This window comes from Wolffia australiana, chromosome 16, assembly GCF_029677425.1.
Source record: "Wolffia australiana isolate 7733 chromosome 16, ASM2967742v1".
In the NCBI taxonomy this organism is placed as follows: domain Eukaryota; kingdom Viridiplantae; phylum Streptophyta; class Magnoliopsida; order Alismatales; family Araceae; genus Wolffia; species Wolffia australiana.
The window spans coordinates 2,994,867-3,139,045 of NC_135850.1; the positions used below are offsets into that span (position 1 = coordinate 2,994,867).

General features: G+C 41.2%; 6 protein-coding genes, 1 long non-coding RNA gene and 1 pseudogene across 12 annotated transcripts; 4 read left to right on the forward strand and 4 right to left on the reverse strand.

The window, feature by feature from the left end:
* Window positions 1–18,435: 18,435 nt before the first annotated feature.
* On the forward strand, window positions 18,436–56,075 carry LOC144714056 (putative phosphoinositide phosphatase SAC9). Of its 4 annotated transcripts, XM_078588791.1 has the most exons (13): window positions 18,436–18,690; window positions 19,352–19,950; window positions 20,372–20,504; window positions 33,444–34,669; window positions 35,826–35,933; window positions 40,179–40,349; window positions 50,689–50,931; window positions 51,066–51,356; window positions 52,255–53,013; window positions 53,389–53,586; window positions 54,395–54,742; window positions 54,810–55,043; window positions 55,680–56,075. In XM_078588791.1, the coding sequence occupies exons 1-13, from the start codon at window positions 18,675–18,677 to the stop codon at window positions 55,953–55,955; spliced, it is 4,602 nt and encodes a 1,533-aa protein (XP_078444917.1). In that variant the 5' UTR covers window positions 18,436–18,674; the 3' UTR covers window positions 55,956–56,075. The 4 variants fall into 4 exon arrangements, with proteins under 4 accessions (XP_078444917.1, XP_078444919.1, XP_078444918.1 ...); XM_078588793.1 differs by lacking the exon at window positions 50,689–50,931; XM_078588792.1 differs by lacking the exon at window positions 40,179–40,349.
* LOC144714040 (uncharacterized) lies at window positions 23,355–29,084 on the forward strand (annotated as a pseudogene).
* A 26,888-nt stretch (window positions 56,076–82,963) lies between the features above and the next one.
* Window positions 82,964–86,733, reverse strand: GEX1 (gamete expressed protein 1). Its single transcript, XM_078588406.1, has 8 exons — window positions 86,466–86,733; window positions 85,120–85,609; window positions 84,403–84,990; window positions 84,198–84,324; window positions 83,887–84,073; window positions 83,650–83,806; window positions 83,500–83,573; window positions 82,964–83,429 (listed from the first exon to the last, which is right to left on the reverse strand). Exons 2-8 carry the CDS (start codon window positions 85,590–85,592, stop codon window positions 83,245–83,247), a joined length of 1,791 nt encoding a protein of 596 aa, XP_078444532.1. The 5' UTR covers window positions 85,593–85,609; window positions 86,466–86,733; the 3' UTR covers window positions 82,964–83,244.
* LOC144713735 (uncharacterized) lies at window positions 84,839–85,385 on the forward strand. The gene is made up of 2 exons (XR_013584135.1): window positions 84,839–85,163; window positions 85,231–85,385. It is a non-coding gene; the product is annotated as an uncharacterized LOC144713735 (long non-coding RNA).
* Window positions 86,734–86,868: 135 nt separating the features above from the next.
* TTA1 (class I heat shock protein, putative (DUF1423)) lies at window positions 86,869–90,661 on the reverse strand. Its single transcript, XM_078588405.1, has 2 exons — window positions 89,055–90,661; window positions 86,869–87,579 (listed from the first exon to the last, which is right to left on the reverse strand). The coding sequence occupies exons 1-2, from the start codon at window positions 90,508–90,510 to the stop codon at window positions 87,092–87,094; spliced, it is 1,944 nt and encodes a 647-aa protein (XP_078444531.1). The 5' UTR covers window positions 90,511–90,661; the 3' UTR covers window positions 86,869–87,091.
* Window positions 90,662–90,686: 25 nt separating this feature from the next.
* Window positions 90,687–94,857, reverse strand: LOC144713734 (bZIP transcription factor 1-A-like). Of its 3 annotated transcripts, XM_078588412.1 has the most exons (12): window positions 94,734–94,857; window positions 94,128–94,242; window positions 93,987–94,043; window positions 93,825–93,923; window positions 92,622–92,643; window positions 92,483–92,543; window positions 92,354–92,408; window positions 91,615–91,657; window positions 91,303–91,544; window positions 91,153–91,230; window positions 90,966–91,091; window positions 90,687–90,896 (listed from the first exon to the last, which is right to left on the reverse strand). In XM_078588412.1, the coding sequence occupies exons 2-12, from the start codon at window positions 94,179–94,181 to the stop codon at window positions 90,825–90,827; spliced, it is 909 nt and encodes a 302-aa protein (XP_078444538.1). In that variant the 5' UTR covers window positions 94,182–94,242; window positions 94,734–94,857; the 3' UTR covers window positions 90,687–90,824. The 3 variants fall into 3 exon arrangements, with proteins under 3 accessions (XP_078444538.1, XP_078444536.1, XP_078444537.1); XM_078588410.1 differs by having other exon boundaries at window positions 92,483–92,643; XM_078588411.1 differs by lacking the exon at window positions 94,734–94,857 and adding an exon at window positions 94,348–94,725 and having other exon boundaries at window positions 92,483–92,643.
* Window positions 94,858–95,209: 352 nt separating this feature from the next.
* LOC144713732 (UV-B-induced protein At3g17800, chloroplastic-like) lies at window positions 95,210–97,538 on the reverse strand. The gene is made up of 3 exons (XM_078588408.1): window positions 97,210–97,538; window positions 96,180–96,442; window positions 95,210–96,099 (listed from the first exon to the last, which is right to left on the reverse strand). The coding sequence occupies exons 1-3, from the start codon at window positions 97,375–97,377 to the stop codon at window positions 95,376–95,378; spliced, it is 1,155 nt and encodes a 384-aa protein (XP_078444534.1). The 5' UTR covers window positions 97,378–97,538; the 3' UTR covers window positions 95,210–95,375.
* Window positions 97,539–98,421: 883 nt separating this feature from the next.
* Window positions 98,422–100,369, forward strand: LOC144713733 (putative xyloglucan endotransglucosylase/hydrolase protein 27). The gene is made up of 4 exons (XM_078588409.1): window positions 98,422–98,767; window positions 99,326–99,426; window positions 99,496–99,704; window positions 99,776–100,369. The coding sequence occupies exons 1-4, from the start codon at window positions 98,518–98,520 to the stop codon at window positions 100,224–100,226; spliced, it is 1,011 nt and encodes a 336-aa protein (XP_078444535.1). The 5' UTR covers window positions 98,422–98,517; the 3' UTR covers window positions 100,227–100,369.
* Window positions 100,370–144,179: the final 43,810 nt, after the last annotated feature.

Below are 144,179 nucleotides of genomic sequence, written 5' to 3' on the forward strand. Positions count from 1 at the left end.
AAAGACAGTAATTATTAATGATATCTGCAAATAAATAGAAATTTTAATATCCATATCTTTTGTCTCAAAATGAGTCTTCCATTTAATATTAATTTTTATATTTGGATTTTTTATAATAATCACCTGTCCTACACATATGAAAATATATCACATGTTCAAAATTAGATCATTCATAGAATTGTGAAATGTGGCACCACCATGATGCATTTTTTCCTATTCATTTGACCCACCTTATCAAAGGTTTGATATAAACAAATAATAGTTTCAAGTAATGAGATGAGTAAACCCCACTAAAACTTTGCTAAATTGAATTAAACATAAAAATTTGGAAAAATCAGAATATCATTGTAAAAATTAGTGAACTTAGATTTGGTAATGTGTAGATAATTATTTTAATGTTATAGAAATAAAAATTGGATAATCATGCTACATATTACCCTTCCAATGTGTAAAGAGTCAAAAATTTTCCAACTGTCCAAGAGAAGCAAGAACTATTTTTTCTTGGCCAAAAAAAACACAAAACTTTAGATTTCATAAAAATATATAAGAAGGATTTTGTAAACTGAAAAAATCAGTAGATATTAAAAAAAGGTAAGATAATAGCTCAAAAATAGGATTTAAATAAATAAAATATGGTAATTTTACTTATTCATTTGAGTTATCATAGTATCCTTATGTTATTATATCTTTTAATATGTAGTATATATAAGTAGCTCATTATTTAGGTAACTTTATGGAAACAAAGTATTTTTTCTTATAAGCATGTGGAGCCTTAACTCACGTCATCCTAGTATCTACCATTATTGGCGCAATAAAATTGTTAGCTTATAGTCTACTGCACCTTCCACTCAGATAGGTTGACTATCCTACAAGATTTCTTTTTGCAACTACAGTCAGAATCAAATTTTAGTGAGAACCCTAACATGGATGACCCTACATATATTTTATAATGGTTCAAAGTTTACAAAACAGAAAATTGTAGTTAGGAGATATTTCATGTGCCAGAGTTTTGTAATATGAAAATTATTTTTCAGTTAAAGGGAGACAGTTAATAGGGAAATGGTTATTAATAACAGAATTTCATATTCCTATGTTTTATGATTCCACATATTGATCATAGTGATTCATCAACTTTTTATTTAAATAAGTTTTGCCAAAAGATGTCAACCATCACCAGGATGGCTTGTATTAAAGTCATTTTGAGGAATTCATCAAAAATCATTTCCTTAAATTTACAGAAAAAACATGAGCAAGTTAATGGACATTGTTTGAGGTTTTGATAAATTGCACAGTTATAATGAAATTTTGGAGAGTGAATTTGCAAAATTAAAATATGTATGTGAATTATTGTCCTAACTCATATTAAGCCAAAATTTTTAATTTAACTGTATCGCAAAATATGCTCTAAATTGAATGCATGAAAGAATATTGTGTACTTTTATCACATTTTAGTCTATACTTACACATACAGTAGATTGACTATTATTTATGAGGATTTTCAGAGTGAAAGTAATGGTATACTAATTAATACCTTACGTTATAACACTTTTATTGAAAGTTTGAAAACTTCAGTTATGGAAACTAACTACCGTAAAAAATTAAGGAAAATGATAATGGAAAAATGTGTTTTAGGTCTTTGGGCCTAGTTGACATGAAACATTAACTAAAAAGATGTATTGCTGACGGAGATTCCCATATGTCTAGCGCAAGATGGTTGATAATATAAATTGTTCAGTCACTCAATTCACACATTGGGGTTAATCAACATACTATTGTTACCACTTTACTCATGCTATTAAAATCATGGATACATTGTAATCAAATTTTTTAGTTGAATCTATAAGAACTGTGTTTTAAGTAAATAACTTATTTGTATAAAAAATAGAAATAAGAAGGATCATGGAAGGATACAATATATAGGTTTATAAACATAGGTAGGTGAATAGGGGATCATAAAAGAGGGGATATAGATATGGATACATATAATTAGAGTAGTAAGATTATATTAATTTATATATATATGTTGAAAAGGATGATGAATAAAAAAATCATTTGGATCAATATCAAGATATGATAAATAAAAATGGTGGAGTCTTTTCGGTAGATAAAATAATAGGGTAATAGGGTACCTTTTGGTGAAAAGATGATGATATAAAATTCAAATTAATATATATACATGTGTGTGTGTTAGTAAAGTAGTCTATTTCCCATAAGAGTAGATATGATAGAATGTATATAAAGATATATATATATATTGATCTTTATCAAGTGATATTGACAAAATTTTAAATAAATTGAATTTTATGTGGTAGTAGATGAAATGAGATGGAAATAAGAGAATAATGTGACAAAAAATATGGCAATAAAGATGTATGGAGATGTAGACACAGAAATCACCTTAGATCCTTATCCAAGACAGTATTTATAAATTTATTAATATGTTTATTTTATTTGCCTCTCGATAACTCCAGTCTTCGTTCAAATAAGAACAACGATAAAGTAGATTAGTACCAAAATCACCACCTTTATTCAGCATACATAATACTAAAAGAAATTTTGATTTCAATTTAATAAAGCTCAAATGTATCTGCCAAAGGGCATGGATGGGTAAAATAAACCGATGTAAAGAAACCACCAAAAGTTCAGCCCAAAACTCATTCTTGTTCTATAAATATTACATTTGAGATCTGGATAACTTTGACCTTTTGAATATGCTCTTCAATGAGTTTCAGTTGAATTTTGGATTATTGTATATATAAAAAAACAACATAAAATAAAAAATAGAGAAGAAACAAAAGGTATAACTCCCAAACTATGAATTTCCTAATAAAAACTTTTTATTATTATTATCCAGTCTCATCATGTACTACCATCCTATCCATTACATATGAAGATGGGATCTATCATGTATCACCTAAGACTTGTTAGAATAATAATTGGACATACTTTAATATTTTGTACTATAGAAAAAAAAGCATAATATTATAAAGTACTTTGGATACATTTTCACCCAACATGTTTACTCGCTCACTCTTAAAACATGCATTATATCTAATGAAAGAAAAATAATTACGGAAGAGAATTTGCAAATAAAGGTTTTAAAAATGATGAGTTTTTTTATTCAGTTTGCTTTCTTCGTATTCCAATTTATTATCTTGTTTAATTAAATGACAACACTAGAAACAAGAGTGATGAGATATTTTATTAACAATTAAAAGTACTAGAATAAAATAGTAGTAGTAAAAAATGAACTATTTCAAGACCTAGTCCTCAGATTAATACTGCACCCTGGGTTTTAGAATCCAGCTTTGAGTATCAATTTGGTATTATTTTCATTTTATTAAAACTACAGGCATTTCTGTAGATGTGGAATCAAAAACTTCATAATTAAGCAATGTACTTATAAGCTTATGCTGAAATATTTTTGGGGTAGAACTTTTAATCAACGCATTCAACTTTTATAAAAGTTGTATCTATTTAAGATCATGTCATGAAAATCAAAAAAATTGGGTTAGGAATTCATAATATAGGCATAAGACACAACCCTCAACTCCTGAAATTACTTTCATTCAAACACATGGATTTTTCTTTTGTAGTCCAATCAAAGATTTACTTGCTAATATCCATATAAGTTTAGTGGTCTATGTTGAATAGAATCGGACTTGTATTTTTCTTAAAGTTCTCATAAAATTATTCATACAAATTGGTTTTTAATAACCTATTATGTATTTTCGCATTGTATCTAGGAATCTATGATGCCAGTCCTTCACATTTGACCTTATAATAATTTTCATATATCATTGATTTCACCCTTGCTCCATTCAGTGTGCCACTGTATTGAGGGTGATATTTTTGGCTTTATATTTCAGAAAAAGAAACATAAATGAGTTACACCGCCACTGGTGAGGTAGATATCTAGGATATTGATAATCTCAAAAATTAGGATTTTAATTTATTGTTGGTATTTTTTAGACTATCCAATAAAAATAAAAAAGTACTCATGTAGTAATTTTAGCTAGGATGAGTACGGATCATACATAGGGAATGGTTATTAAAGATTAAATATTATTAATGTAGTGATTATTGTGGTGAGATGAGATACATATTAATTATGTAATCAAGTTACAAGAAATTCTGAGGCAAAATAGTGATATTAAGATGAGGATAGTACTTAATCGGTAGTGAAAGTTAAAATTTAGAACACTAAGTGAGTTTGAGGATGAATTGACAATAGCACAAAGAATGACAAAAGCAAGGTAGAGAACGAGACTTATACGATAAATGACAAGTTAACCATAAGACTATGGTGCCAAGGTGTAAAGATATGGCTAGAATGTGTACCTGCGACATTATGGTGAGACGTGGTAGTGAAATCAATCCAAGCTAATGATGATGTGGAGAAACAAAAATGTAAGGCGATGATAGTTACTGTAGATCCTTATGTTTCACCAGGATCACGACAATTTGAGAGTGAAGGTAGCTCCCTTTATTATCTATTGATTCTTTTGACACACTGGGGAAACCAAGAACATACTTGATGGATCTCAGGAACTCACTATCTTTTAATCATGAATAGGAAGAAAGTTAAATGATGAATTGACACTAATCCATGCCTCTATTTATATATTAGAGTATATGGATGGAAAGAGCAGGGGGACGATGAAGCATCCCTAAAAATTTCACCTCCATCAAACCTATGGATTTTCAGATGTCAAGCTTTAATGTTGGAGTAATCCTCACTATCCAACTTTTTTCTCTCCTCATCATCAACATCGATCCTTCCTCATTTTTTCATTTGCTATTAATATGTCCAATCATCAGCTATTAATCATTGGCCCAATCTCCTCCTCTTCTATGATTGCCTGCTACCAGAATGCCACTTGTCACTACGTAGAGGAAAACTCTAAATAAAATGGATTTTATAACTTACTTAAAGTGTGACGGTGCACCGCCTTATGGTGCGCCAAGGCACGAAATTCTTTTGTTTTCCGCCTGACATGCTTTCGCTTGCCACATTAACTTATGTTTCTTATTTAATAAATGGGGTGGTACATGTGCGTGCTACATGTACTGCCATAATTTTTGGCCTATGTCTCTCTCCTTTTGTAAAATTTTTTTATTTTTTATCTATGGATTCCATTTATTGTGATTTTAATATCTCTTTTTTCTATTGGTCCATGTCACCCCGCAAAATAATAAATAAAAAGTGTCAGATAATGATTGGTGCATTATGGCATCACAATTTTTGATGCTATAATTGCACCTTTTCACAATGATTAGTTGTGCTAATCATTGTGGACGCATTGGATTGGTCACCATTCTAAGAACCAAACAGTGACATGAGGCGGGCACATTTTAAGGTAAAAGTACTTTAATAATTCATTATGAAATAATACTAAGTCAGAGAAATATAATAAATCTATTTTTTGATTGAGAAAATTCACATCTCCATATCCAAGATCAAAAATTCATAAAAAAATATATTCCAAATTAGAAAATTATTTTCTTTAAGACTATGATGTCAGATAATTCCTAAAAATATCATTAAATCCACAAAAATAGGAACAAAATGGATTTGATTGTTTAAAAGTTGATAACATATTTTTATAATTATTTAATGCATAAACATGTGTATATTTGGTGGGGAACAACATGGGAAACACCCCCCTTAACGAGATAGATCTCCTTCTATTTCCTTTTCTTTTCTTTTAATAGTTTTAGTTTTTTTGTGTAATTCCAAACGCTGGGAGAATGCTATAAAAGCCATCTCCTTTGACAAAAATGTTGGTGAATTTTGGAATAGAAAAAAGTTTTGATTTTCACCCCTGTCGTCTTCACCGCCGCTGCGTTACTGCCGTGCCCCACTCAGACGGCAAATCTCCTCTCCCTTGCGATGACCCGTTGCAGTCGTTCGCATCGTCTCCCCTCACTGCTATCCTACATCAATTTGGTAACAGAGCGCACGATCCTAATGGATACATCTCCATCGCATTCTTCGTCATCGATTCACTACACTTCCTTCTACGAAATAGTTCATCAATCCCTGGTGGATGGATTTCAGGAGATTAATGATGCCCTCTAGAGATTTGAGTCCAACATGGACAGGGTCGAGGCACGCATGAGGCGTCCCATTTTGCCTAGTGAGCTCCCTGTGAGGCACTTCCAGAATCAACCAAAGTCGTACAAAGTGTCGCCGGCATCGGCTCAACAGCTCTTATTCCATCAGCAACGATACCCGCAGTCTCCTCCATGGCTCTCGCCATCTCCTTCCCACTACCGTCGACCAAGCCCTGGTTTCCCCAGGCGACACAACAACATGCAATAACAGACATCGCAAACCCTAGGGTTCACGATGCTCTATAGTCGAACCCGACGGCCATACGTCTAGGGCCGAATCCCGTAGGTTGGTTGGCAGTATGGTCGGGCCAACTCGAATCTCAGTTCGCGGCTCCTCCACTTCAGCCTAATGGGTCTCGCGGACCTGCCCTAGTGGAGACATTGGATCCCACCTGGCAAGCTCTAGCCTCGCCGAAGGCTGACCCGCCATCCTCGTATCGCTTGTGTGTCATCCGCACGCCACCTGTTCACTGCACGTGCGCCATGCGCGCATCGACTGTGCTCCGCCAACGCCAGGCCGTGCCTTGCACTAGCGCTGCCCGCACGCCTTCCGCTGACCTTGTGCGTCCACTACTACCCAATGCTCGGGATGACCATACGCGTCGCCACCCATTGATCTTTCCCGCGCCCTCAATTTGTGCTGCCACACGTAGCTCCACCTCATGCCGCCATCCTGCATTACCACCTGCAGTTCCGCCATGTGCTGCCCTTCCCTGCCATCGCCCAGTCCCATTGGGCCGCCTCGCCACCCGCATCTCTAGCCTGCGTCGTCGCCCGGGCCACCCCCCATGGCTCCTACGAGTGCCCTCATGTGCAGCCTGCAGTCAAGGCTGCTGCCTCACGGCTCCACGGGCATGCCACCGAGCGTGCAATGTTGCCGTTGCACCTAGCATGCTGCCGCTGCACTCGCCCCGCCGTTACCTCCACTGCTCCGCCACCAACATTGCATGGTCGATGCTGCCACTAAAGCACGACCGCTGTTCCACCACAGCGTTGCAATGTCCTATCACCGCCACCATGGGGTACGTCTCCGCATCCACTACCATCATCATGCTCAAGCGTCCCCCAGTTGTTTGTGACAATGATTCAGAGAGCCTGACCCACACTTGGCCAAGCACATGGCGTGAGCGTGCTTGTGTGTGCGATCAGGACCAACTACACGCATACCCTGCATCTGCCAACATCCAACTGCAATGTCCGCTCCATTTCTTGATGCTCCTTCACCCTTTGAAACCTGCTATCAACCTGCTCGAGCACCCTCCATCTGTTTGTGAAAATGACTCGCCATGACCAGCGCACTAATGCGCTACCTAGAACCAATTTCTCATGCTATTGGGTGTGATCATACCAGAACTCTTGCGCTCATCCACGTAACTCACCGCAGTCGAGTTCTCGAAGAGGGGGAGAATAGGTGGGGAACAACAGGGGAAACACCCCCCCCCTCTTAACGAGATTGATCTCCTTCTATATCATTTTCTTTTCTTTTAATAGTCTTAGCTTTTTGTGTAATTCCAAATGCCGGGAGAACACTATAAAAGCCATCTCCCTTGACAAAAACGTTGGTGAATTTTGGAATAGAAAAAAGTTTTCATTTTTACCACTGTCGTCTTTGCCGCCGCGGTGTTACTGCTGCGCCGCCACTCGGACGGCAAATCCTCCTCTCCCTTGCAACGACCCGTTGCAGTCGTTCGCATCGTCTCTGCCCACCGCTGTCCTACAGCAATATTTCACAGAAGTGGCCCAATAATTTACGTGTTACTGGAGTCCAAATAGGGAAAAGAAAATTTGATTCACCATTTAGAGTTTATGTAATAATTTCTAATAGTGGCATTTGCCTCTCCCTTTTTGGATGCTTAAATTTTTAACAATATATCATTATCACTATGCTGATGGAGAAGGCCATTAAAATTCTAACTTAAATACAAAAATCTCTGGCATATACTCTTTTTTATCTAAATTAACTTCAGCTTAAATTTTTTTAAAAAAATTTAATTTATCTAAAGAGGAGTGATCATTCTAATTTACAGAAATATGAAACATTTTACAGATGAGTCAATATAAATGTATTAAATAAGAGTTCACTAAACATTTTATTCACATTTCATATTAAATCCTAACTTGGAGCATGTGCATTTAGTGAAATATCATGATAGAACTTCTCCACATATATTCATATTTTAAATAATATAAAAGTATATTCTTTTACTCAACATGACCCACTTGGCCAATCAGCCAAGTGGGCTGAATTTATCCAAGTCCTTTGAGAAATTTGGACTTTTTTCAGGACTAGAAAAACTGGTCTTATGAAAGGACCAATGGACTTTTCATAAAGCCAAATGAGATCTCAGTGGGCTACTGGGTCTCCCTCTTGAGAGAAGACCCGAGAAAGAACTCCAAGAGATCCTTTAACAAGATTCAGAAGAAATTGATCGATTATATAAGGCATGCCTATAAATGCTTTAGACTTCATTGTAAAAGACGTCCTGAATTTTCATTTAGAATTGTAGTGAAAGGGTGATAAGATTCTTTTCTTGCTTTATCTCTCTCTCTAGAGTTCTGAGAGTTAGTGAGGGCCAAGTAGAAGGTGAGCTGACAAGGCCTAGGTTGGAGAGAGAAATCCTTCTCTCTCTACTACCTCTCCCAAGGGTTCCCTCCTATCTCTCTACATTGGAGCTACCAAAAGGATCCAAGAAGTGAGAAGCGTCTAGGGCTTGTGGAGGTGGAAGGAGAGGCTTACCATCCAGATAAGCAATTCCTTTTTTCTCTACCCTTTTCCTTCTTGACTAATCTTGACTTCTTATTGTAGAAATCAAGTTAAGTGGTTATTTCTCTCTCTAGACCACCTGCCATGTGGGAATTGGGTGTTCTTGGCCAAAGAACACACCCAACTCCATTCACAACACTTGGCAGATCCCACAAGTGCGGGGTGAAACAAAATCTTGCAAATCCTGGTCAAAATTCATTTTCGACCAAGATCTGTTCACATAGAACAATTTAAAATTCATTTTCTTCTGAATATCTTCCCAATTTAATTCTGACAAATTAAATCGGGAAACAAATCTAGAAAATACCGAAAAATCACAAAAACTATTATGAACTTACCTGAAATTTTTATACTCATTAAAAATGACTTAAATTGAGAAATTCATAATTCACTGTTGTTTACACACCATTTAATCTAAATAAAATTGCATATAATTCCTAAAATTCTTACACACCTGCTTTAGTTTAAATCGGTAAGCTTTGGTCGAGTGTTCTATATGGTTTGAGCCTCACTCCCTATCATTGAGGAATATAAATTTATTGTTTAATCAAGGAAAATACTCACTCAATCTAGTTTAGTAATACTAAATATCAATATCCTAGACCCCCAGTTCCCAGATTATCAACTATCCATGTATAGGGAAATGTGCACTTGTGGTTTTGGTTGAGATATGAGGTGTTAGTGGAGATGGTCATCCCAGGGTATGTGCTAGCATCCTTGACGAACACTCCAGAATCTCATAAAGCTTACTATAATACTGATAGACCTAAAATATGTGATGTAATTATACATATTTTAAGGGTATTTTGGGACCATCTCCTGTGTATTTCACTCTATTTCATGAAATATTGCATGTCATGCATTAAATGAGACAAATGGTAAAAATGATAAATTTTAATGTCATTTTATGCATGTTATACGATTGAAATATATCTTAGTAAAAATATACATGTCGGAGTTGTTTAAATTTCGAATGTGCTATTTAATATGTTTATGAAAGTGCAGGGGGTGAAGCTTGTATTTAATTTGCAGAAAATATAGAGGGAAATACTATAAAAAATATACATATATATACATATAATGGTCAGCTCTTCAAAAAGGGATATTTTGTTGGGCCGGCTATGGAGCAACCCAAGGACTGGGCCTCAAGCTAGCAGCCAGGCCAGCGAGCCGGCCCCAGCCACCGGCGAGACCCATTGCACAAGGGAGCCCACCACCGCACAGCAGGGGCCCATAGTCGAGACAGCATTGACCCTCGCCTGGTCGCTGGACAGAGGTAATGTCTCATTTAATTCATAGTGCATATCATATCAAAATTTATATACAGCGCGATATTTTAAAATCTTCCGATATGCGATGGCGAAATCCCATCCTTTTTAAGTTAAGTTAAAACGCATCGGGCTGGGCCGTAGAGTAAAAGCAGGATCGCGGCCCGACGTGCTGCGATCTTAAAGAAAATTAGAAGAAAACGATACCGGGCTTCGAGCCAATCCGGCCCGAAGCCCGTATCATTTCGGGCTTATTTAAAGAGATGGACATGATCCCAGCTGTCCAATCTTTTTAAAAAGATTGGACGGTGGAGATCAATCTCGCCAAAGAGAACCCGGGCGCTGACCGGGCAATGACGGGGCGCTGACGGGGCAGGGACTCGGGCGCACCGGAAGAGGGGGTCCACGGCTGCAATTTAATCGCAGCCGTTGGACCTTTACGAGCTCGATCGAATGGCCAGGGGCATTCCCATCCAATTTGGCCCCTGGCCGTTGACTCCGTTGGCCGGAGGCGTTTTGCGGCCGGTGGGGGGCCGCTAGGCGATCCAACGGCCCAGGAGGACCCCCTAGAGCTGCCTCTTTCCATCCGACGGCGTCTAGGCTTCCTCCTAAGCCGATAAGAGGGGCTGAGGACCCCTAATTTCAACTATCTTTCGACCACCAAGCCATTACGGCGGCGGAGATCCCATCCGGCGGTGGCAAGAGCAGAAAGAGGGGCGTGACAACCCTCTAAACTCTCTTGGAGCTCCGGAAGGCGCCGAAGAGACGCTGAGTTATCCTGGATTCGCGCCAGTGTGGAGGAGACGAGTAAAGATGCCGCATATCGAAGTTAGGCGGCGGCGATCGGCGCCGCCACCTTTGCTCGTTGCATCAGGGTGATTCAGGTGCCATTACGGTTCTCTTCGGTTGAATTTTATGTCCCTTGATACTCTGATGGAATGATTTTGTTCACGATCTGATACTTTTCGAGTTTCGTAGAATTTTATCACCGTGATTTCTTTCAAGCATTCCATCGAACACCTCACGTGTTCGATGAATATTTCATGATTTACCTAAGTTCTATCCCTCTCAACTTTATAAAAATATAAAAATATATATCATCTTCTTTTGGTCATTTTGTCGAACTCCTCACGGGGTTCGACAGGATCAATCTTCTTGACTTCTCTTAATCACTGAGCAAAGCCTTTCGGGCATTCTGTCGAACACCGCACGGGCGTTCGACAGAAACACCCTCTAATATCGACATTCTATCATAAAATCTATATAATACATATTAAAAAAACTTACTATTACTTAAATACTATGAATATCTCTCTAAATCTCAAACTCCTATCGGGCATTTTGTCAAACACCTCTCGAGTGTTCGACTAAATCGACATACGAATGATAAAAATTGAATATATATAAGCTATATATGAGAGTATAAATCATATATATAAATATATATAAATACATCAACTAAATTTAAATAGTATTCTACCTCTTTATATAGGTATAAATACTTACTAAGTTTTATTACTCCCTCTTTATCCCTTCCTAACATCTATCTGTACTTACATAAATTCTTACTTATCATATTATAGTTAGATATGTATTCTCTTCCTAACTTCTTATTAATCCATAGATACTTCCCTATGTGATCTGTCTCTCTTAATGTGCACACTCATCTATATGACTCTTCTTCATTCTTCTATTCTCTCATTGCGAAGTACTCTTCTTAAGTACTTTATATTTCTTAACTAACTACGTTACCCCTATTCTTAAATATAATGCTTAATAACTTAATTCTTTCTTCTTCTTAGTAGCTATAAAGTATATAGCCATATATCTAATATTTTCCCTTCTGTACCTATCTTATTATAATAATATCTTCTTTAATTATACTTCTTCTTACTCTTATTCTCACTTCTTTATTATTCGTAGTATCCTGATACATATACCTATAATATCATATAAGTTCTTATTCTTCTTACTACCCCATTAATCTATATACTTACTAATTACTTAAATCTTCTTATTATCTTTAGTATTATTCCTAAATTTTAATAAGTAACAACTCGATTATTGAATTTACACCTAAAGGCCAGTCCCTGTGGAGATGACCTTACTCCCACATATACACTTGAGTAAGTTTCTATACATTTTATAAATTTATTTGATTGTAGGCAAATTAAAATCACAACGACCATTAAAATTAACACCCTAACTTGCCTTCATCAAATTGGCGCCGTTGCCGGGGACATGATCGCGGCCCGACGGGCCGCGATCTTAAAGAAAACAAAAAGGAAAATAATACCGGGCTTTGAGTTGAGCCGGCCCGAAGCCCGTATTCTTTCGGGCTTTCTTAAGTAAACGGACATGATCTTATCCGTCCGATCTTCTTTAAGAAGATCGAACGGTGGGGATCTGTCCCGTTTATTTAACAATTGTTTTCTATTTCTTTTAGGCTGACGAAGCGCGGAACCCGGCGGCGTGGACGAATAGGAGATCGGAGTCATGACGGGGCAGCTGACAAGTCAGCTCACAGGGTCCGCTGACGGGGCAGGGACTCGGGTACACCGTAAGAGCGGGTCCACGGCTGTGATTTAATCGCAGCCGTTGGACGTTTTAAAGGGGAAATCGAACGGCCAGGGGCATTTCCATCCACCTCCGCCCCTGGCCGTCGACTCCGCCGGTTGGAGGCCGTTCTCGGCCGGCGAGGGGGGACCAGGAGTGATCCTACGGCCCGGGAGAGTTCCCAGGGCCATCCTCCTCCATCTGACGGCCCAAGGAACTCCTCCCAGGCCATTAAAAGGGGCCGAGAGCCCCGAATTTGAACCATCTTTCGACCTTAAGCCCTTTGTGGCGGTGGAGATCCCTTCCTCGTTTGGAAGCAGGGCACGGCGTCGTGACAGCGCAGGCGGCTGTGGACAGCGGAGGAGGAGCCAAGGAAGCCTTGAAGAAGCTTGGATTCGCACCCGGACGGAGGAGAAGACCGAGAGAGACCTTAAACTGAAGCTCGGCGGCGGCGATCGGCGCCACCCATCTCGTCTTCAAATCAGAGCGATTCAGGTCGATTTGAGTTATCCCTTGGCTAATTCACATGTTTTCATTTTAATCTAGACACTTAAATCCTCGAGCAATAGGAATCGTGACCGTGATTTTGTTAATTTCCATTCGAAGACTCTTTCTGGCATTTCATCAAACACCTAGTGTGTTCGATGAGCAACATTCGATTTACCTAAGTTCTACATCCTTCAATCTTATAAAAAATTCAATATATATATCTATGTCTCTTTCAGGCATTCTGTCGAACACCTTGCGGTCGTTCGACAGAAATGCCTCTATTAAACAAAACACAATAAAAAATCTACTCCTATCCACTAGCGACCCTCATTCGGGCATTTCGTCGAACACCCGCTGGTCGTTCGACGAAAAGCCCTCTTATCGTCGATTTCTCCTTGACTAAACTATATAAAACTTATAAAAAAACTATAGAAACTTAACATAAATACATTTATAATCCTCTCTCGACCATCTTTTGGGAATTTGGTCGAACACCCACCTGGTGTTCGACTAAATCCTTCTATATCTTATTAAACCTATCATATAAAAATCTATAAAAATATATTCTACCACCTTCTTAACTTAGTAATATTTCTCTTCACTTCTATCTACTTACCAAAATCCTTACTTATCATATTATAGTTAGATACTCCTATATAAGTCCTTCTTGCTTCTAACTTCTTACTACTAAGTAATCTTATTAAGTACTCTATATTTCTTTACTACTTACATTACCCCTATTCTTAAATATAATATCTAACTATTCACCTCCTTACTATTCTTAATATCTCTAGTACATATATATATATATATACATAACCAAATATTTTTCTCTTCTCTTATATCCTTATTAAACTAATATTCTCTATACTTTCTTATTACTTATCTCTTCTCATCCTTATTAGATTTAGTATTATCATTATATTTTAGTAAAGATAACTCGACTATCAAATTTAACCTAAAGGCCAGTCCCTGTGGAGACGACCTTACTCTCATCTATACGTCTTTGAGTAAGTTTCAACTTTTTATAAATTTTATTTGATCGAAGGCAAATCAATTACAACGACAATTAAAAATTTAATAACGCAATTTGCCTTCGTCAAATACAAGGGGTTATATCATCATCTCATTCATCCATCCCACCTCTTCATTTATGATCATGATGCACTTCAGAATCTCCACCGTGCCTAGGTAGTGAGTTGGGTATAATTGAGATAATTTAATATCTTCCCAAAAATAGAATTAGTCATCTCTTAATATTCTTTTTTATCTTTTTCATTTTGAATTTACCCTAGTAATTAATCTTAAGTATCTTCTTGTTAAGAAAATTTCATGAAACAAGTACAAGGCTATTCATATGTATTATGGATAAATAAAGCAGCAGCTAGCACGCTAAGATCAACCACTTGGAGAAGGTGTTGTGTTTTTTTCTTGGTTGTCTAGATTGATAAGTTTTGGTGACGAGGATTCATGTGGTCGTTCTCTACAGCATTCACTCCCCACAACCATAATACAATTCTTATCCAAAAAAATATGTGGCTTTTGGAGCAGAGCAGGAACAACTGAGTGGGAGCAGGTTCTGATTCAAGGAACAATGAAGAAAAATAAGAAGCATATATTAATGGATCACTGAATTCAACAAGATCTGTCAGGATCAGACCAGGATGAATGGGATATTCCTATAGCCAATGAAGTACTCATAATCATGTATATCCTTTAAGTTAATGCCTGCATTTTTTCAATAAGATGCCAATATATTAAACTAGTATTCACATACTTCTTTTAACAAACAAATAGCACTGCCTTTTGAAATATGGTTTTATAAAAATAATATATTAATTTTTTTAAAAAAAATTATTTATACTTATTTTAATATTTATTTTTTATAATATTAAAATTGGTCTTTTATCAAAATATTTATCAATTTGTAAAATTTTGCAGTTCAGAGAGACACATGTTTATCTTGCACTTTACCGATCCATCTCCAAAATTGAAGCTAATGTTTATGCAATTCCCATGTTAAAATAAGATGCCCCACTATTTTTGTAATGTAGTTACCCTATAAAATACATATGTTTCTCATATATGAGATATAACTTCAAATTTTTGAATAATATATCCTTTATAATTTTACATTATGATTTTTCCTGATTTTAAATTATTTTAGACTCGTCAACATTGGCATTATTCCATGGATGAAGGTTATGGCTTACAACATGGGTTCTATTATGCAGTAGTAAAAAATACTAAACAAAGAAATTTAATATTCTTGATGATAGTACTTTTAATCTTACATTTTATTTAAAATTTGTGTAATTTAACAATAAAATATAATATATTTTTTCTCCAGCCCAGAATTTTGTCCACTGTTTTTTATGTAAAAGAATCTTTTCCTGAAATAAAAGTACTTTAATTTTTGCATCGTTCATTTACCTTCCAAGGCAATGACTTAGTTTCATCAAATCTTGGTGCCACCGGTAATAATGTAGACTAAGTTTATTTTCATGAATTTTCCTCTTTTGATTTTAAAATTTTATTATTTGTGCTATATTTAGTTGCAGGAATATATCATCAAATTGGATAATATTGATTATTATGCTTCAAAATATGTTTATTTTATATTTTATGATAATATTAATAAAATATATTAAGAATATTCTGGAATCATGAAGTAACAATGTGATCCTCATGATAACAATTTAATTTTTTTTACAAAAGATTAATTAGTTCTCATGATAACGAAGAAAATAGTCTGGTAAATAGTATTGGAGATAGTTGGGAAAATTATTTGAAACCCAGAATTTAATGATGGAGTTCAGATAGAAGGATTTATCCATTCTTTACATTTTTTTAGAAAATAGGGTAAGTTATTAAATAGATAGACTGATTAATTCATATAATTTGTTGATAAAAGTAGATAAAATTAAAAGATAATCATATGAATTAAATGGATATAATTTAGTAGATTTACCATGTAAAGACTATATGTGATAACGACATAAATTATTTCAGAATACATAACTCACATGTATAATCAAAACCTATGAATATTTCATCTATCCATTCTTAAATATTCCTTGGATAGGTATATATCTATATTATGTGTGAATTTTCTCTATATGAATACATATAAACTCTCCTTTCTGATTGATTAAGGGTTGTCACTTATGTTCTATCATCCTTATTTCTGGGTTTCAACATTTATGTGTTCTTGTGTAAGATGATGCAGTTACTCTCATCACCACAACATCATCTCAATGTTCTATATGCATTACTGATCTTCTCCAAATAAACAACCAAAATTATTTATCTTTCAAAGAACCACTCATTAATTTTTTTATTTGATTTTGAGCTTAAGCCATCTCCGCAATGATTAGATTAGGGTTTGTTTAGATAATAAATACATAAATAACAATATACTTGAATTTGGACGTTTGAGGAGAAATAAAATGTATAATAACATGTATTCTTAGTATATTGGGGATTAAAATATGGACTTAATTTATCCACATGACTCAAAATAAATTGATCATATGAATAACACCCATCTATTATGTAACTCAAAATTTGATGATTCTCCCAATTAAGTAAGATTATTTAACATTTTTCTAATTGAATGCCACTTTTATTCATAAAAAATTTGGAAGAGACATAATGATTTAAAGTGAACTTTAAGATAAATAATAAAGTGAATCATGGGTATTAATTTATTTTCATGAAATTTCTGGAGAAGTTTAAATGATGAAATGAAAAGAAAACATATTCATTATGTTAGTGTAAGTTTCTTAGGTATGACCTAAGAGGGCAGGGACTTAGACTGTTTAAATTTTATGTATTCTGATATGGTGTACCAATCTAAGGAATGAGATAGAGGACAGGGAAGATTTGCAATTATTCTTTTACACATTTAGACAAGTCATAAATGCTGTTCGGGGGTATCCAGACAATTTTGGTAATGAGCTTTAACCAAGTTGTTGTGAATGCCCCAAAGAAAAATACCTGGAAATAAGGGGTGCCAAGGAGACCAAGAGATAAAATGTTGGTGATATCTGTCTTCTCAAACCCCAAAGTATTCCAGAGAAGGATGATTCTTGATCTCCTTCAACTCATCCCCCAAAGCCCTCACATAGTTCAATAATAGTCTCGAAAATTATGGTTTTGATATGTAATTGGTCATTTTGAAAATGTACTCCCAGAAATCTGGCTAGTGATGAGTATTCTCAGATCATGTCCACAAGGAACACTAATTAGGAATATTATGTCCTTCAATGGTGGTTAACGAGATGAGGTAAGATACATACAAAATGAGGGAAAGTGACAAGGAAAATGTGTGGCGACGAGACGATAATTATCGATAATATGATGATATAACGATTTATGTTAGTGGACTTGTAGTAAGTATATAAAGACACGACTACATGAAAGACATAATATGTGAAGGAGAGTGAAATGATGCGATGTGATGATTATATGGACGTAACCTAATGATGACGATGAAAATGAAACAATCTAAGATGAGGACACTTACCAAAGATCCTTGCATTTTTAGTGCAGGTCAGCTCCCCCTATACTCTATTGCTTCTCTCCAAACTTTTGAGACTCAAAGAATGAGCTCAACAATTTATAAATTAGCCCACAATTTTAGGCTAGTCATTAATTAGCACTAAAATTTAGGAACCAAGTAAAAGGATTATTTTTATAAAGCTCCACACGTCAGTTTATACATCTGAAGGTATGGATGAAAAGAGGGAGAAGATGAAGCTGCCCTCAATTTCAGCTCAATTGGCATTTTGGATTTTCACTAAATACACAGTACACCAACATTTTTATTTCATGCAGGAAAGTTGGTGGAAACTTTCCAAAAATTTACGAGTTTTAAAGAAGCTTCTAAAAAAAGAATGATATGATGCGAAGGAGAGTGAAATGATATTCATGAAGTCTAGATAAAAATGATATTCTGAGTGCTGTATGATACCATGAAGTCTATGAAATGTTTTATAAGAAATTAACAATTATTGATATCGATTTGGATTTATCACTGGTTTTCATTTTGAGGTGCTTTCTTTTTTTTCATATTCTGAAAATAGTTGTCCGGCTGCTCTTATTTTTATCAACGATGAGGAAATATACGAGATTGGATGACGATGACGTGACGAGTTCGTTATCATCATCGTCATCTTGAAAGTCGTAATTTATATATGTATAAATAAGTCGAGTTCTTGGCAGTTTCCATACGTCTTGGGGGAGCTGCTGTCAGAGTTGATTCCCCTTGGATTTGACGATCTCTTCTTGTTCTTCTTATCGCTTGATCCTTCGGTTTCTTTGCTTTTCAATCTTCTGGTGAGTGTGTGCCAAGTTTCGCAGTTCGGCGATCTGTCTGGAGAAGGTTAAACGAACAGATGGATTTCCCTTTGGGCCGGGCTGAATTATCTTTTTTATGACCTATTATTCGATCACAGAGCTCTGCGGAAGAAGATTCAATGGCGATGACTCAAGGTAATTCCGTCAGCAGTAGTTCTCTTTCTTTTTCGGGGAGCTATTAAATTTGATGTCCTCTAATGTCAGCCTTTTCGGAGCCAGAAAGAATTGGTTCATATAAGGAGCCCGCCTGAATTTAGTTCTGGAAAATTGTTTTCGAGTGGTGAAAAAGAACACCTGATTTCGCTGTTTTACTCCGCTGTAACATTGTAAACTGAAATTGGGAAGTGTAAACTCGCATATCTTGAGAAGTGTGATCTGGAGAATTTTACTGAGTTATTCTAGATTATAGTTTTGAAATTCACGAATGGCTTCGAGGACTTTGTCTAGTGTATATCCTTAATGCACGGATTGTTATGAAAACTGAATGATGCAATAGGAATGGATCATGGAACGTTTTTCTTGAAATGATACAGAGTTTACATTGCATGGACTTCTCCATTCAAATCTCCAGCATTGTAAATTCCAGTAGAGTCTTTCTTCGAAAGAGATGTTTGTTTCTCTGTGTTTCTTTTTTCTTCCTCCCCTATCTCCGTGTTTTTCTGTGCCCAATTGTCAATTCTCACAACATAGGAATTATACAAGTAGAAGTTATTATCTAATGTGTAGTTATATTACTACAGTTTCATGTCTTTCCTGTGATTCTCATGCTTCCTATTTTGTTTAAATCTCATTGCAGTGATTCCTCCGAGGAATACATCCATCGTTGTGGTGGTTTTAGAAAGCAATGAAGTTTACATCATTGTAAGCTTATCGATGAGAAAGGATACCCAGGTTATATCCATCGATCCCACGATGGGCTCACTGCGATACCGAGGAAAGCTAGGGCATGAATGTTTTATTTCCGAAGAAGAAGCGTTGAGGCATGTAACAGATGGGTCAAGAATAAAATGTAGGAGTGTGATTTATGGTTGTGCAGTTCTTGGTTATGCTGCGCTGGGTAGTCTAGGACTTCTTTTGGTTGCCAAAAAACTAGAGGCAACGATTCCAAGTCTCCCTGGTGGTGGATGCGTGTACACAGTGGCCCAAAGTGAATGGATTAAAGTTCCACTTCAATATGCTCAACCTCAAGGAAAAGGGGAATTGAAGAATATTCTGGAACTCACTGATGTTGACATCGATGGAAAGCATTACTTTTCTGAAACAAGGGATATCACACGCCCTTTCCCAAGCAAAGAACATGTTGATAATCCAGATAGGGAATTTGTGTGGAACGAGTTTCTGTCCCAGCCGTTCAAAGATATTGGATTACCAGGAATATGTGTCATTCTTTTGCAGGTATATGGTTTTATTCTTACCCAACTTTATGTTTCATACGTTTATATCTAGATAAATATATGTATTCGAAAATAAAATCTAGATAAACCGATTTCAAAGTCAAGGGAAAGTGAAGGTCTGTAAAATACAGTAACTTTCATTTATATAAAGATATATTACAGGTACAATTATTAAATTTTTTATGTTGCCTGATTTCCATCTGTATGCCATCCATTCAGGTTTTTGAACTTGAGCTTCTGGGGGAAGCTCAAGTAATGTTAATACTTTCTTTTGGTTCAAGTCCTCCAAAAGTTTTTTTTTAATTTCTTCAAATGAAGCCGTAATACCAATTAGTCATGCTTAGCTAAATTCATTAGCATGCTTTTGTCTTGTATTATTATTTTTTGAATAAGAAAGGGTTGTATTATTAAAGAATGTATAGGGCTTTGCAGAGTGTAGAAGTCTTGGTTTGGGTGGTTCCTTGGAACAGATGGTAGCACTCACTGCTCGGCGTAGCAGGCTTCATCCTGGCACCAGGTACCTTGCTCGAGGACTCAATGCATGCTTCAGCACAGGTAACAAACTAAATAGATGGTTTTGCTTGATTTTCTTGTGTACTGCGACAAATTTTATTTGTATGTACTGCTTTTTCTTAATCTGATCAACCCCTAAATGAGTCTTCTTAGGTAAACAGAAATTTCTGTTAGGCTTTGAGAAATTGGTGTGAGACATTGCAGCAGAGGATGGGGGGGGATCCCACTGCTTTAAACATAAGTTTTGGCAAAAGAACTCTATAAAACTTACTTTAGAACAACACACTTTGCTCCATTCTATCTGCCTTAAATCAGAAGATAGGTGATGATAGGAACAAGCGAGCCAAGAAGATACAAGGCAGCACATGTTTCTCAGGGGGATACAGCAAATGAGTCAAATGACTCTTTACTGGTGAGAACTCAATTCTTTATAAAGGAGGGCAGACCCCGGTCAAACGGGATTGGCCCAAATCTAACTAGTCGCTGAGGTGGAAACTGGAACTTGGGAGATCCTCCCACTCTGGAGTAGGGAAAGGAGCCAATCTGGTCTTCCTTTCCAATTCTCTCTGTTCCTGTTTCATTCTTCTTTACTCTGCTTCTTCATTGAAGTGTTCCGGAAAAAATTCATCCAGAAGTTATTGCGATTGATTCCTTTATCCCAATCTACTGTCGGAACACAAAGGAGTTGCTTTTTTTGTGAGACTTCTTGTTCCTCTTTCTTCCCTTGGTTCACTGTTCGTAACCATAGCTGCCAACAGAATAGACTCAAGGAAAAACGATACATCGTTGCTATTAAGATAGGGTTACCCAATACCTATACTGGGTTACATTATTATGGGCCTTGGAGGACCTGATGTGATGGATCCATAAGAAGAGGGATTGTTACGGTTCCCTGGAGGAGAGGAACGTGAATGCTGGACTTTGGATCGTGCAAACACCTCGGTCTCGAATGAGACAAATAGAAATCCAAATCAGTTTCGATAATATGCCAATACTAGGATCGAGTAGCAAGATAACGAGGGGAGATCGAACAGAGGGGTTAGTGAGAAGGGAGAGAGACAGACGGGAGAGGGACAGGGAGAGGCCGGATCGGCCGGGACACACTAGGATAAGGAGAGGATCTCCCCGCCCTCCAGGAGCTGTTGCTTCTGCTTTCTCTTCCAAGCAGCTGCCTCCCCCTTTCCTGTGTTTCTCTTGCTTTATCTGTCGTTCGCTGCCCTACCCTTGCCCTGCGCTTGGCCCGAGGATTTTGGCGTGTGAGCAGCGTGAGCGACCTTGGTTATCTTTCTCGTTTCCAGATATGTCCTTGTTCGTTCCATATCCGGGATACATGGTTTAGTAAAAAAAGACAAACTAAGGATAATCTAAACAAATCTGACAGTTTTTACTTTGATTTTTACATTTTTCTTGATATCCGAATAGGATCTTATCAGGTGATTAAAGAACTGAATAAAACTGTTAAACTGCGGGGTTAACTTGTCACTCCTTTCTTTATGAGTGAGTTTTATGTAAAACTGTAATGGTCAAATAGCCTATATGCGGCCGATAGGAATTAAACAGAAATGAGCTTTTCTACTATTTTTCTAGGGTTTCTTTCCTTGCCCCCAGGGCGGTGGGCTCCTCCCGTCACCAAACCTCTTCTCTCTAACGTTTGAGCATCCCAAAAGGTAACAAAAACATCCGGTTAAATGCTAATCAGGAATGTCAACATGCGGTCAAACAATTTCAAAATTTTTTGGTAAGCATGTGAGGCATAGTAATTGCGATTGATCATGTGCAGAGGATAAGCCACTCAAGGACTGGATAGTTACTGGTTATTCATTTAGTTCAAGGGTGAGAATGTAACTGAAAGCATGGAAGAAAATAGGTTAAGAATATTTATATTCTGGAAAGTTCTATTCTGATCAAATGGTGAAAAATGACTTCCAGACAACATTTGTATTTTTTGAAAGAAAAGAGGGAAGATCACCCGAAATTGGTGATCAACCCAAAATTAATATTGATTTATATGTTCGTGAAGAAATACATGTACGACCAGCCTGGCCTCTTTCCCTCCTTTATTTGAACCAGTACGATATACAATTCTCCACATCTTGTATCACCCAGTCCAATGACATCATCTTTCCCTTAAATACCACCTCATTACGGTGCACCCATAATGACCAGAGCATGGCTAGGTGCCTTTGTCGGGCGATCAGCGAGCTCGGTCGCCATGGCGCCAGCAAGAGCTGCCAAGAAGTCCCCCCGCAAAGAAGACCACGTCGACGTCGTCTTCTGCATCAGCAGCGACGATGAGGAAGCCAACGTCGACCTCAGTGCCAGAATCGTCGCCATGTCGCGCGACCGAGACGCGCGATACCCCGACCCGTCTCGCAAAAATCTCATCATGGTCGACGAATCGCCGGAGAAGACGAAGCTGAGGAAGAAAAAGAAGCAGAAAACCAGTCCCCCGGGCGAATCGGTGGGTTTTCAGCGATCTTCTGTTCTTGGCTGCCGGCGCGGCGGCCGCTGGAATCCAATGATTGATCGCGGCGGGGAGCAGACGGACGAGGAGGTCGTCAAGATCTTGCGGGAGGCTGATTCTTCCAGGAGGTCGCCGGAGAGAGCGGATCTCTCTGCCCTGGCCTCGCTTGATTCCCGAGGCGCTGGGGAGACTCCGCGGCTTGTTCATCCTCGATCTGGCCCAGAATCAGTTGGAGGGCATTCCGGATGCCATAGCGGGGCTGGAGAATCTGCAAGAACTATGCCTCTCTTCCAATCTCCTGATATCGCTTCCCGATTCCATTGGACTGCTGGTCAATCTCAAGATCCTGGACATCTCGGGGAACAAGCTCAGATCTATCCCTGAAACCGTCTCCCGCTGCAGGGAGGAGGGAGGCGGAAGTCACCGGCGATCGGGGGAAATGCAGATCTTTGTGAAGATGCTGACCGGGAAGACGATCACACTAGAGGTTGAGAGCAGCGATACGATCGATAAAGTGAAGGCAAAGATCCAGGAAAAGGGGGGGATTCCTCCTGACCAGCAGCATCTTATTTTCGCCGGCAAGCAGCTCGAGGATGGCCGAACCCTCGCGACTATAATATCCAGAAAGAATCGACTTTGCATCTCGTTCTGAGGCCGAGGGGAGGCATGATATCCCGGAGGTTTGGTTCGCAATTGAAGAATTCTATCTGCAGCAACCAGATCGGTGCAGCGCTCGCCCGAGGTTCTCCAATTTCTTTGTCCGCAGCAGCTGCAGGCAGCGCTCGTTCGGCAAAAGAAGGACGGACCGGATCGACTGGGGAAGGGAGAAACATCGCGGTGCGTTCAATCCCAGAATTGACGAGAGGGGGAATGGAGTTAATCCCCGGAGTCATCCGTTGGGTCAGGCAGAAGCACAGCCGAGTCGCCACCTATGGGTGGGAAACCTCCCGCCCCGAGTTACTCGGGGCATGTTGTTGGAGCAGTTCCTACGGTTTGGGGACCTGGAAACTACTGCTTTCATACCTGGACGAAGCTATGCCTTTGTTCATTTCAGAAGGGTGGAGGACGCGGTCTTTGCATTGAGAACCTTGCAGGGACAGATGTTCGCTGGGCTGCCTCTTAAGATCGAGTTTCAGAATGAAGTCACTAAGGCAAAGTTTTACAATGCTCGGGCCGGCTACGCGATACTCGAAGAGAATTCTGTGAAGGTGGAATGGGGTCTCGCCGAGGCATGAGAGATGCGACGATAGAAGGCTTTCGCCGAAATGCCTTCCGATATGATACTTGTCGGAGGGCGATGCCGGAACAGGAGTTGCTCCTCCAAGATGGGCGCAAGTACAGAGCTCATGCACAAAGAGGAGATGAAGAGAGGGGAGAGAGACCCATGCACACTCAGCATAAGGGAGGGCCACATGAGAGTGATGAGGGGGCCCTGAACAACACTCAGAAGAAGGATAGAACAGGACCAATGCCGCAAGGAGGATGGCGGAGTGGGACCTGGGCAAGAGAGAGCAGACCCGGGGGCACACAATTAATGCAGAGGGAGCACAAGAGGACCCTGGAGTTGCTGTAGCGGGCAGGGGCATAGACGGAACAAGACGACACGTGAGGTCGACACATGAGCAAGAAGTCGCGTGCGGATTGGAGAACGAAGCGGTTGGATGGGTGACCGTGAGATCTCGTCGCGCGAAGAGGGCTCAACCTGCAAATGGGTCCATACAGCGAAGACTCATTGGAGAGAAAAACAGTTGTTTCAGATGTTTAGCGCGAGGCCACCACGCACGTGACTGTCGAGATCCAGTGATCTGCCGGAGTTGCCGTAGGACAGGACACCGCCAGTCCGAGTGTGGGCAAGGAAGAGGAGATAATAAGAGAATTCAGGCGCAGACAGGACACCCGATTCAAAGCCAAGGACAACAAAGGATCCAAATATCTATTGAACAGGAGGATGAGGGCACCAACATTCTCAAAAAATGCCTGGTGGGAGATGTTTTCGGAGATATTCCAGAGACCGAGGTTGTACGGGCTGGCTTATGGCAGTAATTCCTGAAGCTGGAGCAGGCGGAGATACGAAGGATAGATACCAACACCTTGTTTCTTCGAGGGGTACCGATGGCTGCTTATGTGGCGGTATGCGGCTGGAAGCAACGGATCACCGACACCACGGAGGTGAGATGGCGGCGGATACTTCCCACCGATGGAGCTGATGGAGTTAAAAAAATGGGGATCGTGGTGGAGATGCACGGGGTCCCATTGGTGTATCGCAATAAATCGACGTTGACAAAATTGGTCTCCTCATTCGGACGGCTTAAGAGTATCATCTCGACAGGGTTGGAATTCGGAGACCCAAACGTGGTGTTACTAGACGTTGAAGTGATAGAATGGGAGTCGTTACCAGAATCAGCCTGGTCACATGGACACACAAAAACCTTCAAGGCCAGAATAAGGCACAAGACTCCCCCAGCAACACCGTGCGAATTCAGGGGCTCCCCCACAAGACCGCCGTCGGTGCGACCTACCATGGAGGTGTGACAACAAGATGCAGGGGGAGTGTGCATCATCGGCCATCCGCTGACATCGGCCACTGTGGACAAGGTTCAGAAAGATCGAAGCCCAAGACGGAAGAGGATGCGGCAGATAACTAATGAAGATCTTTGCTGGTTCAAGGGCGTGGTTTACCGAAGGGGGAAATCGGCTTTAATGGAGGCAGATGGTAAGAAGACTTGGGTGGTGTCCAGGCAAAATGGTTAGGTGCGCTTAACTGCGGACAGCAGATCAAAGAAAGCGAAATCTCGAACAGAGCCACACGGGGTAGCACCGAAGGGTCCAAACTCCAAGGGAAAAGAGATCATAGAGTCATCAAGCCACATAAAGGAAATAGAGACCGAGGAAACTCAAATCACACACTCGATGTTGCTTGAGCTGGCGGAGGTAGTGGAGGTGGCACCAGAGAAGATGCAGGGAGGGCAATTATCATATCATAGATGAAGTGTGTATCGTAGAATGTGCACGGTCTACGGGATGAAGGGAGACGGGGAGTGGTGGGGAGCTATTTACGGGAATGGGGAGCCGATGTGGTCTGCCTATAAGAGACGATGTTGGAGAGGTGTGAAACAAAAGAATGGAACTTGGTGGGACGAAATTTTTTGAGGGCTTCGTGGCTGTAAATGCCACAGGTAGATCTGGGGGCCTATTGGTGGCATGGAATACGACGACCTTTGCTAAAGAGGGGTCATGGACGAGACAGTATGTGGCGGCAGTAAAAATGAAAAGGAGCGACGGTTTTCAATGCATGATGGCATCGGTTTCCTTCCCTATTATTGCAGCCAATCGACACAGGTTATGGGAGGAGCTGGAAAGTGTAGTCTCCCTCTTTCACGGGATACCATTGTTATTAGGAGGCGATTTCAACGTGACCTTGGAGTCAAGTGATAGACCGAATGGGATGGGAAGGCAGGATCCAGGGTCAGAGGCTTTCTGGTCTTTCATATCCGAGACGGGATTACACGAAATGGGACCGACAAACTTTAATTACACCTGGCGAAGTACGAGAGGCCCTATCGCATTTTCTCGCCTGGACAGATTCCTTTGTTCGGTGGACCTATTGGAAGAGTATCCATTGGCAGATGTACGAGCACTCCCAGACCATTATCTGATCATGTTCCAATTATCTGGCAAGCTAATGTTGGCCAGAACAGACCCACCTATTTTAAGTTGGATCGCTTGTGGCTACGTGAGAAGGGATTCAAAGAAGAAGTGATAACATGGTGGACAAGTCAATCAGCACAGGGCACAGCCACAATGAGGCTGGCCACCAAATTGGCAGGTCTAAGACAACACCTTATTGGGGTGAAAAAAATGATCCGAGAGGGAAGATGCCAGCGAAGAGACGAAGCCCTTTCACGGGTCCAACAGTTGGACTCCATTGAAGACACAAGATGCCTGGTAGACTCCGAACTCAAGGAAAGGAAAACATGTAGAGAGGTGGTGGAGGAAGAGGATAAAAAGCTCGAAATGGATTGGAGGCAGCGGTCGCGGCAACTTCGGCTGAAGAAGGGGGACACCAACACATGGTTCTTCCATATGGTGGTGAATGGAAGGCGAAGGTCGAATCATATACCACGATTGAAAGTGGGAAACCGTGAAGTCGTGGGGACACAAGGGGTGGGAGAAGCACTAGCAGATCACTTCAGAACAGTCGCTAAGGGGGGGGGCTCTCAACCAGTGGAGATGGAAAGGTAGAAGCATATCTTGGTTATCACAAGCACAATAGGATGAGGTAGTGAAGCCGTTTTTCGTGGAAGAGGTACAGAACGCGATCCAAGGTTTGAATGGAGGAAGAGCCCCGGGCCTTGATGAACTCCCAGTCTTCTTCTTTAGCGAATTCTGGGATGTTGTAGGCTCAGACATGATGGATACATTGGAAGAGTTCCGGATGGGTAACTTTGGCATGGAAAGACTGAATCGGTCACATCTATTTCTGTTGCCCAAGTGCTCGGGAGCGGTGAATGTGGGTGACTTCCAACCCATTGCTCTGTTGAATTCTATCTATCTCATCATCGCCAAGGTGTTGGCTAACCGGTTGAGGGGGCTGATTGGGGGCCTAATCGGACCCTTCCAATCGGCCTTCATTTCGGGAAGACAATTGCAAGACAGTGAAGTGGTGGGGGGGGAGATCATTTCAGCTTGGAAAAGAAACAGGATGAAGGGCTTTATTTGGAAGGTGGATTTTGCAAAAGCCTATGATTCACTTGATTGGAGATTTCTGTGGTCCGTCATGCGAAAGCGAGGATTTCCCGAGGACTGGGTGGCCTCGATTAGATGATTCACTCAATTGGAGGATTTCCCGACGATGCATTACGTCCCACTCTTTCTCAGTCTTGGTCAATGGCCGGGAAGAAGGAGGATGGATCTGTCCACAGAGAGGAGTCAGACAAGGTTGCCCACTAGCCCCATTATTGTTTGTCCTTGCAGTAGACACATTGGCCACATGTATCCTTAAGGTGTGCGAACACGGCTTACTGCGCGGCTTTCACACGGCGAGCTACCCCAGGGGTATTCCACTACTCCAATATGCGGATGACACAACATTCTTCATGGAAGGAGCTGCGGCAGAAGCTCACATCATATCATCCTTGTTAGAATTATTTGCTGATTTCTCGGGGCTACGTCTCAACAGAGAAAAGTCAGCCTTTGTGGGATTCGGCCTATCGTTGGAGGAGGAGATCCAATGCGCTAATGCGCTAGGCACACCCCGAGGTTCGCTACCAATGAAGTATTTGGGTCTTCCACTGACAGGGAGACGCATCCTAGCTGCAGACTGGCAGCCAGTGATTGACAAGGTGGAGCGCAGGTTGGAGGGCTGGCAGAACAAGGTGTTATCACGAGGGGGTCGCCTGGTACTTTGGAGGTCAGTGCTCTCAGCGATCCCTATATTCTACCTATCGGTATATAAAGCACCGGCAGTTGTGACAAAGCGGCTAGAGGGACTAATGAGGCGGTTCTTTTGGGGAGGTGGGGGAGAGGGGGATACCCCTAGTAGCGTGGGATGTGGTCTGTAGACCTGTGAAACAAGGAGGGCTGGGGGTTCTCCACTTGGACTCCATGAATTCGCCACTGATGGCTAAATGGGTCGAACGAGTTATGACATCTGCGGAGGGTCTGGTTTTCAATGTCCTAAGAGACATATATGGCCAAGATATGGAGTGGGAAAGGCGATGGGTGAGAAGTAAGGGGGAGTCCCCTTTTTGGCGCAGCCTACATCAAATCATCCCTCACATACGTGAGTTATTTGACCCCAAACTGGGAGATGGAGAAGGCTTTTGGTTCTGGCATGATAACTGGTCAAAACAAGGTCCCTTGAAGTTAAAGTTTCCCAGACTATTTTCTCTAACAAGGAACCCAACTGCCACAGTCAGCGAATGTTGGGACGGGGCTTGGGTCCCAACCCTCTCAGAGACATTATCAGACCTCCGGTTTGAGGAGTTGTTGGGAATGCAGGAGATCCTCTGACCTCTCAGCCCATCAGCAGATTATCGAGACGGATGGGTATGGCGGGGGCCACCTTTCTAGGTGAAGGATGCATACTTGAAGATTCGAGGGGTGGTGAGAGATGACCCAGAAGTCAGTCAGGCATGTCACATAATGCTGAAACTAAAGATTCCTCTTAAAGTGAGAATTTTCGGCTGGTTGTTGAGAAGACGGAAAATCGTCACACGGGTCTATCGGCGGAGGTGGGCCTGCTGACTGCCCCTTGTGTGCTGGGGGCGAGGAAGACTGGTCACACCTTTTCTTCACATTTTACCTCGCTCAAGGACTATGGGCCTCGCAGCAGATTTCAGGGGTGAATATCTCCTCAGACAACGATTTTTGGGCATCAGTCACTCGACGGCTGGATACCGAAGCAGAATGGAGTGGGGGAGAATTCTCGCAGTGCTGTGGGTGGTATGGTTGCACCGAAACGAAGTGGTGTTCAAGGGAGGAAAGGCTTCAGTCGAGAGTGTCATATTCGACGATGAGGCACTAGTATCTTTCTGGGGGGTAGGGGGATAAAAGCAGGCCATGCGGTCATATCTGTAAATGATGTGTACATGACTTTGTTTCTTTTTAATAATATCAGGTGGGCCACTGGTTCCGGGTGGTATGCCCTATTTTCTTCCAAAAAAAAAAAACCAGAACACGGCTAGGGCCCTTCCCCGTCTCAAACGTCCTCTGCCTGCACTCTCCCTGAGTGAAATCCAGCATGACACGTCTGACCTCATGTTCACCCACTTAGCTTCTGTGATCTCCAAATGGCCTGCACAAAAGGACACTCAAAAAACAGGTGAGAACCACCCTCCTCTCCTAGGCTGCACATGGGACATGCTGTTGACGTGTCCGAGATCATGCACCTTCGGAGAGTATGTGTCATTACTCGCCTCCTAATAAACAACCAACCAAAAATCCACACTTTTAACATGACTTTCTGCTTCCATAGGCATCTACACGTAAGAATAATTTTTTTTGAAAACAATCTACACGTAAGAATAATGTCTGCATCTTCTGTCGTACTCCCCCCATATCTTCCTGTATACCTCGCGAACTGCAAGCGGTATACCCCTCCATACCCAACTGTCTCCTATCCCGCTGATATGTTGTCGATTCACCTATGGTCTGTTGCAAGTTCAGGAGGTTGAGGACTCCATGTGTCATAATCGGATTCACCCTGCATAATCGGATTCCATGTGTCATCTTAACATTATCACACCAAAGCTTGAGGACTCCTTGCCAAAGCGAATAGGCAGGGTAAAGCTTCCCGAATCGGGCATCGGGCTGACCAGCCCTCTAGCCGATAGCCTAAACACACTCCGTCCCCTAATTTAGGTTCAAAGAACCCTTGAGTTTGCTGCATTCACTGCCATGAAACCATCAAGGAAGTTGCGCCCACCGTACAACACTCCCTTGCCTCCCATCCTTCCATCATGGTTTCTTGCAGGCATACCACCGTAGCTCCCCACTCTTGCAACTAACACCCAACTATTCTATGTCTTCGGGCAATCTCTGAGGCCTCATACATTCCAAGAAATGCATTTCATTCGTGATCCTTCGTGCGCTCCCCAATTGTGTCTGCCGATTCCTTAGCTCTGCATCTGTGGCCAACTCTCATGCCGTCTGGACCATTACCGGGTTGCTCTCCTTCTTCTCCATGCAAATCATTTCCTGCTCCGTGCCTTTACCCTCTGATTTGTCTTCGGTACTCATCGCTCCATTCCCAATTGGGCGCTGTTGTGTGATCCTCGTCTCCCCCTCCACCTCCACTACTGTGGCTCTAGCGTCCTCCCTCTCCTGTCTCTGCTTCCACGAGCGTGAGTTTGCTGCTCTTCCCCACCTTCATCCATGCACGTCCCCTGCATCATCTCGTAGAAGGACCTTTCCCCTCTTGTATACCACGCCATTGTAGTGTCTTATATCCCCTAGCATGAGCCTACCCAGCCTCTGTGATGCCCCTAGGCGCCTTCTAGTATAGCTATTGTTGCTTCTTTGCTCTGTTAGTGATCTGGTATTCTTCTGGAACTCTTCATGTCCTTAACTATGTCTCTGTTGCAATTCCTTTCCGCGTCAGACCTTATCAGTGAGCCGTTCCACTGTGATGCTGTCCCTGGCTCCCCCAGCTGACCACTTCCCTCTTCATTCGGCAAAGTTACTTTCGTTGTTCGCTGCACCCTTTTCTCCTGGGCGCTTGGACTCTTTTTGGCGTCATCTAATGACTCTGTCTCTGCCTGGGCTGGGTTTAATGGTAGGCTTCCTTGCTTTGAGTCGATATGTACTTTTTCTTATTCTCGTGCAGTGGTGGACGTTTGCCCACGTGAAACCTCTACTTGTGCTACCTCTTGTATAGCGGACCTGAGTCTTTGCCCAACCGAAGAAAATGAATTAAACCGTGTCTCCTGTTCCACTTGCCCAGCCCTGATGATAGACTTCGCATGATCTCCGTATTGTGCACCCGATTCTTGATCTCTAATCATGAAGTTCCAGTTTGGGCCTCTGATCCATATATGTCCTAGCATCTGAGTTACCTCCATGGCCTCCACTTCCATTAACACCACATTGGGGTCTCCGGAGACTAATCCTGTTGAAATGATTCTACATAAATGGCCAAACGTCTGAAAAGTGGTCTCCATCATCTCCCATGTTCGGTACCCCATCCGGACTCCGCGGGCCTCTATTATGAGAGGCCTGTTAACTCCCCCTCAAGCTCCATCCTCGGAAAGACCTCGATGCCACCTCACTGTTGCGTTCCCATTAAGTTTTTGTAACCAGCCACACACTGGAATGTATGCAGCCATGGAGGCTCCCCTGATGAAGAGGGACCTGGAGTCTAGATTCCAGATTTCTGCGCTCTTCGTTGCGGGAAACTGCTGCCATAGATCTTGTTGGACCTCCGCAAGTCCAGGAGTCCTTCAACCACTTCTGCTATCAGATGACCCCGTAGTTGTATGCAGCCTGGCTCTTCTCCCCTGACCACAGCTGGATAGTCCCAAGGGCCTTGATCAAGCCCTGATCTTATCTTCCCTTGTTGCCTGCTCATTGTATTTTGTTTCCTATCTGGCCCGGGGGGAACGTGCCTCTGTGCTTTCCCCTAGTTTTCACTGTCATCCATCCTTCCTCAACATCTGCAATTCCCTGATGATGGGTTTCTGCCTCCAGTCTCTGAACCCCATCCAGGTCTCCTCGAAGGCCAGGCTGTTCTCAGAGCGTGACCCCACCCAGATCTCACTTAACCCTGAGCTCCTCCACTCTCTCCCTTCCTCCTTTTATGTATCGTTGGTACAATCTGGCTTTCCCCCTCTTCCTTGGAGATTGGCCTTCTTTCCTCACCCTACCTAGCTAAAACCTTTTTTTGAAAAAAAACCCTAAGTTGCTAATAATCACATCTTGTTGATTTATAATACAATCCTTCTTTGCACCGATCATATGAAGAAGCGTAAGAGGGAGTATGACACTACAGGGCATGACACAACAGATCATGACATTAATTGGAAATAAAGCTATATAAGGAGATGGTCAAGTCTACAGAGGGACTTTTGAAATCAAGATTGTTGCTGTGCCGTCTGGCTGGAGCGCAGGATATCCTTCCTGTTTCTGAGGGGCATGGCTGATCTGGCTCAGCCCATGTTCATTTACCTTTCTTTTTTTGTTGAAAAATGAGGGCAAGATCACCCAAAATTGATGACCCTTCCAATGTGATAGGTTGATATGATCAATGAATACACACAATACTTAGAGGCCCCCATGTCCTCTGTTCGGGGCCTTTTAAATGATGAGGAGGCAAGGCTCATCACAGGATGTAGTTGTTTATCTTTCTCCTTATATTCATCTACTTCATGTCAATCATCAACCTACCAAGACTTGTGTCCCGTCCTCCGACTCTCCATAATTCATCAAGATATATTACTTAGGGATTTGTATCATTTGTCATTGATACGATACCCAAAACCCTCTGGGCATTTCTGACATTTCTTAGAATAGTTCCCTAAAAATAATTTAGTTCTCTGGAGAGGAGGGCACTCAAGAAGTTAATTAGTGAAATTAGTTTGGAGATACTCCAGAGAGAACCAGCTTTTGTTGTTACCTTTGTTTCTTTCTATATCTCCTTGCCTGCTTCTAGATCCCTATCTGATAGTGATATGCTCTGAGATCCCTAATTCTATGGCTGGATCGGTCCTCTATTAGTTCTGGGGGGCCATGAACTTTCACTGGGCTTGGCCCTCAGTATGTGTTGGATGGTCTGGTGTAGGTGATCCTAGTTTGCATCGCTTCAAAACTTCCATTGGCTGAAAAATATGAATTAGGAAAAATATTATGATTCTTATCCCAAGAATATGATGTGGAAAAGAATTAAGAAAAAAAACTAATGGAATTCCATTTTATTTTGTAAAATATTTGCGAATTTGTAAATCTGGTCTTATCATTTATATTTTCTTCGTTGATCAGCGCGAATTGGTTTTAATTTAAATTGGTTGATTAATGTTTAACAGGAAATGAAGTGGAATGCGAGCAGTTAGTGTGGACTCTAAGCAGAGGCAGTCAAATCACGCCATTCTGCTCATACATTTGGAGACGAGGTACTATTCCAATTTGGTGGGGTGCTGAGTTAAAGCTGACCGCTGCTGAGGCTGAACTATATGTTTCATCTCATGATCCTTATGGTGGAAGTGCAAAATATTATCAGAGACTAAGCAAAAGATATGCAAAGCAGGAATCAGACTCTGTCGAAGTCAACAATAGGAAAGAAACACGAGTTCCCATCGTATGTGTGAATTTGTTAAGAAATGAAGAAGGAAAATCAGAGACCCTTCTTGTGGAACACTTCTCTGAGTCTTTGAATTACATAAATTCGAGTGTACAACTTTCTGATGCTCAATTGCGCTTAATCAACTTTGATTGGCATGCAAATGTGAGGTTGAATGGGGAGCAGCAAACGATTGGAACTTTCTGGAAACTTCTCAAATCACCGACAATGGCCATTGGTTTTTGTGAAGGCACATATTATAAATCACTGCAGGATCTGGGCACGATCAGTGGCTCAGTGCTTCTCAATAAAGATATTGAAGGTGGTTTCCGCTTGAGATCATTTCAGAAAGGAATTATACGTTTTAATTGTGCTGATTCCTTAGACAGAACCAATGCGGCTAGTTATTTTGGGTGTCTACAAGTTTTTGCTGAGCAATGTAAACGATTGGGAATTTCTCTTGATAAGAATGTTAATTTTGATTTTTCAATGAGTAGACAAAAGCAGTTAAGCAATGCCCAATTTATTGGTTACCTTCCTCCTGGATGGGAAGAACGTTCTGATGCTGTTACTGGTAAGATTTTCTATATCGATCACAATACGAGAACCACTACTTGGGAACATCCTTGTCCTGACAGGCCATGGAAAAGATTTGATATGAGCTTTGAACAGTTCAAGAATTCAACTAACCTTTATCCTATAACTCAGTTGGCTGAGCTTTTCCAGTTGTCTGGTGATATTCATGCAACTCTTTATACTGGCTCCAAGGCTACACACAGCCAAATACTAAATATTTTCAATGATGAAAGTGGGAAGTTTAAGCAGTTTGCAGCTGCACAACACGTGAAAATCACTCTTCAGAGAAGATACAAAAATGTGATCGTAGATAGCTATCGCCAGAAGCAGTGGGAGATGTTCCTTGGAATAAGGATGGCTAGGCATCTCCCTTCAGTATATATTCATTCATTAGAGGTGAATACTCATGCCTTTCTTCCTGGAAATATTATATTGATCATTCTGCATTTTTTAACATCACACTCCATCGTTCAGTTTTTAGTTGCTATTTTTTAGTTTCTGCTTGATATGAATGGCGTCTTTATTTCTGTCACGAACTATGCCAGAGAGTGGAAATGGAGAGGAAGGTATGAAAGCAGCTAAGAACGTCTGCTGACATAGATCACACTTATGCTCATATGCAATATCTTTACTCTAATTCATATGGTGTAAAAACGCATATGGAGCAGTAAACTTTCATCTATAAGCCCTTAAAAAAACAAAGCAGACTCATTGGTTCCAAAATTTTCTCACCAATGCCAGTTGTGTTTTCACATCTCTCTTGAATCTCACTCATACTGTGAATTGGAAGGTTAAATATCACACATGACCAGTGTGGGCTTATTGAAGCTGCAACGGCCATTCTATAGATACCTTTTTTTTTTGAAGAAAATAAGGAAGATCATCTGAGGACAGTGAGCAACCTGCTGCTATTTGTTACATGAGGTGTGGACAGCTCAAAATGAAAAAGGGCAGAATATGCCGTAAGAGGATAGATGAAGAAAGAATAAACTCACTTTCTTTATTAGGATAAAAGATTTATATGCAAGGGTCCATGGGACTGGATTAGACCTGATCCAGTATAAGTTACAACAGCTATTCCAAGGCTCCAATGTGCCTCAAAATACATGTGTGACCTTATAAAGTCATAACAGTATTGAATCTACAGACACCTGTTATGACTTGAATATTTGCATGTTTGCCCAAGTGTCCAATTTTTTCAATCTCTTATCTCTCACTAGTGTTTCTACAGATTGCTCATCCCTGAGCTGAGGAGCCATTTCTGAGGAGTTCTAATTATTGTAATTGCATATTGTCCATGGAAATAATGACTTTGTCTCCAAGGAAACTGATACACTAATCTGGATAGCGCCAGAATCACATGCTATCAGCTTGTGTCATTTTATTCATGACTTTCTACCTCAAATATTTATCTTTCATCCAACTTTCAAAAAATTTTGAAGTAGTTGCCGCGATTTACGCACATTTTCGAACTTCTGAGGTTAAACTTGTTTATAAATTAGTGTGTATAACTGAAATTTTAAACTGATGATTCTTTTTCTACATGCAAAAGGTGTTATCAAGGCCGCCTGCATTTTTTCTGAAACCACTGGATAGGATCTTTCCAAGATTGATGGGACATGAAGATCTTCTCAACTACAAAAGAAAAAATATGACATGGGTAAGGCTCCAATTATTTATAATGGCTTTAGTTATCCTATTGTTACTTTCCAATATATCTCTCCACTTAGTGCTATAACACAATTGCTTCAAAACGTTTTCTTGTAGAGGTTATTATTTTTGAATTTTTAAAATCTCCCTTCCATAGTGGAAAGATTTTGGAGTTCTGATACGTTCATCACGGGATATATTGACTTTGGTGTAAATTTGACAATGAAATGCACTGATTCTTTAGAGATAGAACGGATCCAATGGAGAGATGAGCGGAGAGAGTTCCTGGGATGGAGGGGTGCGGGAATGATCAGAGGAGGGGTCAAACGGAGGAGGCAGGGATTGACCAGGGACAAGCCGCTTGAAGATGCAGTGAGGTAGAGACAATCATGAGGATGAGGGTTGTAGAGTGGGAGACAGACCTTGGACGTTGAGGGGAGAAGAGACAAGGGACTTCCAGATGCAAAATACTTTAGGCCTGCCCTCCTAAAGGGAGGCTGCCTTATTTAAAGGGAATATGAAGGGGAATGATTGGTCTTCCCTTAAGCGGGGTTGGGGATCATATCTAGTTCATATGTTCAAAGATAGAGAATGGGAAAAACTTATATATATATATATATATATATATATATATATATTCTTCTTCTAAAACAAACATCTATATATATTATGTATAAACATAAAGATATACAAATATATACGTATTTAGATGAGGATCTAAGACCCAAATCAATAAAAACTTTTAATGGATCCCTTCAAGTTGTAGCATGGATATCTGTTACCCAATATGTCCTCTGCAAAAGACGCATCAAAATGTACTCAATTCATCCCCCAACAACTGAAACTTGATTGACTGAATGTAAAGCTGCCCATAATTTTCATGAGGGAGAGAGAGAGTCCACAGATAAATGATCGGAAGATCAATCTTGCGGAGCCTTTTTCAACTGGCATTGTTCATCTATGTGACCCAACATCATATCACAACGCTGGGATCAAGAAAAGTTCAGTATCCTTTATTATTTATAAACGAGACCTGGACTAAAGAGTAAGGGGGTTGAATGCTCCTGTCAATCACTTGAGGTAAGAGTCCATTGATGTGGTGTGAGAATCTTTACAAACAGGAGAATCCTGAAGAGCAATCTTATTGTATCTCCTCTTTTTAGTTCTCGGTTTTTGTTTTGTCGCTAGTCTTCCTACCTCCTCTTCTGCTCAAGGCGTACCTGGCAATGGATAGGGTTTCTAAGAAGAAAAACGAAAAACTACCTCCTTACCTCTATGGTATTTCCCATTTATGGTGTTACAAGTGGGCCCTAATGTTATAAAGAATGACATTAAAGAAAAGAGAAAGAAAAACGGAAAATACAAATAAGGAAAGGAACAGAAAGATAAGGAAGGGAGGGCTGTCTACTGCTGACATATTCTTATGTAGGTCTTTCATTTTTGGTGAATCTCTCCACTTCGATATCTATCTCCATCTTTCACTTGTTCTTCCTCTATTATGACCCAAGATCAATCAAGGATCATAACAATGTCACATGCACCAAGCTTTCTAAAAGTGAATCAGGGATGTGGACATCAAATTTGAATTTAATTTTATGTTTTATATGCACTCCATTGTATTGATTCTTCGTAAATTTGGAAACTTGAAGGACCTTCCTATTTGTAATATAGCCAAATATTAATTGGTGTCCATTGATTGCCTGATTAAATCCATCTAATGATCGTTGAGGGAGATGAAACCTTGTGTGGCAAGCCAGGCTCGAATTGTCTTCCAGATGACCTAAGTCAGCTTCGTCATATTTGGGTGTCTCATCCGAAACCAAATTATACACGATCTGAAGATCAATGTATTAAAGGTGACAATATTGGTTCGGGAGGGAGGGTTGATGAAAGAGAAGGACCATGCTAGTCTTGTACTGTATGTCCATGTATATCATTCATTCAGGAAAAAAATATTTTTAGAGGCCTCAAAGGAGGGTATGAAAACCCAAATTTATGCACAAAATTTCAATTCCTAAGGCGTTTTTATGTGTAGCTTGTGCCACGAAATGACTTTATGAAACAAACAGAATTGATTTAGTGGCAAATCTTCAAAATTCTTTGTACCTCCGGTCATAGATCCTCTTCACACTCTGTTGCCTGCTTACTGGGTTTCAACTGGCATTCTGGTCGCCCCCTTACGAAGTTCTGATTGCCCAAGCACTCCATAAAGAATTCTTGACTGAGTGCAGCTTATTCTTTCTCCAAATTCTCCCAGTTTTGGATGTCACATTAGCGCAGGTGATAAGTGACCCACCATGCGCTCGTTATACATCCCTTTTTCAAATAAGTCATTACATACTCTTGCACGTGATGACTCTTCTTTAATTCTCTTCACTTGATTGGGTTAGGGATGGGCACCGTTTGTGACTGACTTGATCAGCGTTGACCTTTATGTTTATGTGTTCTTTGACATCTGACGTAAAAGATTGGATCACATTTTAAGTCAGGAGTGACCCAAATTCTGCAAGTCGTTTCTTGCCTTGGTATCTACATTACCACTGATTTGTAGCTTGGTATGGCAGACCTCTGCCCAGACTGTGCTTCAAAAAGAATAAAGTTCAAATTTCTGAGGCCAAATGTTCTATCTGTGTATTATCCAGGAATTGCCAAGTGGTGGGGGGGGGGGATTAAAAAGAGTAATAGACCAAAATGTGGTGGGTTGATTAGAGCAAGTGGGGTACCCTTGAAAAGCCAAATAGCTGGTGCAAGATCATGTAGGCCCATACTGAGAAACTTCAGACCTTGAGATATGGGAACACTGATAGCCAGATTGTGGAAATGGAGATCCACTGAGAAGGATGGATCTTTTGACAAGGATGGGACTTGGCATTGGTTGGTGCAAGAGTGGGTACTCTTGAAAAGGGAAATAGAAAATCCAAAATCATCTGGGCCCTTGATGGGAGGCTTCAGACCTAAACATATGGGAGCATCAATTGCCAGATTGAGAAAAATGAGATCAACTGAGAATGACAGACCTTGTGATAGGCGGAACTGGATTGTAGATCTGAGAAATGGTGATGAAACGAGACCAATAAGGGAGGACAAGTGGATATAAAGAAAAGAGAGATAACATCACATGGGGTGCATTGAAGAGTCAGCAAGTGCCCTACCTGGCATGCCAGTGAAAGCAAGGGGGTCACTAAGTTACAGCAAGGAAAGATAATTTTAATGAACACTTGAGTAAGGTTGACTACAGAAATAGATGCTATGGATAGAGACTAGGATGGTAGCTCATCATTACCTGTCCAATGGTTTTGAACCCCAAATGAACATATCAAAAATTTCATGGAGCCATGGGGTATAGGGACTGATGCAGGAAGATAATAGAGTATAATATCTGGTTGACAATGATACGATCCCCGTCTCCCCGTCGTACCTAGGACTAGTTCAATACTTGACAAGCGACCACTTCAATACTGCAGCACTATGCGTTTAATCCAAAATATACTTCTAGGGTATGTGTCACTTCTGCCTCCCCTTCATGCGGGGTTTTTCCTCTCCATGTCTCCCCTTCTGTCTCTTCTTCCGCATCTTCTTCTGATCGACAGCGTCTGGTGTCAATCTTCCAAAGACGATTCTTGCTGAAGCTAATTCATCTAAAGGAGGTTCCAACACTAAGAAACAGAGTGATACTCTGTGAAATGTGTATCAAGACAGAATCAAAGGTCCAACAATAAATACAATATCAAGAATACCACAATGTCAGTTCAACATGATCAAGGACTTTCTTCAATAAAAACATGATCAAGGACGGAAAGCTGATGAGAGGTGAGGCAAAAGGAGACAAGGATATAATAACAAAACTTAGACATAGAGATGTACGCCAGATCGGCCACATCTCCTCTGGATTAAGAGAATCTTCCCTGCTCCAGCCCTCACTTCTGCAGAAACAGACTTGATTTTCTCGATCCCTTTCTTGGTATTACCATGCACTATCCTCTTCATGCTAGCGCGTCTTTAACCAGCACGTGAACGCCCAACTTTATCTTCTTCTAACAGAGTGATTTTTCCCTCTTTCCTTGCTTAATTGAAAGATCAAGGGTCATAAAAATGGAGAGAGGGAGATCAGGATGTGTAATTAGGCCCATATCCATACCCATTTATGATAGAGTTAAAGATAACTTCCAAATTGAAGTGTGGCTCATTTAAGTGCGAATGAAACACAACATTATCAATTGAAACAAGAGTGATAACCTTTTTTTTTGGATCACAGGTGTCCTCCACATCGGCGGATGTAATTGAACTTTTCATTTATCTTGAAGAACCCTGCCATGTGTGTCAGATCCTCTTCACTATTTCACATGGTGGTGATGATTCTTCATTTGCTGGCACGGTAGATGTTAGGACTGGAGCGACTCTAGATTCACTTAATATTGTCCTTGAGGTAAGAGGTTCCTGTGTGATGTCTAATATTCTGTTTGGTGAAATATTTCCAGTACATTTTACTTTTTTCAATTTATGATTATTGATAACAATGGATATCAACCGTTCCAGCGGAAGAATCACCGGTGAATCAACAGTTCCAGCGGAAGAGTCCTCCCACCAAGAAATCTTCGAGCGAAGATTTCTCCCACCGAACAAGAAATTCCCTTCCGCGGACCGAAGACTGACTTCGTCGGGCTTAAAATGAATTCTCCTGCCGAATGACAGAGATTCCGCAGAGCAAAAGATGACGTAGCTGTCCTCCCGAAGGTTGCTGCCAACGGCTTGATCGGTCCTCCGAAGGATGACCTCGCCGTTAAACCAAAAAAAACGGTCCTTCTGGATTCTTAGACGGTCCCGTAACCTGGCTCTGATACCATGATAACAATGGACTTGGAACAGAGTGTTGGAAGAGAGAAAAACAGAAAGACTCGTTATATTGTAAAAACTCAAACTACACAGGCAATGTATATCGCGGTTTTATACATGCCTCCAACGGCTAGATTAACGGCTAGTTTTTCTAGCCGTTATTGGGTAAAAACGGGAAACATAGAGAATCCGATAACGGGTCAGACGGGGCCTGATATGGCGTTCCTTGCTCTGAGCTTCTGAGATGATCTATCATATCTTGACAATTATCAGCGCCAGGAATTGGACTCTTGACTTTACTATGTGTGGTAGCAGACATTTCCAAGTTTTTCCTGTGTTTCCTTTTCTTTACTTTCCGCTTTTATCTCATTTTATTTTTTTATGCATCTCAATGGGCTCTATAATATTTGCACCCACTTGTAACACCATAAATATGTGGGGGACAGTTGAGATAAGTAATTCTTTTCTGTCTCTCAAAAACCCCAAACTTTGAAATCCTAGTTGCTGTCAGGTTTGCCGGCAGCTGGAGAGGAGAGAGCGAGATCATTGTCATGGTATCGAAGCAGCTGAGGTGGTTCTATGTCTGATCATACTTTGGATCTGGTGTGCAGACATTCTGGTTAGCAGGACCATGCGACACATGGCCCAGTGAACAGTGTATGCTGCATCTCGACCAATCTAGGTAGACAATCTAAGGGGTTAAAGAGCAAGGACCTGGTAACAGGCTGCAGGATTCGTCCAATCTGAGAAACCTACGACGTGAAAGCTGCAATGATGACCAAGCAAGCAGAAGGTTGACACCACAGAAAGGCCCGCTGGCCAAGATCGTTAACAGGTCAACGGTGAATCAGTCCATGGTGGAAATCGCTGATTCTGCAGGCCCAAAAAGGGATGGGGAAGAGTGGAAAATATGACCCTGGTAATCTTCCCAGCTGTTCCCGTAGTTGTGAAGTTCAACTTTATGTACTGAAGTCAATATGTTAATTCGTCACAAAGTACAGAGTTTGGAAGAAGTTATCATTGTAGACGAATGGTCTCTGGGCAGCATGGCAGGAGACTGGTTCCCAAAGTACCTGAAGATACCCAAGAGGATATAGGATCATCTACACAGAAGCTGCATCAAGAAAACCACACTTGGAGGATCGTCTAACTAATGACCAGGCCACCACATGAGTGCAAGGACACATCAGCCCTGAATTTGTTTCTGAACTTCATGCGACATTGCATGAGAATGATCATCTCAGGAAACTTAAGAATCCAGATGAATGGCAATCTACTCTACTGAATTGCTGGTTCAGGTTCCGTTTGGGACTGAACAAGGAATATGAGGGACTCCAAAGTCAATCCTCAACTGGGAGCATGGCTGCTTACTGTGAACGTGGGAGATTGTCCTAGAGCCATTGGGTAAAGGTCCTGTGGGATGAAGATGGCTGTTTCCTATGAACATCCAGAAATGTTTAGGAGTAGTATAATGCTATACTAGTAGCCAAAGAGCACACACAATCCTATGATATTGATTTTGTGGAGACCTTTGCACTTTTTGCGAAGCTTTATATAATAGGAATCCTCATTTGTCTATAAGCAAGTCTAGGTTGGTCATCAATCATCCTTGATTATTTAAAAGACTGATACTGGTAATATGGAACCATTGCACATAAAATGTGCTTTTATCATTAGCCGACTCTGATGCGACATGAACTATGCATTAACTTCATATTTAAATTCTTATCTTCTAATTCAAATCAGGTCAGTAATTGAAAGCCTGGATAGATTTATTGGTAAGAAATAAGCTTCAACTGAGGGGACAAACTACAGCATCACTCGTTGCTTCGGGTTGCCGAAGTGGAAGTTGGATGTAGTTTACTATAGAGAAGTTAAGAATAAAAAAGAAAACCCTAAATAATTAGCTTTAGCATTTAGCACATTCTATTTACGACGAGGAAGAGAGAGAATCCAAAATGAGCGCATGTTAATGAGCCATTACATTGACATACAAGAGAAATAGAGAAAGAAGCCCATTCAACACTTACCCTAAGCTGGTGAGCGAATACAATCAATTCCTAGTTTGCCCCAAACTCTTGGAAGTGCGTCGAAGATATCAGCTCACTGTTGAGCCAAAGGGATATAAAAAATGCAGAATCATCTTGACCCCAGCTTCTCTCTTTAATGAAGTAATGATCAACTTCAACATGTTTAGTGCGATTGTGTTACATTGATTCATGGGCTATGCTGATAACAGATTTTTTATCAGTAAATACTGAAGTAAGATGATCACAGGAGAGCTTCAGCTCTGCAAGAAGATTCATGAACTACAATGCCTCATAAAGTTCATGAACAAGAGTGTGAAACTCTGCTTCAACCCTGGACTGAGAGGTATGTACTGCCTCTTGTTGTGCCACGTAATAAGATTGCCACCAGGAAACGTAAAATACATATCAGCTTCCCATTTGATCGATGAGGACAATGGCCAACAAGGAGAACTACTCTCCCCTTGTTACCTTCTCCACTTGTCCTAAGCCTATCTGCCAAGAGAGAGGATTCAACTCAAAATATGACTTATTTTCATAAAGGGGAGTCAACCAGTACTTATACTGGATTAAAATGATTGGGTATACGCAGACTCAATATGGTAGACCAATATTAGACACATCTCACAAGGATACTTGCGCAATATATTGAATTACAGGGTTTACTAACAATATAAACATATAAAGTAAAGGAAAGAGTACCTGCTGACAATACCCTGACCTTGACCATCAATCAACATGGGAATAAGCTGCATCTGTATAAATGTCCAAATAAAGGCCACCTTGAGGCTTCAACTGAAGACCAAGTCCAATGGTACACTTGAGATATCAGTGTAAATGGTTGGGAGCGTTCACTGCATATGACACATCTTCGAATGATTCATAAATTGGCTCAAAACATCCACAGAATAAGCAATGTTTAGGCAAGTGTGGGTGAGATACATCAGTTTTCCAACTAATCGTCGATACAATCCTTGAATCAATAGACTCACGCTCTGCTGGAAATAGCCAGTGATTCACTTCAAAGGAGTTGTAAGAGACTTGAGTCATTTCCAATCTCTTGAAGAAGGTAAACAATATATTTCTGCTGGCAAAGAAAGATACTTGTGGTTGCATATGTCACCGCAATACCAATTGTTGGAGTTTCTGATCACCTTGGTGCATCCATGACTCCAGTAAACTCAAAGTGAAGAAGAGCTTGGGCTCCACGATGGGTGCTCAGAGAAGAGGACAGAATAGAGAGAAAAATTTTGGGAGTAAACACCGCCACTTCATTGTTCAGGGTGAACGCCCTTATTTTTTTAAAAAATATAATGTCCGAACCAGATAGCCTTTCAACAGTCATATTTACCAACCATTGCACTAGATACAAATACAAATATACATCAACTATGGCGAACGTGTAAATGCTAACGTTTGACATCAAGGAAGTAGCAAAGTGGGCAAAGATGTTTGATGTCAAGTTCATCAGCAAGATTTGAAGCCAACTGAGCTGCTGCATGAGAGTCATTCCGCTTGATTATAATGTCATCCACGTAGATAAGGAGGGTTACTCCACTGGCTGTCATTGGCCAAGGCAACAGGTTCTTCTTCCATGAACAAAATGCTGCATCTGGTTTTTAGCCATGGCAACAACTTCCTCTTCCATGGTGTGACATAACTCAAAATAAGCCAGCGCTGTATCTACAGTCTTGGAATGGCAATTGAATCGAGACTCATGGGAAAGGTAAGTAAAAAGGAGAGAGATGATGGAGACATGATTGGCCAAAGGATAAAAGGCTTTGGAGGTACATGACCAAGGGGCTTTGCAGAGAGCAATGAGAAGTTCATCACTGGATGGAGGATGGGTATTGGCTCAACAGGTGCAAGACAAAGGTCAAGTGCATGCTCAGGTGACAGGACAGAGACCTCCAATGGAGGGTGTGGGTGCTGATGGTATGTTGCCCCATCAATGTTCTGTGGAGGAGCAGTGGAAGGGACAAAAGATGGTGGGTGAACAAAGTATGGATGCAAGGAGAATGGTAATTTGGAAGGGAAAGGTTTTGAATGAGCATTGAGAATTAGTCGAGGGCAAATAAGGATAACAAGGAAATCAATAGACTCATCAAGTAGATGAGGAGTAGAGGAAGTCGTAGAAGAGTACAAGGAAGTGGACTCATCAAAGGTGACATCTTCACTCACAAAGAAATGATGAGAAGACTGATGATGGCATTCCTAGACCTTTTGACGAGGAGACTAACCCATTGAGCTTTTGCATCGAGCTTGTCTCAAGAAGAGTGATAGTTGGTGACGTAGAAAATGCACCAAAAAATACAGGGAATAAAGTTAGTTATCAATCAAACTAATGGATATGGCAAAGGATGCTAAGGCAAAAGCAGTTGATGAGGTGGACAGCTTTGAGAGAGGCCTCACCCCAAAAATATTTGGACATATTCATTTTAAGGATTAAAATATGTATTATGTGTAAATGATAAGTCCTGACTCAAGTCCTGAACAAGGTAATGAATGGAAAGTGGATTAACATTGAGATGAAGGGGGCAGGAGAATTGGACACCTTACACCAGTAGCAGTAAGGAGGTCACCCGATGCAGGACTAACTTTATGAGAACAGGGGTTGTAGGTGATGAAATAAAAAGATTAAGGGGTTATAGGGTCAATGGCACCTAAGTTAATGATTCATTTGCATCCAAAAAGACAAGGGAGAGAAAGTGATAGGTCTTTTACCTCCATGAACCAGCGAAATAGAGACCACCATAATGAACTGAAGTGATGAAGTTGGTTAATTTCCTCACTCCAGAGCTGATCTCCCATAGAAGGTGATGGATCAACTGCTGGTTGTTGAGGTACACCTAGGAGAGGACTAAGTTGCATAGGAAGAGAGGCGATGGCTGGTACTCATGCCGGAAGTGAATAGATGGGATAAGCTGGAGTGGTCACCAAGTGGCTTTGGTAAGTATTCTTCTGCCGTAGTTTGCGGCAAGTCTTCTTGGCATGACCACATTTCTTGCAATAGTCGTAGAGAAGAGAAGGATTTCAGTAGGTCTCTTTACTATGTGGTGCCGACTTCAAGACTGAGGGAGCCATGTGGCAGCGTCACTGCATGGAATGGCATATGAGACAGCCCTCCTTGGATAGGCACTACATGAGATCTCCCAATCTATTGAAGAGATCTCACAAAGGCTGGTCTAGAGTGAAAAATGTGAAGGCATGTCTCCTCATTCCAAACAATATGAAGGGACTCCTCAGTAAATTTTTTCCTTATGGATGAGCTGGTTACACAGAAACTCTCACTCTGGAATTCCTGTAGAATCTTTGGAATAAGAGATGATGTGGGAGTGATAATAATCCTTGATTTATAGCAAAGCAACCCCGGCTGGATCGAGTGCGATGGGTGAGAACTTGGGTCTTTTAAAATGGCCTTTTTGATGGTTGACAACTTGGAGTCTTTCTCAATCTCTTGTTCGATGGTAGGCTTGTCAAGCCAATGTAGAATGGTTAATGAACAATATTGTGTTTCCTGAGGTTCAGTTGAGGTCCTTGATAAGGCATCTGCCACAAGATTTTTCTTTCCAGTTTTGTACTTGATTTCAAAATTGAACCCCAATAACTTGGACAACTATTTATGGTAATGCAAAGGGATCTCCTTCTGATCGGACAAAAACTTCAGGCTAAATTGATCAGTATGAATATAAAACTTTTGAAACATCAGATAGTGTTTCCATTTCTGGACAGCCCATACTACTGCAATCAATTCCCTCTCATAGGCTGACTTATGTTGAGCACGTGTGAGTGGGGCTTTGCTGAAATGTGCAATGGGTTGTGACTCTTGCAAGAGGACAGCCTACAGCCTGGTTGGAAGCATCAGTCTCGACTGTAAACGGTAGTGAAAAGTTTGGTGAACATAATACGGGTGCAGTAGATAAGGCTTGTTTGGGGGCCTTAAAGATTCTTCAGCTTCGTCTGACCACTGGAAGGAATTCTTTCTAAGTAAGACAGTCAGTGGTTGAGCAATTGATGCATAATTTCTGACAAACCTGCGATAAATAACCTGCCAAGCCTAGAAATCCTCTTAATTGCTTGATACTTGTTGGCATTTTCCACCTCTGAACATCCTCAATCTTGGAAGAATCTGTGAACATCCTCAATCCAGTTTTGAAAACACTGTCATTCCATAAAGTTCTTCATATAATTCCTTTACTATTGGGATGGGATGATGATTTGGCACTGTGATTCAATTCAAAGCTCTATAGTCAACGCACATTCTGTACCTCCATCTTTCTTCTTAACTAACAAAGCTGGGCTGGAAAAACAGCTGTTTGAAAGTCGGATGAGGTGGGTGTCCAATAACTCTTGGGTCAGACTCTCAATAATATTTTTATGAAGGTGCGAGTATCTGTAAGGCTGTATGTTGACTGGATGTGATCATGGAATCAAGTGTATTTGGTGATCGCAATCCCTCTCTGGAGGCGGGGTGCTTGGGCTTTGAAATACTAACGGAAATGCATCGTGTAACAACTGAAGATAAGGCTCTTGGGTGAAAGAATATACCTTAGTTGATGGTGCTAAGGCCCGTCTATTTATCCAGTGGGTCTTCTCGATGGAATTAATCCATTGCTCATGTGCTTCTTGATCTTCAAATGTAGAATGACGATTCCCATTTAGCTCTGAATCAGCCTTGATTGTTCTGATTTGGTCCTGCATCACAATCTTCGTGCTCAGGTGGTGGTAATTGCCATGGAACCACCCCAATGTTCTCAGCCAGGAAACCCCAAGCTCGACATCCACGCTCCCTAATACAAATGGTATAAGGTTTTGCTCGAAGAGAAATCCTTGCAGATTGATAGATACATGTGTACAAATTCCAGTGGTTTGCCTCTGGGATCCATCCCCCAGCATGACTGATAATTTTTTGTAGGGCTGAACTGGATATCCGATTCTATGGATCAACCTTTGGCATATGAAACTATAAGAAGCCCTACCATTGATCAACACCTTGATTTTATGTTGTTTAATGTAACCCCATACCTACAGTGAACCATGTATTCTTGGACGGGATGCTCTTACAACTGGTTGGATGGCCATCAGTACTCCATCATACATTGGATCCTCATCCAGCTGCAGAAAGTCTTCCTCACTAATGGGTAGAACTTCCTCTTCCTCTTCTTCTTGCAACATGAATATGCTAATTTTCTTCTGACACTTGTGCCCCGGCATATAGGCTTATTACAACTGTAGCACAACCCCTTTTCTTTTCTCTGCATAAATTCCTCAGGAGAAAGACGTGTCAACTCCCGTTTGCCCTGTTTTACTTCATTCTCGGTTGTATTAGGCTGAATGGGAGCTCGGTTGGGTTGACCCACCCCCTGAGTTCTCCCTATTAGTCCTTGTACTGCTCCTTGCCGACCCATATAGTTAGAATTGGCATTGGCAATTGGAACTGATCTTCCAGCTGGTTTACTATCAAGGATTTGAAGATTACGCTTCCAGTGAGTAGTCCATGATTTCTTGGATTTGGTAAGGCTTATATTTGTTCAGCCCAACTTGAACTTCCGACTTTAATCCCCTGAGATTAAAGCCAGTCTGGAGGTAAATGAGATAAAAATGCAGCCAGATCTTCATATTCTGCTCTATAATCAGAAACTTAGCCTGTCTGACGAAGATTCATAAAATGTTCGCATAAAGATTTAGAGGAAAATCTGTATCTTTTTTCAAAGTGTTGTCAATGATCAAAACCAAAATTTTCTTCAGTATAGATGAACCAACCCCAAGCTTGACCTTCCATGTGAAGCGAGACAAGATGTAACTTCTCTAGATCCGGGATTCGGTGAACCTTGAAGAATCGTTCGACACAATTCAACCAAGTCTGAACATGTGTTCCATTGAAATATGGTAGATCACCTTTGCTGAACTCTGATTTACCCCTCCATATGAGTGTGTTGATTCTCTGGAACTCTCCCGTACCTCACATTGGTGTCTGGAGTTGATCGGGAGCTGCCTGAACTCTGGCCTTCGAGTTTGGTGTTCATGGACTTTAGCTTTTGAAGGATGCGTGTAAGGACTTCCCCGGTGTCCACTTGGTCAGGTACAGCTTCCTTTCCCTTCTCCATCGAATTGTCCATCATTCACTGATCTTATATGGATCCACAATCAAAACCTGACAATATATTAAGGACTAGCTGTCCTTGGATAGTTGATGCGTTACAGATAAGTTCGATTTTGTCAATATATTAAGCACACGCTTCTGCAGTAGCTAGGACACCGTGTTTCTTGTGGTGCCGAGGGAGGCCTCAATGTAGAATGACCACCCCTTCCAGTAATCCTCGATCTTTTCTGGTGATCTCTGAAAGATTTCAAGAAATGAATAACCGCCAAGAATTCCTTCGATTTTTTGACCTCTGATCTCCGATCTCCGATCTTGAACTTCCTAGGCCAAGAGCAGCCGAGAACAATTTCAGCTCCATGATCGCGAGAGAAGCCGGAGAGTTGATGTTCTTGAGCGCATCGGTCACCCAGAGAAAGTGCTCTGATACCAAATTGATACCGTCAGGTATCTTGGACAGAATATCTCAAGAATTTGCCTTGAATAGTGATTCAATAACACGATGTGTAATTCCAAATGTTGCAGAAGTTGAGATATGTACGAGTACAGAATTCAGAAGAAAGTGGAGAAGATAGAGTGGTGGAAGGAATAATGAAGATCGGGGTCAGATCCCTCTCTCCCCCTCTGGTCGCAGAGTGCCTCCAGCTCCAGCCTCAGCTCGCGCTGCGAAACAACTGAATCATCCTACTTTCTTGATCCGTTTCTGGCCATATTTATAGTAGTGCCGCACGTGTGACCTTTCTTAATGTTGTCTTTTGGATGCACGCCTCTGGTACGTTCTTGAAAAGAACGTATCAATGACCCAGCGAAAGAGCATTGGCATAGATTTGGCATACATAGCAGCAAGGTCGATGCGTATGGAGCCAACACAAGCAGCAGCAGACTCAGCACTAGTGGTGGCAAAAAATGGCCTGAGCAGCGGCAGAAACTGCAATGGAGCCAGTGACAGAAGAGCCTATGCTGAGACAATAGATTGGAGATCAAATCTGTGAGGGAGAACTCCAAGATGTTTTCCACTATCATGAAGAAGCGAATAATCAAAAGAGGCTCAACAATAAATAATTCTTTTAAGGGTTCAGTATTTTTTATTTATAATGGGGAAGGGAGAATCCGAAATGGACCCATGTTTGTGGGTCATTACATAGATATATAAGAGAGATAGAAAAAAGCCTTTTCAATATAGTATAAAGAACGAACATAAGGAAATTATAGAAAAAAAGGCAAAATAACTACATGGATTACATCCTCCCTCATTTTGTATATGGATGTTAATCATGCTCAAATTTAATATAGATCTGAAAATGATATCCCTAGAAATCCCCGTCAGGAAAGTATCTGCCACAACAAGCTTATTAGCACAAGAATAAGAGTAATTTGGCCAAGACCTGGCTGAACATCTGATTGAGCCAAAGACCTAAATAACCATAAACCAGTGCTTTGTGGAGAGTTGGATCTATGACTCAGATAATTCCCAGACAGAGATCTGTCGAAGTTGCGGGAGATTTGAAAGAAGGAATGGTCCCGAGGCTGGCCGCAGCTGAACCTTGGACTGGACCTCTGCTGAGCTGTGGTATGGGCCATGGCTACTAAGTTTACTCAATGGCTGTCTCCCATTTAAAGAAAGATAAAATAAAGATTGTACTAGTTCTCAACAAGTATGCAATGAGGATGCTAGACAAAATTCTCATCTTTTGGGGAAGTATTTCATATTGGGGAATCAGTCTCATGCCATCTTTAACATGAAATAAATTAGGTTTTTCTATTAAAATTTACAATCTGATTCACTCTTTGCCGTATTTCTTCAGGGCGCCTGTCTACCTCGGTGTTCAAATGGAACAAACATAATCTTACCTCTGACTGGTCCAATGAATCCTGGGGATTTGGCAGTTATGGGTGGCTCTACTCATCTTGATCCTCAAGGAAATGAATATCTCCCTTTTTTGTACAATTTTGAAGAGTCGGAGGGAGATTTAAACTTTCATACTCGCATTGTTTCTGTTACTTTTTATCCTGCCTCTATTGAGAAGTTCCCTATCACCCTTGGCCAGGTAACGAATTTATACCTATATTTTCATCTGAATATCTGCCTTACTTTGCACAAGACGTTTTCTTTCATGGATAAATGTGTGTATTTGTTTTTATGGGGAAGATTGTCGTTTTTATGTGAAGAATTCTCGTGCAGATTGAAGTTCTGGGAGTTCCTCTTCCGTGGAGGGAGATTTTCCACAGGGAAGGGATGAGATGGTTATTCATTGAAAGATCAGACATGGAAGACTCAAAGTCTCGGGATGAAGAAATCAGAGGATTTAAGGTGGAAGATTATCTTTCCAGTGGAGAAATATTCCCTGTGAGAAAAACCGGCCAGCTTGTTAAATCATCGTTTCCCCGAAATTCTCTTCCTGAAATTCTCCTGCCAAAAATTGAAATTGGTATTCAGCACTATTTGGACTGCGTAAGGCGTATTTCTGATAAGGTATAAGATTTTATGATTTTTTATTTTACTATGGTGGTATTGTGCCTTTATTTCTAAAGCTGATAACTCATCAACATAAATTTGTTGTAAAATGTGTGACAAAAAAAGAGATTGTTGAGGAAAACCTCCGCTGCTGTTGGCCCATACTTGGTAAAAAATCTGCTACTTCTCTGCCTTAAACAGACAGATGGACTGATTGCATTTGAACTCTCAACAAAAAGCAAGATAATCAATTTCTTTCAAAAAATTGGTGTACTTGATGAAGCTTACTCCAGATCACTTTTCACTGAATAGGAGGCCCAACTTATTTTCCCAAAAACATGGATTTATGTTTAGGTCAATTAGATTTTTACGTATCAACCCTAAGTTTTGGTGAAATATTTATTGGAGAATTAGTCGCATCATCACTACGTTTTGGTACACTTTTTGCATCAATGCAGACTGTCTTTAATCAAATAAATTGAGGACATTACCTGTTTCTATGGTCGTTTCAAACAGGCTGTTGCATTTAGTCTGACTCAGTTACAGTAGGTATTTAGAAGATAGCTGTTTTTTTATTTCATTTGAAGGAGAAGATACTTAAGCGGAAAGTCAACTTGAAGAACTGATATTGTGGATTTGACTTTAATTCGAGCAGATACTTAACACGTAGGTGTCAGTCAAAATCAAGTAGAGATTGTTGAGTTCATTTTAACCCATGAAAATAAAGGCTGACTTTAATCTGTTCATTCATATATGATTTGGTAGGTAAGTCCATTCTGTCTAGGCATAACGGTTGGACCTGAAATGATTTAGTATCATTGCACCAATATTTTTAGTTACCCTGTGGCTTGTACTAATTTTGACAACTTTCTGTTAGGATGTCCTTATACTAATGGCCCTGAAGTATTGTTGACAGGGGCATGATTTGAATTTCATTGAAGCTATGACCCTTGAGATAGAACGCCTTCAAGTGAACCTCTCCGCTGCAGAAAGAGACAGAGCTTTGCTCTCAGTTGGCATCATTCCTTCAACGGTCGATCCGAACCGTTCCATTGATATGTCCTACCTAATCAAATTATCAAAACTGGCAGATACACTTGCATTTGTGGGCCATACTTTCTTTGAGGATCACATAATTGGTGCCACAGGTCTTGAAGCCGTCGAAACCTGTCTTGACTTCTGGAACTTGCATGAAGTTGGATCCATGTGTATGGGTAAACATTGTGAAGTCAAAGTGTTCTCAACTTCAGCAACTTCTAGTGAAAGTCAAGCCACATTTTTTTCTTGTACTGCTTGTGGCAAGAAGGCTTGTAAGGTGTGCTGTGCAGGCAAAGGCGCTATACTGCTGTCACGTTTCAGCTCAAAGGATGCAAAGAATTTCTCTGGCAAACAAACTCAATTTTCTTTCACTGGGTCTGATGGTGCAGCTATTTGCCGATTATGCTGTCCAGAGGAAGTGTACCATTCACTATATGTGGATTATGTTAGGGTTTTGGCTAGTTTACGTCGACAGAGCCGTGCATGTAAGGCGGCCAGCAAGGCGTTGACCCTGGTTGTTGGTTCCAAAACAGAAAAGCGTCAAAGGGAGAGTGAGAAAGCTGAAACTTGGTTACGGAAACTGTTGAATGGAGAAGAGTCGCTGGCAGAGTTTCCCTATGCAGGCCTTCTACATTTGGTATTTTTCAGAACCCAAAAATCCTTCTGTATTGTAATCAGGGGTATTCCTGGCATCTGATTTCGGGTTATTTCCCTCGGAACACCTGTAGCCTTCTCTAAAGGGAGCAATCAAGTTGATGAATTGAGCCAATTGGGCAAATGGGCCTGAACCCATTGTTATCTTTCGACCTTTATTGATTGATAATGGGGCCAATTCAAAAACTTCTTATCTACCCTCCTTTGACATGGGGTACATGTTTTTAAAGGGTGGACTGCCTTAAATAAAATGACAGAAATACCCTTGACAGGGGTCAGGGATCATATCTGATGTCTCTAATATTTTCATTTATTATTATTTAAATGAAATTAATAAGAATAAAATGTATCATGGCAGATCCAAACAGCGAAAGGATCGGAATCAGCCTTGTCCCTTCTTCTTCCAATTGGCTACGGAGAATGGAGTTCTTATTGGAGAGCTGAACCCAGTTGTCAGACTGTTGACTTCCCTATTGCCCTGGGAAGCCTATCTGATGTATCTGGAGTCATCCTTCTAGTTAGCTCCCACGGATACTCATCCGCAGATTGTCCTCATGTAAGCTTTTACTTCCTGTAAATTATTTTTTTGTCCTGATCTTAATTTTTCATTTTCTTTAGAAGACCCATTGAAATTAGCGTTGTTTTTCATTTAAAACACCCTACCCTTGAGAGCTTAACCAGTAAACTATATAGTGTTTGCCCCCTAGGATTTTGGATATTTTTTGGTCTTTTAACTTCACTCAATCCTTTTGAATTACAACAGTGGGAAATAACTTTTCTTGTGGAGGGCTAGTGTTTGGATCCAATCCAGCTTTGACTGCCCCAATTTATGCACTTAATTCTACTCGCTAGGGCTTGGTTACAACAGAGGGGATCAAATTAGATCAGATCTCTGGTGACTGAAATATTTGATCCATCCGACTGCCTTGATCACAATTAATCTAAAATTTGATAGCTCGTCTACAAAAGATCTTGACTAGGCCAATTAGCTGATCTGATCAACAGGCCCATCCAGTCGATTTGCTGCCTATCTTAAAGAATAGCTCAGGCAATTTGATCAGATGGCCCATTCTGTAGAATGGGTATGCGTCTCTAATCAGCGACTGCCACATGGCACTGTGAGATTCAATCAGATCAAATCGAATCAGATCAGATCTCGATTGAGCCCCTTCAGGCAATTGATCAATGGTTGAATTAATTGAAGAGAATAGAGCTTAAAGGGAAAGCATAGATAGGAATGATAGAAAAATGTGTTAAAAAATAAGTCTTGTGGCCTGAATTATATTCCATGTATAATATGCTGATTCTGGTTTTATTCCAAGTCTTGGTTGTTCACCATCTCTCTTCACAATATCCACATGCAGGTTACGATTTGGGCAAGCAATAACATAAATAGAGAAGATCGTTCATGCATGGGGCAATGGGACGTCCAAACTTCAGTAGCTACCCCTGATATCTATGGTCCAGAGACTGAAGCAACTTCAATACCGAGACACGTCAAATTCCATTTCCAGAATCCTGTCCGGTGCAGGATTGTTTGGATCCAGCTCTCTCTTCCGAGGTCTGGCTTTCTCTCTCTTGACAAAGCATGCATTCATGCCAAACGCATCATTGTCTTCGGAAGTATGGCAGTACCAGCGCCTCTCACGGATTCTCTCTCAGACAATTCCAACAGTAACACACACCCTCCGGCCAAGTTGTGGCGATTCAGGGTGAGAAACATAATTCCAGCATTTGTCTTCATTTTTTTGGATTTCCTTTTACTTTTTTTCTTTTCAGGTTCCAGTTGAAGGGGAGAGGCTCTCAGCGAATGATTTGGTTCTAGAGCAGCATCTTCCAATAGGATCACCGCCATTGGCAGGGTTTCGTTTCGATTACTTCAGCGCAATTAAGCCAAGAGTGACTCACTCACCTGCATTCAAAGACCTGGGCATGTGGAGTTCCTCTCCCGTCCTCCTGGAAGACAGATTCATCAATCCTCCAATCTTATACATCAGAGTCTCGGTCGTGCAGGTATCATAGATTTTTTTCCCCAAGAAAAAAAGAAATTCCTTTGTTTTCCTGATTTAGAAACAGAATTGGTTCGACATTTCAGGTAACAGAGAAAAATATAGACAAAGAAAAAAAGTTATTTTAGATTTTGGTTTGATTTTGAAGGTTATTTAGAAAAAAATAGAAAAGAAGAAAATCCTGATTTTCCAGATTTGAAAAAATGGAGTTTGTTTGAGATTGCTGGTATTGGTGAAAAACATAGAAAATATCTGTCCCGTTTTCTCAGTTTGGAAAAAAACGTTTTTGTTTTGATATTGCAGGAATCAGAGACATGTAATAAAAATAAGTTTTGTTTCCCTAGTTTGGGAAAAATGTTTTCCATTTATTTGAGAAGTTTTAGCAAAAATAAAAACCGTTATTTCATGATAGTAATATGTTGATCTTACTTTGTAGTTATCAGAGAAAAATATAGTAAAAAGAAGAAAAACCCATTGTTTTCCTAGTTTAGAAAAAAGTATCGTGGTTTGACTTTGAGTATATTTGAAAAAAATAACAAAATTTCATTGTTTTGCTTCCCTAACTAGGGGAACAGCTGTTTTTATTTTCCTTATTTTAAAAAAGAGACTGTTTTGACTTTGGGGCTGGTGGTTTTTGCAGGATTATTCCCCTAACTGGGTCGTGGTCAAAGAATATCGCCTGCCGGAGGCGCGAGCAGGGACGATCATGTACTTTGACTTTCCAGCCGCCATCCATGCCAAGGCCGTGGCTTTCAGGCTGGCGGGTGACGTGGCCGCTTTCTGTGATGACCCGGCAGAGGAGGGGCCCAACTTTCGCCATGTGGCTTCAGGTCTGTCCCTGGTCAACAGAGTGAAACTTTTCTACTACCCTGACCCAAATGAGGTGGGCAGGCTTGCCAGTTTCTCTGCCGTTTAAACCCAATGTCAATGGCTTCCTCTTTTTCCATATTGGCATAACTGGTCAACGCATGTTGAGTGCCTTCTTTTTTTTCTCTCTATAGAAGTTGGAGGTCAACAGAGCGAAATGACTTCTGGATGTATAGATCTCATCAGAACTGTAATATAGATTACTGGATTAGGTATCATTCAAAGCTACGATCAGAGAAAATCAAATGCCAAGTCAAATTTTCGATTCATCAATCACATAGGTCTATTCATCATAAACAATCATCATTTTTTATGACAGAATAATAGAGATGGACAGAGGAGGATTGGAGACGAATTATATGGGAATGAGATTAAAAATTAATGCTTAAGGGAATTTGATGTAATGAATTAGAAAGAATAGAGAGAGGGAGAGAGAGGAGAGTGTGTGATTGTGGAAGAAAGATAGATGGAAATATGTGGAAGGAGGGGTTTTCTTCTTCGGAGGAATGAGTGGGATAGATAGCAATGGGGAGAGAATGAGAGCTAGAGAGAGTGATAGAGAGTTTGATTGTGGGGTAGATAGAGAGGGATAGTGTGTCTTCTGCGAGCACCTTTTAAGTTGGAGGAGAATTTATTGTAAAAACCCTAGGAGATAGTGTAAGAGGGAGAGAGAGAGAGTGACATAGATACCAATAGTGAAGTTCTAAGTTATTGATCATTATCCTGAAATGCGTTACTTGACATGCGGATCTGTATTTATAATGCATGCAACATAGTTCCAATGGATTTTATCAAGATTAAATAATGAAAGCAAGATTTATTCCCATCTAGGTTTAATCCTATCTATATTTAACTCCAGCTAGTCTCATAACAGGTTTAGTCTACTTGTTCCTTTATTATTTTGCTAGTGGCCGACAGGGAAGGTCCTTTTATTTTACTTAGTATTTTGGTCCGCTGTGCGCACGTGCTCTACCCCAGGTATTTAAAAACGGGTGTCTACACGGGCACTTTGGCGTGCCGGTTGGGCTGGACACGGACCAGCGATGATGCTGATGACGGCAAAGACGGCTCCGATGACAATTTGTCGATTTCGTTTAGGCGCGCTCCATCAATCCTCCAGGGGTCGAAAAAACTCGGCTCCGACGAGTTGGTGATGGCGAATGGCAACGGCTGAAGGAGATCCGGCTACAAGTGTCGTAGATCATCCGCACTTGTTCATCCCTACCAACACATCAAAAACCTTCGCGATAACTCATCCCCTGTATAGTTAATTATCTCATGTAGTATACAATTGACTGACTCGTGCCAATCGGGTGAAATGATCGGAGGAGTGGTCGCGGCAAACTCACTCACACTCAAGGGGTCTAGAAGGCTGGGTTGGAGAGGGAAGAAGGGGCTCGGTACAAAGCCAGGTCTGCCACATTAAAGGTGGAGCTGATCCCCCATGTGGGAGGGATTTCAACGACGTAGGCATTATCGCCCACTCTTCAGAGCATCGAGAACGGGCCGACGTTACGAGGATGTAGCTTAGTTGCCGTCTCGGGAGAATATCTCTCCGGTCTAAGTTTCATCATCACACGGTCTCCCATGTCGAACACTCAGGGTCGACAATGCAAATCGGCATCCTGCTTGTATAATGCATTTTGACTCGTGATTTTATCATGAATATGCTTATTCAACAAAGAAACATGTTGGGCGAATGCAAGACCGTCCTAAAAAACCTTAACATGAGGATAATTGTGCGACTTGAGTTGTGTCCGATGTCTTCGCACAAAGCACGAAGTGCGCCATCTTCAAGAACCTATCAACAACAACCATGACAGAGTCGTGTCGTCGTATGGTCCGGGGAAATCTTAGGACAAAGTCCATACATACGTCATCCCACGAATGCTTGGGCACCGGTAGCGGAGTGTATAACCCGGCGCTCTTCTTGACATGTTTGGCCAAGGCACATATGCGGCATTGGGTGACGATATTGCCCATGTCGAGTTTGAAGCTCGGCCAGTGGAATTGATATTCTACTACGGCTATGGTCTTGTCGCGGCCAAAGTGGCCACTAAGACCTCCAGCGTGACATTCCCAAGTCAGGAAGTCACGTAGTGACGTGTGTGGCATGCACAACCTGTTTTAGTAGAACATGTATCTGTCGGTGATGACGAAGTCCTTGAGCTCACAAGATGGTCCTCTAAGACGATAGGCCAAAAGTCAGGGCAGCTAGTGTACCCTTCTCGAATCTTCTCAAATCCTATGATCTTTACCCTCATGACGTTAAATACGTGTGCTCTTTGGCTGAGTGCATCGACGACGACATTATCTTTTCCTTTCTTGTGTTTGATGACGATGGTAAAATCTTGTAAGTACTCGATCCACCTCGCGTGGCGGTCACTCAATTTATGCTGTGAATTAAGGTACTTGAGTGCCTCGTGAACCGAGAAAAGTATAAACTCCTTTGAGAGGAGATAGTGCTTCCAATGCTTCAATGCATGGATGACTGCGTAGAATTCCTTGTCGTAGGTTGAGTAGCAGAGTCTTGCATCGTTCAGCTTCTCACTGAAGAACTCCACGGGGTGTCCTTCTTGGCTGAGTACACCACTGATTTGGACGCCAGAAGCATTACATGTAACCTCAAAGACCTTCCCAAAGTCATGTAGGCAAAGGACAAGCGCTTGAGTCATCATGAGCTTTACTCACTGGAAACCTCAATCTGCTGCTTGTGTCCACATGAATGGCTCTATCTTAAGGCAGTCGGTGATGGGAGTCGTGACAGAACTAAAGTTCTGCATAAATTGCCAATAAAAAGTGGTGAGTCTGATAAAGCTCTGTACATCATGGACATTAGCCGGCGGAGGCCATGACATGATGGCTCGGACCTTCTCCGAGTTGATAGCAATGCCCTAGGCTGATACAATATATCCTAGGAACATAACTTCCAGGGTAAGGAAGCTACATTTCTTCGGGTGGGCATATAATTTTTCTCGTCTGAGAATTGTGCAGGTCTGTCGAAGATGCTTGAGATGCTTGTCTCGTGTGCGGCTATATATAAGGATGTCATTGAAGTAGATTATGACAAACTTTCCGATGAACGCGTGAAGTACTTCATTCATGAGCCGCTCGAAGGTACTCGGCGCATTGGAGAGGCTGAAGGGCATGACTCTCCACTCATACAACCCGTCTTTAATTTTAAAGGTGGTCTTCCATTTGTCTCCAGGACGAATCCGAACCTGATGGTATCCACTACGTAGATCTATCTTCGAGAAGATAATGGGTCCTCCCATCATGTCGAAGAACTCCTGTATAAGGGGAATGGGAAAACAGTACTTGACCGCTATCTTGTTGATGGCTCGATTGTCGCAGCACATATGCCACATATCATCCTTCTTCGGAGTGAAAAAGCACGGGGACCGCACATGGGCTGAGGCTCTCTTGGATGAGGCCTTTTGCGAGTAGCTCGTGGACCTCTCATAGTAGTTCCTTGTACTTCTGCGACTCCATGGGGCAGATTCGGTAGTGATGCTCCAGGCACGAGATCAATCGCATGCTTTATGTGACGCATCGGCGGTAATTCACAGGGTAACTCATCGAGGAATACATCACTAAACTTTGATATGAGGGACTCGACTTCGGGTGGTCGAGGAGCTACGGGTGTATCTGGGGAAGCGTCGAGAGTGATGGTGAGGCACACTAGCGTGTCGTCAATCTCACGTCCCAAGTCTTAGGCGAACAAGGTTCCACGTACAAACACTAACCTTACTAGGTTGGTCGGGATCGTCTTGTTTGTCGGCTTCATGGTTTACGGGTACCATGTGACCTTCCGTCCCTGGTATATGAACGAACATGTGTTCATCCTTTTGGCTAGAGTGATGTCGTGGTCATATAGCTAGGGATGGCCTAAGATGATGCTTCCTACTTTTATAGGAAGTACGTCACAGAGGACGCTCTCATCGTCGGAGCTCACCTTTAATGGGATGCAGCATTGACATTTCACTGGTAAGGATGAAGCGTCAACCCACGACACGTCGTAGGAAGTCGGGTGGGGTATGGCCGCCAACTCTAGTTGGGCGATCATCGCATCAGAGATGGCGTTGATGCAACTCCCACTATCCACGATCAACTTACATACCTTGTCGTTGATCTTGACATAGGTATAGAAGATCAAAGTGCAAAGGGTCACATCGGCCATCGGGTCGAACCGTTGCAGTACATGTGCAGGTTGAGTAAGTGGGGTGGCTCGAGGTGGTGGCGGTGTTCCACTAGTGCCAGGGCGATCTACTACGATATTGGCCAATTGACGGCTAGTGGGTTGGGGAGCCGGTGGTGGAGTCGGTCTAGGGTCAGTGATATGAATGTACCCAACTCGTCCATCACGTTCTTCATACTCCTGTGCGAACTCCTCGTCTACATGATACTCGTCTACGTATAGGGGCTCCATCTCGCCCATCTGGTCAGGGCCGACGTCTCCAACGTCGATCAATAATGCCAATAACGGGCACTAACTAGCTCAGTGCCCTTTTCCTTGGCATTTAAAGCACGTGATATGTGCCTGGTTCACAATAGGGCTACAGGCCGTGGTATTGGTCATGATGGCTCGAGCAAGTGGTGCTAACCCCACTGAAGTAACCGAGGTGTTTCCTTACCCTCTGGCGCTCTGTGAAGTCCAAGCGGATGCGAATAGAGTGGATCGGGCAAGGGTGACCCACTATGGTGCTGGGGTAGCATGTGTAACGGTCTCCTTGCCAGGATGCTCTAGGTGCTCCACGATATGATAGGCTTCATCAACCTCGGCAGGGTTGCACTTAAGCACCTTGTTGCACAAGGTCGGTCGAAGCTCGTGGGCAAACAGGCCAATAACGATTTGTGGGTCCTCCATGAACCGACACCGCATCCGGCACTCCTCGAAAGCCTCAATATATTCCATCACAGACTGGCGACCCTGTTGTAGGTTGAGCAATGAAAGAAATAACATCATTTGGTACTATCATGGTATGTACTTGCTCCTTAACTTCTGAGCCATCTCAATCCATGACATGATGGGTCGTCCTCGTTGCTCAGTTGCGACGTGCTCGTTCTCCCAGAAAATCTTGGCCTGTCCGCCAAGTCTCGTCTCCGCATATTTGACGCACAAGTCATCGTCCATGCGGTACCATCAAAAATAGGAGTTCATACTCGACTCCCAGTTGATGAACTCCTTCGGCTTCCTCAACCCTTTGAAGATGGCGGCTTCAGCTCGTACGCTCTTCTAGATCTTGGCGCGATGCTCCGCTCGTCAACGCTGGTAATCGTTTGAGCATTGCTCGAGTACCAGGTATCCTCCATATCATAGTTCGACGTGTCGTCATGGTGGGGTCGGGTAGCTTTCGTGATCAACCCATCGTCGTGGTTGACCATCGTACAGGGCACGATGATCAGGTATCACGCGCATAAGGTATTGCGGAACCTCATCGGGTTTGTCATATCGTCGATCATAGGGCCGGACGTAGGCGTGTCGGCGGGCCGGTAGGTCGGCCTCATACCCACGGCCATAGTTGTCTTGTGGGTATCGTCCATCCTAAACACGGACGTCTTGTGGGTCACGTGTAGGGTATCAGTCAGGACGTCGATCCCGACACATCCCATTCTGCCACTTGTCGTCGAGGTACTCATCGTCTTCAATGGGCATCCATGGTCGCTCTTGCGGATGCGCAACCCTAGGTGGATCGCGGACTTGTTCTAGCACCACTAGCTCGGGCACGATGACGGGTACAGGAGGCACCACGGGTCGTGCTAGTAGTTGCTCCGCGCGATGGACGATGGAGGTCATGGTGCAGAGGTATGCTCTGCGCTCTTCGTTTGGTTCCTCCCGGGGTCAATACTATTGTTGCATTCTCTCTCGTCCACGTCCTCGGCCTTAGTAACGTGCAGAGGGAGCCCGGGTTGTAGGCTCATCGACGGGATCTTTCTCATGGGGGCGACGACTCATCGTCGCATTATCCTTGACGTCACTATGGTAGGTAGCACCTAGTGACCGTGAGGCACTATGGTGGGATCGAGCTCGTCCAGCGCGGCCGTCGGCACCCCTATCGACGGGTACGGTTCATCCAGGCTCCAAAGGAGGCGGTGATGCGCCACCTTCGGGCGTGATGGGATGAGGCTCTGAAGGAGTTGTATGGGGCTGACTCTTTTGAGCGGCAACGATTCGTCACGTCACGGTGAAGGTGAACCTTTGGAGTGCATCCTTCTACTTGATTGCGTCTCGACGACCATGGCCAGTTCCTCGAAAGGGGTACCTAGATGGGTTTTCGAAAACGGATGAATGCAGATGTTATGATGCGAGGGTACGGAGGTGTACTGTTGGCATCCACAACCTGGCTTTGATACCAAAATGATGTTGGATGTCGTCGATGGTGTCATCCGAATGGAAATTCACTAAGTTAATGTAACTACGTGATGCGACTGTCCTAGGTGAAATGTACGTGCAAGGCTGACAAGTGGGGTTCACCGAGTTTCAAGCTCTGGAGTGGGCGACCGATGACGATGACAGTGACTTTTTGACCCTCATCGGAGCAATGACGGTGACTATGGCGCCGAACGGAATAGTTCCATAGGGGCTCAGACGTAACGGGCGGGCTCGTCCATACCTAGGAAGACACTCAATTCGTAGTTTTCTCGAAGTGATTCTCTCACCTAATCTAACCCGAGCGCAGTGGAGTACAGTCGAAAGATATACTGAAAGACGTAAATAACTGACAAGCAAAGGGGAACGACGTACCTCATTGGTAGCGGCATTCGTCGTCGTCGTCTTCGTCGATGTACGGGAGCTTGGTGGGCTAGTAGGGCAGAGGCGTTCTCGAGACGCATAATGCGCAGCTCAACGGCAATAGAATTGTGGCTCGGGAGCGTGACGCAGAACTAGGGAAGGATTCATCACAGGCGGAGTCTGGCAACGGACACGAACGACGACACGTGCAGGGGATGCATGTAAGCATGAGCAAACTTGATTGCAGGGCAACTTGGTGTCATTTGCTAGCTTTCAAGGTTGAGCAAGAATAAACGATGGGCGATATGTGGACTCGAGCTCGTCCAGGAGGCAGTAATCAGCACAGCTTGTGCACTACAAGGTGGATGGTAGGGGACAAGCACCGTTCTATCAGTCGACCGGGATCAAGGCCAGTCGGTTGCAGTCATCGGTGGTAAGACGCAAGTGGGCACACCAATCGTCGAACGGCCAGATTAATAGTGCGGACGAGATGTAGCAAGGTGACCGTATAGATTACAGAACTCCTTCAACATTGTGGGCATCAAGTTGGAAATCTGCTAACGTACGCACCGTGCAGATAGTCAACGCCCCGTGAGATTCATCGGCAGCAAATGACGATTCCTCATGAATTAGTGGATCCAGTACCACCGGCGCGTGGTGTCAACATGTGACGGTGTCAAGAGGGGTTATGTTCCCTCTGGCATAGCTCACGCCGAAGACTGATGAGAACCGATCGATGAGATCGGAACGTTCCACCCAATGCCTGCGGCCACGAATTTTCTCAGCAGCAAAACAAAATGTCCACAGATCGATCGTGGGATTGTACCACGTCCACAGGGAGGGAAGTCGCCCACAGGATTAGACCATGTGCCATGACGACTCGGCGTTGGGGCCCGATTTGAGCAAAGAACACCCTGATCGATGCCTGGCAAAAAGGATGGTGTCCCAGACACCCTCACCCCTTTCTTCCCATGCTTTCTCCTCTCTTCCCTCTCTTCTCCATCTTCTTCTTCCTCCACTTCTTCTCCCTCTCCTTCCCTTCTTCCTCTAGGTGAGACCTGGACGTGCGTAACTGCCAATACAATAATTCCAGATCTAACAAGGACGTGGTCCCATCATGGCCTTATATAGGGCCATGATTGGCCCTTACAAGGAGTCCAGAAAGGAGAGTCCAATAAGAATCTCCCCCCCATTTACAACATAAATAAGAAAATAACAAAATAAAACAATGTGAAAATAAAAATGATACAAATGGATATGAAAACATGGTGATACGGACGCGTCACGATTTGAGTAGGGGTGCTCGTCGTGACGAACACAAGCAGAAATCAAACGACTGAAAATAGATAATTAAAACACGGTGATACGGACGTGGACGTGCTCTACCTGTGGTATTTAAACCTGGGTGTCTTCACGAGCTGTGTGCCGGTTGGGCTGGATACTGACCGATGGTGATGCTGATGATGGCGAAGACGGCTCTGATGACGATTTGTCGATGTCGTTTAGGCACGCTCCATCAAAAAGCATGTACATTAATTATTACATATATCTATCCTTGGCACCTTCTCATCTCACCATAATTCTTATCTTATAAAATACATCTTCTCATCCCTTAAGCACCGTTTTAAAAGTTGTTAACTCTGTATTAATCACTACTATGGACACGACCTTTGCTCATTTATACCTAATCATATTTTTTGAGTCAATATATTGTATGTAATGTATTGGTTAGTTAAAATTTCAATGATAGATTAAAAACATAAATTTGATTGCTTCGAGTGTTTAGAATATTGAGTCAAATGACAATAGTGAGGACATTGGGAAAGCAAAAATAGATTCACACTAGTGCAAAACATTATGATTCTCCAAGCCAATGGTAAAGAATAAGTTCATGAGCATCTTTTGACAGGTGATAACATGATAAAATTCCCCCTAATTATGTTCATTAGATATGAGTTTATGCATTTAAATATTAAATGTTCACTAATTCATATGAATATCATTTTATGAATATGTTTGACGGTTTTGACAAACCCTACATGAATTCTATATCAATTACTTCATTTACTTATGAATGTTTCCAAGTTATGTTTTATTCATTTTGTGCGAATTAAAGGGTATCATTACCAATGGGCAAAAAAGTTCCATATAATTTTTCAAACTATGTCTTTAAGTTACCAGGCCCGAGTGGAGCATTTTTTGGTTTGAACTTCAAGGTATCAGTTCAATAGACATGAACTCTATCATGGATCCCATACTAATCTCCCTAAATTTTCTCCTGAATAGGAACAAAGATTTCAATTTATGGAGTCCTCAACCGATCAGAGAATAGGAACAAACAACATGGAGAGATGTAGTCATCATGCCTATGTATAAACATTATCCTCCTCTTTGTCTTTACATCATTTTACATATGCTCTAGCAAGGACTAGTCATAAAGTCAAGGCTCTCCTTATGTTCTTTGTTACTCAACCATATTAATTTAATTATTTTAAAGTGTACATATTTTTAGAGAAAAAACCTGAACCTGGAAAAATATGAGAATCCAAGTTGATGAAAAGGAATTGGGTGCCCAAGACAGAATTATCAGTTTTTATTTCATCATCTCCATCCACTAGCATCACTATTCAATCATTCTCTATCATTTTTTATTCATATCTTCCCATTTCAAAAACTTTATCTCCCTACTGTTGGGTTTTGGCGCCTTGAATGAATGATAGAAAGCTATTTTCTATGCAATGGAAGAATTTATCGTTTCCAAATTGATCTCTAAAACATAATACATAACTTGTACCTTGAATTTCTCCCTTTGATATTTCTCTGAAGTCGTTCATGTGCCCGGCATCTAGAAGTATCCACACGACAGTCAAGCCCTCACAAAGCTAGTGAGCAGTTGACGCCAAAGTAGTAGCCCCAAGCTGGATCATCGACTCAAGGCCAACCCTTAGCATGGCCCATATAGAGGCCCACAGTAATCAAGCCAGCGCACACATGCAGGAGAGGGAAGTAGATACTTAATTTAAATGATACAGAAGAATGACATTTATATAGCTTCATGTATTTCAAATTCTTCCAATATGGGATTTCCAATGTTAGTCCTCTACAGCTTAGCACCGTGCCAGGCTGAGAATAGGAAAAGCAGATCGTTGGCCAGCGGGTCGTGTTCTTCAAGCTGGCCCAGCCTGCAGCCCGTATTATAATAGGCCGCTTTAAGTGAATGGATATTATTTAAGATATCTGATCTTCTTAAAGAGACTTGGGCAGTGAGATCCGTCTCATATTATTTAACTTCCTTTCTTTCCTTTTCAGGCTCTTGATTGGCTGACACGGTTGGGGCCCAATCGATGGGTGAATTTGAGCACCAGATTCTGATAAGGTAGCCAAAGAGGTCGATGACAGGGATACTAACGTATTCGCGTAAGGAAAGAGCCACTAGATGAGGTCTCTTTTAGAGCTTGGAGTGATCATCGGAGTTGTGACAGCTTTGCCATTGTGCAAACAGCTCAAGGAGGCATTGTAGAAAGGCTAGGAAGAGAACAATCTGCATCAGGATGGAGGAGACGAAAGGGGGAAACTACACACCAAAGCTAGGGAGTAGCGATGGGATCCCCACCCATGTTCTTGAATTCAGTATGTTTTCTAGCTCGATCGGAATGCGAACTAGTTCATTAAGTAGTAGAATTGGTAGATTTAAGTATGATTCAAATAAAATTTGGATTTTATTTTGTTTGGGTGTAGTGGCCTCTTTGAGGCATTCTGTCAAATATCTACAAGGTGTCAACATAATTGTCAGATTTTCTTCAATTTTTGTTCATAAAACAATACTAAAAATATATCTTAAATATATTAAACTATATAACTCATATGACTATACGCCTAAGATAATCTTAAGCGTAAAATCCAAAAATACCCACTAAAATTCATCTTGCTTATCATCTTAATTCTTCTCCTTATTAATTTTTCTCTCTCCATCTATGTAGTTAATTAAACTATCGTAAATAGCATATCTAACTACTCACTTCACTTCTAAATTACACAATCCCTATTCTCCAATCTATCTCTATTACTCTTAAATGCTAAGTAATATTTATACATATATATTTCTGTCCTCCATTAATCAAAATCTTAACATATAATCCTTTCTTTCCCCTATCATAATTATGTTCCCTTTCTTGTTCATTCTTCTTCTTCATACCTCTTACTAAAAGAGAGACTCTTATTCATTAACTTATTACATCTTATTAAAGTGAAATGTTATTCACTATCTAACTAAATATTAATCTCCATCATTATTATATCCATCTCCTATCTTATATATATATAACTTACTATCAATTAAATAATCCTCCTATCTCCTAATAGTTTTTTATTGTTCTCTCTATCTTAATAATCTTATATACTTCTTCCAATATCTATAATACCATTCATTCATTTCAATATCCTAATTCATTATTATCTCTAAGATATAAATAATATCTTATATTATCTCTCTCTTTCTCTAGTTCTCTCTCACACCATTTACTATTACTTACCATTACCTATTATCTTAATTCTCTCATCCATTAAATACTTCCTCCCACCAACTAATTACTTATCTTCTACTATTTTGCTATATTTATGATTACTATTACTTCTGCTTCTCAACTATAACTAAAATCTTTAAATAGCATTATTATCATACTGAATTATCCATCACCCTAAATAAGTTATTAGATCAACTTCTAAAGGCAATTCCATGTGGAGACGAATTCAATCCCATAATACGAGTCTCCGTGATTTTTTCTGTTGTAAAAAATTTATTTGATTTAGTTAAATTAAAATTGCAACAATAGTAAAATTAATATACCTAGTCTGCGTGAGTCTTCCCTAGGGTACAGAGTTGGTTGGTTCAACAGAGACCAGATTGAATCAGCCCTCATTCTCCCAAATGCACATAAGTCACAAGCATAATTTGTTAGTTAGGTTCTACAAGAAAAACAATTAACCAACTTGGGAAAAAATAAATTTTCTCTAAATGGAAGAGATGGACGTTTAAGTATCCAGATAGAATAACACTATCTAGTCCCACTCATATGATGGGTGGGGTCAATCTGATAGACAGAGGACAGATAATGGGTCCTTTTTTAGAAAAAAGAGTTCAATGAATTAATTTGAATGAATCCATTAATGGTACTTTATCAAAATGTCAATCATGTTGATTCATATCATGATTGCATAAGTGGTCCTTCAACACTAAAGATGTGTTGTGGATAGACAGTTTTACCTTGGCTATGACTGACGAGTTCCTATTCATGGGATTCCAAAATGTCTCAGCTCTAGTGCAGAAAGAATTTTATTAAGATGATCAAGTGGTCAAGATGGAACACCCACCCTTAGAGTAAGAGGAGATAACTCAATTAAGACAAGGTGTTGAAGTCTTTGGATAAGCAAGAGGAGGATCAACAAAGAATTCTTTGATGAGTTCTGAACACATACAATACTAGCTCGGATGATCGATTAGAGTTTGACAGCTGACCATAATGTTAGTCATATTAAGATCTTCAAAAAGATGAGGAACACACACAATAACTAATGACAGAAAGATTTCATGAATGAGTCACTACACTCCAATCTAGAGCTTTAGGTGTAGCTTTTATGCCATGCGCTGGAAACTCGACATATCAATTGGGTTAAATCAATCTGTGATTAACTAATCTATAATATGATATAGATAATTAACTTTTAAGGCTAATAACAGATATTTGGCCACAGAATTGGTCGATAAAACAGATACATGGGCCTATGGGGTCACATTCAAATGGTCCTTTGGACTATGGAAGATATACACTAAATCTAGCAGGTTTTGATGAAAAATTGTAACATAGTATGAATAGATATAAATATTAATAAAATGAAGAAAATTACATATAAGAGGATTTAAAGTCTAGATATATAAAGAGAAGATTGATTTTAATTTCTAGAGGATTTAAGAAATTTGATTAAAAAAAGAGAATAACAAATGACAATATGTAATAATTTGAGGGATTAAGAGTTATTTATATATTAATAGATGGTTGTGGATCAACAAAACAACCCTAGAGGGGTATGTCTTGGGTTATATGGCCTTCATTTGGAATAAAAGTTCAAAAAATTTACTGTAAAAGACTAATAACAGAATTACATAACAATAAAATAATGAATTAAATCATTAGGGCATGGATTGCATCCATGACTTCTAGGATCCTTGAGGGAGACATTTCAAGCTGCTCATGTGTGCAGTCTCTAAACATATCCTAGTGGTCCATGGCAGATCAAGTCTCTTCCTTCAGCTTGACAAGCTTTTCCACTCTCCTTTGTCATTGTAATGACGTCCTGATAATATCGGGAATGGAGAGGAGCTAAGGGAAGAAGGGAGAAGAAGGGGAAGAGCCTTGAACATTTTTTTCCTAAATGAATTTCATTCACGGCCTTCCCCTATTTACACAAAGAGGGTATTTTTATAAAACACCAAAATCTAAAGTATATATTTAGATGCCCAAAACACCATTTGCAGTTGACCCTCTTGGCCCATGTACTACTCTAGTTAATGACTCTAGTAGCCCAATAAAATTTTATTGGACTCCAAATCAATTATTATATATCACCATATAGATCAAATAATATAGGATCAATTGAACACAATTGATAGGTCGAGTCTCCAACCCCTGGGGTGCCAATCTATGCCTCATGCTCTACAAGATAGAAAGGAGTGTGTATCGACTATCTATCATCGGTTACCATGTACGTATAGTTCCTCATCTACTTGATACTCCTAGGATGACAAAGAGTATTGATGTAAAGCGATGGACATGGGGATCGAATGGCTCTTGTTACACCATAGGGATGGTAGGCCAATCAGATTATAGAATGTTAATGGATGGTGCATACATAGAAAATCAATCAAACATACATGAGAAGTCTGCTGACCTAGGGCGAAGAATCTGAATGAGGACACAAATGGGTCTAGGGATGCGTGCATGCTCCCAATGACCTGATAGATTTGCCGGAAGGCCCAAAGGTGGGGATGGCTACTCTCGCGAGTGTCCACACTCGTCGATGAGAGCAAGCCTAATCCAACACCCAGAATGAAAAGTCCTATCCCTTGATCCTACACCTAATCCTATAATGCTAAATCAACGGTGGTGGAACACGCCCCAAATTCACTGGAGGAAATAATAATACTCGACGGGTAAGGAGTTTTAACCTGCAGGCTGTGGCCAAGAGGTCGTGGTGCGACGCGGGTTCTTGTCCATGGATGGAGACGCCAAGGCCTGATTGGTCGCCGTTGTGTGTGCGCAGAAAGTCAAGGGCTTCCGGTGAGGCACTCGTGACGATCATGGTAGTTGTAGGCATCAACAACAGCACGCGCAAAACTTGTTGTTTGGGTCCCGAGTGCGCAGAGCGCATGGAGGGTCACGAGGAGGCCACATGGGACACGTGACAGCCGAACAGTCACAAGGACTGGCGGGATGCAGCAGTTGGGCACGAGTGTGTGACCTGACAAGCGGCGACAATCACATGCAGGGTGACAATCGTAAACAAACGGTGGCAACGAATGTCATTGGCCGCACATGGGCTGCAGGTGCCGATGGGTGGTGACCTCAGGTGGATCGAACCGCGACGATGTGGCAAGGGCATCGATCATCCAGATGAGGGCGGTCAAATGAGAGACAAATGGTTAATGGGCAACGGCGGTCACAGGCGGTAATGAGATGAACTGGGACGATTGTTGGTGATCACGCATGTGGGTGGCGGTCGTGCACAAACGGTTGCAAATGGCAGCAATAGCACACGAGTTGCGGGCGTCGGTTGGTGGCGACCTCGGGCAGCTATCGTCATGGCGATGCGATGACAGTGTCGGTCATCCAAAAGAGGATGATCTGACTAGAGACGAATGATATGGTCAGTGGCCACCGGCAGGGCAGATGGCAGCAGGATGAAATTAGGACCCTGATGGAGTGCACAACCTTACCCCATCAGAGACATCATCAGAGTTGTCAGCATCACCGTCGACGACTCGTCGGCTCACGCCCCGCACGACCAGCATGCCAAGGTGATGGTGAAGACATCCGGGTTTAACACCCCGGGTGAAAAGCACGACCACGCCATCGACTGTTTGAATTTCTCGCCGGTTCATGTTCGTTTTATGTCTCATTTTCATCATGTCGATTCGTAGTGTCATGTTATGTTCACCGTGCGCCCTGTGGCTTTATTTATATTTCTTATTTTATTTGCTTTGTTGTAAAGGGAACCCATGTAAAAGGGTCCCTTAATGGACCCCATAATGGACCCTCTTGTAAGGGCCCATCATGGCCCTATATAAGGCCATGATGGGCACCAAACCATTTCAGATCTGGATTTTCTATTGTGGCAGTTACCATCGTCCAGATCTCATACCAAGAGGAAGAAGAAAGAGAGGATGGGAAGAAGAGTGGGAAACGTTCACCTTTCCCCTCCCCCAACACGAAGTTGCACCGCCCAAATCGTCGCTCGCCGCCATCAAGTCGTCGTGCACTCGATATGCTGACACATGCGCGATTTGGTGGGTGAGTTTGCACCGGTCGCTCCTGACCTCGCATTCCAAGTCGGGAAGCCGCCATATGACTGTGCAAAGTTGCGACCCCTATTCCATCGATTGTGTACCACACCATCGAACATCGACGGGCACCGTTTGTGTTGCATGATCGCACACTTACGACGCTACATGCAGGTTAAAATCAACATTTGACTCCACATGATCTCACCTGTACGCACGTGGCGCATCTGTCGAGGCCATCCGCCATGCTTCCCCGACCACTCGGAGCTCTGCCTAGGTAGCCCGTTGCAGCTGACATTCATGGTTGGCCACCTCCGGACTCCCTTGACACAACTATCTGCCATCAGACAAATGAGCCAACTCCACAACACCAGCCAACGTCGGGTTTGCATCACGATTGCCAAGCCGTGCACCAGTTGGTCGCGCGATTGCCAAATCTGACCACAACATCGTCTGGTATTCTAGTCGTACATTCCCCCGATGACCATGTCATAGTTGGCTGGTCATTGTGAAGCTCACTCGGTTATGACCTCCACAAGCGCTGCCAACAAAGTCTCTTGCGCGACTGCATCGTTGGACAACCGTAGCTGGTCGGCTTTGTCCCAACCTGTAGCTGCACCAGACCCCGAATCTGTGATCGCTCCCACCAACTGCGCTCTTGCCATCGTGCTGCACTCAGCGCTCTTGCTTGAGTTTACAGTGCTGCCTCGCTATTTCGATGGGCAACAGCATTGAGGCGTGATGCACTTCGTCTTGTGCTGCCTGCACTAGCCCGACAATTATCACTACCGTGTTTTTCACGCGCCACTGATCACCCAGGTCACGCCCGCCGAGCCACAAACATCCATTGTGCCTCTTATAGTCATCATTCATCATCCTGCCTTGCCTCTGAGTCTGAAATCGTCTCCGGTGCCGCATCACGCCACCTGTCAAGCAACATCCAGCCCTCTCCTGTGTCATGCTCCAGTGCCTTGTCATTGCGGCCTATCAAGCGATGCCATGCTCGCCTCCAGCACACCTCTGTAATTCTTATCCGCACCGGCTACAACACCGACATTTATGATTGACGACGGCTGACATCATCGACGAGGTATGTCGTTCCCTTGCTTGCACATTACATTATCTCTTACAATATATTTTTGGCTGCACTCCACCACGCTCGGGTTAGTTTAGGTGAGAGAATTTATCGAGAAAACTACGAATCGTGTGGTTTCTTAGGTATGGGTTGAGGTCATCCATTACATGCGAGCATCAAAAAATTGTTCCATTCAACGTCGTACTCGCCGTCGTCTCTCCAACGAGGGTCAGAAGGTCATCATCACCATCACCGGTTGCCTACCCTAGAGCTTAGAGGTTGGCGAATCTCCACGAGTTGGGGCCTGCACGTACATTCGCCTAGGTCACATCATCATATAGTTACATATCCCGTTAGGGAATTATTTGTCAGGCGACGTCACTGACGACATCTGACATCATCTTGGTATTAGAGCATCGTCTCGATACCTGACCAAATGATGTCACCGACGACGTCCGACATCATTTTGATATTAGAACGTCATCTCGATACTTGATCGGATGATGTCACCGACGACATCCAGCATCAGACCCTCAACTAGTGCATAAGGAGAGAGGACGACGGCGATAGATGTTCTTCCGCTGGTGGCAATGGCTTTGGCAGTAGTGAACTTGGCGGCGGTGGGTCGTTTAGCGATCGTCTTCCTCAGAAAGGATAAATATCCATGGCAGAGGAGAAAACTGGGAACCCCAAAGATGAAGAGACACACTTTAAATTCAAATTTCACAAATGGAATTCCACGAGTCACATGGGGCACTACTTCCCTTATGAAGGATAGGGAAGGTTTCCCTAATGGGCCAAATTAGGGGGAAATGCCCAAAGGTAAGGGCATACCCTTCATGGCCCAAATCCATCCTAAAACACATAAAACACGGGGATCCCCAAACAAGGAGGCCCTCCCTAAATCCACAAAATACATTCACAAAAAAAGAAAACATACCATCGTGACCCACTTTCATGCTTGATACTTGAAATCTAGGTTCTTCACATCAGCTCTCGCTTTACGACACGGTCGCTCACGGACTTGGGCTTGGGCTTCAAGATAGTTACCCATCAAGTATGATCAACTATCAAGGCCTAATAGGCCATCTAAGTTTATACTGATATATTCAGAAATCATTGAATAACTCTTCTATGATATTTCACTACCTTAGCCAAAGGCTTCATTGCACCATTTTCCTGATGGATATTACGTGGCCGCCAAGCCAAATCATAACATCATGTTTTTAGTTAATTTCTATTAATGAATTTTTTTTCATTATTATTCTAGAGTGATGTTTATAAAGAAGTCTATGAATAGAGGCAATGGCCTAGTTAATTATGATGCTATCATAATACAATGATTCTTACTATTTAAACATGTATTTTAAATATTCCTATTTGATGGATACTTAAGATGGAGATCAATTTTTCTAGGTAGAAAAGCACTATTTTATCCTACTTCTACGATAAGTATGGTTGATCTTGTGGATGTTAGTATGGCGATAAGTATGATTTGATCCAAACGAATCCTTGAATAGTATTATGCCTATATATCAATAAGGTTGATTCATGTCACAGTTTTATAAGTGATCCATTTTTTACCTGAGACACCAAGCACATATTGTGGATGGAAAAATTATGTTTTCACCATGATTTAGGAGTCTCTAACCATGGGATTCAAACAAGCCATAGCTCAGATATAGGAAGAAGCTCATAGAGATGATTGAGTGGTCAAGACGCAATCATCCACCCCTAGTACAAGAGGAATTTGCTCAAGGAAGATGGTGCAGATATATCCCTGACTATTGTGGTAAGATATTGGAGAAGGCATTCTCTGATGATCCCCGTTACAATCATTATTAACCAAATGACGAATTAGGGTTTAACAAAAAATCATACTCTAAGTCGTTCGAGAGTCTCACGGGGATGAAGGATTATATAGTAATCGATGATGGTAAAGGTTCCATGAGAGAGTTCATACAATGCTATGTACCTTCTAGAGCACGAGGTGTATTTTTACATTCCATTAGTTGGAAACTTAACCTATCGATTGGGTTAAATCGATCATTTGGTTAATTAATCTATATGTTGGTATAGTTAATGAATAAGGTTGGCTAATAATTATCATTAAGCCACTAAAATTCTTAACTAGAATGATATTTAGGCCTAGAGGGTCACACACATAAGATCATATGGACATTGGTGAATATATTTTACTCAATGTATTTTTTGTGAAAAAAATTAAGTAAAATATAAATAGGGAAAGGGACACCCATTTTAGACACCTAACCTAGCCAAATGTGCTCCCCTTTTTTTCTTGCATTTTAGTTCTTGTCCATTCATCCAAGAAGAAAGTCTTCATGGTGAGAAGGTCTACAAGGTTTTCAAGAAGAGTTGGAGAAGAAGAAGTGAAAATCAATGAGCAACTTGATCGCGTGGACACTTCTAGATGTCAGGCACTTGAATGGCTTCAAAGCAAACTCAAAGGGAGAAAGTCAAGGGTGGAACAAGTTCCCAACAAAGTATATGTGATGTATTATGTTTTAGATATTAATTTGGGATTAATCAATGTTTATATTGCATAAAAAATAGTTGTATGTCATTTATCTAAGGCACTAGAACCTAAAACTTCCTTGAGTTATGATAATACCCTAAATTATGTGCTTAATTCAAGTAATTGGCACAATTTTATGCATTTAAAGAGTTTAAAACAAGTTTGTTATCATATATTTACATATTAGTTAATGTTCTAAGTAAATTCTGATTTTCTGTTAATTTTTGAATTTTATGGAATTTATTTAAGATTTGAATAAATCTATTTAAATAGAAATGGCAGCTTTAAAATTTAATTTTATTGTTAGTTAATGTGTGGATGAATTACTGAGTTTTGTAGATTTTTCTAGTATTTTATTAAATTTTTGGGACTTTATTTGAGAAATAAATGAATTTTGATATTGAAAAATGATATAATTGTAATACAATTTGGAGTCTAGAGCAATTTCTAAAATCGGAGGGATTATTTTTAAATTTTGGTTGCAAATATGCCCTTAAAACACCTCTCAGTCGCGCGTTGCAAGCGCAAAATCCAATAAAAATATTTTCAGGATTTTATCGAATTAAGTTTGATTTTTCTATGATATTTCTATGTTTTTTGAGAAATATGGAAGAGAGAGAAAGTGGAGGGGTATATCTCCGATTATTTTTGGGTGGCATCTGTGTGCACTCGCGAATTAAAACATGTTTTGTGAAAAAATTCACAAAATTGATTTGCCAGGCCACATGGCCAAATCTCGGCCATTGGAAGAAAATCCGACGGCTTAAACGCAATCTGTAGATGCATCCTTTGAGGGTGGTAAATGCACCGCCCATGCTGCGCATACAAAGTGCATGCATGGGAGGTGGCGTGGTGCGCTGAGAATGAACCTTCAACAACAGTTATAATCTCGTCAGCCAATCAGCAATCCACACGGAGTGCAGGTGTTTCAAAATTTAAATTAAATAAATAAAAATTGATCCAACGGCTCAAATTGATCAATTTTTATTTATTGATAACTTTTAATTCTGAAGTCACATTAAGCTCAAATTTTATGGGTTTGCTCCTCTCAACTTTTCAATCTGTATGGTTGGATCATTCAGATTGAAATGGTAATTAATTATTGGGGGTAAAATGGTAATTTTTACCATCTAACCTAAGTATAAATCAGAAATTCGAGTTGGGGGGTCATTCTGGAGGGGGATATTTCACAGCTGTAGTACAGAGAGGAACCAGCATGGATCATCTGAAATTGTTATTTTTACTTCATTGTAATTGAATTTTAGTGTAATTTGGATTATTTATTAGTGAACTTTGTGATTTTTCTTGTTGATCTCGGTCTGAACTTGTAAATCGCGTGGCTTGAGCTGCATGTACAAGTCCTTACTAGGATTGAGAGGAGAGATAATTAAATTGTTTTTACTATTCTACTTGAAAAATTAAGAACAAAAAAATAATAATAAATTAATTTCTTGGAAAGATTGAATTATAGTTATGAGGTAGTAGTTAGTAGTTTGGATTCCTAGTCTCCACAAAACAGATTAAAACCAAATTTTCTTCTTAATCCATCTACTTTACTCATTTGATACTTTTTTGGATCAAAGAAGTCAATTTAGAGATCCCTAATTCTTCTAATATTCAAATCTCTTCTACCCTCTTTCTAAATTCTTCGTATAATTAGGTTAATTTGATCTTCATTGAAGATTGAATTAACCCTATTTAGGGTCGGATAATTTAATTGGACAAGTAATTGAATGGCCTTATTAGCTACTCTTGGACGATACCCATACTTATCACTATACATCTTAAGTTAGAGTTTTATAAAATTTATTGTATAAGCTAAAATTAACAACGATAAGGGATTTTAATTGGATAATTCATCCCTATTTTTGGCTTATCAAGTTGTATCCTCTTATACTAAGGGTGAATGATCTCATCTTGAACACTCGATAGTCTTTGTGAACTTCTGGATTTACATGAACTAAGACTGTTTTGAATTCGATGGTTAGAAACTCGTAGGTCATAGTCAAAGTACAACCATCCATCCCAAATATACCTTTGGTGTCTCAAGTATAAGGATCACTTATACAACTGTGACATGAATCAACCTGATTGTTAGTTTGGTATAATAACATTCTGGGATTTGTATGGATAAATTCACTAAACTCTTTCTACTAGAGAGCACCCACTGTCTATCCTTAGTGTCTCCACACTAACGGCTAAGGGACTACCCGTGCTATTATACAATTGGGACTATATATTATTCTTCGATCCAGATACTTAATGTCTTTCTCCAGAAACCGAATATGAATATTTAGAGTAGATAATTAAAAACTATTTATCTCAGTACTATGATCGCATAATAATTCATTAAGTCCGATCATGTATTCATGACTTCATTATAAGCATCACATGTGCATCGTAATGAATACAATGTATTAATGGATATGGAACAAAATATCAAATGTGTGATTGCTTTATGGCCACATATTTTTCCATTACCTTCCCACCACTACCCTTGTTCATGCAACAAAGGACGAAGAAAACCTAGCTAGATGATACATTAAAATAGCCAAGAGAGCCTTATCGCGACCATTGGTTGCATGGATCCCTCCTATAGCTCTCCCAATAGCCGCATGATCTCCCATGAGCTCTCACATGATCTCCCATGAGCCTTATTACTATCTCAATGTGCGCGGGGGCTGTGCTTACTATGTACTTGGGCCTACTATGTGCCTCTATTAGGGGCCCTTGAGCCTCGTGCTGCTGCTAGGTTTGGTGTTGACATGCCTTGTGTGTTGGCACTCGCAGGTTGGTGGTTGGCTTGAGTGCTGCTGCGCACACTCTCTTTCGGTCAATTGAGTGTCGGCATAGGATAGAAGCTGGGTTGCCCGATGATATTGGGTCCCTCATTAGAATATGTTTTTCCTTTTATTTCTTCACGCTTCTTATTTCAAATCATGGGGTATAATTAACTCACAACACAATTAGAGCCATAATCACAATGTTAAAACATATTTTGACTAAGAAAATTATTGGGCCTGAAAATTATGTAAAATGCATACTAAAAATGTAAATTTAATGAAGTGTCAAAATCAAAACATAAACTGTAAACTCACATTAAAACGAGGATAGTATCAAGAGAATAATGACAAAAATAACTATTAAAGAGAATGTTTTAACAAGTTTAAAATGGTTTGTCACTCCTCTCTGCACTTGATGCAATCAAAATGGTCAGAACAACGACAGACTCATAACGAGAATCATCAAGATGAAAGATATTATTTGGCATGCCAAGGATCATGCGGAAATGTCCAAAAGCTTTACACATGAATATCTTAACTCGTCTCTCTTGTGGAACCACAATATCACAGATCTGGTATGTGCACAAGTGATTTGATTATCGATTTTGAAAGGTCTGTTACAATTTCATTACTCTCCTTCTGTTGCATGAATTGTCAATTTTTCATCAAGCAAGATCCTAGAACTCAAAAAAGATAACTGGTGAACACTCATTTTTAGGGTTAGAAATATTGCAAAGGACTTCATACGGTTGTTAGCAAGAAGTTTACCCTTGGAAAAATTCTTCACTTCACTTCTATTATATTTGAGATCAAAATTGTTAAAAAAAATCAGACATTCAACTTTAAAACCTTCTGAGAAAAACATATATTATTTTGGTGGTAATTAAGTTTCTCCAATTTTTTTAAAAAACATCTCTATTCAAAATTTTATAGACTAATGGATGTTTTTGTCAATTTCATAACTTAAGTCATATTTTTTACCTAATATCATCTAAAATAGATAACTTTATTTTGGACATCTTTTGAATCTTAATACAAATATATAAAAAACCACTTTTACTCATGGTACACGGTGTTATTCTCTTAATTTGCATAAAACTCAAATTATATACTTTTAAATATTCGACTTACATCACACCTATTAAATGATTATATCACTGTTTTCTCCAATATTTTGATATCAGAATCAAGTTTAGACTAATTCCTGAATTTCAAAAACTTGTAAAACAGTAACTTAAACAGCCCCAAACGTTTTCAATTACTTCAAAACTAACTACCATCAAGATATACTAAAGAAATATAATAAATATTCACAAAATACGATTTACTTGTCTGATGCAATTACAGGCGGTTTGGATTTCCACCCCCAAAGAGATTTTGGGCGGTCTGGAAATTGCCTAATTGGTCAAATATCTGCGCCGAACAGTGTGAAAATCTCTACTATGTCTTCTCATATCCTTGGAACATGCCTGGGAATTGCGACCAGGTCACAAAGATCAAATCCGTCAAATCCACCAGATCTGGTCAAATCCTATCTACAAAAGACAAGTATTTTACATCTTTTAAAAAACTGGTCCCTACTTCCCGGGAATCGAACGAACGGCCAGGATCCGACGACCGGAGCTCTACCGACGGCGGTGATTTCCCGCCGTCACGGGCACAACTTTGGGCTGCGGCAACACGTCAGCCACGGGCCCACACACTCCGATCGCGTGTCTCATCCAGAACTTGTTAATCTTCGCCGGTGGCGGAGTCTTCTTCGGCGGCGGGGCGGCGCTTCTCGGCGCGCCACGTGTCCCCGCCACGGCGACGCCGCGGGAGCTCCTGGCCTCGCCACGTGTCTCCCGGCGTGCGGCGGCGGCGGCCTCGAGCTTGAAGCGGGAGGGCCGGAGCTGACGTGGAGGCCGCGGAGATTGAATCGCACGTGCGGGCATTCCCTCTTCCCCCACGCTTCGCTGGTACCACGCCCAAGCCGCCGCCTTCGCCAGCTCCACCCTCTCCTTCTCTGTCGTGCACGCTCTTCGCCTCCGCCTCTCCATGTGTGGAGAGAGAGATGGATTATAATAGCTTTGTAGAGAGAGAGATGGATTGTAGAGAAAGAGATGCCGAGATCGCCGATGGAGAGAAGAAGAATCAAGATTGCAGAGGGGGCGGAGAGGGGGAAGAGTTCGAGAAATGGTTTTGCAGAGATGTATTTATAGAGAGGGAGAGAGAAGGCGGTGAAAGAGATAGCCTTGGCGGTAGTGGAGAAAGAGCGGGACGCGTAGACGGCTTGTCTTGCTTGGGACTTGGAAGAGATCGTCGACGATATATTCTCCCTTCTCGTGCCGACCATGGCCCAGCGCATTGATGTCTTATTGAAGTTGCCGGTTGCCGGGGAGAGAGAGAGAGAGATAGGAAAGTCTGGGTTGAGACTTTATAGCTTGAACGTGACTGAGGGAGAAAGAAACTGTTGGATAGCGAAAGCAACGGTAGGGGAAGAGCGAGAGAGATGTCGAGCGAGGGAGAGAGAGAGGTAATCTAGTTGCTGAGAGAAAATTGAAAGAGAGGGGAGAGAGAGATGATGATGTGTGTCTTCAGAGATAATGAGAGAGATGATGTGGGTACTGAGGGAGAGGGAAGAGAGAGAGAGATAATATAGATGTAGTCTTGCAGAGAGAGAATTGAAAGAGAGAGAGATTATATGGGTCTTGAGAGATAATGAGAGAGATCCTGTGGGTACTGAGAGAGAAGGAAGAGAGAGAGAAAGAAGAGAGCGCCGTATGATGTATTCACTATACAATGACAGAGAAGGAAGAAAAGAGAGACGATGAGATTTTGGGTATTATTTAAGGTATAAAGGATTGAGAGATGTAGGTAATCATAGAGAGGGAGAGAAAGAGATAATGTTGGTGCTCGGAGAGAGAGAATGTCATGATCTTGGTATTACGAGAGAAATGATTATATGGGTATTATGAGAGAGATGATGAGGCGGACATGAAGAGAGAAAAAGAGAGGTAGATGATGATGATGGGGTTATTAAGGGAGGAAGAGAAAGAGAGATGATGATGAGATTATTAAGAGAGAAAGACAAAGAGAGGATGATGTGGGTATTAAGAAATAAAGACAAATAGAGGATGATGTCAGTATTAAGAGAGAAAGATAAAGAGATGACGATGTGGGTATTAGAGTGAAAGAGAGAGAGATGATGATGATGTGGGTATTAAGAGACAAAGACAGAGAGAGAAATGGCGATATGGGTATTATAGAGGAAGAGAGATTCAGAGATATGATGATGTGGGTGTTTAGAGAGCTAGAGAGCGACAGATGATGATGTGGGTGTCAAGAGAGAGAGATATGATGATGTGGGTGTTTAGAGAGCAAGAGAGAGACAGATGATGATGTGGATATTAAGAGAGAGAGAGGGAAAGAAAGAGACAAGAGATTTGATGATGTGGGTGTTTAGAGAGCAAGAGAGAGACAGATGATGATGTGGGTGTCAAGAGAGAGAGATATGATGATGTGGGTGTTTAGAGAGCAAGAGAGAGACAGATGATGATGTGGATATTAAGAGAGAGAGAGGGAAAGAAAGAGACAAGAGATTTGATGATGTGGGTGTTTAGAGAGCAAGATAGAGACAGAGATGATGATGTTGGTATCACAAGAGAGAGACGGAGAACGAGAGAGAGAGATATGATGACGGGGGTATTTAGAGAGACAGAAACAAAGATGATGATGTGGGTATGAAGAGAGAGACATATGACGGGTCTGTAGAGAGAAAGAGACAGATATGATTATGTGGGTATTTAGAGAGGAAGAAAGAGACAGAGAGAGATGATAATGTGGGTATTTTGAGATAAAGAGAGAGACAGAGAGAGATGATGATGTGGGTATTAAGAGAGAGAGACAGAGAGAGATGATGATGTGAGTATTAAGAGAGAAAGAGAGAGACAGAGAGAGATGATAATGTGGATATTTAGAGACAAAGAGAGAGACAGGGAGAGATGATAATGTGGGTATTTAGAGACAAAAAAAGAGACAGAGAGAGATGATAATGTGGGTATTTAGAGAAAAAAAAAACAGAGAGAGATAATAATGTGGGTATTTAGAGACAAAATTGAGACGTAGAGATGATGATGTGGGTATTAAGAGATAGAGAGACAGAGATGATGATGTAGGTATTAAGAGAGAGAGAGACAGATGATGATGTGGGTATTAAGAGATAGAGAGACAGAGATGATGATGTAGGTATTAAGAGAGAGAGAGACAGATAATGATGTGGGTATTTCGAGACAAAGAGAGATGAAAATGTCGGTATTAAGAGAGAAAGAGTGATAGATATGATGATTTGGGTATTAAGAGGGAGAAAGAGAGAGATGACGATGTGGGTATTAAGAGAGAGAGAGACAGATGATGATGTGGATATTAAGACAGAGAGAGAGACAGTTTATGATGTGGGTATTAAGAGAGAGAGAGACATAGATGATGATCTAGGTATTAAGAGAGAGAGAGAGAGAGAGAGAGAGAGAGAGAGAGAGAGAGAGAGAGAGAGAGAGAGAGATAGACAGAGATGATGATGTGGGTATTAAGAGAGAGAGACAGAGACGATGATGTGGGTATTAAGAGAGATCATCAGGGGGAGAGAAAGAAGATGTGGGTATTAAGGCAGAGATGATGTGGGTATTAAGACAGAGAGAGAGAAAGAGAAAGCGAGAGAGAGGGAGAGAGGGAGAGAGACAGATATGATACTGTGGGTATTAAGACAGAGAGAGAGAGAGAGAAAGAGAGCGAGAGAGAGGGAGAGGGGGAGAGAGGGACGGAGAGAGAGAAAGAGAGCGAGAGAGAGGGACAGAGAGAGAGAAAGAGAGAACACAGATGGAGAGAGAGGGACAGAGAGAGAAAGAGAGAAAGAGAGAGCAAGAGAGAGGGACAGAGAGAGAGAAAGAGAGAACAAGAGAGATGGAGAGAGAGCGAGAGAAAAAGAGAGAACAAGAGAGATGGAGAGAGAGCGAGAGAGAGAGAGAGAGAGAACAAGAGAGATGGAGAGCGAGAGAGAGAGAAAGAGAGAACAAGAGAGATGGAGAGAGAGAGAGAACAAGAGAGATGGAGAGCGAGAGAGAGAGAGAGAGAGAACAAGAGAGATGGAGAGCGAGAGAGAGAGAAAGAGAGAACAAGAGAGATGGAGAGAGAGCGAGAGAGAGGGACAGAGAGAGAAAGAGAGATAAAGAGAGAGCGAGAGAGATAGCGAGAGAGTTAGAGAGAGATGGCGAGAGAGAGTTAGAGAGAGATAGAGCGAAAGATAGAGAGAGATAGAGAGAGATAGAGATATAGGTATAGAGAGAGATGATGTGGGTACTAAGACGGAAAGGAAGAGAGTAGAGAACGGTGCAATTGTGCAAGGCGAAAGACTTTCTGATGATCCGACAAGAAACGACATCGTTCACGTGTGGGCGTGCTTCACCATTAGCTAGTTGAACCCTCATTAAATGATAACATGAAGCCCACATTCGTCCACGTACAAAGCCCGTGGGCCAGTCAACTCACCCTCCTAAAGCCGTAACCTTATTGGGCCCATTTATCATTCTAGAAATCTCCATCCAAGGCCCATTAACAAGAAGACAGGTAATCACCTAAACCTATAAATACCGTTTTTTGGCGGGAATTTGGAAGATTCAAATTTAACACGGGCGACGGGAGCGGAGGTCGTACTTCCTGCAGCTTGAAGTCGCACCTTCGTCTTTGAATTGTTGTGGTAAGACAAAATCAGGATCGATTACGCTGTTCTCTTCTTCTGGAAGTTCTTGTTCGATCCATGAGTATCCGCTGAAGTCGTCGTCTGCATCGTCGTTCCAGGATAGAAGATCTATCATGGAAAATGTATAAATCAGACGGAGCGATCAGTGAGTCTTTGCACAGGAAATTCAAAGTTGTACCTGTCTTCTGCTCCACCACGTCAATCTTCTCTGCTAGCTTCTGGAGAAGCCGGTGGTTCAGCAACTCATAGTCTCTACAGATTTTCGCAGTCCGATTTCGTCATCTGGAGAAGTAATTTTTCGGAATTTATTTTCGAATGATGATCTTACCGGTAGGTGTAAATTGAGTACAGAATCTGGAGAGTTGCTCCCACGAGGAACGAATATCTGAGCACGGAAATCCTAGATGCAACTCGAGCTTGAAGGTGCAGCCCTTCTCCCCCCAGTTTTATTGCAGCGATCTCGACTGCAAAAGTGACGCACAATCCTGGAGAAAAGAAGGATTTTATGAACGCAGTATTTCAATCTTCGATATTTCAGAATGAATCGGTTCCGCAAGATATTTACCTAAATAGAGACGGGCTCGCACGTGGAATGCTTGCTTGGTGCTTGTCAGCACGTAAAGTAGGAGAATCACGCATGAGTAGTAAAAGATTGATTTAATGAAACGCGATTCTAGGAGAATAGCATTGTGAAGGTCGAAGAGCTTCTCCAACGCAGCGAAGATGTTCATCTGCTTCCTCTCGAATTCATCCTATAAAAAAACACGCTGGTGACTTGAATGAATATTTTTTTTACATGAATTTTTAAACTGAAATTATTCTTTATCGAGTTTTTATGAGAACTCAAGGAATTCCTTCGTTCAAAGAGGACAGCACCTGGGCTGCCAAGATGGTCTGCGAATTTTGAAACAGCCGATCGTGCACGTCCTGGATCTGCTCTTGTTTCCGAATCAGTTCATCCTGCTGCATGCGGCCGAGTGCAACCAATTTCTCAAGAATACTCCTGAAGAACACAAAGGTAAAAACACAATTTTTTTCAATTTACTATTCTCTATTTTGGTATTCCCTCTAAAAATCTCACCTGCTTTCTTCCAGTGCATCGGTTTGAAACTCCGTCAGGTGTTTCAGTTCATCGAAAGCTTTACTTTGCCCTTCCACCAACTCCTTCTGATTATCCAGCGACGTAAGCGCCATGCGGCCAATATCATTCGCCGAATCCTGCAAATTAATCATCTTCGAGTTCATCTCATCGCCAATCTCGTAAACCCTTCGTCCCATTTCCGTGGCTTCCATCTTCAGCTTCTCCAAACCGACACCCAAATTCTCATACGACTCCAACAAGATCGCCATTCCCTTCTCCAGCTGGCCCTTCATCTTTGCCTGCACCTCTAGAAGCTCCTCCTGTGAAACCCTAATTCCACTCGTCTGCTCGAAGATAACAGTAGACTGCTGCATCACATCGACGATCTGGGCCTCCACGTGGCTCGACGCTTGCTCCAATCTCTGAGTCTGAGAATCAACCGCCATCAAAGAATCCTGGATCTTGATCGAGCTCTCGATCAACATCTGAGACTTCCCTTCTATACTCTCCAGCATATCCCCGGCAGCCTGCGCCGATCTCTTCAACTCGTTCACTAATCTCTCCGTGTCCCTCTTGAACGCTCCCGCCCTGCTCAGTTATCATCAATCAGCGTTCCGGTAATCGATCTGATCGTCAGTCGGATCATAGTTTCCTACAGTGAAATATAAACCTAGAGGGAGAAAACAAAAGCCAGGAAAACTGAGTGAAGAACTCAACTGAAGCTGATGACACAGGGAGTTGGTCTGGATGAAGAACTGGAGGTAAATCTCTTGCTCGAAGTCGCTGAGCTTCTTCCTGCAGTCTTTCATGGCGGATTTGGCAGCGCAGGGGGGAACAGATGCGCGGCCAGAGTCTCTGATGAAGCAGACGCTGAGTTGCCAGGCGAGTCTAGAGTGTTTCTCTTCGTCGGCGATGATCTCGGAGCAGCTTGAGAAGAGGCCACGGTACGCTTCCTGCCAGCATGAGTTTAGCGTTTTTATGTTGTTTCTTGCTTCGTCAAGGGCTTTCCTGTTGTTCTCGTCGGTGAAGGGCTCCACGGAGAATTGGGCTTGCCGGTCCTCCGCTGGCGCTGTCGATATTGTTTTGGTTGTCTTAGTGGCCGAGAATGGCAACCAGTCCATGATCGCCGCAGTGTGACTTGAGAAGGTGATTATCACTAACAAGGATAGTGATAAAGCCCATCGACCCATCTTCAGTTCTCGGCACTCTGCCAAGAGCAACCGAGAGAGTAGAGGAAATAGTCAACTTTGTGATGGACTAGATACATACATAAATGTTGATACAGAGAGCAAGATGTGAATTGATAGATAAACAGATAGAGATGGGTAGATGGATTTAGTTAGAGAGATGGGTTGATAGATTGTGAGATACAGAGTGAGAGACATATACCGATTGATAGATAGATGTATAGAGAGATAGTGATATAGATAGAGTGAGAGAGAGAGAGACGGATCGATTGATCGATAGATGTATACAGAGATGGGTTGATAGATAGTGAGACAGAGAGAGAGAGAGAAACGGATCGATTGATAGATGTATTGAGAGATGGGTAGATGGATGGACACATACACATAAAGATAGATTCATAGAAAGAGAGAGAAATGGGTACACTGATAGTAAAGAGAAGTAGGTCAATAGATAGATACAGAGAGATAGAGAGAAGTGTAGATACTGTGTGCGTGTGAGAGAGAGATGGGTAGATACATTCAAATAGATTTGAGAGAGATCGGTCTTGAGATTCATGCAAAGAGAGAGACATGGAGACAGAAAGAGATAGAGGTGGAGATATACGCACACATAGAGAGTCAGAGAGATGAGTAGTTTGATACGTAGAGTGAGAGAGAGATAGATAAGATATACTGGTCTCTTACCTTGATGTATAAATTAAGAGAGATTCACATATTCACAGAAAGATACATTGATAGATGGTTTAATCGATACACAGGTAGGAGGATAGATAGATTCATGAGCAGATACAGAAGATTGTCGATATATACGGATCGATGAAGAAGAAGACGAGACAGATAGATTACACAGAACAGACAAAAAGAGAGAAGGCAAACCAGCGTGAGCAAGATGGGATCGTCCGGGCTAAAACCCCGTGCAGTTTCTCTGCCAAGAGAAACTGAAATCTCACCCTAGTTACATACTTTTAAGATCGGGGTCACTATCAGTGTATGGGCGGTGACCCGACCGAACCGACGCTGCTCCCCCCCAACGAAACGGCCCGCTGTGGACCCTCAAGCGACGTGGGAAACCAACGAGGCCCGTTTCTTAACCCTTCAATCTTACGGCAACCCCTGCTAGACCATTAAAATACAATTATAGTTTAACCTTCAGCCCCCCAAAAGAGGAGGCTAACTCCTCTGGACGATGATTAACGGGCATTTTTCTATGTCTGTCCGCCCCAATCTGATGGAGATTGGGACCCCACCCATTTTTGTTTCCTCCTCCGATGGTCCAGAATTGGGAAAACTCTTATCCAGGTCCAATTGGAAAGAAAGATTGACAGATACAGAAAGAGAGAAACCCCACCCACTTCTGATTCCTCCTTGGAGGGCTCAGAAAAAGGAAACCCATTAAACTTCAGCGACGGAAATCCCCAGAGCAGATCCAGCCATGGCTTTACAGGACAAAGTAAGACAGATACATAGCCAGAGAGAGAGAGAAAGTGTGTGTGTGTGTAGTTTCAAAGACGAACCCAGTGCTGTTTGGTGGCCTCCATTCTCTCCAAGAGGCCAGAAATCTCGGCCTGCATCTTCATCTTCATGTTGTGGTAGTCGTAGTGGGAGTTTTCGAGCCGCTTGAGCTCGTCAAGCTTCTTCCGTCGCCGCTCCTCCGCCTCGCGCAGGCAGAGCTTGGCCACCTTGCCCGCATATTCCGCCTCCAGCTTCTCGCTCTTTCCTTGTGCTATCCGCCTGTACCCCTCCACTTCCTTCCTCGCCTCGTCCGCCAGCCGCTGGAACAGCTCCGCCTCCGCCAATTTGAAACGCACGATGCTGTCTAGGCTGTCCTCCCCTTCCTTGATCGACGGCTCTGATTCCGCCACGCTTCCCTTCTTTCCCGTGTCAGCTCCGCGGGTCTGCCCGCTGGGGCTGGCCTCCGCCTTCGCTTCCTCCCTTTTGACCCAGCCAGCGACTTCCTTGTCTTTGGGGGGCTGCTCGCTGGGTCGCCCGTCTGAGAGATTTTCATATTTTTCAAATTAGAACGCCTCACGATCATATTTCATAAAATATCTTCAAAAGGTCAGGAAAGATGACCCGGAAATATCTTTTTTTTCTGAAAGATTTTGGCTTTCCGCGACCCAGGTACTTTTTTTTTGTTGAATCCAATGGAAATTGGGTTCTAGGGTTGACGAACACTCTACCTTACTGAATTCTAATACAATACTACTTGTCGTATCATTAGTCTTTGATCAAAACCACCACTGGCCTTTGACCAAACACTTGGACAATCTCAATCCCATCAAGCTAAAATTCATCCCAATCCCATCAAGAACAACCAAGAACACAAGAGCTGATGATCACAAAGAAAAAGAGAGAGAATGAGTGTGCGTGAGAGAGAGACTGTAGGAAGTAGAGGGAAACAGTGAGAGAGTAGAGAAAGTAGGGTTGATAATAGGTGAGGGAAACAGTGAGAGAGTAGAGACAGTAGAGTTGAGAATGGATGAGGGAAAATATAATGAAAGGTTGAGAGAGGGGGAGAGATTGTCTTTGTGTAAGAGAACAAGAGGATGGGAGAGAGGAAGGAGATGATGTCGATTTTGGAATAAGAGAGAGATAGAGATGGAAGGTGTGCGTGTGTGTGTCTGTGTGTGTGTGTGTGTGTGTGTGTGTGTGAGAGAGAGAGAGAGAGTAGAGAGAGGGGGGATTTTTCATAAAATTCTGACTTGGACATATTTCATAAAATATCTTCAAAAGGCCAGAAAATATGACTCGCAAAGATCTTTTTTTTCTGAAAGATTTTGGCTTTCCGAGACCCAGGTACCTTTTTTTGTTGAAAAAAAAGTTGGGTTTTAGGGCTTTACTTGGACAAATCCAATGGAAATTGAGTTCTACGGCTGACGAACACTTTACCTTACTGAATACTACTACAATGCTTGTCCTATCATAAGTCTTTGATCAAAAGCACCACTGGTCTTTGACCAAACACTTCGACAATCCCCAGTGAAATTGGGTCATACTGGGCGACCTAAAATTCATCCCAGTCCCATCAAGAACAACCAAGGACACAGGAAGAACAGATGACCACAAAGTAAGGAAAGGAGAGAGAATGTGTGCGTGCGCGTGAGAGAGAGATTGTAGGAAGCAGAGAGAAACAGTGAGAGAGTAGAGTTGAGAATGAGTGAGAGAAAGTATACAGAAAGGGTGAGAGAGAGGGAGAAAGTGTCTGTGTAGAAGATGGGAGAGAGGAGGGAGATGATGTCGATTGTGGGAGAAGAGAGAGATAGAGTTGGAAGGTTATAGAGATAGAGATGGAAGGTTATAGAGAGAGATAGAGATAGAGAGAGAGAGGGAAGGTTAGAGAGATATAGAGATGGAAGGTTAGAGAGAGATAGAAATGAAAGGTTAGAGAGAGAGATAGAGAAGGAAGGTTAGAGAGAGATAGAAATGGAAGGTTCGAGAGACAGAGAGAGAGAGAGGGGCTCTTACCTTTGAGGAACTTCACCATGCGGTTGCAAGCCTCAGAAGGAGAAACCAGCTTCTTCTGCAGCAACCCCACCATCTGCTCCGCCAAGGCGCACAACTGCCTCCCCCTGGCGTCCTCGCTGCCCTTAAATATCATCCTGACGCAGTCCAGCTCCCTGCCCAGCGTCTCCCCGCCCCAGTCCTTGGCGCAGCAAACGAACACATCCTTGACAAACCCAAACATCTCCGCCGTATGCCCACACCCCACGCAGTAAAACTGCATCTCCGTCCTCCTCCCATCTCCCCCGCAAACCCCCGGCCTGATCAACCCTCTCTTAATCCCACACCCCGCGTGGCACCAGTGCGAGCACACGTCGCACCCCACCCAGCCGCACGTGTTCTGCGCGCAGTCGAAGGTCAAGCAAACCGGGCACATACACGCGCTGCAGAACCCCTTGTTCTTCACGCAGATCTCGCAGTCGCAGTCGTCCACGGGGAGAGCGCTGCGGCAGTTTATGTTCTTACACCGCGACTCGAGTAGAATCTCCGCCAGCTCGGGGACGGGCGCGGAGACCTTTCCGGAGAGGAAGGCCGGCTGGGAGAACTTCACGGCCACCATGGCTTCGAGCTGGATCTGGTTGGCCTTCATCAGAGCCCCCGGAGTCAGATCAGCCCTCCTCTCCAGCCTCCTCTGGAGCCTGGAGACGAGCTCCTTGTTCTCCGCCGAGGTGACTTCGCTCCTTAGCTGATTTCTGATCCCCTCGGCCTGGTCCGGGCCCGCTTCGTTGAGCCTCTGCGCTGCGAGGGGCACCGGATCCAGGACTATCTCCTTGAGCCCGGGTGTCTTCTTCCCTTGGGAGCTCCTCTGGGTCTCCCTGGGCCTGGCCGGCAGCTCGGCTGGGAAGAAGGACGAGCTATCGCCCTTGTGCTGAACCGGCTTGAACCGGCTGTGCACCGACCCGTTGGTGCCCTCCCGCTGGTCCGTCTCCCTCGAGTAGTCCAGATTCTCCGTCGAGTTTCTCGTCAGCGAGCAGCTCGGATTGTGCGAGAACGGGTTGGAGTGGTAGGAGAAGGACGCCCCCCAGTCCTCCGAGCTCGCCCTCGTGTTGGACGGCAGGGGATTGCAGGAATCGAGAGAGAGAGACAGATTTAGGGTTTCCGGCTTGGCCTTCTTCCCCAATTTCTCCCCCCAATCTGAACCGTTCTCCGGTTCCCTCTTCGGACGAGTGGCTCCTCCTCCGCCGCTGAGTTGGAGGAAGTCCCTCTCCATCCAGCGGGGGGGCTCGTCTGGGACTGTCTCTTTGTTCTTGCCCGCGAGATTGTCCGCGGCGTCGGGCTGTCTCTGCGGGTTCTCGCAGAGATAGCTTAACGTGAGCTCTTGCGAGGTGTGCGCCTTCTTCTCCGCCGCCTTCACCGGCGTGGTGCTCCCTCGATCGGCGTTCTCCGGCCCTCTCCGGAGGCGATTCCCTTCTAGGAACATGCTGATCCAACGACGAGACGAAGACGACGGAGGAGTTTAAGAAAGTGGGGGTTAAAAGGCCGCTCCTCTCACTCAGTTTTGAGGGCTTATCCTATGCCTGCAGACCAGGCTAATCCGACGGACTGTCGTCGACAGATCGGACGCTGGATCAGGATAACAGCACTGCATCGTGGGAATGGAGAAATGGATCAGTCAGAGACGCGTTGACCGTTGCCGCGTGAGCCTCGGGCTCTCCGTCGTACGAACTGTATTTGACATGAGTTGACTGCAGGCATTGAATTCGGCCTGACACACATTGGTAATAAATGCGAAGTTTAGCCAAAGTCAACGACCGGGTCATTCAATTCCCCGATCTTCTCTTTCCTGGGCTTGCCGTCGAGTTTCTCCTGCGCGGGCCCAATAAGAGAATCAGAGCCCAGTATGGATTTTTTTTAGAGAGGGAGAGGGTGGCGTACAGAGAGAGAGGCGTTCTCGGAGGACAGCCTCTCGCAGTCGCCGCGTAACCTGGCGAGCTCTTCCCTCAGCCGGTTGTTCTCCCCGGTCAACGACCCGACGCGGACCGCGAGCTCGTCATACTCCGCCTGCCACGCGTCGTCCCCCGTTGGTCAATTTTTTATGAAAAATTTACTCGCGTTTTCTGACCTGCTTCCTCATCCTGGACCGCCGGGCCGACTCCCGGTTCGACTGTTTCCGTCGCTGCCGCTTCAGCTCTCTCTCGTCCTTGCCATAAAAAATAGATTTAAGAAATTAGATGAGTTTGATAATTAATTAGCGAAACCGGGGTGGTCAAACCTGCGTCCAGATCTCGGAGGAAGGAGCGGCAGAAGAGCTGCGAGGATGAGCTCCAGCGGATGAAGTAGACGGGAGGGTGATGGGTAGTTTGGGTCGGACCGGCCCAATAGTATCTGCTGATGGGCCGGCCCAATAGTCTCTGCCGATTTTCAGCGCGGTGGTGGGCGCCGCGATAGCACTGCAACGGACGGCCGTGATGGACGATGACGTGTGGTCCGACGTTCCCGCGTTCTTCGACTCGCCTGCACCGATGGATGATGGCCACGTCAGCAACGGGAAAAGTCAACGGACAACGGTGGGCCCGGGATTTACCCTCTCCGCTGGTTCTTCTCTGACGGTGGCGGTCGTCTGAACCCTGGAAAAGGAGAGAAGCAGACAACGGGAGAAATTTTACATTGATTTGACTATGAGATGAAAGAGAGAATTTTTGTGCTCTTGAATAGGGGTTGCTATCAGTCTAACAGCCTTGATCGATCTGATCAAGAGGGCCAGTTTCCAGTGGAATGGGCTGATGGGTGCTCAATCATCAGGCCAATCAAATTTGATTTAGTCAGAAGTTTCTGAGCCGCGGAGTGTTATAATGATTTCAGGCTGATGATCATGTCCTGGATCATGATCTATTTTGAAAGTGAGAGATAGAATAAGGAAATTTTATCTTATTTTTTGGGACTAGGGATTGAAACTTTTGATTGATTCAAAAGTTGGATCCGATCATCGAAATCTTGTTTGGCCTTTCATCAGTAGTAACACTGGTTCAGAGAGGAGGGGAGTATTATGCAACTGATCACTTCAGCGCACGACGAATCCAAGAAGTTCAAATTGAAGATGAACCAGAGATACAAGTTTTTTACGACTGACAGACCGATTTCAATTCCAAGAATCCCTTGAGATTCAATCGACTGGAGAGGGATTTTGCCTTTTTTCTACTTAAACACGACTTATGTTAGAGAGTTGAATGAAAGAAAAAATGAGTTAAAATTCATGCTGAGACAACGCAGACATGAAAAAAAAAAAGAAGAATAGTAATAATATTACTCGGGAGAGAACATACACTCTGTGAATTTGCATCACTACCGTCGCTCGAAGCTTCACTTCCACTGTCACCACTGCACAAAGCAGAGGCTACAGAATTAGGGCAAAAATATGAAATGAAGGGATGTAAAACGTGAAAACCTTCCACCTTGCGGATTCAACGCCATTAGTCGATGCCCCAGACGTTTTATCTCTCTCTCCACTCTTGCCTGTGATCATAGTCAGATTGCCTAAGCTTCCATTCCTCTTTGTGAGAGGAGTCTTTTTCTTAACTTCAGTTGACTTACCATCTCCTTTGGTGGGCCCCGCCTAAAACTCATTCCAATCAAGTTTCAATTGCAGAGAGAAATTAAGAACAAAGAGTTGAAAGCATACTCGCCAAAGAGATTCTCAGTTTTTTGCCATATACCCCATTTATTACACCTACTGTACATTGTCACCGATGATGGCGATGACTAGAGGTCGATGATTAAAACGACATCAAAGGTAATTTTCAAGACAATTGAAACTTGAAAGTCCAGACAATGACAACGAGACTGATAGGGTTCCCCGGGCCGTGTCAGGGCATTCTCGTCATGTTTGGCTTATGTTCCTTTAAATAGCACAGGCCTCCCTCTAGGGAGGGCAGACTTGGATGTTGGTTCTTAAGTGAATGTTAGTTTTCCCCTCTCCTTTCGTCTTTCCTACATCTACGCTCCGTCTCCCTCCACGATCCCTGTCCTCATGATCGTATCCGCATCACCGCGTCTTCAGGCAGCTCGTCCTCGGCCGATCCCTAACCCCTCTGCTCGGCCTCCTCCCGATCCTTCCCGTTTCACCTCTCTACCCCGGGAATTTCTACATCGTCTCGTCCTCTACCCTCGTTCCGATACGAGCCAAGATCAAGGTTAGTATCAGAGACAGTATTTCGTCCTTGCCAAGATGACAACAATGACACAGAATCAACATCGTCATCTGTCCTTGACTGGATGACGATAACGAGACAACATTGTCATCATATTTGTTAACCTCACTCAGATGATCCATACAGATGACTAAATCGCCATCGCCATCGTCAGTCCTCCGCAAGCGGCGATGACAATGATGAAATTGTCAACATCACTCAAGCTGCGGACAATGACGGTTTCCGCCATCGTTGCAAACACGAATAGTAGAAATTTCGATTTCAACACTTCAAGAGGCAATGCATACATTGTCAATCTAGCGATTAGACGAGACGAATTCTAAGTCTGATGAGGATGTGATATGAATGTATTATTGAAAATAATAAGGCTCACAATACTGGTGGCATGGTGGGTTGGGGATACATGCCCCCAGGTGGATACATGGCAACATATGGAGCCGTAGACGCTCCATAAGGAGGAACCATGTGCTGCAGAAATAAAAGTGTCAAAAACCCTTAATTCACTGAAGACATTGCCGTGAATTTATCAAGTTTCTTCTCCTCAGAAAATACTTTTCCAAAGTTTATTATTCAAAACCAAGGTTACCTGCGGGGCCCACACGTATGGATGACCCTGGGGACTGGAAGCCACAGGAGAGTGGTAAAACCCAGTAGGAACTGGAGGCCCGGCAGAATTATAATACGCCTATGGGAAAGAGAATTAAGAGAATTCCTGGAGATTTATAAAATAGAAAAATAAATTAAATACCTGGAATGCCGCCCAATCAGGGAAAACAGTGGCAGGGCTGGGGGGCGGGGCCTGTTCCTGAGTGATAGAAAAGATAAATCATTCTAGTCAATCTGGATTACGAAGATTTATCTTTTTTTTTGGAAAGTTTTCAAGCCAAACTTGTGTGGACGACTTCTGAAGTTTCGATGGAGTTTCTTCTCCTTTGCTGCCCATTTCAATGATTTTAAATCAAACTAGAGCGACCTAAATTCGCTGGGCACTCGAAACCCGGTAGCTGAGAACAGCACAGTAGGAACATTATCGTTTAACATCTTCGCCCATCACAGAATCATACATCTGAATTCTATAAAGGAAAAAAGAGGTAGATCAAAAAATTTACATTTTTCCTAGAATTAATTTCCGGCAAAGAATTCTTTTGTTTTTGCTGTTGCATTCCCCCTAAGCCAACGGACTTCCTATAGCGAAAATTATTTTTTACAAGGAAGGCGGCGGCTCTCCTCACTTTCCACAAATATTACGATTACAAAATGTCGAACATCCAACAAACATACGAATCCCCAATCAGTCCAGCGGAGGCCACGAATCCCCTCAACACGCTCAACCGAATAAAAAATGAAAAGACAGAATCTAGGAACGATAATATTAGGGCATATGCCTGCGTGGCAGAGAATTTATAATTGCCTGGACAACTCGCCTCATCCCACGTATCAAATCTATATCAAACTCTATCAACCATCAATAAACACACGCTTATCGCATACCCACCTCTTATCGAGAAATCTCTTCCTCTCCCGCTCGAGAAAGCCTCGCCCTTTCTCTCTTCCCAGAGACGACGGCGACTCCTCTCTCTCCCTTCTCCGGCCAAAAAATACCAACCTCTTCCCAAACTACCCCTCCTCTTACCTCGAAATCACGTTCCCTACCGACGACAGCTGTCAGCCACGCGGCGCGTGACCACCCTAATTTTTGACACTTCTCTTCACATCCTAAAAGTCAACACACGTGGGAGAAAAAGTATATACAGTACGGCTATTATACAAAACGGGACTGAAACGGCTCCCGTTAAAGGCCAAGGGACGGTACGGGACGTTCCGTTCCAGTGACGTAAGGACGGATGACGGAGAACGTATGACGCATATACACTACGGCTATTACACGGAACGGGACTGAAACGGCTCCCGTTACAGGAGACGGGACGGCACCGGACGTTCCGTTCCCGTGACGTTAAGACGGATAACGGATAACGGATAACGTATGATGTATATACATTACGGCTATTACACGGAACGGGACTGAAACGGCTCCCGTTACAGGAGAAGGGACGGTACGGGACGTTCCGTTCCCGTGACGTTAGGACTGATAACGGATGACGGATTATAATCCGTCATCCGTTATATTATATACAGGTTAAAAGTTGGGGGCCAGGCGGAACCTAGAGTCCACGTAAGCCTCGACGTCCCACAAAAAAGCCCCGAAGGCGACGGCCTCCAGAATCAGCCGCCTGAGACCGGCGAAGCTGACCATGATCATCTCCTCCCGGGACGAAATCGCGGCCGTCGATTTCCCGAACAGGGCCGCCGTCTGCCTCTCGACCAGCCCGAGCGCCTCCTTGGACCGGACCGTGGCGCACCGCTGCAGCGTCTCCGGGTCGAGCCCCATCACGTAGGCCCGCAGCATGGTGGGCCGGATCCCGAACCCGAATCCCCCGGCGTTGACCTCGAGCGGGGTGGGCCCCACCTCTTCCACCGCGGACGGCAGCGACTGCGTCGTCTTGTCCAGCTGGAACCTCTGGTCAACGCGCTTGAGGAAGTAGCCGTACATGATGGACGCCGCGTAGACCTGGCCGACTCGGAGCTTGCTCATGTCGGCGACCGAGTCGCGGTCCGCGACTCGGTTGCCGAGGATCAAGGCCAGGTGGTTCTGAATCATCTCGAGGGCTTCCGGCGAGTGGATTCTTTCTAGCTCTTCGTCCTGAGCAGGCCATTGGTCCACGTGGCCGGCCACGTCGGCGGTCAGCGACAGGCATGGTATCAGGGAGATCTCCGCGTCCATGAATTTCTGCACGACCAGCGTGTAGAGAATCTCCTCCAGCGCTCTCCCCCTTTCCTTTGCTCTCACCTCGGAAATTCTCCTGTTTTTTCAAGATCGTCAGATTTGATCATCGGAAAATCGACGGTCGGATTTGGGGAATCCGAGGCGGAGGAGACTTACTTGTATAGAACGATGTCTGTTGCGGGATTGGTCGGCTGCTTCTGTTTATCTGCGTTGAGCTCGGTTTGTAGTTGCTCGAGTTGCTCGTCGACGGCGGCGTAGAGAAGATGAGGATAGCTGACGAGTATTTCCGAGAGGAATTGCCCAGTCGGAGATTCTAATTGGAGAGGAGGGATCTGAGATTCAGAGGAGGACGCTCGGACTCGAGATCTCCCGCGGATGTGCTTCCGCGATTCTTTTGGAGCAGAGATTGATCTGTAACGCTGTAGCCGGAGTAGCCGGAATAGATTCGTTTAGGTTTATATTCGATATCGATCGATGTTATAAATAAATTCCCTATTATACCGCAGAGAATTAAAGAATTAAGGTATGATTCATTCCGGTATTATGATAAAATATAATTCATTGAACATCACACGTAATTTAATTAAGGAATCGTATGAAAGGATTATATTAGTTTAGGTTTATATTCGATGTAAATCAATGCTACAAAGCAATGAATTAAAGAATTAAAACATAAAAACAATATATATAGGCGAATCCTACAATTCATTTCGTTATTATTGAAACATAATTCGTTGATCATCACAGGTAATTTAATTAAGGTATCGCAAGAAAGGAACTTAATTTCATAATCGAGGCGGAAAATTGGAGAAATTAAAGTGTCAAAGTAGAAGATTCACGAAACTCGGAGACCGAAGAATCAGAGACGCGTGGCGGAGACAGAAACGATCAACTTTGGGACGGCGTCGACTTGTGTGATATTTGATGACTCACACGCCAATATCAACTAATAAGAATAAGACACGTGCCACATGCTTAGAAGTCGTATACAACACGGCTAATAGAACAAACTTGTCTGCTAGGAATTAACATAGATTGTATTAAACTCGACGGATATATTAACGTATGTTGGCTATAAGCACGAGTAGTATGATTCTATTCATTTTTTCTTTGAAAAAATATGGAATCCGATTTCTACGTCCGTCTTTAAAGCAAACCAGGAACAATTGAGCTTCCGGAAAGATACCTTGATGAATCTTCCGGAGAACCAGGTTCTTGAACCAACGCAGAAGATATGAGGCCTTACAGAAGCCGGGAAACCAGATTTTGCCGCCGATCTGAGGGATCCGAATACTCCTGGAGAGATTGAGGAAGAACAGGAAGAAGAAGTGATCGGAGACACCAATCGATCCATCCGCGATTCGAAGTTATTGAATTGAATAGCAATCAGGCCCTGAGTTGATCTTGTCGGAGAGAATGAAGATGGAGAAGGATCGAGAAAGCGTTCAACGAAGTCTGATCGGGACCAAACGAGAAGGATATTTTCCCGCGTAGCTGGAGACGAATGAACGAAGTTGGTAACCACCTCGAGAGTTCATATAGGGAGAATTCAATTTCTTGTCTATAATCAAGGCCTGCAATTGTACTAATTTACATAAATACCACTAATCTCCCTACTGGTTTAAATGTACATATTTGTAATTTACGGATGATTTTTTCGTCCGCCACGATCAACGGCCAGGATCTTTCTAGATCTCGTGATCAGAGATTCCGACACGTCTCTACCTTCTTTTGCTCCACAATAACTCTCGCTATTAAGAACCGCCGAATTAGATTTTGTTCACGGATGACGTGAATACGTCATCCGTCCAAGTCATATGACTTCAACGCAAATTACGCGCCATCCGAAGAGTTTAATTCTTTAAAAATGCTTTCTAACAACGAAATAAATGATTTCTACCTTATTTGAAGGTTTAATCGATAGGACAGAAGAGATATAAAAAATAAAGGTATGAATAAGAGAATTCAATGTCTTTGAGGGTTTAAAATAGAAAATTCCAGAATCGTTTTGATAAGACTTCTCTGCAGGTCCAGCTGGCGATCACCGAGATGGACAGTTTACTCGCTAGACGCGATCGGACGGTCAGGATGCGATCTCAGACTAGTTATCCTCGTGATGGGAGTGAATTCCGCGACCGGAAACAACGGCTAGTTTCAATGGCGTGGCACCAGGTCACGTGGGGGGGAGCCCGCGCCGGGCCGCTCCGGAGCCGCGGTGCAGTTAAAGAAGCGCGCCGGCTCGGACCCATCGAGCTGAGCGGGCCCACCTGTAAGCGGCAGGCCGGATGCGGCCGGATCAGCCGTCGATCCTGAAACGGACGGCGGATGCGCCATCATCATCCTCTCAAAAGAGTGCTGTCTCTTTCCGCCGCCCTGGTTTCTTTCTGTAGTGTTGCGGGTGGAGCAGTACGATATAAGCAGATCTCCCGAACTAGAGTGAGAGAGAGAGAGTGGAGATGGGCAGTTAGAGAGAGAGAGAGGAGAGAGAGGAGAGATGGGAATGGCGGGGGGTGTTTTCTTCGTTTGTTTGCTTCTCTGTTGCTGCGTCTCTCTCATTTCTTCTTCTTCGTCTTCTTCTTCTTCGTTTTCTTCTTCTTCTTCTCTTGATGATGAGTTCGATAGTGAAGAGGACGACTACCAATCGCCGGCGTTTGAGGAGAGCTACACGCAGCTCTTCGGCGATCACAATCTGAAGCTTCTCCGTGATGGCAAGACCGTCCACATCGCCCTTGATAAGCGCACAGGCATTCTCCCCCCTTCTTTCTTTCTTTCTTTCTTTCTTCTTCTTCATGCTTCTTCTTCTTCTTCTGCAAGATTCTTCTTCGTCTTCTAGCTTGTTCTTCAAGCTTCTTCTAGCTTCTTCTTCTTCTTCTTCTCCAAGATTCTTCTTCGTCTTCTAGCTTGTTCTTCAAGCTTCTTCTAGCTTCTTCTTCTTCTTCTAGCTTGTTCTTCAAGCTTCTTCTAGCTTCTATATTCTTCTTCTCCAAGATTCTTCTTCTTCTTCTTCTTCTTCTTCTTCTTCTTCTTCTTCTATATTCTTCTTCTCCAAGATTCTTCATCTTCTTCTAGCTTGTCCTTCAAGTTTCTTCTAGCTTCTTCTTCTTCTCCAAGATTCTTCTTCTTCTTCTTCTTCTTCTTCTTCAAGCTGCTTCTGCTTCTTCTTCTTCTAGCATCTTCTTCTTATTCTTCTTCTAGCATCTTCTTCTTCTTCTTCAAGCTTCTTCCTTTTCTTCTAGCTTCTTCTTCTTCTTCTTGAATCTTCTTCTTCTTCTTCTTCTCTAGCTCACTCGATTTTCCTTCAGGCGCCGGATTCGTCTCCCAGGAGCTCTACCTTCACGGCCACTTCAGCGCCTCCATCAAGCTCCCCTCCGACTACACAGCCGGCGTCGTCGTCGCCTTCTACGTACTCCTCTCTTCTTCCTCTTCTTCCTCCTCTTTCTCTCCGTCTTCTTCTTACGATCGATCTGGGCAGCTCTCCAACGGCGACGTGTACGAGAAGACGCACGACGAGCTGGACTTCGAGTTCCTCGGCAACGTGAGAGGAAGGCAGTGGCGAATCCAGACCAACGTCTACGGCAACGGCAGCACCGCCACCGGCCGTGAAGAGCGCTACCACCTCTGGTTCGACCCCACCGCAGACTTCCACCGCTACTCCATCCTCTGGACCGATCACAAGATTCTGTAAGCCTCCTCCTTCTCCCCACCCTTTGAGAAGATTCCCCTTCAGATTCCTCAGAATCTCCCCGCCGCAGATTCTTCGTCGACGGCGTGCCCATCCGGGAGATCCTCAAGAGCGCCGCCATGGAGAGCTTCCCCGGCAAGGCCATGTCGGTCTACGCCACCATCTGGGACGGGTCGACCTGGGCGACCTCCGGGGGGCGATTCAGGGTCGATTATCGCCGTGGGCCTTACGTGGCACAGTTCGCCGACCTCGTCCTACGTGGCTGCCCCGTCAGCTCCCCCGCCTGCCACGGCGGCGGGCGCCGCCGCCTCCCCGGCGATCTCACGGCGGCCCAGCGCCGGGCGATGGCAGCCGTCCGATCCAAACACATGACTTACTCATACTGTTATGATCGGGAGAGGTACCCGGCGGCGCCGCCGGAGTGCGGCGGCGGCGGCGGCGGCGGCGCGGGGCTTGCGCGGCGGCGCCGCGGCGCGCGCCGCCGTCGAGCCGCCGTTGATGGGCTTTTCTCTGCTGTATAATTTTTTTTTAAACTTGTTTTGCTCGCCGAATGGTGGTGGTGGTGTTCTCGAAACATCACATCGCGGTTTCTTGTCGTATCGACGAACGATCCAAAGCGAAACAGGGAAAGATATATATATATATATTTTTTTTTATGGAAGAACACGCGAAAGATTCAAAATTTTGATGGGATTGGTCGATTTTTTTACTGAATGTGGACGGGGTTTGAGCAGGTCGTTTTCGTTGTGATAGATTTTGGAGGAAACGTGAAGACTGAAGTGGAAAGCTATGGAGGCAGGGTTTATCTTTTAAGCTCCTTTTAATTTCTTAATGAAAATGTCATGTTTCTAATGGATTATGAGCAGGCAAGAAAAAGCCTTCCTATCTCTACCATTGAAACTAGTTGAATCAGGATGGGTTAATTACACTTATGGAAAACTCACAAATCCTGGTGATGATGAAGTTATACAATGGGTCTTCTTCCAGACTCCTTGCTTCTACCTGTGTAGGATAGAAAATGCCCTTCTTTTCCTTTATTGAAGCCTCTTTCTCCTGGACCTCCAGGGAAGAGCACCTTCTTTCCTTCAGTTATCTCATTCTCCTTCTTGAGCATCCAGAAATAAAGATAAGACAGAGGGAGGAGAGAAAATTACAATCAGTCCATAACTTTGATAATTTACATTGTGGTGCTATTTAGAGTGGAGAGAGAGATCCTAAGGGTTAATCCACTAAATGTTGATGGGTTTAATGGATGTCTCATGCGGCCAGGCAACCTCTTCTATCAGCCGGCATTATCGTATGTGCAGATATAGCTGAGTTACAGGACCTCTTCAAATATATCTCTGATAAAAGACACATATCTATGCATTGCCTATGAATGGAATGTCAGAATATTTTACACATTTTACTAATTGTGTCATCACAGAAGATAAATATCCCTTGCTCCTGGCTGTGGTCATATAACAATTCATCCATACATAATGCCTCTTCACGGATTTTTGAGTGGAAATGTATTTCAACTCCATAGTGGAGAGTGAAACATATATTTTACATCCTCAATTTCTATGGCACAACAGCTCCCCCAAATAAAATATTGTATTGCTATATGGAGATTTCATCGTACCATTTTCTCATTATATAAGTATATGCACACCCTATAATTACCGGTTGTGCTCTTCTTGATATTAGAAAAAATATAATAACACTCTTCTTGATAAATGATCAATGTATCTGCTTGGCTATTATGGAGTAATCAATCCATCCTTCTATTTTCAAACCATTATACTGGACTTGGTATGTGTGCAGTAATTGATCTTGTGCACACCATTCAATAATCAAGATTTGTGCTAATGAGGTATGATGATAATTGCAATTCTCTATTATATTCCTCCCTCGGCAGCCTTTGATCTAAGTGACTTTTAATTCCTAGAAAAATAATAAACTATATGAATAACATCATTAACGTAAGTCTCTTTGGTGGACGACCATCCAAAGGAGTACATTGTGATTCGTCATCAACCGCGTCATGCAGCTCGAGCCGAAGTGAAGAATCCGCATTTCTGGTATCAGGCCTGACGTCAGATTCCTCTCCGACGGTTCTAATTTACATGTTCATCTGTCTCGCTAGCGTATTCCTTGTTTTATTTCTTTCTACCTTCGAGAGGCTCCCCTTTATGTGTTTGGGACCCCATGAATGATGTTTACCTGTTGTCTTATGGATTTACTTGTACCTGTAGGGAGGAGTCCATTTGACTTCTTACCCCCCAAAGGACCCTTTTAGGGGAAAAACCCAATAAGCTTTCCCCTTAAAAAGTCCACTACGAAGTCCATAACCGTTCCCCCTTCTTCTACAAGAAGAGGGGGGAGGGTGAATGTGGAGACAGGCTTGGTCATTTGAAAATTCAAGATCGGTTTGTTCATTGGCAGTTATCTTGTGTTTTTCTTTCCCTTCTGAAGAAGTATTCTCGTGTTTGGCTGAAGAAGAAGAAGAAGCATCGTGAAGTTTTTTTTCTTACCAAGAGGTACTCAATCATCGTCTCCAAGTGGTCAGCACCACAACCAGGGCATCGATTGACAATCAGATTTTTTTGTAAGGCTAACAAAATCAGTGGTTGAGGAAGTGCTCTGCCTCGACTGATTCTTAATTTTTGGTTTGGATCACGGAAAGCCATGGGAATCCGCCAGATTCTCGCACACATTGTCATGCTGATAAGTCAAGTTGCATGAATGCCTCTTCACGGCGAACAGGTCTGTGTTCTAACATCCATGGATTGACTAGTGAAGCAACACTCGCTCGGGAAGTTTCCAGTTTTGCTCTGTTGAGAAACGGGGGATGTCCTAGTCCAGGTCTTCTTGATCCTTGCCGACCTTAGTCGTCAGTAGTTGTGGCCACCCTCAGATTTCTTCCCACGGCCTTCCAGCCATCTCCTACCCGGACGATGATCAATTGTTGTTGTGATGCTTGTCTCTTCTCCTTGATGAGCAATTTGTGAAATATTCAGGGCACCCTATCGATCCCATAGGACCCTACTCTGATCGGCGGTATCCTTCTCTTGGTACCGTCGACCATCGGTCTATTGCGTCGAGGGCCCTTTATGTGCCCACGTCCCTGAAAGAGATATCATCAACCGATCATGTTCAAGAGTCAACTTGTATTGCCGTGCATGGGGTCAACGGCAAGGAGTCAACCGCGACAACATTCCTGAAGAGGCAGAGAGCTCTGGTAGCACAAATATAGTCAGACTCCAATACGATTGTTCTAACAGATTGGTCCGTTGCCACAAGAGAATTTCAGACCCAGTCATTCTCTTGATAGTGTGGACACTCTTGGACGAAGAATGCCCCCCGCTACGTTGTCCCTTCGATTTGATCACATGGATCATTGATAGCTTGATCACGTCAAAACCCATCACGTGTCGTCAACTGATTACGTACCGTACCATCTGACTTCCAACATATTTCTTGTTAATTCTTTGAAACATACACAACATCTACATCGCATCGCATCATGTTCTACATCCGTTCCCCTATGGTGTAACACTTTCTGTCCATTCTCGGCGTTCATGCTACATCAAATTGGTATCAGAGCCAGGTTGTGCTAACCTCCATGCTTAGCACTGTCGGTATTAGAGCCACGTCTTGCACACGTTCATATTTTCAAAATTCATAGCATGTGCATTCATGCATATACTCGTGATCCCATCATTTAGTAGGAGTCCCCTACCCTTTACGTAGTATTTGGCTAAGACAATGGGTCAAAATCGTAGCACCGTCCGAGGAGACCACATGATAGATCATGGATGGGAGAATGACCCCATCATTTATGATCTTCCGATGGAAGATCAATTTACATTCATCATTTGCGCACTTACTCGAACGAAAGCTACTTAGGCGACCACACCCAAGACAAATGTTACCGACAACGAGATGATCGTTATCGCCGACAGGACGATAATTACCAAGATGGTCGCCATTAGGACGATAATGATTGCTTCCAGGATGATCGTTACCAAAATGATCGTCATCAGGGCAATTACGATCACTACCCAGACGATCGCTACTAGGACGATCGTCATTAGTATGATCACTATCGACACCATAATGATCACTATCGGAACGATCGTTACCAGGACGATCGCCATCAGGGTGATCACGATCGCTACCTGGACAATCACTACCATGGTGATTGCCATCATTACAATCACTATCGACATCAGAACAATTGCTATCCGGACGATCACTATCAGGATGATTGCCACCTAGATGATCGCCACCAGGACGATCACTATCGACCGCGAGACGATCGTTGCCACAAGCAGGATGATCGCTACCAGGACTACCACCCCCCAGGATGATCATTATCGAGAGCGAGATGACAGCTATCATCGACAAGATGACGATCCTAGACAATATGACGATCTCTACTGACATTAGGACGATCACTACCTTGATGATCGCCGCATGGATGATCTTCGCCGCCCACATGATTACTACTATGGATATCCGGATGACTATCCCCAGCCACAAGAAGACCACCCTACGACCACCAGGGACTACATCGCGAGTCGATTCCTATTCAGTACTCATCTTCAGGTGGACAATACCCACCACTGGCCCCTTCTGTTGCCTCAGACCCGCATGGGCAAGGACACCCCCATGCATCGCCGATGTCTTACTCTCCACAGGCACCTCCTACGGTGCACACCTATGGGGCCCCACTCACACCCCTGGCCCAGCATATGTCTTTCATGCCTATTGTGCCCTATGCGCAGCCAACACCCAACGTTGTGCCTGACATGCTGCCACTGCATGTCTACCCACCGGCTGGGCCTACTCCGTATGCCTCACATGGGCTGTCGGTTCCTTATGGGAAAATTGATCCACCAGTGCTGCCTACGCCTTATGCGCTGACTGCACACTTTGCGCCACCAACGACGTATTACTAGACCTTGCACCCTCACCACCACCTGCAGCACCCGCACCATATGCATCCTTTGCACCGCGGACACCCTTCAACCAGTATGCTCCACTGGCACCGCCTGTGCCTCAGGCGATATAGACCCCCGGCCACATACCAGCCTTCTCATATTACTTCGGAGTATGACACTCGGTTTTATGAGCCCCCGTAGAACTATGAGGACTACTATGGTCCATAGTATGATAATTCCTATCCGCCACTGTCTGACGACGAGTATTATGATGATGCTACAGAGCCTCCTCGTAGACCTCGTCGTACTAGGACCACTAGGATGACTAGGAGAAGTGCTCATAACATACCAGATGCACGTACGTTCACGACTTCTACTGAGTCCCCACCATTTTCTCGTGTCCTTGCTGCGTCTGAGCTAGATGAACTCAAGATTTCCCATAATGTTACTTTCTTGGTAGGCCCACCGAAAGGGCCTCTACCACTACCGAGGCTAGAGTTTACTTTTTTTACCAAACCAGACCTAGATGCGCTCAATGCCACGTCTAGTGATGACCTCCTTGTTGGATTCGGTGCCTTGGTTCGTCCATGGAAAACATTCCATGGATGTGGAAGCGTGTCGATTAATTTACAATCGATCGTCAAAATCAACATACTGAATGTGCCTTTTAGGAAACTCGTTCCACCCTTGACTTTGCCGCTCCGAGATTGCTATGAAGCTATTCACGCGTCCGGCCTCTATAAGTATTCACGCGACCACTCGGCGCTTGGATCTCCCTGTCTTCTTCTTTAACTCTTCTTAAAAATCTTGAAGATCTCCTCGCCATGAAGACACTTTTCCTTGGATGAGTGGAGAAGAGAGTGGAGAAATGGAGGGGCTCTCAAATCAGGCTTGCATGGGTGCTTAAAATGAGACCCCTTTCCCTCTTTATATTTCACTTAAGGTTTTTCTCAAAAACCTTACAAAGTAAAATATCTCCACTAATGCCCTTATGACCTTGTGCGTGTGACTCTCTAGGCCAATATATTGTTCAAGATAATAACTTTAATGGCCCACTAACATTTATTGACCAACCTTATCAATTAACTATATCAACATATAGATTAATTAAATAAGGATCAATTTAACCCAATTGATAGGTTAAGTTTCTAGCCCGTGGGGTCCCAAGCTACACCTCGTGCTCTGGAAGATACCGAGTAGTCTTGAACTCTATCATGGGAGACTCTCTAACAACTTAGGGTATGGTTTATCGTCAAACCCTAATCCATCATTCGATTAGTACTAATACGTAACGGAGATCATTGGAGAATGCCTTCTCCAATATCCTCACTACCTTGGGCAGGGATTTTCCTGCATTGTCTTCCTCGAGGCAATCTCCTCCTATACCGAGGGTGGATGATCCTATCTTGACCACTCAATCATCTCCGTAAGCTTCTTACTACATTTGATCTATAACTTATTTGAATCCCATGATTAGAGGCTCGTAAGTCATAGTCAAAACATAGTCGTCCACTCACGAGATGTCCTTGGTGTCTCACGTCAGTGGATCACTTATAGAACCGTGACTTGAATCAACCTGATTGGCGTTTAGGTATAATACCATTCAGGGGTTCATACGGATCAATTAAGTGAACTCTTTCTCTAAAGAGCACTCACTATCTTTCCCTAGTGTCGCCACACTAATGGCTACAGGATAACTATACTTATCGTATAAGTAAGATCAACTAGTGCTATTCTATCCGAATAATTCGATGTCCATCTCGACTATCCATTGAATAGGAATATTTAGAATACATGTTTAATGACTAGTGATCACTGTATTATGATCTCATCATAATTAACCAATTCATTGCGCATATTCATGGACTTCATTATAACCATCACACTAAATAATAATGAACATAAATATTTTATTCAATAAACTTAAATAAACATGGTAGTGTGATTGGCTTAACAACCACATAATATCCATCACCCCCAGTGGAGACTCTGATAGAGACTCCGCTAAAGCAGAACATTCGGGGTAGTTTACCCACTGATTTGGAGCTAGTAGAGCTCAATGCTATGAGATGTTACAATTTCCCAGAAGATCGTCCGGAAGAGTTTCCTCTACTTGGGAAACTGCAGTTTACCTCTCCCGATATGCCCGAGCTAGTTGAACTCGTGGTTAAGTCTAGTAATGGATTCCTGGATGAGCAGCCAGAAGAGCCTCTGCCATAGCAGTCGCTATAGTATACAGTTCCCGTAGTTCTAGCATTAGTTGAATCGTTGGTTACCTTTAGTTATCGATTCCTAATAGGGCCTCCAAAACAGCCTCTGACATTGATGATGTTTAAGCTTGGATTTAGTACCGTTCTAGACTTCGACCCACTTTTAGCCATGCTTCTAGTTTATATCCTGAGAGAGTTTATAGACGATTCACGATCACTGCACAAGTTTCTGCGTGTCATTGACCCCACGAGTGAGATGGTGATAGCCGTGCTTTTCGGGCTAAGATCCATACACCGCATCCCCACGGACGCGAATCACATTCATGAGAGGAGGTCTGATGCACCTCCGTATGTCCTTTCCAATCATGATGTTCTATTTGTGAAGTACTTTTGGAAGCCAATGTGGCTTCTCCGAGATACACGAGTTTGTCTTACTATGACTTACCCATCTGCCATGGATAGATGGACTAATGCATATCTATCTCCCGTATATTACTTAGTATATTCTTGTGACACGAGAGATTTTATTATGTGGGAATGGGTTATTCCCTGGGCAGATTGTGCTACCTTAATGCTAGTGATCTACGTTATCGAGTTGATTATGTTCGATAACATGTACGGCCATATACCATGTAAGCCCCCCCCCAACCTACACCCTTAGTCATGCATTGTAGGTTCTTAGAATATGGATTTGCATTTGTGCATCCTGTGAGAGTGTTACATCATGGCATTCATTCCTGCATCGTCATGCAAGATGAGAAGTACAAGGCCACCACTAAAATGGGTTGTAGGTCAGTTAGCTATAACTTGGGAGAACTTATCATGGTCAGGTTAAGGCCCAAGAGATACTCTCCTGGGGTCACTATGAAGCTTCATACTCATAGTGCCAGGCCTTCCCCGATAGTCTGTATGATCAGTGAGAACACCTACATTGTGGGTTTCTCGCCAGATTGGGGGATCTGTACCACCTTCAATGTTAGCGATCTAGCTCGATACCAACCTATGCCACCGATCACTGAGCCTCACAGTCCCTTGAGCCTTATTAGAGAAGTGAACGAGAAAAAACCTCTATCCCCTCCCGTCCTGTCCCTAGTGAGGCATGAGCATGTCGACTCGGTACTTGAGGAGGTAATTAACTCTAGAGGGGATTGGATGGACCGCAAGTTCTTGGTTCACTGGCAAAATCGACCGTCGTTCGATGACACGTGAATCTCAGAGGCAAAAATTCTTTAGCTATGACCATATCTCATCTAGCCCCTTGAAGATATCATTAGCATTTACTTGTCGGAGTCGAGTTCTTCTCACCCCGGGAGGATGATGGAGGACCATCCAAAGGAGTACATTGTGATTCGTCATCAACCGCGTCATGCAGCTTGAGCCGAAGTGAAGAATCCGCTCTGAAGTATCAGGCTTGACGTCAGATTTTTTTTACGATGGTTCTAATTTACATGTTCATCTGTTTCATTACCGTACTTGTTGTTTTATATCTTTCTACCTTTGGGAGGCTCCCCTCTATGTGTTTGGGACCCTATGAATGATGTCTACCTGTTGTCTTATGGATTTACTTGTACATTTAGGGGGGGAGTCCATTTGACTTCTTACCCCCCAAAGGACCCTTTTAGGGGAAAAACCCAATAAGCTTTCCCCTTAAAAGGTCCACTACGAAGTCCATAACTGTTCCCCCTTCTTATGGTAACCGATGATGGTTAAGGTTGAACAGTACTCTATATCCTGTACAGAAGGAGGTGTAGCTTAGCACTCTATGGGCAAGAAACTTAACCTATCAATTTGGTTAAATCAATCCTTAATAATCATTCTATATATAAACTAGTTAATTATGTTGGCCAATATTTTTTGTCGGACCATTAGAATTATCAATAGTACTCTAACTTCTAGAGCATGAGGTGTAGATTAGAATGATGCATGCCCCCCATTCTTCCTTGTCATTTTATCCTTCAACCAAAAATATTGTCTTCATGCTGTGAAGATCTACAAGAGGTTCAAAAAGGGTAGGAGAAGAAGTGGAGATTGAAGAGAACCTTGATTGTTGGCTACTTATGGAGTCCAGACACATTAAAGGGTCTAGAACAATCTTCGAAGGACCTGGTCAAGGGTGGAACAAGTTCTCCATAAGGTTCATAAAATTTGTTTTATTTTAGAGATTAATTTAGAATCAATTTCTATTTCCACTACGTAGAAAATAGATTTCTAGCCTTTAATTAAAGCACTCTAATCCAACAGTTACAGGCACTCATTCATGGTGTTGTCTATCGTTGGCACTAGAATCCACCTTAATGTTGTCTAAAAAATTTATTTTGGATACTATTTTGGAAGATTGTTTTAAACTTGGCTTTGATATTGCTATTGGGTTATGTGGGCTTGACTAAAGATCCAAAAATGATTTTCACATTATAAATTATCAAATCTAGTCAGATTAAAATATAAACTCAAGATAATCTCATTAACTAGTGTGCAACTGATTCTACTATCATTTTGCATAATGGAAGATTACCTACTAGCCATTCATGCGTTCACCTTCTAGGCTTATCCACTCAATCACTAGGACAATGGATCTCCTCTTGAATTTATTTAATCCTAGTTAAATATTTACGTGATATTCTCATCATTGAATGATGGGGGACCATCCTGAAGCCCAAGCCCAAGTCCGTGAGCAGCCGCGTCGTGGAGGCCGTGCCGATACGAAGAACCTGGACTTCAAGTATCAAGCTTGAGAGTGGGTCCTTGATGGTTTATTTTTCTTTTATGTGAGCATGTTTTTATGGATTTAGGGAGATCCCCTATGTTTTTGGTCCCCCATGTTTTATGGATTCAGGGAGGGCCCCAATGACAACATGCAATTTTAGTACCTTAAACTGATCATATTTACATGTTTATTTGGATTAAATTACTTATATTTTCATGCTTTCAAGCTTAAAATGTTTTTTAGACCTTTATTTTATTAAATATGGATTTTAGAACTTATTTTGAGCATCTAAATTTCATAGCCACATGTCAAAGTTCAATTCGTCAAACAGAAACGAATCACGACTACCAGTAATGATTGGCGGCAACCAAGCATTAACTCAGTTAATAATTGGTGTTGGCCAATCATTGAGCTGAGAAGTCATGTCATCACAATTAGTGAAGCCATGATTGCATTTATGATTAATGAATTGATTTTTGAATTTTGCAAGCGAAGGGTGATTCCCGACCAATAAGAAAAAATATTTTTTCGTAATAAGTGCTTGCTTGGACCGAGGCGCAAAAGAAGAAAACTTACTTTTTCTCCTCTCTCTGAAAGTCAATAATTTCTGCTGGGAAACGTGGCGTCTCAACATGGTGCCACGTGTACACGAGACACACGTGTACACGTGGCACACACATGTTGGAATTTAATTGGACCAAAAAGGGTGCATGCTGACTCGATACCACATCTACTGCAGGAATATTAAAGTAAAATTTATTTAAATAATATAGTTAATTACTCTCTTTTGAATTTTTTGCAACTTTAGGTGCACACGGTGACTGAAAAATGTGAGCGCGGAAGACAAAGCAGCGTGGAATTTTAATGACACGATAGTTCAATGAAAATGGTAAAAGAGGATGCATCAGCAACACTGACGAGAAGAGAGAAAGAAATCAAGGGATAGGATAGCTCTAACTTCAAATGACGATATCTGATGATCTACATCTCTGATTAAGCTAAAATTTTCAGCATTGCTTCGTCTCGCCCTCCTCTTTCTATCTATATGATCTATAAATAGAAGTCTGGATCACTGTAAATTTCATGTTGAACTTTCTTCCTACTTGTTTAGGATAATTGAAAGATTGTGAGTTTTGAGATCCATTTAGTGCGTTCCTAGTGTCTTGTGTCCGTGGGAAGAAGCATGAAAAAAGAGGGGAGCTTATAGGCACTGGTTGATTGCTGCGATCCGAGCAGAACATAATGATCGATGGTAAGTGTTTTTGCCTTACGTTGCTCTTTTCACGACATCATCATTAGCTTGATTAAGTTTTATTATTATCTTTTCACTATCGTTTCACTCACCTACATACCTATTATCTCGTCTCTTGCTTTACCATCACACTGTTCACGCATTTGATCACTATCTGTCATGTCCTCTACCTTAATCTCCAAACATATCCCATAATTCATCTTTTTTTTCCTCTTTTGTTTGCTAATTTTAAGTTTGAATTATTTACAACCTTTTACCCGATTTCACTATCTCGTTGATTGTATTCTCATGTTTATCTTTTCATGTATCGTTAATCAACATAGTAAGAAAATGCAGTCTTTGCCTGCGCGCCCGCCGCTCAAGCCATCGCCACCGGTCCCCGCTCCAGGACGTGGGCAGCACCCATTAGCCACTGCCTGTGTGCCCATCGCCTACGGTCGCTCTAGATCGCGATCCCCCCTGTTTATGGCTGCTGCTTGTGCGCCGTCACCCATGGCTGGACCAGATTGCGATTATAACTCATCCGCATGCGGCCGCCTGCTCGTGAGGTCGTCTATGATCTCCACTTGGCCCCACGGACTACCATGTCGTTGATCATCTGCGCCTGCCTAGCCCTCCTGCTTGGACGCTGCCGACCCGCCCGTGTCCCACCGGTTCCCTCATTAGCAAGAACTTGCATCGTGCCACGATCATCTGGGCCTTGGTTCGCAGGTGGCATCCATCTCCCCTTTTTGAGTATTATTATTTCCTTTAGTACATTTGTCGCTTACTCCATTCCTAGGGATTAGACTTGTAGGATTAGATACTGGATTAAGAAATAGGAATTTTTTATTTTGGGTGTCAGACTAGGCTCACTCTCGTCGACGTGTGTGGATGCTTGTGGACAGTAGCCGTCCCCCACAATGTCGGCCTTCGAACTGATATATCAGGTTATTAGGAGGTTGTACGCATCACTAGACCCACTCGTGTCGTCTATTGGACTTTTTGCCCCTAGGTCAGGGGCCTTCTCATGTATGTTTCATTGAATTTCTACGCCTACATCGTGCATTATCGTTGCATAATCTGATTTCCCTGCCCTTCTTGTTGTGTAACACAAGTCGTTCGATCCCGGCGTCCTTAGTGCTATATCATTGAATCTCAATAGAAGAGATATAAATATGAGAAGGCAAGAAGATACGGGGGACTGTGCATATCTAGCTGGCATGGGCACCGAAAATGGGTTCTTCTATTAGTACTTATTTTGGAACTTTTCATTATTGGTTTCTCTAGTCCTAGATCTGGATGAATAAATCAAAACGTTCCGCAGTAGAAGATTTAAACAGAATCGAACGACATCGATAAAACCATGAAATGAAGTACCTCAGCTCGGATCACATCCGTGATTCATTTGATTCCCGAACGAGTCACGTGGAGCTGCTCATGTGTGTAGCCTTTAGAAGTATCCGCATGGTCCTCGGCACATCAGATCTCCTCCTTCTCATTGACAAGATCTGCTCACACTCCATTGTTGTTGTTACGTTGTCCTGATCACATTGGGAGTGGAGAGGAGGTGTGAGGAAAGGGAGAAGAAGGGAAAGGCCCATGAAAAATTCTGGCCTTCGTGAATTTTGTTCAAGGCCTTTCGCTATTTATACTTGGTGATTATTTTTCTCAAATACCCCCAAACTTAAGTATATCTTCCAGCATTCGGAAGACCATTTGCGTGTGACCCTCTAGGCCTATGTATTATTCTAGTTAATGACTCTAGCAGCCCAATAATATTTATTGGCCTTCCAAGTTAATTAACTATATCATTATATAGATTAATTAATCTTGGATCGATTTAACCCAATTGATAGGTTGAGTCTCCAACACGTGGGATGCCAAGCTACACATCGTGTTCTAGAAGATACAAAGGAGTGTGTATCGACTCACTCCATGGAACCTTTTCATCATTGGTTACCGTGTAAGTATAGTCCTTCATCCACTTGACGCTCTAGGGACGACTTAGGGTATGGTCAACTGTCATGCCCTAATCGGTCATCCGAATTAAAACTGATGCATTTGGATATCATTAGAGAACTCTTCTTTGATATTTCACTGGCTTGGCCAAGGACTGCATTGCATCATCTTCCATGAACTGTCAGCTCTTATGTTGAGGGTGGACGATCGCATCTCGACCACTTGATCATCTTGTTGAACTTTTAGATGCATCCGAATTAAGAAATTTAGTATCCCACGACCACTCGACCACCTCCATGAGCTTCTCACTACATCCCAGTTATGACTTATTTGAATCCCATGATGAGAGGCTTGTAAGTCATAGGCAAAATGTAGTCGTCCATTCACGAGATATCCTTAGTGTCTTAGGTCAGTGGATCACTTATACAACCAGAACATGCATCAACCTGATTGATGTTTAGGTATAATACCATTAAGGGATTCATATGTATCAGTTCAGTGAAGTCTTTCTCCAAAGAACACCCACTATTTATCCTTAGTGTTGCCATAGCAATAGCCACAAGATGATCTATTCTTATTGTATAAGTAGGATCAATTAGTGTTATTCTATCCGGATAATTTGATGTCCATCTCGACTATCCATCGAATAAGAATATTTAGAATACATGTTTAATTCATAATGATCTCTATATTATGATCTCATCATAATTCACTATGTCATTGCATGTATTCATAGACTTCATTATGAACATCACACTGGAATGATAATGAATATAATATTTTATTCAATGAACTAGACAAACATGGGGGTGTGATTTGGCTTGACCGCCACATAATATCCATCAAGTATCTACTCCAACAATAGTTTCTCCTTTTTATTGGAAATGTTGGATTTTCCAACATCATATCCCAGGTTATGTAAGTGACACAAATAAAAACTCTACTACCACCACCAATAGAACACCAAAGAAAGTCCATATAAGTAGAAGAAATTTTGTTTCGAAGTCAATTCAGATAAAGATGAAAAATAATTTTTGTGAGGTGCAAGTTCACAAGCAATAAAGGAAATAAAAAAACACTAAAAGAAATAAATTTTAGGAATAAATAACCTCATAGCATTACCTTTGAGATTACAGCTCTGAACTCCCCTACCAACTATTGTATTGTTGTAACCATCCGTTAGTTACCAATTATTGTATATTTGTATCAGTCCGTTCATAAAATTGATCCATACTTCTCTTGAAAGAGTATATCACACTCACTAATAGATGAATCCAACTATTCACCATAAACATCTCCAGAAAGTGGATGACAGCTTTCCTCCATAAAAGACTTCTAGACAGTGACATAAATGAATAAACTTTGAGTATTCCATATTAGTAATGCCATCAGGATAAGCTTCTGTTTCGATGCTGGTCAACTGGGTGAAGGTTCTTTCTTGGATTCTTTGTCCCTTCTACTCATTAATAGTTCCTGAATGCAAAATAACACCTTTATTTTTATTTTTCTTAAAGATATTAGGAATTTCACATCGACATTGAGACATGAAAACATTCAATTTATTCAAAAAATTTCATCATTGATCTGCTAGATCCTGTTTCATCATTTATCTGCACGTAAACACCCCTAAAGTCACCCTTTTTTTGTTCATTTGAACGATCTTTAATCTGTATTTGACGGGATTTGGTCACTAGGCTTTTCTGAAGTAGGTATAGTCCACTTGCAACCTGCATTGACTTAAATGGAAAGAGTGCTACATTAAAAAAAACGATGATTAGCTTATATTTTAATAGAAGAAAGCAAGCATATGTCGACATTATAAATAGAAATATAAATTTCAAATTACTTAGGCTCCTTCTAGATCGTTTGGCAGCCCTGGGATTGGAGGAAGGGTTGGTTGGGGAGATTAAGACATTGGAATGGGCATCATCCTTATCCTCTTCCAGAGATCTTTTGTCCCTTTCAATTGTTATTTGACCAAATTTTTCATGGGGCCCAGTTTGGGAAAATGGCAGCACGCCAAAGAGGGCAGAATAAAGAACGATTAAAAGCTGTTTTGAAGTCTAAACAACGACCCTCTTCAGCCGCACAAAAAAGGTCAAAGGTAGAACAGCAATTGTGAGACTTTAAACAGCGTCGCCCGGACCAGGGCCATCTCTACTTAAGGCACGAGACTGAAGCTAATCTATCTACTAAGACTGATACTATCGACCGCCATGGGCCTCGCTTCTGGGCTTCAGCGCTTCTGCTTTGTGATGGTCATCACCCTCTCCATCTTCCTCGCCACTTCGAAGGGAGTGGAGAGTCTGATCATCGTCCCCAACCTTTGCCGGCTGCCGCCCTGGGCTGTTCCACAACCGAACTGCGGTGGCATATACTGTTTTCGCTACGACCCAGTTTGTGGCATAAACGGCGTCACCTATGGCTGTGGCTGCGTTGAGGCCAACTGCTACGCTGTCCGCGTGGTTAAACTTGGCCCTTGTTGAGGCTCAAACACTGGGGCCTGCCTAGCAAAGATCTCTCTTCTTCTATCTGCCTCCGTGTCCATCTCTATCTCTCGCTCTGTATCTATATCCATCTCTCTCTGTGGCTCTATTCTCTTTCTGTATCGCATACTCTCCCTCTCTCTCTCTCTCTATTTGTTTCTGTATCTCACTCTGAGTGAGTGTTTCTGCAATCATGTCTCTCTTACCCTCTTCTCCCTCTCTCTAGCTCAGTTTCTGTATCCCCCCCCCTCTCTCTCTTCTTCCTCTCTGTAACTCAGTTTCTGTATCTCTTTCTCTTCTCCCTCTCTGTAACTCACTTTCTGTATCTCTCTTTCTCTAACTCACTTTCTGTTCTCTCTCTCTCTCTCTCTAACTCACTTTCTTCATCTCTCTCTCTCTCTCTCTGTCTCTCTCTCTTTTCTCCCTCTCTCTAACTCACTTTCTTCATCTCTCTCTCTCTCTCTGTCTCTCTCTCTTTTCTCCCTCTCTCTAACTCACTTTCTTCATCTCTCTCTCTCTCTCTCTCTCTCTCTCTCTCTCTCTCCGTTTCACAAAATCCATATAACTTGCGAATCAATTCATCGGTGTAGCAATCTCTCTGTTTGACTAAATCCAACCCTCGTGCCCACCACACGCAAATACGCCTGAGCTCGTCTCCTCGTTGACTTTTATCTTTCTCAAGCTTATCTTTAAGCGTGTCTAGGTTTTAGCATATGCCATCCGATGATAAGAACAGGTCCAGATTAGGGGAGACAAGAAAAGATGGAGAGGAGATTCGCGGAAGAAAAGTTTCAGGCGTAAAAAAGTATATGTTATCTTTCACGAGAGTCCACGGACTAAAAAAAAAATAATGCAACAAGAGGGACTATTTCCATAGAAGTTTCTTCGACATTAACATATGTAAAATATTGTGAAATAGACGAATTGGATAGCATCTATACAACACTCTCTTAAATCTAAAGCTCGTTAATCAAATATATTATGTAGTAGAGTCAACTTCCTGCTTCTTGTTGGTTCACGATAACGTGCATTTTCAAAGCCGTCTTCAGTGAAATACATATTTCCGTGAAAGTTATGCCTTAACAAAACTTGAATATCTGAACCCTGAATGCTTCATAAGTTTTGACAGCCTATCCATGATATTATGATGACGTGCATTTTCAGAGCCTTCTTCAATGAAAAAACATATTTCCGTGAAATTTATCCCATGCCTCTACAGAACTTGAATACCTGAACCATGAGTGCTTCATAGGTTTCGACAGCATAAACTCTTGCTTCTGATTGCTGAACAACGTAAATAATCCAGAATCCAGTTTGTATGTATGTAGATAAATTCGTTTTGCAACATATTACATCATCCCTTTGAGCCCAGAAATTATAAAAGTAAGCGCACAAATATCAATTTATTGGAAGTTATCATAAAAGTACAAAATATGTGAGATATAATATTTTAAAAATGTGTAAATGGTAGCATCACCATCCATCAAAAGGATTGTCATACTATTATTTTATTTATTTATGTCCAATACTTAATTTCGTGAACACTCTATTTTCAAATATTTAAGTGAATTGTAAAGCACCATCTGTTGTTGCTTTCTTCAATACATAAAGTGATATATTAGCTTGAAATCCTTTTATTTTTTTTTGTTACATGGAGAAATTTATAATCAAGAAAAGTACTATTAATAAATGAAATGTGCTAAATAGAACTATCATTTATCATTGTAAGTAATTCTATAACTTCATATGCTTTGATGTTAGGTTTCCTGATTCATGACTTAAGAAATGTAACATATATGTGTGGAAAATATCATACATGACCCTGTTTAATGCATAGTGAACCCATGCATTTATATACACCGTCAAGGGATACTTTATGATAATTTTTATAACTTTTTGTAAATTTTGGAGATAAACTAATTGGATGAACATTAGGATTTTTTGGAGCTATAGGATTTTTTGGATGTGAGCTTGTGTGATAAAATAATAATAAAAAAGCTATGAATGTTTAATGTCTCATTAATGCTAGGAATGTTAATAAAAAACATAATGTTAATGAGGACCCTGGTGGTTTATAGAAATTAAACATGATGAATAACATGGTTCCTTAAGCTGCCCTGACACCTGCCATGAACATTAGCGAGAATTAGCAATCCTATGGGCAGACATGGACATGGGATTAGTTTTACTTTTTGATGAATGGGCCTCAAGCCTATGAACTGTTTTAATTTTAAATTTTTTTAATCAGAGATTAACAACATAAGCTTGTGAGTTAAACAATATATATTTCTTAGAGTGTGTCCTTGATCTTATCAGTATGACACTAATGAATTAACTTCTGACCATTGGAAAAGTTTGAAAATGCCTCACGTGGTAACAAATAATTATTCAGTCTCCTTGTAGGTATTTATGGTTCAAATTATGAAATAGATAATATGATTATAAGTCAAATTCAAAGACATATAGTTTATTAAATTACATAATTTTATATTATTTTAATAACTAAATCAAAAGATCATTAAACATCTAGATAAAAAGATTTCTGGCATTACTAAAAAATACTTTAATTTTAATTTTTCAGGATTAGATTTCAGAAATCGTAGAATAACAGCCTTTGTGCATTTTATACCTCCCCTGTGCCATAGGCTAGGTTTTGGCCTTTTCTTCTTTCCTCTTATTATATTTTAACATGCCTATTTGAATCATATCATTATTGTTTTCTCATCAATATAAGATATTCGTATTAAATTTTTCAACAATTTGATCATATTATATTTTAAATTTATTACTAAAATTCAGAATAAAAAATAAACTATTTTAATATTTCTGCTTATCATCCATCTTCATTGTTCACAATGAAAGTCAATTTCTAACATAATTTTCACAGTTCTGAACTAATTGTTGATATCTATTAAAAAAGACAAAAGATTCGTCCTTTTTGGTCAAGAATGTATTATTTTATTTATTATGAGTCATGTGGTTTTGTTCTCATTTTTTCTGGGATTATTTGAATGCATGGACTCAGGTGAGATCTGATGAGAATTTATGTACCCAAATGGAGTTTTGGAGGAGTCCAAGTCATGACTTGGAACAGAGGCGGAACTCAGGCTAGAAAAAGTAGCACTCAATGCCAAATATTTCTGTATTAGGCACCTGTACTTTTCCCAAATAGTTACGAATTTCATACATCCAAAATAAATTCCATAATTAGGCACCTATGTATTGATAAAAAACATTTCTACATTTTGTGGATCTGACCTGGTTTGAATTTGGCATTTATTTTAATGATCTTGACAAATTATATGAATACAAGGAGGGGACGGATCCCTCCTCACAATCAATTATTAAGGTAGTGAGATCAGTAGCAATACATATTTTTCAACACCCCAATTTCACCTCATCTGATTTTTAAAACTTACCTTTTTTTCTTAACCTTCTCAAGCCTTGTGAAATAGTGTTTCCTTTGGTCCACTCTTGTTCAAAGATTCATAAAGAAGAAATTTCAGATTGTTTAGTCATATATTTTGGAGAATAACATCACTTGACCTAGGATGAGCACAAAATGAAGTTTGTTTGAGCTTTCTCCTTGGATGTCCAGATATTTCCTTCCCACAAGAAAACCAAGATCCAAAAAAACAATTTTAAAATACCAGTAAAATATCCAGATTTGGGTTTTTTGGAATCCATCACATGCCCTTGATCACTCATCATTACATTTGGCTGCTGTTTCCTGCATGACCAATGAACCTCAATGAGATTAGGTACTGAAAACAACAATCATGCATATAATTTGTGCAGCCATTGAAGGTTCACCCATCACTTACACAATTTTAGCTACCACCATTTTTACATGTGTTTGCCTCCATCTCTCAACTCTGCTGATGCCTCACACAACTTCCACACCACAACTGGGGAGTACAACTTTCATTTTAAGCAGCTTCAGCGACATCCACCCCGGAGCTCCCATGAGCCCACCACTAGTATAGTACGTGGCATGCAAGACAACAACCAGGCCCACCTGAAAATGTAGCCAAGAATCTACAGAGGCCAGTCTTTATTTGTTTTGGATTAACCTAATTAAAAATATCCAAAAAAAAGAAAAAAAATTTCTTGAATTTACAAATGAAAATTAAGTAAAAAAACAGAAATATTTTTTTATGTAACATAATATTCATTTTGCACTAGTAGTTTACACATTTCAGTTTCATTTCTCCCAAGACCTTAGTTTTTAACAATGGAAATTGTATTTTTGCGGTATATATGAATTATTATTAATGATACATGATCAACCCAAATAATAGTTTAAATTTGAATTTTTTGCCTTTGATTTAAGTCAATAAAACTATAAACCTATGCTCACGTAAATAAATCTGGTTAGTGATAAGTATGGATTTTCTCCATACGGATGGTAACTATGGATTTAATATTATTTAAATAATGGTTAGTGAGATTTGGAAATATATGCATAAAATAAAAGATAGAGAGGAGAGAAAATGAGGCGAGAAGGTATTATTATTAATAAGATCAAACTATTTATAATAGATATGAATCATTAACATGAATGAGATTATTAGAAGGAATGAGATAGAAAAAGTAAGTATAAAGAAGAATTGTGATGGTTGAACTATATGTGCAAGTCAGATGACATTAGCATGACAAACATATGGTGATATGAGATGAATGTATCCCAATGTTGATGATCAAGAACTTCAATAAGGCAAAGCCTGTAGATTTATGTCCTTGAGATAGCATGAGATTGGGAAGGGATGAATTAGGCTATCTTTTTAAGGTCCTTTTACTTTGTTAAAATAGATTCAGTTATAATCCTAGATTTTCCTTATATTTCTTCTAGACTAATGGACAAGGGAAGGATAACACACAATATCTTTATACAGGTTAGAGCTATTCCCCTACTCTTGTTCTAGGATATCCAATCAGATTTCTTAATCAATCCCTAGCCAAGTCTTTATAGTCCCCCAAACTAAATAAGCTAGGTAATAGGGATACACGGATATCTCCTATCTAGGAATTGAAATGGCGAGTTGCCTCGAGCCCCCTTAGCCTTTGCAGGTATACTTGCCTTCTTTCTCTCCTTTCAGACAAACCACTGATGTAACAAGATGGTCGCTGGGATCGAATGGCTCGTGTTACACCACAGGGAGGGCGAGTACAGTCATATCATGTAGTGGAGACGAATAATGTGGATGTAATGCAAGTGATGACGAAACGATGAAATAACTGAGAATTATAAATCCAGCGTCAACGAACACCACCGACCCTAGGCTACAATAAGTGTCAATTGGGAATGGCACCAGGCTCCTGATGACCCACACGATGGGTTGCGGGCGGACGGTGCGAGTATGATTATTGCCACTCCTGCATGCACCATTCGAAGCACCAACCAAGATTGTACGGATAGAGACATATTCCCACTGACGTATTCCAATCTATCACTAACCTAACCCCAGCGTTGGAGAAAACATTTTAAAGGCACTGAAAGAAAAAATATAACGTTGAGTGGTAGTTTGGGAGCGTACCGGTTGCGAAAGACATAGAAGATGCCTGATTTGGCAGCAATAGAAGGCAAGTAGCACGTAGGGCCGATGACGGTGCGGGTAGGTGCGGTGGTGCAATAAGGCACAACGATGGGCGTGATGGCATTCGCAAGTTGCAGCAACAATAGGAAGCGACGACGGTAGAGCGGGATGTGGTGTGGTGGAACGGTAACAACAGGGCATGGTAGCGGCACGGTGACAGTGTGATAGTGTGTCGTCGACACAACGCAGTGGTGTGGTGCATGCAGGGCGTGACCGCAGGACAAGACGATAGCGACATCATGTGGAGGCGGCGTAGTATCGTGGCGACGATAGGATGTGGCAGTGCGGTAGTGGTAGCGGAACGGTAGCGGTAAGGCGCGACAGCTGGGTGCAGCGCGCAGCAGTGCGGTGGTGGCAAGGCGTAGCAACAGCAAGGCGCGGCAGCAGTGAGGCACGTAGCCGCGCTGGCGGCTAGTGACCACGGTTGTGGCCACAATGGTGGTTGGCAGCTAAGGTGATGGCTGGCGGCCGTGGCTACTGCTGCGGTTGGGACTGTGGCTGTGGTCACAATTGGCCGCGACAAGGCAAGTGTTGCACAAGGGGGCGACAATCGTATACGGGAAGGCCATCGGCAGTGATGGCGGCGGTTAGGGTTTCAAAGACCCTTTTTTTACTCTCTAAATTTGTAGTGGCAATTTCATAATTTCAGAGAAAACTAAAAAAACACAAAAAAGAGGAAAATTCTTCAAAAATCACATTTTCTCAGTCGTTTCTTCCTCTCTTTTCTTTGGACGCCCCTCCCTCTTATAGGGTAAGTATGGGCCTTCCCCCTTATAAACAAAGGGGAGAAGGGCCACTTAAAGTGTCCTAGGGCCCCCTCATAGGAGAGAGAGGCCCACTAACATGCCCGCACACGGGCTCACACACACGCAAGCATGTAGGTCCGTACAGTAGTCCACACACATGCGCACAAACAAAAAACAAACACATATGCGGCCAACATACAAGGCCTACTAAATAAGGAAAATATAAGGAAAGATAGAGTCAAACCTCTGTGACCCTTTGACTAGGCCTTGTGCTCTGAAGGATGGGTCTCGTGAGTGAGCCCTCGCTCGACGAACTGGTTAGACCAGGTCTCAAAGCTGGATGGTTTCCCATCAACAGCCCAGGTCCTTCTCAACTGGCCTAATTTGCCTTCACCCAGATATACACCTATCTCCTTGCTTGAGCTAACCACATTATGGTGTTGAAAATGCAAAATAATTTGTGAGACGACTTCACAAGCAGTAAAACAATAATGTTTGACACATAAATATAAAGTTTCAACTTGTATCACTTTGAGTTATGTGATCACTTGGTCACTGCTTATAGATCTCAATCTCCAAGGGGGGATACTTAAATTTGATCAATAAAATTCTGAGATTTCCTTTAGCAATGAAATATTACTCTTTCAAATACCCTAAAAGAAACTGACCTAGATTACTCAAATTTTTGGCAGTCTCGTCTGTATTTTAGAAATTTCTCACGTTTACCTGCTTAAAAGAAATTTAATGCTTAAAGCATAAGTGCATTATAATATGAACCCAAACCTGTATGTATTATTGAAAATATTCCTTCTTCTTCCTTGCGTAATCTTACTTCTTCTTCCTTGGCAGATATGTATTGACTATCTTGCACTATTAGCTTAAGAAAAAACAAAAAATTCTACGATCCAAGTATGCAGTGATTACTTGGGATTAATCTTGATCAATATTGTCCTGGCAGAGTCATCCAATATCAATCAAGTTTGAACTCCGATGAAGCTTACTCAATTTATACCTGTTCGATTCAATCCGCGTAGTTCAATTTAATCATGTTCGATTGTCAGACATCCAAATGAGACACAATTATTTTCGGTTGATTTTGGTCAATTGGTTTAATCAAGGAAAGACACTTCACCAAATACCAATCAATGTTTTATAACCTCCAATCACAAATCAGCACACACACACACATATATTATATATGTATATATGTATGTATTTTAAGAAGTACTTGTTCTCTTCAATCTAAACTTGTGCAGTTTATTTTGTTTTTGGATGTTAATCTCAATAAATTTACCAACTCAGAAACACCTTAATTTATGCAAACTTCTAAATATTTTATATTGTATTTCAGGAATAAATTTCAGGCAGCGGATTAAATTTAGCTTGATAGAATTATTTAAAAAATGAATTCAATAATTAAATTCAACAAGGTTAATTTGCCAGCGACAGATTTAAAAATTTTAAAAATTTAATCAGGTCTGCCAATTTCATTCAATGTTTAATTATTCAATAGAACTATTAGAGATTGGATTCACGGTTGAACGATATGATTCATGCCCTGATAATATGTATTCAGTAAAACGTGGAGAATATTTTAACCTGCTTTAAATCCAGATTTACTCAAAGAACTCTTACGAGAACATTGATTGTTGGTTGTTGGAGAAAGTCTTATCTCCCAGCACCTTGTCAAGAGATTCCTTGGCTAACCTGCAATAAAGATACAAACAAACACAAACTGAATTTATCAAACTGCATTTCTTCCATACGATCTGGATTTTGGGAGTTCAGTGAGTCCAGGAATGATCTCAATCAATCAGCCCAACTGGTGTTCTTGATCAACCTTCTTCCCATTCACAAATCTTGCTCAATGCTTCAGTTTTTTCTGCAACACAAAGGTTCTTTGATTCACCCAAAATTTAGAAGAAAGGGGAAGAAGAAAATGACCGCCCTTTCATGCTTTCTCTTATTTCAAACAGTCCAAAGATTATGGCTAAAATGCCCCTACATCGCTCAACTTAATGAATACTTATTTCTAGGACAAAACAGTAAAAATGATAAGCGTAATTGCAATTAAATAATATTTATAATTTAAACCAACAAATTTTCCCTTATAAATATTAAACTATGCTTATAAAAAACTCAAAAAAATGTTTGCACAATAGATATGATTTAGGATTTTTTCATGTAGAACTCTTCCTTAAACTCTTTATTATTTTCTGATAATAAATAAGGAATGATTTTAGGCAATTTAGACCTAAAACTCATTTTTAACATTTGACTCCTAAACTTACTGGTTATTTGACTTTGGATTCGACTAAATATTGGCAGGCAAATGGATAATTAGTTACTTTGACGTAGTATTGCAAGTTAACCCATGCTGTGGTTGACTTGTGATTGGTCTTGGTGTAATTGCAATAATTTCATCAAAATTCACCAAAAATAAGGATTGATGCTCAGGCCTTAATCTTCAAAGCCATTTTCCATAGATCCTCATGTGCCACCTGGATCACATTATTTTCAAGTACAGGTAAGCTACTGTTCTTGATGGATCTCAGAAACTCACTCTCTTTCAATAATGCCTTAAATTTAGAAAGTAAGTTTAAGGATGATTTTTACAAAGATTAACAATTTTTAGAAAGATTTATTTATAGAGCTGAGGACCTGGTTATACGTTGGCAATACAAAATCTCAGCTCAATCGGAAAGATCAAATGATAGGGTAGGTATCCTCAAAATTCCAGCTCAATCAACCCACTAGATTTTCAGATATCAAGCTCTAAAGTTGAAGAAATTCTTACTATTTATTTGATTAAAATTTTTCTCTCCTTGGCTGTTGCATTGTCTCTTCCTCTTTTTCTATTGGCAATAAATAATCATGACATACTCCCTTTTTAATGATAGAATATCCTCATCTTCTGCTATTTTCAGCTCTGAGAGCACCATGTTTCTTGGAAAAAAAGATATATTAAACTACATAATTTTAATAAAAGGCACGTGAAGTGCCTCTAAGTGTAGATGCTTAATAATTGTGTTTTCTAGTTTGTTGAATGATACATTGATGCATGTCATTTTTTCTTAGATAAAATCTATAATATTATAATAGGAATTGGTGTACCCTTCTGGACTCTGATTGGCTGACAAGAGAGTGAGAGAAAAGAGAGTGAGAGAAAAGAGAGTGAGTGAGAGTGATGAGAGAGAGACGGTTACGGGAGGTTACATCGTGCACAAGTGAGAGAATTATTTGTTCAGGGATACGCTCAGCCCGGGGGGTTACGTGGTGCAGAAGACAGTGGGAATCAATAGGTTCATCGTGATTTTTGTTTCGTTTTTTCTTCGAAAATGACTGTATAAGATAAAAAGTGGGCCGATCATGTACTTTGATTCTTTCCTGAGATCTGTAACTTTGATTCTGTAACATTTTCCGAAATCTGTAACGTTTTTCAAAATCGTAGATATCTGTAACGTTTGATTCTTTCCAGAGATTTATACGGGAGTAAAATGTGAGATGATTCTTCCTGTTTTCAGCAAATTATTGATATACTTCTAATTAAAAGACATGATTTTTGTTTTGTTTTTCTAGAAAAATGACTGTATAAGACTCAATTATTGAAAAGAGAGTTTTCCCTGTTTTTGCTTTTCGTGTTTGGATTAATTATAGATTTCATATTTCTATTCTTGATTTTCATTGATTTATAATTATTGCGGAGTTCTAACTTTTGGCGTGATTACTCATGTCTTTTATTTAGAAAGCTCCGATGGTTTTCTGTGGCTTGAAAGGTTAAAAAATACGTATTACCCTTGGCAATTAGTATTCTTGATTTTCTATTCTTTTGGTTTCAGATCATATAATATCCGCTTCTTTGACAAGGAAAACAGTCGATTAGAGATATTTCTAAAAATTTCTGATCAAACAAATATCTCATTTTATACGGGAGTAAAATGAGACATGATTCTTCCCGTTTTTGGCAAATTATTGATATCTCTACTATTATAATGATTGATGATTTATGTTTTGTTTTTTGTCCGAAAATGACTGTATAAGACCAATAACTCCAGATCGTCGTCTTCCTTCTCTCTCGCTTTGTTTGATCTTCAATTTCCATATTTTTCTTCATATTCCATGATTTTTGCCATCGCCCACCGTTCCAAGGTGAAGATCTGCCTTCTTTTCCCTTCTTCAAAATACGCAAAATTAGATCTTTTTTGCCTTTTGACCTTTGCTTTCGACTTAACAAACTTTGCTTTGATATTTGGGAACTATTTGATTGCAGAGAATGTAGTTTTCACTTTTGGTCAAACTTTTTCTTAGTCCCAACCATTTTGTGTCAGACAAATTTTGATTTCTCCAAAATGTAGATGTTTATCTCGAGCATTTCAAAATGATGACCTCTGAACGTGCAGCAAATCTCTCGCTTGCTGGTAAGTCATTCATGCATAACTTACCAGAAGTTTAAACAAAATTTTTGAACCAGCCCACCGAGTTCTTAAATAATCACATCTATTCGCTGCTGAAATTGTTGCATCATGTATATGTTCCGAGAGTCACCAATTCGATGTTTCGTGTCTGTCATTTAACTTTCCTGTTTTATAAAACCATTTTTCATAGAACAAATAATATTCTACACACCCAAAAACTCAGCTTTTCTTCATCATTTCATCGAGCACTTTCCAGCTCCGTATTTACAAACCAATAATAGTTTACAAATAAACAAATGTATGACCCCACAAAATCGATGGCTTTTCTTTACACAAGGAGTTTACATCATCTATATTACTACCCCGGCCTCCCGTGCCCCGCACAAAGGCTCAAAATTCGCACCGCAACCCACTAGTATTTACAATGATGGCACAATGATTACACTAATTATTTTCTAAATCTTTGAGATGTTTAATCAGTTGTTGTCATGGCATCACAATTTATGGTGCAATAATGTCACACTGATGAAGGAAAATTGCGTATTAATTTTCAATGTCATTGTAATTTTTTTATTGGCAAAAAACTCAATGCTGGGTTGTCCATCCCTAGGGTTGTGCCCGTAGACTGATCCAACCCTGCCATGGTCGCCACCAAAGGAGGCTTACAAATAAAGAGTAGTGTTTATCAACTTTTATAGGTGTGGAGTGAGCGTAAAGGTTACAAATACACACGGACGCTACTCACCCACGCCCATGATGAAATAAAAAAATAATATAGTAGTGGTACTTACACATTCTAGGAGAGGGTTGCTTGACGCATGCAGCGTGCTGGTGCCGTGTAGCGATGGTGGTAAATGGAGTGTGCTTGATTCGTCCATCTTCAAAAGGTGTCAGCGTTGAGGTGCGTGGCAGATACAACAATCAGCAGTGCGGGGCGAGAGTTGTGGTTCACTGTCAAACCCAAAAATGGCATCCGAGTTAATACAAATACATTTGGAAATTATTAGAGAACTCTTCTCTAATATTCCATTTCCCAGGCTAAGGACTTCTTTGCATCATTTTCCTTGAGTGATCTCCTCCTATACCAAGGCTAGATTATCCCATCTTGATCACTTAATTGTCTTCATGAAGTTCTTGACGCATCAAACTAAGACTGTTTAAATCCGATGATTTGGAAATCACATGCTATAGTTAATTAAAATTGCCTATCCATGAGACATCTATGGATTCTAAGGATCACTTATACAACCTTCATGAATCAACCTAATGACATTTTTGAAAAATACCATTCAGGGATTCATACAGGCAAATTTAACAAACTCTTTCTATTGAAGTGCACCCACTATCTATCTTTAGCGTTTCCATACTAGTGGTTATGGGACCTGCCATACTCATCATATGAGTGAGGCTAAATAGTATTGTTCTATCTAGATACTTCGATGTACTTCTCTAGTATCCTTGAAATAAGAATATTAAGAGAATACATGCTTAATGAGTAGTTGTATCTCCATATTATAATTTCATGATAATTCACTAAGTTTGATCATGTATATTTATGGAATTCATTGTAATCACAAAACATGCACCATAATGAATATATTATATTAATGAACATTGAATGAAATATTGAATGTGTGATTGGCTCACCGACCACATATATTTCTATCAATCTCCCACTTGGACAAAAGGCAATAACTCTTGGTGAACAAACCCTCTGTTTTCTAGTGATGGATAACATAGACTGAACTAATGGTTTTGTCAATGGATCTGGTATATTTTCAATCGATGTAACAATTCCATTATGAAATCTCCTTTTCCATATGATCTTCCTAATCATGTGAAGTATCTTAAGAAGTTCTTTAACTTATAACATGACCCAAAGTTTTTCACTTGAGAAATAGTACCATTGGTGTGAAAACAATGCAATAGGGTTTACAATCAAATATGAGACTCCAAGGTTTATGATGAACATTTCATTCACTCTTCCTCATTTGGAGGCTTCACCTACAATGATGTACTATGCTCTTATTGTCATGTTTTAAGTTGACCTACTTGGAAACTGTAAAAGAGATTATACTTCCATTTTGTGTATGCATAATTCGAAACGAAACTTTTTATCATTTAGATATCATTTGAAACTCAAGTAGATGTAACACCTGAGTTTCACTACATCTTCTTTGTGAACTACGATATTTCCTTTTGTCTTTTCAAGATATCATGAACCTATCTCATATTGTTTTAGTACTCATACCAATTACAGCTTAGGACATTTAGGGCCTCACACATAAAATTTTGTACATGATTAATCATTGAAGAATGGACCTCCCTCAAAGTTCTCAATCCCGAAACCTTATTTGGTCAGGATTTCCATGTTCATGGATTTGGAGAATAGTGATAACCTTCTTGACCTATCTCTGTAGTGATGGATGTTATGTGACCATCAAGCCAATCATACCACTGTTTTTTATTTAAGTTTATTGTATGAAATATTTGTTCATTATTATTCATGAGTGATATTTATAATGAAGTCCATAAATACGTGTAATGACCAAGTGAATCATGATGAGATTATCATATAATGATCATTACTCTTTAAACGTGTATTCTAAATATTACTACTCAATGGATAATCAACATGGACTTTGAACTATCTGATCCTAATTATATAATAAGTGTCGAGACACTAAGGACAATGGGGTTGCTTTTTGGAGAAATAATTCATGGAATTGATCTGTTGTATGAACTCCTTAATTTTATTATACCTAAATATCAATTAGGTTAGATTGATGAATAAATTTCAAATTGATCTATTGACATGAGACATTTAAGACATCTGGTGGATGGATGACTATGTTTTGACTATGGCTTACAAGTCTCTAACCATTGGATTAAAATAAGTCTTAGGTTAGATATAGTAAGAAGTACACGGATGTGAGTAAGTTCTCAAGACATGATTGTCCACCCTCGGGTATAAGAGGAGATTGAATCAGGGAAGACGATGTAGATAAAGCCCCAGCTAGGGTAGTGGGGATATTGGAGAAGGTGTTCTCTGATGATCCCCCATTATGCATTACTACTAATTAAATGACAGATATGGTTTCGTGGATTAACTACATCTTAAGTTGTTCTAGAGTCTTTCCCAAATGAATGATTATATATATCAGTAACCAATGATAGCAAAGGTGCCATAAGAGAGTTGGAACACTATTCAATATCTTCTAGAGCACGAGGAGTAGCTTGGTACCCTAGTTGGAAACTTAATCTACCGATTGGGTAAAATATATAATTAGTTAATTAATCTTGAAGTTGAAATAGTTAATTAATAAGGTTGGATAATAATTAATAATGACATATTAAGTTATATATAAATAAGGAAGGGGCATCATTTTTGGCGCCTAGTCCAGTTAGAGTTGGGCGCCCCCATTTTAATTTATCCCATTTCACTTTATACCTATTAAAAAAATTTCACCCACCAGAAAAAAGAGCCCTTATTTCACATTTAATGTGTTGAATAAGAATAAGTGGATAAAACTGTCCATTTAATGTGTCATTACAATTTTGTTTTCTTGCCTTTTTGTTGGTACATGTGGCAGTTCGTGATTGGGAGCATCAAATAAGACATCAAAAACATCCCAGTAATTTTCTTTTGGTAATTATGAGGTATGTGTTAGCATATCATTAGAAGGCATTTCTAAACATGTTATTATGCAAAATCAACAGAAAATCTGATGATTCTACGAAACACTAGCAATCTGATGGGAGTAGAAAGAAAATTGAGTGGTAAATATTGCTCTAAATTAAAATGGTCATGTTTGACGATCTTGAAGGAGTTTCAGGCTTAAAGTTCTATTTTTAAAATATTTTTCCCTTCATCCATCTACCATCTTGGATTGGTAAGTAGATAACCCCATCCTTGAAAAAAAGGCACCTTTGAATTTTGTTCCTAATTACATTTAGTGGTCTAATTTGTTCATTCAAAATCTCATTTGGGTTATTTCTTGCATTCCAGAAGCAATTAATTGAAGGAGTGATGTTCAGATCAAGACTTGTGAAGAAAAAAGCACCACTCGGCTTCTTGGGCACATAAAGATATGGCTATCTTGACAATCTTTTTTAGTATCTTATGTTCATCTTTTTTCTAGTTTATCACTGCTAGTACACTATGTTTTCACCATGCCACTTCCATCTCTTCCGCTTGTTGACGTGTATTCACCTCCATCTTTGATGCCACCATCATCACTCACCCACCCTTTAGCTCTCGTCAATGCGTATTTTCCATCATTTCCATCACATTCATGCCATTTTTTAAGGCATGAAACACCACATAATCGAATGCCACTTTTGGTATCATTTTTCTTATAGTAGCTTCATTTTGATATGTGTTATCATTTTAAGTATTGAATGGGCTATATGACCAAGATAACACTTTTAAACATAATTTTTACATAATTTACCTGCCCATTTATTGTCATGGAAAATTTGTTGAAAAACATATTTTAATTTTTCTCTGTATTATTTTATTTTGTTCTACAAAGATGATGTCAATATTTTAAGAAATAAGGGAAAGAGTAGCAAGAATAAAAAAAGGGGACATGTGCCTACAACTGAGCTACTGCTCGCTGTAATAGTAGCCACACTAGCCACAGTTGGGTGAGGACAGAAAAGTCAAGCCCACTATGGATGGGAAGTGCTGATGCACAAGCAGTACCAATAGGCACAAGGGAACGCAAAAGGAAGGCCTACAACCATCAGAGGCCTACATCACTTAGAGAGTGGCCAGTAATTTCACGTTAGAGGGGAGTGTTTATTTATTTCATTCAATGATATCGGACATGATTTATATAGCATTACTTATTTTATAATGTTTTGATACGGGCTCAACCAATAATTTTAGAGATGGATTGCGGTCCAACAAGCCACAATATGAAGAGAGTTAGAAAGAAAGTATGACTATGCGTTGATCTAAACCGGCCCAAATCCCATGTCATGGCGAGCAGATTTAAGTGTAAGGATATAATTTGGATCGTTTAATCTTGTTAAAAAAGATTGAATGGGAATATTTAAAACACACAATTTCCCTAATATTTTCTTTTCTAGGCCCCTGATTGGCTATGGCAAATGATGAGGATGGAGGGACAAATTACAACGTCAAACACTGACGGGGCAGGCAGATGAGGTTGCTGATTCTGTAACAAGTGGGCACAACATTAACAAAAGCATGGCTGTGTATTAATCACATCCATTAAACCCATATGAGGGAGATCAGATGACCAATATGATAATCAAATTTGAGAATTAATCACTTCGCCACCCCCTATCGTCGTTCTCATTGACCGACCAGTAGAAGTTTGTGGTGAGTGGGAGCACAGACCAATCCAATGGCTCCTAGAGAGTCGTTGGATCAAGTCTAACCCATGGGAAGGTCGATAGAACTTCTCTCAACCTTTAAAAGATTATTTTGATGCCATAACACACATGTCTCGTTGTAATAGAAGGACAACGCGATCCTTCTAGATCTTAAAGCAGTTGATTCAGAGTCAGGACAGCTATGTAGCAGCTCAATAAGGTTGAGAAGCATCAAAGGATGTTCCTGGAGAGGAGTATCTGCGCTAGCATGGAGAAGGATGAGCAAGAACACACACACCAATGTTTCGGGGTGGCGATTGGCGCCCTAAAAGTTCCTTTTACCTTTATTTATGTTTTATAATTCTTTTTATGTATTCATTATTTCATTCTCTCAATCGGCTCACATTGCTCGTACACTGGATTTTTATATCCTGTAAAAGACCCAAAGCTACGGTCCAATCTCAAGAGGATACAGTCCTCCAAAATTTTCTTTGTCATTGGTTTAACCCCAAAAACTAAATACTATTTGGCCAGGTGATCATATCACAGTTCAACACTAAGTGATGATCTAGCCCACTCATGATCTTAGTTAGCAACCTCATTTCATCTTTGTCCTTTGATATGCCTCTGTTCGTCACATTTCCCATGGATCAACTCCTAGAGCTCAACTCATCGCTCCCAACTCCCTTAGGGTTGGCTTGCCTTTCTAAAGTTCTCTAATTACGTTCCCAATCCACTCACCCTACAAATAGGTCTCTAGATTTGATCCCTTGTGAGCCTCGAAAGTTGAGAAGATTTGGAGCACAGATTGACTACTTGATCAACCTCCAAGACTCTACCTTAGTTTAGCACCGACTCACTAAGAGTCCACCCCTCATCTCACAGGTAAGTACAACTCTCCAACATTCAATCAAGTATCAAATATGTCTGTTTCTTAATTACCCCTAAACTTAACATGCCGCAAAATATTGATGATAATCAAAATAGAAGAAACACTTTGGATGGTACTAAATGAAATAGAAAGTAATCAAAATCAAATAAATTCTCCATCTTCAACTAATAATCTGACCTCGACTTTCTGGATTATATCGTGAATTTTCTCTGACTGATGTTCTAGTTCAGACCTGAAATTTTAGTTAAAAAAAAATATTCTAATCGAATAATCTTTTCTACAACAAGATATTTGGCTGCTTTAACTTATATATTTCCAAATACGATAATCAAATTATGGAAGTTAAAATTGATCAATAGAATTTGAATCTAAGGAATAGAGGTAAACACTAATCATTCTGATTAAACAATCAATTTTAAAATCAGTTTTCTGAAAACTAGAAATCTAAAAATTAAAATTTAATAATAAACAAAGATGAAAATCCAGGAAATATGTTTTGAATTTAAAAATAAAAAATCATAAAATTAATAATAATTATTTGAAATTCAAAAAATGGAGAACAAGGATTTGAAACAGAAGATTTAAGAATTTCAAATCAAAAATGAAAATTTGAAAAATGAGGAATAGAAATAGTAAATGAAAAACTCAGAAATTTATCCAACCTAAAACCAAAAAGGAGTAAAATCAATATTTTGAAAAAAATTGTTCAAGAAATTTCAATTGGCCTGTTTCAAAATAGGTTGTAAAATCTTGATTCCACGCTCAAGAGTCCATGATTTACCTTGAATGAGATGGAGAGGTAGGGTGATATTTTGAGAATCTAGGAGAGCAACGGTTTTTGAGAATCCCCATGGAGAGATCATTTTCTTGATCAATAGGAAGGAGGATCACAGCAAACTTTAAGAGAGAGTCAATCGACAACCAAAGAGTGAGACTCTGAATCACAAGAGAAATAGAGCGAGAGTGCGTTGGGAGAGAGAATGAGTCAGGTGAGAGATGCAGAAAATTGGGAGAGAGAGAAAGAGAAATAAGGTTTTCCTAGAGAGAGAGAGCGAGAGAGAGAGAGAGAGAAAGAGAAATAAGGTTTTACTAGAGAGAGAGAGAGCGAGAGAGAGAGAGAGAGAGAGAGAGAGAGAGAGAGAGAGAGAGAGAGAGAGAGAGAGAGAGAGAGAGAGAGAGAGAGAGAGAGAGAGAGAGAGAGAGAGAGAGAGAGAGAGAGAGAGAGAGAGAGAGAGAGAGAGAGAGAGAGAGAGAGAGAGAGAGAGAGAGAGAGAGAGAGAGAGAGAGAGAGAGAGAGAGAGAGAGAGAGAGAGAGAGAGAGAGAGAGAGAGAGAGAGAGAGAGAGAGAGAGAGAGAGAGAGAGAGAGAGAGAGAGAGAGAGAGAGAGAGAGAGAGAGAGAGAGAGAGAGAGAGAGACAGAGAGAGACAGAGAGACAGAGAGAGAGAGAGACAGAGACAGAGTTATTCTCCCCTAATTATTTTTTGTGTGCACCATGAATGAAACTACATTTATGTCGTTTATAAAATAAAAACATCAATATACTATATAATGAGCATACTTTATGAATCTAATCGAAGAAATATTAAATATTTACGTATGAATTATGAATACAATTCATATGATTGGTTAATTATGACAACCAAAAAAATATCAGATCCTAAAAATAAATAAAAATTAAAAAGGATAAAAAAGATAAAGAAATCTTATTTGTAATTATTTGATGTCGGTATCATTGCATACCCGCCCGATCTGTCGGTACCTGCATTCATAAAGATATACCTTATTAACATGATTTTGGATAAAAACAAAATGATCACTATCTTATTAAAATAATTGATATTAACTTTTTAAACGTCAATGGTGATATTGTAAAATTGTCAAAGTCATTTTAACTCATGGCCCCGACTCTTGCTCATTTGCTCGTTTGATGGAAATATATTGTCCTAACTCATGCTGGCAAGCCAATCACACATTCCACATCTTGTTCTATGTTCATTAATAGAACATATTCATTATAGTGCGTGTGTGATGCGTATAATGAAGTCCATGAATACATGATTGATAATTTCCAATTTTGGTGTTTTAAATAATGATTTTTAGACTTTGTTTATCTTATCATGTGTGAGGATCTAAGATTATTCAACAAATAAAATTACCTCACTAACCTAGGGTAAGTAAGGGTCGAACCACAAGGAGCAGGTATTTCAGTTTAATTTATATCTCAATTCAACCAATAATTGTTTTCAGATTTAATAGACTTAATATTTCAATTTTTAGAGTAAGAATAAAGATTTAATTATCTTAAATTAGAGTTTAAAGATTTAATAATTCAAAATTTGAATTATTATCTCAGATAGATTTGGACTTGGTCTAAGTCTAGTTCTATCTAAGGCGCGCATCGTGCGCTACGCGTAGCGGCGCGCTGTTGTGCGCTGTGTGTGTCGCGGCGAGCGCCGTGCGCTGCGCGTAGCGGCGTGCTGCTGTGCACTGCGTGTGTCGCGGCGTGCTGCTGTGCGCTGCGTGTGTCGCGGCGCGCGGCTGTGCGCTGCGCACGTAACAGTGCCCGGCGCTGCGCATGTTGCGGCGCGCGGCCGTGCACTGCGCGCGTAGCGTCACGCGGCTGTGTGCTACTCGGGTAGCGGCACCCGGCGCTGCGTGTGTCGCGGCGCGCGGCTGTGCGCTGCGCACGTAGCGGCGCTGCTGTGCGCTGCGATACAAAAATCTAATGCTTTGTCAAAATTTCGACAAAGTCTTAGATCTGCTTGTCTCACAATTATATTGAAATGATAAATATTGAACAGATTTGGTTTGATAAGTTAGAAAGTTACAATCCTGTACTTTCCAACCCAACTAAATCTGTCTTAAAAAAAAGAATGATTAAGCAATTACTGAATGCTAAGAAATCACATTTACCTTGTGTCACGCCCCTGATCAGCTTGGAAATGATCCTCCTCCTCAGAATCTTCTCAGCTTTGCTCCTTCACTCAACTCAATTGTTCATCAACAATAGAGGGTCTATAGAACTTTGAGAAGAAACAACACTCCACTCTCCCAACAAAATTTCTAGACCATCTACACATTCTTTTTGAGATAGTATTTATAATATTTCTTCTCTCTAACTGCTTGGAGCTTTGAATGGTCCATATTGATCTCCATTAGTGCCACTTGACTTGGTGTATGTTGCTCCATAACTGCCATTTTGACTTGGTCCAAGCGCCCTTCCTTGATTCATTTTTGGCCCATGTATACTATCTCCAAATTAATTTCTGTACTCATTTAAACCAAGATGAGATCTAATCCACTTGATTCATAGAATCAAGTGGGGTTAGTCAAAAGAAACTTATAATGAGTAATAAAACATAAACTCTTGTCATTTCATGATAATATATATGCGCAAATGATGGCATAATTTATGATAAAACTATGTTCATCAATGATCGGACTTAGTGAATTACGATGAGATCATAATATGGAGATCACTAGTCTTTAAGCATGTGTTCTAAACATTTCTATTCAAAGGATACGCGAGAAGGACATCGACGTATTCAGATAGAATAACACTATCTAGCCTCACTCATATGATGAGTATGGCTGGTCTGATAGCCATTAATGTGGAGACACTAAGGATAGAAAGTGGGTGCTCTTTGGTGGAAAGACTTTACTGAATTGATCCGCATGAATCCCTGAATGATATTATGGGGAACTGTCAATCAGGTTGATTCACGTCATGGCTGTGTAAGTGGACCTTAGACTTGAGACACTAAAGATGTCTAGTGGACAGACGGTTGTACTTTAACGATGGCCAACAAGTCTCTAATTGTGGGATTCTAAATGGTCTTAGTTCGGGTACATCAAGAAGTTCACGAAGACGATTGAGTGGTCAAGATAGGATTTTCCACCCTCGGTATAAGAGGTGACAGCTCAAGGAAGATCATGCGATGAAGTCCTTGGCCAAGGCAGTGAAATATCATAGAAGAGTTCTCCGATGATTTCTGAATGCATCAGTACTAATCAGATGATCGATAAGGGTTTGACACTTGACCATACCCTAGGTCATCCAAGGGGCGTCAAGTGGATAAGGGATTATACATACACGATAACCGATGACGAACAGGTTCCATGAGTGAGTCGATACACACTCTTTTGTATCTTCTAGGACATGAGGTGTAGCTTGGCACCCCACGTGTCGGAGTCTCGACCTATCGATTGGGTTAAATTGATCTGACATTAATTAATCTATGTGATGATATAGTTTATTAATTTGGAAGGCCAATAAAGGTTATTGAGCCGCTGGAGTCATTAACTAGACTGATACATGGGCTAGAGGATCACACACAAATGTTCTTTTGGACGTCAGAAGATATACTTAAGTTTTGGGGGTTTTTATGAAAAATACCCACTTAGTATAAATAAGGTAAGGCTCTGAACTAAATTCACCCAGGCCATAATTGTTCAGGGGCCTTTACCCTTCTTCTCCCATCTCCCAACACCCCCTCTCCCTCCCCGATGCAATAGGGACGACGTAACGACGCCGACGGAGAAAGAGCGGGGCTCGTCAACGAGGAGGAGATCCAACGGGGCTCGTTTGAATCAGGGAGGATCCGGTACCTCCTTTTGGTCAATCTAGATGAGAATCAGTAGTAAAACAAGATATAATAGATTTTTTTCTATTTAATCACATATTAAGATCAATTTTGTTTGAGATTCAGTATCAAGATTTGATTGCGGCATTTTATTGAGCACTTAGTGTGGATTCAAGGAATATTACTAATTAAAATAATCCTAAAAGTTACTTAATTAATATATAAACCTGCATGAACTACCACTAAGCCTAGATGTCTGTGTATAAACCTAAAAATTACTTAATTAATATATTAATATCTTTATCTTCTTCATTCTATTGATGTTTGTTTGCCTACTCCTATATATCTAATTAAATAAATTCTTATAAATATAATCCTTACTCATCTACATACCTCTCTTACTCTTAAATTCTGAGAGTCCATTAATATATATAAGATATACAACTATTTATTTCTTCTCTTACTAATTTTCCTTATACCTAAGTTTAATCTCTCTATCTTTCTAGTTAGCTCAACTATCTTAAAGATTCTTCCTATCTGTTTAATTAATTATCATATAGTTAGATAATCCCTGCAATTATACTTTTCTTTCTTAATATTAAAATCTAAGTGTACATACATACATATGTATCTATAAAATTTTATAAATAATCTATTATATTATATATATATATATATCTCTAGTTCTCTCTCACCACATTTACTATTAAGTATTCTTTCATCCATTAGAGACTACCTCCCCACTCTCTTTTCTGCAATTATTACTTTCGTTACTCAAATATAACAAAAAATTTTAACTACCAATAGTATTATACTAAATTCTCCATCAACCTAACTAAACTATAAAATTCACTTCTAAAGGTCAGTCCACATGGAGACGACCTCACTCCTACTATACATCAAAGTGAGTTTTCTATATTTTTTAAAAATATTTGATTGAGGTAAATTAAGAAGCAAAGACAAAAAATTAACATCATGATATTTTTTACTTTCCTAAATAGTGTTTATTAAATAGTTTTTTCAATTATAAATTTCAAAAGAAATTTATAAAATTATTTTAAAATTCTTGAATAACTTAGGTTAAATAGGATTAATATATTTTTTTAATTTCCTAGAAATATTTTGAATTATTTTTGCTAGTTTAGTTTCATTGACATAGAGTTAATTAAATTTAAAATTAACTTATTTAATATAGTTTCCCTTTGGATTTGACCCTTATCATATAGTCATAGTGAAAATTAAAAATATGTTTGTGTACATCATAAGCTTTAAATGAAGCATTAACCCTATTAAATGGTTCATCACCTATTCTTTTGTCATTGATTTTTCACCTTTAGGCTTGAACTAGCAGTCAATCTCTCGTCCCATTCCCTAGTTCTCCATAAGCCTAATACTTCATCCTCCAATCTTTGATGCCCAAATACATACAAAATTATCAAAACGATGAAAAAATAGTAAAAATATGATATGGATCAAGGGCCATAGAAGCGAGAGATTAATATTCCTTATGCTTTAAAACCCACATAAGAAAAAGCCAAAGGAAAGTAAGAAGGGAGAAAAATAAAAAACTAAACACATCAAGTTTATTTTTTCAACTCTTCTCAAATAGAGTGGTCTGGCCTAGGAAGTCCGTTGAGGCCAGTTTGATGGCTCATAGTCCCAGCTACGCCACCCATCTTAGAATACTCCATTATAGAACAGAGCTGATCCCCACATGTGAAGATGATCCCATCTCCTAAATAAAGTAAAGATTATAATCATACAAGGTAACTCAAATATCTAAATGTCTGAGTTTGGGGTAGGGAAATTTAACTGATAACAAGGATAATAAAAGAAGTTAATTATGTAATAGAAGCATAGTTTCCAGTTTTATAATCCCTTATCTTTGTTGATTTTAGCTTATACAATGACATTGATAAAACCCTAACTTAAGGTGTATAGTGATAAGTATGGGTACTGTCCATGGGAAGCTAGTAAGGTATTAAATTTGTGATCTGCTTGGATAATTTGATCCTAAATTAGACCTAATTTAATCTTCATTGAGATTAAATCACCCTAATTAGATGAAGAATTTCGAAATGGGGTAGAAGAGATGTGACGAATAAAAGAAGTGAGGAGCTCTAGATTGACTTCATTGATCCAATAAAAAGGATCAAATGGGTCCATTACAGGGATAAGAAGAAGAACTGGCCTTAATTTGTCTTGGGTGATTTGGAAACCAAATATACTAACTACTTTCTCATAAACACCCTTATCTTCCTACAATTTAAACCTTTTTACTAACTACTTTCTCATAAACACCCTAATCTTCCTACAATTTAAACCTTTTTACTAACTACTTTCTCATAAACACCCTAATCTTCCTACAATTTAAACCTTTTTAAATTTTTTTTTCTTGTTCTTAATTTGCAATTAGAATAATCTGATCAACTCAATGCTCACTCCTCTTGATCCTAGTAAGGACTTGTACATTCCGCTCAAGTCTACCAATTTAGAGATTCAGACCAAGATCAAGAAGAATAATCAAAGGTTTCACTAAAACTTAACCCAAATTACACTAAAATTCAAATACAATGCAGTAAAAATGTGCCAAATACAAGTGATCCAGGATGAAGCTCCTGTCTGTCTTGCAGCTATGAAAGAACACCTCTAGAGTGACCCCCTCCTTTCGAAATTTAGCTTTTATACTCAAGTTAAGTGGTAAAAATGACCATTTTAACACCAATCAAAAATTAATTTTATCCATCAATGTAGGCTTGATCTGAATGATCCAACCATATAGATAGAAAGAGGAAGTCAAGACGAGCAAATTTATAAACAACTCACCTCAATCAGATGTCAGGATAAAAAAATATTAATAAATGAATTTTGACCAATCATAGCCATTGGACTAATATTCCTTTATTTAATTAATTTTTTTTCTTACACACAATGATGTGGGGACTCCTGATTGGCTGTGAAATTTCAAGTTCCTTTGGTGCCTCCTCTCTCAGCGTGCCACGTACTCCCTCCTATGAATAAGAAAAAATAGACACACAAACATTGTACATATTGACGCGCACATACCTGTGCGCTTGTACTGCCATCAGCCAATCCCAATGTGCCACATCACCCCCTTGCGCTCGCTCTGTCTGAGTCACACGAGCGGTGAACTTATCACCCGAAGAGAGAATTTCAGAAAAATATGCAGAAAAGTCCTTGATTAAATGGGCACGCGCAAATGGATGCCACTGAAAAATATTTACGTATATGCCCTATTTGCTTTCTCTCTCCTCCACATTTCCTTAAAAAACCCTAAAAATCATAGAAATTTTCAATTAATTCAATAAAACCCTGCTAATATTGTAATTTTATCTTTACGCTTGCAATGGATGACCGAGAGCTGTTTTAATGGCATAATTGCAACAAAAATTTAAGATAAGCCCTTCTGACTTAAGAAGTTGCTTTAAAACTCATATTTTCCTGATAAATATATCCGTTTTCTAATTAAAATTCATTTTTTCCTCAAATAGATCCCCAAAAAATCCAATAAAATTCCAGAAAAGTCTAGAAAATTCAATAATTTGTTTCCACATTAATTATCATTAGAAAAAATTTTCAACCTTCCATGTCTATTTAAATATAATTATTCCAAGATAAAATAAATTCCATAAAATGCATAAATTAACAAAAAATTATTGAAAAATCAGAATTTACTTGGAAAAATTATTTAATATATGGTAAAAATCCTATTTTAAATGATTTAAATGCATTAAATTGTGCTAATTGCTTGAATTAAATAATGAATTCAGGGTATTATCACTCCCCTGTCTGAGATGTGCATCCTTGCTTGTCTTTTGCTGTCCTGGTGCATATCCTGAGAATTTAAGACCTCCTCCATCACCTTCTTCAGCGAGCCAAGCCTTTTTCTAGTTGTCGCAAGGCTGCAAGTTTGAACAATCCCTCAATGTTTCTCTTCTATAGCTATCAATTTTGGTCGGATAATGATAATTCAAGGTCATGAAAATCATTTTTATGACCGAAGAGAGACCTCCCACAACAGTAAATCTCATGCTCTATGGAGGTCTTTTGAGGCCCATTAGATGGATCACTATCTCCCCTTCTGTAGAATCTGCCGCTCAATTGACTAAGTCATAGGCCAAGATGGATGGATCTGCTTGTGGCGGTCTAGTCTCCTTAAGAGATGGATTGATGGCTGAGATTATATTGTAAGCATGATCCACGCTTTAGAGGGCACTATTGTGCCACTTTAGCGACTCCATCAGCCACCCCATCAGCCACAATATCAGCCACTCATAGTTCGGTTAGCCCTTCAAGGGCCCCATCATCCTCATTAGTGCCCATGGCCATTCAAGAGCGTACAAGAGAAATAAAATAAAATAAAATAAAATATAGATAAGAATCAAACCAGCCAAACTTTCTTATCAATATTGGATAATTGATATTACATCACCATCATGACCGATTATGACACGAGCTTCACGTCGGGATTGTTTGAAGCCCAGTCACATTTTCATTTTTCTTTTCATAAGAACACAGCCCATTAGGTCATGATCCTTCTCTACACTTGTCGGACCAGCACCATGTGAAGTGATTATTCTCTATTCTTGAGTGTTCCTGACCTGGCTCAACTGCTGGCGCCTCGGCTAAAACTTTCTTCTTATTTTTTATGTATTTAAATTTATCACTAAAATATATTAAACAACTAATTATGGAGAATAATTAAACCATATAAATTAATATGGTTAAAATGTATCTTGAATGATAATTACTGGGCCTAAAAACTATCTACAAATCATAATAAAAGGTTTAGTTACATCAAAATAGTCCAATTAGCACATGAAACGTAGATGTACCTTAAAATGAGAATAATACCAATAAATTGATGCACAAATAGTGTTAAGTATGTACAATTTGATACATCCTAATGGATTCAGCATATATGAGCCCAGAGAGTCACCGTAAAATGAGTTTTTGGGCATCAAAATATATACTTAAAGTTAAGGGTTTAGCTTACATTCAAGAAACTATATATTTCCATGAGTAAATTACATTTTAGAAAAATAATTTAACCCCAAATTGAATCAAACCATGGATACACAATTTAGTAATCATATAATGATATTTCTCATCACTTAACTTAAAACCTGCATTTTCCCTAGTGATAGCAAAATTGGGGGATAATAAATGACAAGTATGATCTATTATGCTCATTTATATTATGTGATCTTGCCTTGAATCCTTGTGCTAATTAAGCTTGCATTCTCTTTTTACCATCCCCACAAAATTACCTTCTAATATTGTTGATAAGATTATATTAGTCACGTAATAGTCATTAATTCAGTTTATGATAATGAAAATACCAATAATTTCCAATTTTATAATCACACAGAAATATATAAAAACAAATTAACTATTGCAAGATAAATTTCAAGGTTCATCTTGATGGTCTACCACATCTTTAATTTGTCAGCATTCTAGTTCTAGGTATGGCTTCAATATTAGTCCATTTATTTTCTGATGTCGACCAGTGTTGAAATTTGATATCAAAAAGTTCCATGATAAAAAAAATTCGTAGTAAACAATCGCCCATCACATCTGCTCCTTAGCTTTCCTAAAAATAATTTCCCATCTTATGGTGAACCCCATAACTTTTTATTAAAGACATGAACTGAGAATTGTTAAAGTGTGATCCATCACCAATAATTATCATCCAAGGGCATCCAAATGTGGGGTATATATGCTGGTTAAAAAGTTGTAGTACTGTTTTACGGTCAACTCACTTAGCCACAATCAACCTCAATACATATATATTCATTTAGATAAGATGGTGGAGATACTCCCACAAAATCTGTGACCCATAAATAAAGAAATTAAAATTCAATGATTTGTTTCCATGCATAGTGACGAGTCATTAATCATGCTTGCAAATCGACATTTCTTAAAAGTTTTGTGAAGTCATTTAATGACATGAAGAATTATTTTTATGTTTGATTCCATTTTCATACAATTATTAAGTCATGAGGTAAAATTTCATATTTTTAATGGGTTTTTGCATTGATAAACATAATATGAAATTTGTTGATCAAATAGAAAGAAAATAAAGAAATAAAAATTTAATAAGAGTAAAATATTAATAAAAAATTGGGCCCCTAATGAGCCGCTGAGGCTCAGCCAAGGCTGGCGCACCGTAGGCGCCACCCGTAGCAGCAGCCGACGCCGCAGGCGGCACCTGCACAGCAGTCATTGCCCAAAGCGTAGCCTCAAGGCAGCCAAAGGTAATCCCAGTCAGTGCTCAAAGGTAAGTGGTTTATTTCATTTCATATTAATACAAAATGCAAAATTTATATACTGTTTTTTTTCTTCTGAAATGAGCAATATGGGATTGCAAAAATCCAGGTTTTTAAATCCGATCAGGCTGGACCATCAGTCTTGTTTGCGATATGATCGCGGTCCATCGTGCCGCGATCTTAAAAAATGCTCAAACAAAACCTGACCGAGCTTTGAGCCTACCTGGCCCGAAGCCCGTGTCAGTTTGGGCTTTTATTAAAAAGCATGTTATAATCTTGACCGTCGATCTTCCTTCAGAAGATCAAACGGGCAAGATCATCTTTTAATTTGTTTTCTCTTTTCTTTGATTTCTAGGCGACAACTCAGCTCAGAGCTCCATCATGGACGAATCAGAAATGACCCGTAGACATTCCGAGCAGATGTGGCCCCTCTGACAGAGCAGGGTCCATCGTAGATAAAGAGGGTCCACGGCTACGACTTAATTGTAGCCGTTGATCCTTCTCAAATAGCATCAGACGGTCGAGATCAATCTCAACGGAACTACTCTTTCTGCTGCCGTCCCCATCGCTGGCAACGTCAATCCTGCGACGAGAAGGCAGATTTCTGCCGCTTCGTCGCCGGAATTGTCCCATACTGGTCAGGAAGGTCTTCGGACCATTCTTAACCTATAAAATGGCTGTAAGTGGCCAGAAAACCATCTTTCGCTGCCGAACTCAAATGCTTCTTTTGAAATAAAATTACGGGGGAAGATCCTCCTTCTTTTTCATTTTATTCCGATTCTCTCGTTCGACGGTAGTGACAGTGCCGCGAATTGAAGGGAGAGCGTGAAGAGAGTGATAGAAGAAGAGAGAATTAAGAAAATTTACCTGGAGGGAATACTTTGACCAGTAATGGAGTTTGAAGCCGACGGCGACCCCGAGATCACGAGGAATTCCCGAACCTCCATCTTCTTCTCGTCTCTCTTGGGTCTATTGGTCAACGGTGGTGACAGAGCCGTGACTTGATGGGAGATTGATGAGGGAGAAGAGTGGAAGAAGGAAACATCCAAGAGAAGCTTACTTGATGGATGATGCGGCTGGAGC

Coding starts and splice junctions, on each gene's coding strand:
- GEX1 (XM_078588406.1), bottom strand. CDS start 85,592: ATGGGTCGATGGGCTTTATCACTATCCTTGTTAGTGATAATCACCTTC. Junction 84,325..84,402: donor GATGCACTGGAAGAAAGCAG/GTGAGATTTTTA, acceptor TGTGTTCTTCAG/GAGTATTCTTGAGAAATTGG. Junction 83,807..83,886: donor GCGAGCCCGTCTCTATTTAG/GTAAATATCTTG, acceptor TCTTTTCTCCAG/GATTGTGCGTCACTTTTGCA.
- LOC144714056 (XM_078588791.1), top strand. Junction 35,934..40,178: donor AAAGAAAAAATATGACATGG/GTAAGGCTCCAA, acceptor TTTGGATCACAG/GTGTCCTCCACATCGGCGGA. Junction 53,587..54,394: donor CATCCGCAGATTGTCCTCAT/GTAAGCTTTTAC, acceptor ATCCACATGCAG/GTTACGATTTGGGCAAGCAA.
- TTA1 (XM_078588405.1), bottom strand. CDS start 90,510: ATGTTCCTAGAAGGGAATCGCCTCCGGAGAGGGCCGGAGAACGCCGAT. Junction 87,580..89,054: donor CATGGTGAAGTTCCTCAAAG/GTAAGAGCCCCT, acceptor AAAATCTCTCAG/ACGGGCGACCCAGCGAGCAG.
- LOC144713732 (XM_078588408.1), bottom strand. CDS start 97,377: ATGGATCGATTGGTGTCTCCGATCACTTCTTCTTCCTGTTCTTCCTCA. Junction 96,443..97,209: donor TCTCCGGAAGATTCATCAAG/GTATCTTTCCGG, acceptor CTCCGGCTACAG/CGTTACAGATCAATCTCTGC. Junction 96,100..96,179: donor ACAGACATCGTTCTATACAA/GTAAGTCTCCTC, acceptor TTGAAAAAACAG/GAGAATTTCCGAGGTGAGAG.
- LOC144713734 (XM_078588410.1), bottom strand. CDS start 94,181: ATGGGCAGCAAAGGAGAAGAAACTCCATCGAAACTTCAGAAGTCGTCC. Junction 91,092..91,152: donor GGTCCAGGATGAGGAAGCAG/GTCAGAAAACGC, acceptor GACGCGTGGCAG/GCGGAGTATGACGAGCTCGC. Junction 90,897..90,965: donor CCGAGAACGCCTCTCTCTCT/GTACGCCACCCT, acceptor GGGCCCGCGCAG/GAGAAACTCGACGGCAAGCC.
- LOC144713733 (XM_078588409.1), top strand. CDS start 98,518: ATGGGAATGGCGGGGGGTGTTTTCTTCGTTTGTTTGCTTCTCTGTTGC. Junction 99,427..99,495: donor GCGTCGTCGTCGCCTTCTAC/GTACTCCTCTCT, acceptor CGATCTGGGCAG/CTCTCCAACGGCGACGTGTA. Junction 99,705..99,775: donor TGGACCGATCACAAGATTCT/GTAAGCCTCCTC, acceptor TCCCCGCCGCAG/ATTCTTCGTCGACGGCGTGC.